Raw genomic sequence first — 144,179 nt, 5'->3', positions numbered from 1 at the left:
CTACTCTGAAACCTGAAGTCTCCAAGGCACTGAAAAGTGGCACATTGGTCTGAGCATGTGAGTAGGAGCTCCTGAGTTCTAAGCCCAACTCCAGGACTGACTTGTTATAGGGTCTTGGGCAAATCACTTAACTTCTTTGCTTTGTAAAATGAGGACAATACTATTTTATTCCTCACCTCCCACGGGTGTTGTGAGGATGCATTAATTAATAGTTGGAAAGTCTTAAAAGATGAAACTTCTGTATATGTACTAAGTGTTAACGAAGAATGAGCATCAGTAACCTCAAAAGACAGTTATGGAGAACGGACATCTGAACAAGGCAGGTGGAAGAGAGGAGAGACTGTCAGTGGACAAAACACATCGGCTGTAAGATCAGGCACGAGCAGCCAGACTTTCAGTTCCAAAGATTAATTCATATTCCCATTAGAGGCCATCAATCATCCAATTTAAGGTTACGGTGATGGGGCGCACTCGCCCCGCACTGGACGGGGAAGAGTTAACCCTACATTTGGGTTGAGGGACCCACGCCCCTTTTGATCAACTGGGCATGCTCCAGGTTCACTGGTATAAGAAGGAGCAGGTCAGCTCAGTTGGGGCTGACTACCGGGGAGGAAGGATGTACTCTGCTGGCTCCAGCCAAAGAGAGATGAAGCCCAAGGCTGTGGGGGCTGGAGATGCCATAACCCAGGCAGATGCCAAGGTACCCACAGAGACCTCGCTGTATCAGGAATCGCCGGGGACAGCACAGACCTGGGATCCCAGAGACACCCAGATGCAGTAATGGGAACCATGCTAGGAAGCAGCCCAGGGGAATTAGATAGTGGCCTGGTTCGTGAACTGGACTTTTGAGTCAGCGTGTTTTGGTCGGAACCCCCGCTGACTCAGTGGCACGTGCCCCTGCCACTACCAGGGCCCTGGGCTGGGGTCCAGTGGAGAGGGAGGGCCTGGACCCCCCCTTCCTGGGCTGCCTCCCCCCCTCCTTGTGTGTGGCGGCCCCCTTCCCAACTGACTTTGGCCACTAGGCCTCACAGTCCTGCCAAGGAGGGTGAATCTAGGGACTCTGGCCGCTAGGTCTTACTGCCCTGTCTTCATGGGGCGAATGTACTGATTGAGGCTACTAGGCCTTACTGCCCTGCTAAGAGGGGTTAATCGATTGACTCTGGCCATTGGTCCGCACTCCCCTGCTAAGGAGGGTGAGTTTATAGACTGGGGTTAGGAGTGTGACGGGACGCGCTCGCCCTGCACTGGATGGGGTTTTCTCCCACCCTGTCACTGTTACCAACAACTGCACCTCAGCTGAATGAGAAAGTACAGCAAGGACCCAAAAGCCCTTTGCTGGAAGGCTGAGATCCCTCTTTCACTAACCTGTCATTTACTAGGACCCTGTTGTTTTTGGCATTACTTGGCCCGGAGAATTATGTCTAACCATAATAGCTACATCCTAGAACTAATAGTCTACTGCATAATTATTATTGCTTTCCTTTGTGTTCTTCCTCCCAATTCCTAGAAATGGCATGTCATTAAACTGTTAGAGGAATAGTACATGTAAGCAGAGATGGAGTGGGGGGGGAGGGGGAAGGAACAAATATGTTTGTTACTTACCACACGCCTTTGTGTTGAAAGTGGCAGCTGGATCACCAAGACAAAACCCAAGAGGCCCTTTGATGCAGAGTCTGTTAGTTGCTTTGAGGGTAATCCCGAGATTCTTAGTAACTGATGAGTACAGAGGGGTGAGTGGCCACTCTTCACATGTAGCTATTTCTAAAATATTTGTGACATTGTAGGAGTTAGTCCAGTTTTTACTGTTGTAGTAGAAGTTAAACATCAAAGGATTTGTTCTATGTGGTTATTTCTTTATATACCTTGCTTAGCAACATATCCAACTGCAGAATAAGCATGAGCAAAACCTGCAGTTGGGGAAGTGACTGCTTTAGTGGATTTCTAATGGGTTATGTAAAGTCACTGCTTCAAATCCAACTTGAGCCTATTTAGCAGTGGTACCAGTTAGGGGTAGCTGGGGGAGGGGAATGCAGTTTTTTTGCACTTGCTCAAAGTCCCATAGGCTGCAGAACTGGGGGAGCCATGATCCAGGCACGTAAGCAGGGATACCTTATTAAATCTGTATGGTTGCTGCCGGAATGGTCTGGAATATCACTCCAGCTGTGTGGTTGCCACACCACTGAAATCTGACCCAGCTGCCTCTTCATGCAGACAATGGAGTGACCAAACCAGAGTTTCAGTGAGTGATTTTGCCACCTACCTACCGCATAGGATTGCCACGCCACTGAAATTTGATCCAGCCACCCCCTGTCCAGCCAGCACTCTGTCCTGATGGAGGAGTGGCTGGGTCAAATGGTGTTGTGACCTGGTGCATGGGGAGTCTGTTCATGTATGAGGGGAACACAGGGGAATCCACTGTGAATTTGACTCCTGGAGGCATCAGCTAATGCACTGTGTGGGTAAGAGAGAAGAGATTCCCTGGCCAAGGGAGACCCAGGGTCCCTGCAGGAGTTGGGGGAGGAGTGGGAGGAAACAAGCTGGGGCTGGAATTTGCCCCCTTCCTGCCCCAGAAATATCTGAATTGGCATCGCTGCTATACCGCCCATCTGAGCTATAGCGGCCTGAAGTCCCAATTCTAGTGCACATGACCTCGTCACTGCACATTGTTAGCAGCAATGTCAATGGCTGAATGACCAGAGACTGAACTCGTCTCTCACCTCTAGAGCAGAGCTCGGGTACATTGACAGCACAGGGCAATACAACCAACCAACAGCACCAGGGCAATAAAATCTATTTATCCATGGAAGAGGAACAGCACAGGTACTGCCAGCTTCCTCTGATTGCCCTGCCAATCTGACACTTCCACCAGTAGTCATATAAAGATATGGTCATGAAACGGCAGTGTGTGTGTCCACTGCTGCCCTCCAAAGGATGGAACTGCTCAACTGTGGACAATCTGGCCACACCTTTTCTTGCCCAGGGCTGCCCCCTTCTAGGTACCCCTCAAATGGCTGTCACAAGCTTGTTCCCCGGTTGAGGCCCAGGGACCTGTGCTGGTTCATGCTGGTCAAGATACTTATGAATCTGCCTCTGTGTATTAATTTCAGGCCAGATTGGGATACTCCTCCTTACTTTGAGCAGTCTCCTACTCCACAACTAGTACCATTGATTTCAGTGGATCAGGCACTAATCTGTGAGAGTGAGGATAATACTTAGACAGCTACCTCACAAGGCTGTTGTGAGGATTAACTAATGTCACCAGCATACTGCTGGTAGGTAGTGAGGGTGCACAACCAGGTCCTTAATTAGGGCTTGTCTACACAGACTAGCTATTCCTGATTAACGCTTTGTGTGGATGCTCTTACTCTGGAACAAGGCTATGTCTACACTGCACTTTCGTCATTAACTTTTGTCGCTCAGGGTGTGAAAAAAAAACCCACCCCTGAACAAAAGTTTTAACGATAAAGCGCCAGTGTGGACAGTGCTTCATCAGTGGGAGCTGCTCTCCCAGAGACGAAGCTACTGCCCCTCGTGCAGGGTGGTTTTATTTTGTCACCGCAAGAGCTCTCTCCCGGCGACAAAGAGCTGCTACTCTGCGCATCTTACAACAGCACGGCTGCAGCGGCACAGCCACACCGTTGTAAGGTGTGCAGTGTAGACATAGCTTAAGAGTGCCTTATCCTGAATTAGTTTAATCCACTTTGGTTAGGAGCCACAATACCTTTGAGGATGTGGGCCTCACAAGGTCCAAACATGAAGTTAATCAGGAATGGTTAATCCACTTTGAATTCACACCCTGCATTACTATGGGTTAACTTTCATTTGTAGACAAGCCCTTAGTTATGTTGTGAAATACTTTGCATGTAGTGTAGTAGTTGCTGTAATGCTTTGAAAAGTGCCTGTATGTGTTTAGGGGTGTGTGAGGGGACACACCCTCATTCTGGCAGAGAGGAGACTAAGAAATTCCTCTGGGCTTGTTCAGCACCAATGAGGTTCACCTGCAAGACTTGTTCTGACTGGACGGTAGGGAAGCTTAAAAGGGAAAACCTGCCAGAGGAAGGGGAGTGAACAGGAAGAAGGCTGCCCCACCTCAGACAGCAGAGAGGCCTCAAAGCAGTGTGCCCCACGAGGAGGGGCTGGAGGTAGACCCCAGTTTAGACTAAGCCCGAAGGGCTGAACCAGGAAGACTTCCCGATATCCCAGTCGCCGTGGCCTCTGTTTTCCTATGGATGTCCCTCTCATACAAGGGAAGGAAGAGGAGAGAGGACTTCTGTTTGTTTGAAGAACCCCCTTAGAGTACCTTCTGGGAGAGAGAAGAAAGACATGATCAAGGATTGGAAGCTGGATCTGGAGGGGAGTGGAGGGAGCCCAATTATAGACCTGTATGGCTGCTTTTGCAGACCATCTATTGCTCTGACCTTGGTCTCCACTGCAGTAAGTGCGCTGGCAATGTATGAATTGACAAGTTGGGAGAAACATTTAGATCACATAACCTTGCCCCTCCGCCAACCCCAGTCTTCTCTGCTTTGATTCCTTGTGCCCTTTCTACCCTCATCTCTTGGGACAATATTTTTAAATCAGAAAACCTCCTGCTGACTCTGTTTTCAGATCTGAGTGTGCTATGAGCAGTGCACACTGATATATATATTCATTGTGATTCTGTAATTGGGTATGCTGTTTAATAGCAAAGAAATAAAACTCAGCCAGTGAGGTGTAAACATTTAGACACCCACTGCACTATATACAGATTATTTCTCTATTGTTGGGTATCTTGCACTCAACTTTGTCCTTCAGAAAATCCTAAATGAGGGACCATATCCCTAACTGGTAGAAATCAGCATGGATCTGAGATTGATGGAGCGATACCAGTTTTCACCAGCTGATGATCTGGCCCTTACACCAGGTCATCTGCCAATATTTTCTCCCTTCTGTGTATATCCCTCCCCAGTTCCCCACTTTACTGAATTGTCCAGTGCCTCTGAGTATATAGGAGATAGCCTTGTTATGCATGTGCTAAGGGGGATTTTAAATATCCTAGAACAGCATGTTTAACATAATGAGGCCTGTGCCATTATTAAAAAGTAAGGGGAGCGGAGCAGAAATAGATGAAAGAATCTGAGCAAAGACCTTAAAGCTTGTGGATAATTAGCAAGAATCTAAGGTTACAAGAAAAACCAGAATGCAAAGTGAAGACACACGAGTTGGGTGTGTGGAACAGGAACTCCGTAAAGGATTTATTTTAGTCTCTTTCATAGCAACATGAACACTCCCAGCATCCGCAAAATAAAGAGTCATCACCAAAATGTATTATTATATGCCTGACTCAATTGAGAATTACATTAATTTGCTGCAGCATCCATAAGTAGGGGATCCAAGAGGGGCAGAATGGCCTTTTGTTTCCTGCTGTAGAATTATATGCATGACCCACTTTTTTCCTAATTCTGCTGTGACTGGAGAGGCAAAGCATTGTTTGTTCAACATAGAATGGAAAAAGTGCTCTATTTTGTAATGTACCATTAATAGACATTTGGACTGCAACATAAAACTAGTGTTTCAAAAGGGTGCTGAAGTCCATTTTGTCTTGCTTCTTGTAGTCCTGCTCTCACAGCAATATTTCCACTGGCGTCTCCCAGCCAGTTACGTATCAACTGACCTCACTGCTCAGGGTCAGTGTCAAAACCCCAATAATTTCCTGTAACAGAGAGCCACTCACCTTTGGTGCACCTCCTGGCAACTGGGTGCAATACTGCAGTCCTTCTCTCACTCCTGGTTCCCTGGTAGATTGTCAGCCAACCTTGGCAGGGTCTTCAGTGGTTGGGCCCTCTGGCCAAGTCACAAAGTCCAAATGAACCCTTTCCAGGGTAGCAGAGTCCAACAACAACTGTCTGTTAGCCCCAGCTCTAGGCCCCTTAAATTCAGCCCTTTCTTGGGGCTCCCAAACAAGTCTTGGCTCCTTCTTGGGATTTATATCATTTTGCCAGTGGTGGAACCTAGGCCCACCCACTACTTCCGGTTCCAACCCAGGGACCGGCTATGTACTGCTGCCTTCAATTTGTTGTTACTGTTTCCCTGGGCCTCTTCCCACATCACCCCTTTATCTCTTACCTTAGGGCTAAAGTTCTCAGGTCCTCTCTCCCAGCTTCAGCAAATTCAGCCAGAACCAAACTCTGGCTGTCCCTCAAGTGCCTTTGGCCTGCACAACCCACCCTCCCCCATTTGGTCCTAGCTAGGAATTGACCTGCTAAGCCTCTGCAGCTCCTTTTATTTGAGCCTGCTGGTCTCTGATTGGCTGGCTCCATGAGGCCTCTCTAGGCAGGCCTGAAGGACCCACCTTCACAGCTCCTTTTCTGGGGTGGGGTGTGGTAGGGCCACATAGCCTCCTGTAGGGTGCCACAAAGACCAGGTGCACTCTATCACACTTCCATTTTAAAAGCCCTGTGATGGGGTGTTCACACTAGCCGGAGAGTGTTAAAGTGGCTTGAGCTAAGTAATGGGCAGATAGGCCACATCTGAGGGAGAGTTAGGCTTGATAGACAAGTGCTGATTGAGGATGGAGTCCAGGAGCAGGCCAGGCCTGTATAAAGCCAGGATGTTTGCAGCAGAAAGGGGTGGTAGTGTGGATTCCTGCAGTCACCCGCTGAGCTTGGAGAGGGAAAAGGAGAAAACCCCGGGGGAGAGTAGAAGCCCTGGGATCCTGGCCCTGAGGGAAGAATGTACCAAGAGGGAAGGATGTACCATGGAGAGGGAAGCTTGATAGAGGCCTCGTAGGAAGGAACCCAGGGAAACAGTGGCAAGTTTTTGGGACAGTACAGATCTTAGCTGCTGGTTGTAGGGTCCCTAGGCTCATAGGCGCCGACTCCGTGGGTGCTCTGGGGCTGGAGCACCCACGGGGAAAAATTGGTGGGTTCTCTGCACCCACCAGCAGCCAACCTTCCCGCCTCCCCGCCCCAGCTCACCTCCGCCTGCGCCTCCTCCCCCGGCCACGTCCCCATGGGAGTGCGGAGCTGGTGCTCAGGCAGCGCTGGGAGCCCCATGGCCCCCCCGCCTAGGAGGGGGACCTGCTGCTGGCCACTTCTGGGGCGCAGTGCGGTGTCAGAACAGGTAGAGACTAGCCTGCCATAGCCAGGCAGCACCACCGACGGGACTTTTAATGGCCCGGTCGGCAGTGCTGACCAGAGCCGCCGTGACCCAGTGCCTTACATTCCACAACCCAGTACTGGGTCGCGACCCGCAGTTTGAAAACCACTGGTTTAGAGCATCACTTAACACAATCTAGAGATTGGTGTGTGTGGATGGGAGATGGGTTAGGGGCAAAGCTCGTGTTATACCTCAGGCTAACAATGCAGTGAAGCCCAAGGTTACCCAGAAAGTCTGTGGCAGAGCAGAAAACTGAACCCTGGTGTCTGGCTCACCACTGCACCAGCCTTCCTCTCTGTGCCTGGTCTACACTGGGGGTGGGGGGGGGAATCGATCTAAGATATGCAACTTCAGCTACGAGAATAGCGTAGCTTAAGTCGACGTATCTTAGATCGAATTAAAATTACTTCGCGTCCTCGCGGCGCTGGCTCGACGGCTGCGGCTCGCACTGCTGGAGTTCAGCAGTCGATGGAAGAGTGATTGGGGATCGATTTATCGCGTCTACACTACACGCGATAAATGGATTCCCGATAGATCGATTGCTACCCACCGATCCGGCGGGTAGTGTAGACGTACTGTCACCCAGTCTTCCACACTGCTGAGCAACTCGTTGAAATGAATGTGTACACATCTGGCTCCTCTTTGGTGTTTTGCCATCTTTGTATGTGTCTATAAACTATCGATGCCAGTTACTTACCCCTCTACTAATAGAAAACAGAGCTAACAATAATTAATGGATTGCATGGCATCGCTTTTCCTTTTTTTTTTTTTTTTTAAAACCTACAATTATTGCTTGGATTGTTTTTTTTTTTGGCCACGTCTCTCCCCGTATTTACCATGAAAAACAACCTGCCTTATTTATGACTGTCTCATGTTTAACGCTTCTCCATTTATCACACTTTCTCCCATTTGCGTGGGGATTTAAATGCACCTTTTAATACTAGCCTGGGCCACTGATGTCACAGTTGCCTTTGTATGGTGCCTGCAGAATGGATACATGATTCTATGACAGGCAGTTAAATATCCTATTATAAGACCCTGGTATAAGATGCAGATGATATATTAAAACCACGTGCATGCTTAATTTATGAGCCCAAGGTATTACGTGCTCTGAAGTGCCATGTAGGTAAATGAATAAATAATGAAATATTTTTAATTGCCATAAAGCATTATGGAATCCACTGTATCCTCTCTTGGCTGTCAGAGCTTGCTGGCAGCTTTGCATTTCTGATTTGGAAGATTTTGTCCTGGTAACTCCCCTTTTCCCCATGGCATTGTTCTTCTGCATGTCCAAGTCGGAACGAAATCTGTGTGGGGTTTTGTTTTATTCCAAACTCATTACAGGAATCTGATAATGACCTGACTTGGGAGAGAGAGTGTACAGTGAAATTATACAATTTCTCCATTAAAATTCAGCCCTCATCATTAAAATTATAATTAAAAATTAATTATGGAGCCTGACTCAGCATCCAGACACTATAGGGTCAGAGAGTCAGGGCACAATCCAACTCCCACTGAAGTCACGGGGAGTTTTCCACACTGCTTGGGGTAATTCCATGAGGCCCCAATGCCAGTCTCAGAGCACTGGTTCAGTGGAGTTGCTCCTAACCAATACCAGGGTAAATGAGTGTGTCCATTGCTCCATTTGGCTTAGTGGTTCTGTACCATGAAGGAGAGCTTGCCTATACTGTGTGTGTGGGTATTAGCCTAATAAAAGGGGCTGCTTAGAATTTTGGGGATTTTAATCCTGCTGTCTTTTGTTCCCTGAGCCGAGACAGTGACCACATCTTTGTGGTGCCAAGAAGCAAATTTGTGGAATCATTTAGATCAGCAAAATCACCAGCTCATAAATCAGGCTAGGTGTCGTTGTGCCTCATGGAGCCATCTTATGGGGAAGCTATGTTGGTTCACTCTCAATAAATGTTTGCTATAACAAGAAATGCAATTTGCACAGAGGAACAACCAGGGACTTTTATGCTTCTTTAAAAACTAGGAGCCTGATCCTGCAGCCCTTACTCACTGTAATGATGTTTCCTTGCAGCATATTACTCAATCCTTATTGTGTGCTATATGCACTCTAGATAGGGGATGGTCCCTGGAAAACAACACAGACACAGCTAGAACTCAAACTGTGTGGATATACTTTTGACTCTGCAGTTTTCTTTACTAAAAGCCTCCTGTTTAAGAAAGGCTGAGTCCATATAATCATGACACTGATGTGAATAGATCCCTTGATGTCAGTGAGCCTAGACCCAGATGACTAAGGGCTACAAGATCACAGGCCACAACCAGACTTCAAGGCTAGGTCTACACTGCAGCGGGGGTCCGACCTAAGATACGCAACTTCAGCTACGTGAATACCGTAGCTGAAGTTGCGTATTTTAGGTCGGCTTACCTGGCGGTGAGGACGCGGGAAAGTCGACCGCTGCCGCGCTGCCGCCGACTCCGCTGCCGCCTCTTGCCGAGGTGGATTTCCGGAGTCGACGGCAGAGCGATCAGGGATCGATTTTACCGCGTCTTCACTAGACGCGGTAAGTCGATCCCCGATAGACCGATTGCTACACGCCGGATCGGCGGGTAGTGAAGACAAAGCCCAAGATCCAAACATTCCAGAACTTTAGGTGGGAGTGGGATTGTAAATACAGAACCCAGATCTGAATTTCATGACCGGATATATCTCCATAAATAGATAAAACCAACATCTGTAGCTGGACCCTGCCAACCTTTGAGTTTGTTTAAATCCAGATCTGAATTTTGCAGCTTGGACCCATCTCTCCTGTAACCAGTATGTCACCGTATCTAAGGGCACGTCTTCACTACCCGCCGGATCGGCGGGTAGCAATCGATCTATTGGGGATCGACTTATCGCGTCTAGTGAAGACGCGATAAAATCGATCCACGATGGCTCTGCCGTCGACTCCGGAAATCCACCGCGGCAAGAGGCGGAAGCAGAGTCGATGGCGGCGCAGCCGCGGTCGACTCGCCACCGTCCTCACAGCCAGGTAAGTCGACCTAAAATACGCAACTTCAGCTACGCTATTCACGTAGCTGAAGTTGCGTATCTTAGGTCTACCCCCCACCCCCGTAGTGTAGACCTAGCCTAAGTGTATCCTATTGTATAGACTTAACTATGTCTACCAGGCAAGGTGCAGAATAAATACTCTGCCCACACATCTCCCCATACAAGCAAAAGCTGAGAATTCTGGGATTCTCCATAGACACATTCTATTTTCCCACATTGTTAGCCACTTTATCACGGATTACCCTGTTGGCTGCATCAGGAGAACTGCTCAAGCACCATTTAACTGATCTGCCTTTCTCCCAGTACTGCACATAGGGCTCGCCAGTGTCTCCAGGGTCACAGCCAGCCTTGCTACAGAGAGGGGCAGAGGGGCAGGGGAAGCAGAGCAGAAACAGACCACAGCAATAGCCTGGCGTTGGTGACCCCTGAAAAGGGCTATAGGAGAGGGTGAGGAATATCCTGGGGGCAAAGAACCTGGGTGAGAAATCCTGGGACAGAGAAAAACGTTGAGGCTGGGGAAAAGCAAGAAATCTTGAAGCCAAAGCACAGGGGGATTGGGAGGGGAAGTGGTCCATGTCTTATGAAAGGGTTGGCAGACTGGAGGAGCTGGAGAACCACTTTGCCTTGGGACTTTTTGGTTCATTGTCCTGCTTTCGCAGCAGAAACGATGCTGAAGCCAGACACCCAGTCTTTTCTTCCGTCACTTATCCCATGTGGTTATCACCCTTGGTGGGGAAGGATCTCGTGGATTAGCTCTGGCTGGTCTGTGTCTGTGGTGCTGACAGGCTCCGCTCTGTCTGGGAGAGATGAGCTGAGCAGCTGGTCCCCCTGAGGCTGGGAAGCAGTGAGCTCGCTTTCTGAATGTCAGCGCCACAATAAATACTCTGGGCTGAAGAGTCCTTAAGAAGGAACATGAGTGGGACCCTGTGTGTGGCTATTGTTTTAAGCTGGGGAAGAATGAGAGCCCTTGTCTGGAAAAGCCACGGTCTTTGGCTTGAGTTCCAGGAGTGAAAGCGTCACAGGGAAGTTGTGCAATATGGTTCTGTGAACAAGGCTCTAAGGCAAGGATCGGCAACCTTTGGCACGCAGCCCATCAGGGAAATCCGCTGGCGGGCTGGGACGGTTTGTTTACCTGCAGTATCCGCAGGTTTGGCCGATCGCAGCTGCCACTGGCCGTGGTTCGCCGTTCCAGGCCAATGGGGGCTGTGGGAAGCGGCGCCGGCTGAGGGATGTGCTGGCCGCCACTTCCCGCAGCCCCCATTGGCCTGGAACGGTGAACCGCGGCCAGTGGGAGCTGCGATCAGCCGAACCTGCGGATGCTGCAGGTAAACAAACCGTCCTCCCGGCCCGCCAGCGGATTTCCCTGACGGGCCGCGTGCCAAAGGTTGCCGATCCCTGCTCTAAGGTTTGAGAAGGAAGGGTGGCTGTGTGGTTAAGTTACTGGAGTGAGACTCAGGCAACCTGGGTGCAATTCCAAACTCTGCCACAGATTCCCTGGGTGACCTCAGGCAAGTCAGTTGATCTCCCTGCACCTTACCTCGTCACCTGTAAAATGGGGAGAAAGGAAGTATCGTTCTGTCTCGTCTCTATAGAGTGTAAGCTCTTTGGGGCAGGGATTATCTCTGACTGCATACAGTGCTTCATACAATGGCCTCCCAGCCTCAGCTGGGGCTTTTCGGTGCTACTGTAATATACATAGTAATGGTCTCTCTGCAAAATAAGAAGTCAGTTTTCAAAAGCATTTGTTGGCCAAGGATATACAGGAGGAGTGTACTAGATCACAGACCACTTTTCCTGGCATCTAGTGGTAAGGAAGTTGTCAGCTTGAGACTCCATTACAGTACTATCTAGCTTAGGTACTTTTATGGTGCCCATTACCATAGTAACTGAACGCCTCATACTCTTTAACGTATTTCTTTTCACAACATCCCTGCAAGGTAAGGACTGCTATTATCTTTTACAGAAGGGGAACTGAGGCACAGAGAGATTGAGGTCAGGTCTACACTAGGAAATTAGGTTGGTATCACTGTCACTCGGGGGTGAAAAATCCACACCCCTGAGTGATGCAGTTAAAGCAACCTAGCCCCGGTGTAGCCAGCACTAGGTTGGTGGGAGAATTCTTCCGTCAGCACAGCTATCACTTCTCAGGGAGGTGGGTACTGATGCCAATGGGAGAAGCCCTCCCATCAGTATAGGTAGCGTCTCCACTGAAGTGCTACAACTACGCTGCTGCAGCATTTTAAATGTAGACCTGCCCTAAGTGCCAGATTTTTAAAGGTATTTAGTTGCCTAAAGATGCAGATAGGCGCCTCTTGGGATTCTCAAAAGTGCATCCACCGTTTCAGGTCCTAACTCCAATTGATTTCAATGGGATTTAGGGCTTGTTTCCACGAGGACATTGAAGAATGTTAATCCGAATTAACTAAAGGTGTGAATTTCAAGTGGATTAGTTAAACTTAATTAAACCCCTTTGTGGGCACTTTTTGGGCTGGTCTACAAAGTTAGGCTGACCCAGCTACATCACTCGGGTGTGAAAAATCCACACCCCTGAGTTACTCTGTTAAACTGATCTCATCCCTGGCATAGACGGCGTTAGGCTGATGGAAGAAGCCTTCTTTCGACCTAGCTACCACCTTTCGGGGAGACGGATTAACTATGGCAATGAGATGATCCCTCCTGTTGCTGTAGTGATTAGCTACACTGAAGCACTACAGCAGCATAGCTGCAACTGTGCCACTGCAGCGTTTTAAGTGTAGACATAACCTTGTTCAGAATTAAAGTAGACTTAATTCAGTTTAGCTTAATGCATGTTGGAAGTGAATTAAGCTAAACTGAATTAAGGCCCCTTTCATTCTGAATAAGAGTCCACAAAGATGTTTAATGCAGTTTAACTAAATCACATTGAAAGTTAATTTGGATTAATTTTCCTGAGTGCCCTTGTGTAGTCAAGCCCTTAAGCAGCTAATCTGCTTAGGTGCTTTTGAAAATCCCACTAAGCACCTATCTGTATCTTTAGGTGCCTGAATACCTTTAAAAATCTGGCCCTAAGCAACTTGCCCAAGGTCACACAAGAAGTCTCTTGCAGCGCTGGGACATGAACCCAGGTCTCACAAATTAGGGCTAGTGCCCTAGCTGCTAGACAGACGTCTCCTCACTCTTCCACGCTCCATGCCCTGCCTGATCACTGTCACCCTCACAGACACAAGCTGTAGGTAAGGTTTTATTTTTCTTCTCAATAACAGCAACCGGTGGCATCTTGCTTGGATTCTGTTAATCTTTATTACTATTGTGAGTCTAACCCCAGTTTTTCATTTTGGGCCCAGCATTCCAAGAACAGCAGATGAACCAACTAGTCGTGGGTGTGCTGGCCAAGACCTTCATGCCTGGGTTGCTAAATCTCACCCAGGGGGAGGAGCTCTTGTGGGAGAGGGCACAGTGTTGTGCCAGAGAGTGGAGGTAGCAATTGCATCCTCTGCTGGGATCAGCATGTTGTTATCCCATAGATAGGTCAGAAACATTCTGCTGCTGCACTGTGACATGGATGGATGGGAGGCCCAAATAACATTTGTCTTGCACCATGTCATTAACCAATCCATCCCATCAATAAACACCTTAACAGTTTGCGTAAAGCCGTCCCTATGCCTGAGGTTAGTATTGTGATGTAATGTAATGGGCTGCTAGGACTTTTACTGCACTTAGGCCAAGAGAATAAGGAGGTAAAGAGTGGGTCAAGTATTGCCCTCACGTGCCCCTGGAACCTCAGCCTTACTATATAAGATTAAGGTTCTAGTAGTGCCCACAGGCTCTGACTAGAGCTGGTTGAATGTCAGAATTTTTGTTCCGGGGGAAATTCAGAAAAAGAATTGAGTTGGGTTTTGCAACCAAAATGATCATTTTTGAAATTTCCCACAGAAGGGAAATGTGTGTGGGGGGAAAATCTCTCAAATGAATCAAAACACTTTGTTTAGACAATTTCTAAAACCAAATTGACCCTGGGAGCCCAAACTCCAAAGCGCCAGGCTCCCAGCTCCTTGTCAGCCAGAGTGAAGGGCAGTTGGGAACCTGGCAGCTTGGGAGCTAGGGATCCCAGCTCCGTTGCAGGGAGCCTGAAAACCCTCAGGGCCCCAGCTTGAGCTGCTGAATCCAGGCTAGAGCCATGGCTTTCGAGCTCCTTGTTGCAGAATTAGGAGGGATGGTAGGGCTGTCCCAGAGCCAGCGACCTGGTAGGCTCAGGCGGGTCCCCATCTCTGAGGCAGTCCACACATAGTGGGGCTGTCCCAGAGCCACAGACCCTGCAAGCATTGGGGTTCTCAATTCTGTGGCCGACCGTATGGTCGGGCTGTCTCAGAGCCACAGACCACATGCGTCTGAGCTCTCCTGGTGTCGGACGGTTTGTCGAAACCGAGACGCTTCCACCAAACATTTCCATTTTGATAATTCGGCATTTTCCAGCTAAAACTTGCTTCATCGGAAAATTCCCAATCAGCTCTAAATCATGCCTAATCTAATGTGTGGGTGCTGTGCACACATCTAGAGAGACACAGCCCATCCCCACAGAGAATCTACAGTCTAAGGAAGAGTTGTAGAGGGGATGTGATTAGCAAAGAGCTGGGCTGAGTACATTAATAACGGGGATTTGTTTTTCACAGACTAAAGCCAGAAGGCATCACTATGATCATCTAGTCTGATCTCCAGTATATACAGGCCATAGAATTGTTCCCAGAAGCTTGACTAAAGCATGTCTTTTAGCTATCTAATCTCCTTTTTAGGAATCCAAGCAATGGTGAGTCCATCACCTCCCTGGTAAACTATTTCAATGTTTAATCACCCTCCCTGCTAGGAAACTGCATCTTATTTCAATGCTGAATGTATCTAACTTCAATTTCCAGCCCCTGGATCTTGTTATGCCTTTGTTAGCAAGGTTGAAAGTCCCTCACTATCAGATCTCTTTTCCACGTGTCAGTACCTACATGCAGTGATCAAGTTACCGTTCAGCCGTCTCTTCGAGGAGCTGAATCAATTGAGTTCCTTAAGCCTCACATCGTAAGATTTGTTTTCCAGCCCCTGAATAATTTTTATGGACCTCCCTTTGAACTCTCTCCAGTAATTCCACATCCTTCTTAAAGTGTGAACACCAGACCTGAATGCACTGTTCTAATAGTGGTCTTACCTATGCTATGTACAGAGGCATGATCATTTCCCCATTTCTACTAGATATTCCCCTTTTTGTACATCCAAGGATCGCATTAGCCCTCTTTGCCCAACATTGCTCTGCTGGGCTGGACAGACAACTTGCATTGCACTGAGACCTCTGGTTGAGATAGTTATCTAGTGTGACTCCTGAATCACTGCTTTTCCAAGACAGAATCTCCTGTTCTCTAGCTATAACCTGTGTTCTTGGTCCCAGATGTATTTGGCTGTGTTAAAATGCATTTTGTTGGGTTGTGCCCTTAACCCAAGTAATTCAGATCACTCCATAACTGTAACTGTCCTCCTCCAATCTTTGTCTTCTGCAAACTTTACCAGTAAAGATTTCATATCCTATAGAACCTTTATTAAAAGTATTAAATAGCATTGGACCAAGGGGAGACCTCGCTGGAAACGGCCATTGATATCTCCCCATCAACAACTACATTTTGAGATCTAGCTGTAAACCACTTTAATCCATCTAATAGTGCCTGTTAATTCCATATGAAACAAGTTTTTTAATCAAAATATCATGTGGAACTAAGTCAAATGCCTTTGAGAAATCCAAGTACTGTATATTATATCAACAGTTATCTTTACCACCCAGATCTGTAACCTTATCAAAAAGAGACAAGTTTGTTTGACAAGACCCACCTTTCATAAAACCATGTTGACTGGTATTCATTTTATTTTTAGACTCAAATTTCTTGTTGATAGAGCCTGAATTAACTGTTCCATTATTTTCCCCAAGATCAATGTCAGGCTAACCACTCTGTAATTACCTGAATCACCCCGTTTACCCTTTTAAAATATTGGAATTAAGTTGGCAGTCCTCCAGTCCTTTGGCATGTCCCCATTTTCCCGTGATTTGTTAAAAATTAGAATCTAGAATATGGAGATATCCTATCTCCTAGAACTGGAAGGGACCTTGAAAGGTCATTGAGTCCAGCCCCCTGCCTTCACTAGCAGGACCAAGTACTAATTTTGCCCCAGATCCCTAAGTGGCCCCCTCAAGGATTGAACTCACAACCCTGGGTTTAGCAGGCCAATGCTCAAACCACTGAGCTATCCCTCCCCCCCTAACATTAGTGGTTCAGAGCGCTCCTCAGCTAGTTCCTTTGGGACTCCTGGGGGTAAGTTATCCAGGCTTATTGATTTGAAAACGTTTGATTTTTAGCAGATGCTGTCTCGCCTCCTCCTGCATCCTTTCAAATACAGCACAGAGATAGCTATTGAACGTTTCTGCCTTCACTGCATCGCTATTTGTGTCTTCACCTTCACAGTTACCATATGGCAAGGGGGTTGTACTCCCAATGGAGCACGTTAGTTATCCCTTGTGTCCTAAAGTGGCCTGTACTGGATTACACAACATAATTATCAGAGATGATTCGGGACCACTCTCCTTCCCCACAGCTCCAAATACTGGATCTGGATACATTTCTGAACATGCCGCTTACAATTATATCTTTGTAACTCTCCCTACCAGGAATGACCAGGATTATATTTGTGTGTTCAACGGACGTAATAACCTGGTGCAAGCTGTAAAACCATTACATCTCCCATATCATTACCATACCTCCCCTTCTTGGCTCCTCATCCCAGTCTCTTTTCCTGGTCAGTCCCAGTCTCCCCTCCTCCCAGCTTCCAGTTTCCTTGCCTGTTCCAGTCTCTCCTCTCTCCTGACTCCTCATCCGATCTCAGTGTAGTTTTCCCCCATCTTCCCTCCCAGCTCTTAATGTCCATCTCCTTGCACACTAGTCCCAGTCTATTCCTGTCACAAGGTGAGCTGACCATTTAAGAGAACTGGGTTTTGCTCCACCGCTGCCTAGTTATCCACCCTGGCTGGAGCTGCCTGCAGCAAGGGACAAAAGTAGAAGATTTCAGAGGATGAGGCTTGAGGAAATGCTAAAACAGCAGAAACTTGGGTATTAGGAAAGAACCGTTGAGCCTAACAAGAGGCTGAAACCACTGTGTGTGTTTGGGGGGGGGGGGGGGGAAGGATACTTGTTTTGGTTTAAGGTGACATTTGAACTGTTTGAAAAAAACAGACCCCGTGAAGGGGTGTAATTTGACTTGAACAAGAGTCAGGGACAATTTTAGGGTACCCCAAGAGGGGGAAACTGGGGCAACAGCAGAGTCGGATACCAGGTCAGATGAGACCCAATAACACCTTCTTCTCCCTGTTTCTTTCCCTACCTGAGGTGCCACCCCACCAGATCCTTGTCCCAATCTATTCCCCCGCCTCCAGGTCCAGTTCTTGTCCCCTCTGCATTCCAGTCAGACTATTTCCTCCTTCTGGTTCTACTTCTGGCTGCTTAGGCTCCAACAGGGGGAGCATTGGGAGCACAAGAGAGACAATTTCTCTACTCTCAGTTCCTGTGCCTAGTGCCAGAGCTGCCCAGAGCAGCAACTGCAGGGTAAGTCCTGCTCAGCCGGTGCCCAGGGGAGATAGAGTTTGGCAGCTGAATTCTCCAAAAATTCTAACAGGTCTCTGAGCATGTGCAAATTGCAGTTTTTGACAGGCTTATAACTTGACCATAGTTCAGGTAGGGATAGTAAATAGCCCACAGAAACCAGACATTCGTCCGGTTGTGTTGTTGAAACCAGTGTCAGCATGTTTCAGTCGGACCCGCTGACCCAGTGGTGGGACCACTCACCAGTGATAGGGCCCTGGGCTGGGACCCAGTGGAATAGGATGGGCCCTGGTCCCCCTGCTGCCAAACCCACCCCTGAGATGGCAGCCTACCCACCTTAGGCTGGATGGCCTGTCTGTGTTTGCTGTCTGCCCCAGCCAGCAAGATGGGTTATAGACTGCTCCTGCTCTGCCCCACCCAGAGGGCTTGAGCCTGATTGAGTTTGCTGTCTGCTCTAGCCAGAGAGCTGGGCTGTAGACTGCCAATTTCCCTGCCCCACCCCACCTGCCAGGGCCCTAGACTCTTTGCTGGCACTTAGCCAAATGACAGGGGATTAGCATGGTATGTGCTACTAGGTGGCGTAGAGAGGCGGAGTGGCCTCCCTTAGATAGGGAGGAACCACTCTAAGCCACTACCTGGCCCTGCATCCTGGTTCGCAGCAGCAGCCGAGCTAAAGCAGGGTGAATGTAGCCCATTATCTGTCAGCTAATTTTAAACCCAACAGGCCAAATTCTGCCCCAAATTCCACTTGTGGAGCCCCACTTGTGCATGGCTGGAGTTGATAGCAGAACTTGCCTGAGCTCCTGTACTCAATTTGAGACCCACTGTGGATGGGGCATGGGTCTCCTCTGGCGGGGCTAGTTCTACTTCTGCTGAATTGACCATGAAGGCAGCTTTTAGGCAGCCATTGCTTTCAGACAGAGGTAAACTGTTCCAATTTGGAATATTTGCATTACTGTGCTCTTGCTGGGGGAGAGAATGGAAGCCCTCTGTACAGCTGGCCACTCAACTCAAAAGGATTTGACACGTCAGTTTTCAAACATATCCCTCTTTTTTTTTTTTTTTTTTTATTGCCAAGGGATGGAGCAGAAGCTACAGGAGTGCTTGTTGTGCAGTCTCAGTTCCTTCTCTTATTTTATCTGATAGTTTTCTTGCAGACTGTCACCACAGGCACTCGATCAAATTCATCCTTGTGCACCTAATGTGTTATCTGTTGCTGCTCTCTTCATTTCCTAAGATAGCTGTGTGCAAGTTCTGAAACAGCTTTGTCTTAAGCTGTGCTTTGGTCCTTTATTCAAGTCAAATAAGTCCAGAGCCAAAGGGTTTTAGTAGTGAAGATCATCAAACCCATCTTGATTGTGATATAAGACAGTATTTGAACCCAAGTTTCTTCAGCAGAAATTTGGATGTCTTAACCAGGTGCTCCAGGTATGACCAAGGCGCGTGCACTTGCTGTGCTGCTGAAAGGATTAATAGTGTCTAAGGAAAATAGATACTCTAGAAACATAAGCATCTTCTAGTGTCTGAGGCCTGTCCTGGCTTCTCAGCTGGTTACAAAATCTGGGCTGCATGGCATAGGTGGGGTGTTATCTACTTGTCTGGGGCTTGCATCTTGTAGTGTTTTTAAACAATGTACGAGATCAAGGTTTTTCCTATGAGTTTCAATGAGACATTTCAAATCTTCTTTCATTTCAGCTGCCTTCTGAACTGGCTCCTCGTGTGGTGACTGTACCAGCCAGGGAGAACACTGGTTTTCTTCTGCTGAAGAACGTGGCCCAGACGTTTATCTGAATTTGTGATTTTAGTTTGTTGTCTCTTGAATTTTGAGCAGCAGCATTAGGTACCGTTTGTGACTGGCAGATCAGTGCCAAAGAGAACTGTGAGCAGTTACCATTGAAATCTGCTAATTCCTGAGGTTATTTAAGGTTCCCGCGTGAATTCCCATAAGAACTACCACAGCTCTGCGCAGAATCTAAGTGGAATGGCAGCTATGGCTGCTCAAAATCTCTGAAAATCTGGTCACTAGTTTTCAAATCTCTTTTGTTGCAGAGAGAACCTGTGAAATGTAGCCTGGGCTGTCTTGATTCTAGAGGCAGACAGTCTAGAACAGTGATACTCAGACCTCAGTGGTTCAGGAGCCAAATTAGCGATCAACATTACCCAAAAGAGCCACAGTAGTGTGAATTCATTGTTTCATTTCCGATAGTGCGATATATTCACTTTAAACAGTATGACAGGGGAAATATTTATATAATATTTCTCACAGCAAAATGACTGACCAAGTATTATTATTTTTATCAACTATAGTTGGTTAATAACATAGTAAAAGCATCCTGATTGGTTAATAACTTACGGCATGTCTACACTTGCCATTTAAAGCGGGAAAAGTCCCTTTTTGGCGCAAAAACTGTGGGAGTGTCTATACTTTTTGTGGTGAAACTCAAGAACTTTCACCGCAAAAAGAAAACCACCTCCACGAGAGGCGTATGGCTCTTACCAGTGATATTTTTGCGGTGATGTGCAAGTGAAGACATGTTCTTCCTGTTTACAGAGCTTTTAGCCTCCGCAGGATATCCCAGAGTGGCTAGGTGACCACTCTGGCCAGCAGCTCTGCGGCTCTGACGCCAGGTAAACAGACATCCACCCCTCCCCCTGTAAAGCCCAGGGAACTTTGAAACTCCCCTTCCTATTTTCTTGGCAAGTGCACACTTATCATCTGGCCAGGTGACAATGCCTGTTCCAGGGAGTCAAAGATCCCCTGCTTGGAGCAATGCTGAACTACTGGAGCTGATCAGTGTTTGGGGAGAGGAGGCAGTGCAGGGACCCGGGATGCCCCGCGATCACCCCCACCCCTTCCTACAAGACCTATTGTCAAAATGGAGAGAGCTGCACTGTGGGATAGCTGCCCTCAGTGCGAGGCTCTCCTGGGCGATGGAAGTGCTGCAAATGTAAACACTCTCTGACGCCCGTGGAAGTGAGTACACAAACCAGCGCTTTACTTTCACCGGTTCACTATCACCGTTGAAACTGACAGCGCAAAAACTCTGCAAGTGTAGACAGAGCCTTAGATTGGTTCATAATTAAATCACACAGTGGTTTAATATCCTGTGCTGCAAAGAGCCGCAGGAAACACATCGAAGAGCCACGTGAGGCTCGGGAGCCTCAGTCCGAGTATCACTGGACTAGAACCACGGCAGCAGAAGAGGTGAGAACTCATTCAGCTCATTGGGAGAATGTTGACTACAAAGCCTAAAAATGACAATGGTGATTTCATTTACCAAACCACAGCTGACTGAGAAGATCAGAAACATCCAGCTGCTAATATGTCGAAATATATCCACTTGTGATGTGATATGCAATCTTACACTGAACAACACGGGGCTAAGCAGATGCTCTGAGCTCAGCCAGCCCCGCCCTGCTACACCTGGAAGACATGCACAGGCTGGAGGAGGTGTTAAAAGGGAGCAGAACAGCTCACTTGTGGGCAGACCAGGGGAGAGAACAAATCTTCAACACTCAGTTCCTGAGGAAAGGGCTGAGGGAAGGCAGGAACTGCCTGAAGATCCCTCCCTGAGGGAAGGGAAAGCCTAATCCTGATGCTCCCCGGGACTTTCCCTCCAGGGGCTATAGGCCCAGGCACCTCATCAGTGCCAGTGAAAGTCACAAAGATGGGCCCTGAGGACAACCCAGGGGCTTTCTTGATGGTTGAGCAAGTGGCGATGGTAGCCTAGTGGTCCCCTGACCAGTGGGCCACCATGTTGGTATCACACATGACGGGGCCAGTGCAGACCTCATACTGGGGGCTGGATGCAGTGTTTGCTCAACTACGCGCAGGAGAAAGCAGTCATACTTGATTACCTCAGCATCATGGTGGAGCCTTTCTGACCGAGGTTCCATGGGGAGAAACACCCCCGGGGAGCCTGGCCCCATGTGGTCACCCAGAAATGAAGAGACCTGTGCTGGAAGTGGTTAAAGCAGGAGACTCAGGCGGGAGTTACGAGGTCTGAGCTCAGCGTGATGGAGCAGCTTCCTCACATACTTCCGGCTGGGGGTAGGGACTGAGCGCTCAAATGCTGGCCAGAGTTCATAGCCGATGCACTCCAGCCGACGGAGAATTATTTAGCAGCAGAGATGGCGCTGACTGCCTCACACGAGCAACTGCCTGAGACCAAGAAGGCCACTCAACTCAAGGGAGAGCCCAGGGCCGGCTCTGGCTTTTTTGCCACCCCAAGCAAAAAACGCCGGGCCGGCTGGAGCAGAAAAGGCGGGGGGGGAAGAGAGGGGAGGAGGAAAACAAACCTGCCCCCGGCCGGAGCGGCGAAGGGGGGTGGGAAACAAACCTGCCCCCGGTAGGAGTGGGGAAGGGGCAGGAAACAAACTGGTCGGCCGGAGCGGTGAAGGAAAGAAAAAACAGAAACAAAATACCTGCGGGGCAGCAGGAGCGTGGGTGCAGGGGGACTTCCGGCACTGCAGACCCCGGGCAGCAGAGTGCGCACCCCGGCTAGCAGGGGCAGAGAGAGAAGGGCGGCCCCCAGGGCTTCCTTAAGCGGGGCGCTGCCACGCGGCCCCTCCGCGCGCGCCGCCTGCCGGGAGGGCTCCGTGCCACTCCGGTCGGCAGGCAGGGAAGGACGCAGGCTGCCCTCCAGGCTTGCTGCAGGGTGCTCCCGTCCTCCATGCCGCCGCCCCCTACAGGGCAGCGGGAGCAGCAAACCAAAAAGAAAAAACCTGCAGGGGCGGCCAAAGCGGTGAAGCGCAAAAAAAAAAAAAAAAGAAAAGGATTAGATCTAATGCCGCCCCTTGGAATCTGCCGCCCCAAGCACAAGCTTGCTCCGCTGGTGCCTGGAGCCGGCCTGGGAGAGCCCAACCAGGGGAACCAGCAATCAGACAGGAAGGGCCCAGCAAGCTGCCGAGCCCTGGACTAGCCCCCAGTGGGAAACTCCAGCATCGCAGGCCTGAGCCCAGACAAAAAGTGGCTCTTGGGACCCTGTGGGCTCCTCTGCTGGGAAGCCAAGGGGCTGGGGAGCAGACAAGTCACATAGGGAAGGGCTATCTCAGCTATCCGGTCAGAGCCAGCGGCCACACAGGCAGCAGTAGGGGGTTGCTTTTCATGTTCCACCAAGACCTCTGCTCCATCCCTTTGGCAACATGTGCAACAGCTGCTGGGGTGGAGACTGCTGTTCCATCTTTGTGACAGCAAATAGCAGCAGCAGGGGGCTCTTCCAGGGCTACATGTCAGCTCTTCCTTTCTCATGACAGTCCTTATGGACCCATTAAAGTGGCTGCCTCCCTGGTCCATTTCTACTATGGGAATCTCCCAGTTTAGGGATGCCATGTAAAAGATCCTAAGGTCTGAAATTAGCAGGGCATTGTGGAAAATAGCAGGAACCGCCAGTTTCTTTCATGTACGGATGATGGAGTAGCTCCTATGCATACAAACAGCTTTGCATTGTGGGAAAAGGTCAGTACATTCAGATTCCAAGAACACACGCTCTATAAAATACAGGTGACAAGAATATAGGTGCATAGACTGTGTTTCTAATGGAGATTTATTGGCCTTTTGTGTGATGAAAAAGTGCACATAATACTGGGCTGTCAGTTAAAAAAGCTGGTGTTTTGGCTGCAGCCGACTGATTTGATGCAGACTAGCAGTAACCCTGAGCTATAAATATTTCAGGCTAAATTCTAAAAACAGGGGCCTGAATCAACTTCTATTCTCCGTGTGTCAGGCAAAAGGGGACCTGGAACACACATTCACCGGTGGGTTACACTTACTCAGGGGAAACTCCCATTGATTTCAATAGGAGTTTTGCCAGAGTAAGAACTGAGGAAAGACTCCAGTATTTGGCCCTTAGGTTTTGTTTTCTTTAACGTTCTCTTTGGAAGGAGGGACTGGATTAATGGTCTACACCTCAGGTACACAATAACTGGACTCCTTGCAAACACAGGTTCAACTCAGAGCAGATTTAACACAGCCCTTCAGCCTGCAGAAGGAGATATAGCGAGAGTCGTTGAAAAGCTGAGGCCACGCTGCGCTGTACTCGAGATCTCGTGGTACAATTACTAAAATGTAAGGATTTCCCCAGTGAATGTTCTTAGCCCAAATATCTTTCTACCTGCCAAGAGCTGTGCACTTGATGTCTGCTGCCTTTCACGGCACAGGTAGCTGAATTTCAGTGGTGTGGTTTATGTGACCATGGGGCTACTTATGATAGTAAGGGTATGCCTATGTAAACAGGGGAATGGTCATAAAATCATAGGGTTAGAAGGGACTGTAATAGTCACCTAGTCTAGCCAAGATGCAGGATTTGTTGTGTCTAAACCATCCAAGACAGATGGCTATCCAGCCTTCTTTTTGGAAGCTCCTTTGCTGGAGGTTGTCAAAACTCCCTAGGCAGTCTGTTCCATCGTCCTACTATTTTTACCATTAGGAAGCTTTTCCTGAGATTGAATCTAAATCTGCTATGCTGTAGTTTGAGCCCATTGCCTCTTGTCCTGCCCTCTGTGGCAAAAGAGAAGTTTTCTCCCCCTTTTTTTTAATGGCGGACTTTCAAGTATTTGAAGACTCCTATCGTGTCCTCCCTTAATCTCTTTTCCAAACTAAACATACCTAGTTTCTTCAGCCTTCGCTCCTATGGCTTGCAATTCATCCCTTTGTCACTTGTCTCTGGATCCTTTCCAGCTTCTCTACATCCTTTCTATACCTTGGTGACCAAAATTGGACACAGCACTCCAGCTGAGGCCTAACTAGCACCGAGTAGAGCAGTATTATCCCCGACTATGACTTAGGGGTTTGTGGGGTTTTTTTCTTTGTGTGTTTTTTTTTTTTTTTTTGCAACAGCATCGCATTGCTGACTCATGTTGAGGTTGATATTCCACTACTCCCAGATCCTTCTCAGCAGTGCTGCTGCCAAGCCAGTTATCCCCCATTCTGTATTTGTGCATTTGGTTTTTCTTCCCTAAGTGTAGCACCTGACATTTGTCTTTGTTTAATTTCATTTTGTTGTCCATAGCCCAGTTCTCCGACTTCTCAAGATCCCTCTGAATTTTAACTCTATCACCAAAGTGTTGTGTCACCTGTAGATCTGATCAGTTTGCTCTCTCTTCCGACATCCAGGTCATTAACAAAGATGTTAAACAACAGTGGACCCAGAACAGATCCCTGTGGAACCCCCCTTGAGATTCCTCCCCTCCAATCTGACATCATTCCATTAATAGTTACTCTTTCTCTGTGGTTGTTGAACCAATTATGTATCTACTTAATGGTAGTTCCACTGAGCCCGCATTTCTCCAGCTTACTTATCGAATGTCATGTGGCATTGTGTCAAAAACCTTGCTGAAGTCTAGGTATATTATGTCTACCACATCCCCCCTATCCATAAAACCAGTTACCTTGTCAAAGAAGGAAATTAAGCTGGTTTGGCATGATTTATTCTTAGTAATCCATGCTGACTACTAGTAATTACCTCTTCGTCCTCCAGGTATCTGCAAATTGAATGTTTTATACATAGCTCTAGTAGCTTTCCAGGTATCAAAGTCAGGCTGACTGGTCTATAATTCCCCAGCTCCTCCTTTTACCCCTTTTTAAAGATGGGCACTACATTCGCCCTTCTCCAGTCTTCTGGGACCTCTCCCATGTCATCCATGAGTTTACAAGTATTATGGCCAGTGGCTCCAAGATTTCTTCTGCTAATTTCTTCAGTACCTTGGGATGAATAGCATCAGGCCCTGCCGCCTAGAATTCATTCAAATTGGTCAGAAGATCTCTGATGCGTTCTTTACTTATCCTGATTTGCATCCCTTCCTCTTTGTCTATGATAACTTTGCTAGTCGTCTGCTCACATATTATTTTTTGTGATAAAACTGAAGCAAAGTAGGCAGTGAGCAGTTTCACCTTCTTATCTTCTGTTACCAGCTTACCTTCTCCATTGAGCAGCGGACCCACACAATCCCTTTCTTTTTTGTCTGATGTAGTTGAAGAATCCCTTCTTGTTGTTTCTAACATTCCTTGCTAACTGTAACTCATTCTTTCCCTGGCTTTCCTGATTTTTGTCCCTACACACTTGTGCTATTCCCATGTATACTTCCTGAGCCCTGATCTACACTACAGGGTTAGGTCAAATTTAGCCACGTTAGGTCGATTTTATAATGAATGCGTCTACACAAGCAACCCTGTTCCGTAGACCTAAAGGGCTCTTAAAATCGACTTCTGTACTCCTCCCCGGCGAGGGGAGTAGCGCTAAAATCAACTTTGCTGGGTCGAATTTGGGGTAGTGCAGAAGCAAATTGACGTTATTGGCCTCCGGGAGCTATCCCAGAGTGCTCCAATGTGACCGCTCTGGACAGCACTTTCAACTCCAATGCACTAGCCAGGTACACAGGAAAAGCCCCGAGAACTTTTGAATTTCATTTCCTGTTTGGTCAGCATGGCGAGCTCAGCAGCACAGGTGACCATGCAGTCCCCCCAGAATCGCAAATGAGCTCCAGCATGGAGCAAACGGGAGACACTGGATCTGATTTCTGTATGGAGAGAAGAATCTGTGCACACAGAACTCCGATCAAAAAGAAGAAATGCTAATATATATGCCAAAATCACACAGGGCATGGTGGACAGAGGCTACAACAGGGACACACAGCAGTGCAGCGTGAAAGTCAAGGAGCTAAGGCAAGCCTACCAAAAGACAAAGGAGGCAAACGGTCGCTCTGGGTCAGAGCCCCATACATACCGCTTCTATGACCAGCTGCATGGCATTCTAGGGGGGGACCTTACCACTACCCCACCACTGTCCGTGGACACCTGCAAGGGGGAGTCTCACGCAACACAGAGGAGGATTTTGTGGAGGAGGAGGAGATGCACAGCAGGCAAGCGGTGAATCTGTTCTCCCCGGCAGCCAGGACCTTTTCATCACCCTGGAGCCAATACCCTCCCAAGGCGGGTTCCTGGACCCTGAAGGCGGAGAAGGCACCTCTGGTGAGTGCACATTTGTAACTACAGTACGGGGTTTAAAAGCAATAGTGTTTAATGTTTGATTTGCCCTGAAGACTTGGGATGCATTCGCGGCCAGTACAGCTACTGGAAAAGTCTGTTAACGTGTCTGGGGATGGAGCGGGAATTCTCCAGGGACATCTCCGTGAAGCTCTCCTGGAGGTACTCCAAAAGCCTTGCCACAAGGTTTCTGGGGAAGGCTGGGGGGTGTGGGCTGCACCCGAAAACCGCAGCCCCTCCTTTTAAATGGCAAACCCAACCGGCATTGCTTGCTATGGGAAAGGAGGGTGCTGCAGTTTGAAACCATTCCCACATGTTATGAAGGCGGAAGAAGTCAACCCCGCATACCCTTTGGCTTACCATGGCTGCCTGGAAACCGAATTCTGTTGCCCAGCCATGTGTGATGTATCACCATACCGGCAGGCGCTGAATATAAAAGGCAAAATGCAACCTTGTACCTAAAGCACATGTGCTGTCTGCTGTGAATTGCTTGATTCACTGTGAAAGAGTCTCCCTGTTGTTCTCAGAAATGTATCATCTTAAATTTTACTCTCCCTTTTTATCCCCCCTCAGGTGCAAATGTTTCTATGCTCCCCCTATCATCTCCATCCCTGAGGTTATTGCAGATTAGAAGGCGAAAAAACCGCACTCGCGATGACATGTTTTCCGAGCTCATTCAGTCCTCCCGCACTGATAGGGCACAGCTGAATGCATGGAGGCATTCAGTGGCAGAGTCCAGGAAAGCATTACATGACTGCGATGAGAAGAAGCAGGATGCAATGCTGAGGCTAATGGGGGAGCAAATGGACATGCTCAGGTGTCTTGTGGAGTTGCAGGAAAGCCAACAAGAGCACGGACTGCCGCTGCATCCACTGTACAACCGCCTTCCCTCCTCCCCAAGTTCCATATTCTCCTCACCCAGATGCCCAAGAACGCGATGGGGGGAGGCTCTGGGCACCCAGCCACTCCACTCCAGAGGATGGCCCAAGCAACAGAAGGCTGTCATTCAAACAGTTTTGATTTGTAGTATGGCTACAATAAGCAATGTGGCCTTGTCCTTCCCTCCTCCCCTCCTCAACTACCCCACCCTACCTCACCCGGGCTACTTTATCAGTTATCTCCCTTTTTTTTAATTAATAAAGAAAGAATGCATGGTTTCAAAACAATAGTGACTTTATTTCCTTTGCCAGCTGTGGTCGAAGTGGGGCGGTGGTTGGCTTACAGGGAATTAAAATCAAGAAAGGGGGCGGGTTTGCATCAAGAAGAAACACACACAACTGTCACACCATAGCCTAGCCAGTCATGAAACTGGTTTTCAAAGCCTCTCTGATGTGCAGCGCGCCTACCTGTGCTCTTCTAATCGCCCTGGTGTCTGGCTGTTCAAAATTGGCAGCCAGGCGATTTGCCTCAACCTCTCATCCTGCCATAAACGTCTCCCCCTTACTCTCCCAGATATTATGGAGCACACAGCAAGCAGTAATAACAATGGGAATATTGGTTGTGCTGAGGTCTAACCTAGTCAGCAAACAGCGCCAGTGAGCTTTTAAACGTCCAAAGGCACATTCTAGACTACCACCATTCCGCACTTGCTCAGCCTATAATTGAACTGCTCCTTACTACTGTCCAGGCTGCCTGTGTATGGCTTCATGAGCCATGGGAGTAAGGGGTAGGCTGGGTCTCCAAGGATAACTATTGGCATTTCAACATCCCCAACAGTAATTTTCTGGTCTGGGAAGTAATTCCCTTCTTGCAGCTGTTTAAACAGACCAATGTTCCTAAAGATGCGAGTGTCATGCACCTTTCCCGGCCATCCCACGTTGATGTCGGTGAAATGTCCCTTGTGATCGACCAGTGCTTGCAGCACCATTGAGAAGTACCCTTTGCGGTTTATGTACTGGTTGGCAAGGTGGTCCGGTGCCAAGATAGGGATATGTGTTCCGTCTATCGCCCCACCACAGTTAGGGAAACCCATTGCAACAAAGCCACCCACTATGACCTGCACATTTCCCAGAATCACTACCCTTGATAGCAGAAAGTCAGTGATTGCATTGGCTACTTGAATCACAGCAGTCCCCACAGTAGATTTGCCCACTCCAAATTGATTCCCGACTGACTGGTAGCAGTCAGGCGTTGCAAGCTTCCACAGGGCTATCACCACTCGCTTCTCAACTGTCAGGGCAGCTCTCATCTTGGTATTCCTGCGCTTCAGGGCAGGGGAAAGCAACTCACAGAGTTCCAGGAAAGTGGCCATACGCATGCGAAAGTTTCGCAGCCACTGGGACTCATCCCACTGGGTCCCACCAGTCTGTGCTTGTTTGCCAGGCCCAGAATCGGCATTCCACTGTATCAACCAGCCCCACTGCCGCCATGATGTCCCAATTGCCGCATCCCGTGCTTTCAGGAACGTCTGTGTCCATGTCCTCCTCACAATCGTCCTCGTGCTGCCGTCTCTTAGGGTGGAAGTAGAGAAAAGGATAAAGGGAATTTGAACGCAGATATCTTAGTTTCTAGGAATAGAGCAAGGGTCAGGCTAACACTAGCTCTAATAATGCGAGATTTCAAGGCAGGGCCTGGGCAAGTGGAAAGCGAGTGAAAAAAATGGTAAGAGATACTGTTTTTCGACCTTGTGTTAAATAAGAATGGAATACAGACTGTAGCAGGAACTACTGAGAAAAGTAAGATATCAGAAGGAATATGTATAAACAAGATGCGGTTGTTGATCATTATTGTCTGTAACAAAAGGTATAAATGCTTGCCCTAATTGTTTATCTAACGGAGACCAGCCTCGGGAGGGGGAACCCCTGCCTGTGTGTACTCTCCCGTGCATATTGCAATTGCTTGTAATAAAGCTGCCTCTGGCTTGTTGCTTTAAACTCAGAGTGAGGACTTTGTTTTCCTCCACATTGGCCAGGTTCTGCACATACTGCAGTATAATGCGCGAGGTGTTTACAATGCTCGCAACAGCAGCGGTGAGCTGAGCAGGCTCCATGCTTGCCGTGCTATGGCGTCTGCATGGGTAACCCAGGAAAAAAGGCGCGAAATGATCGTCTGGAGTTGCTTTCATGGAGAGAGGGAGGGGAGACTGACGACATGTACCCAAAACCACCTGCGACAATGTTTTTGCCCCATCAGGCATTGGGAGCTTAACCCAGAATTCCAATGGGCAGCGGAGACTGCGGGAACTGTGGGATAGCTTCCCACAGTGCACCGCTCCATGAGTCGATGCTAGCCACGGTAGTGAGGATGCACTCCGCCGACTTAATGTGCTTAGTGGGGACATACACAATTGACACTATAAAATCGATTTCTAAAAATCGACTTCTATAAAATCAACCTAATTTCGTAGTGTAGACATACCCTTAGTGACATGCCCCTCCTTCCATTTCCTGTATGTATCCCTTATGATTTGTAGATAGCTAAAAGCTCCTTGCGTAGCCACGCTGGCCTCCTGTGGCTCTTCTTATCTTTCCTCTGCATCGGAATAGCATGGTCCTGCTATTGTAAAGAACTTTCCTGGCTTCTGTACTACACTGGAGCAATCGGATAGCAAAAGGATCTGAGTCCTCACTCTTACTCCCTTTACCGGGATGCCTGCCTGACCTTGAGGACTTCTCTTCCACTCTCCCATGCGGCAGAGTCCTCATAACCCTGATAAGGCTGGGCCCAGCATTTCTGAGAGCCTTAACCCCCAGTCTTGTTGTGGTCACTTAGGAGAGGGGCTAGGGTGTCCCTACTCCAGGGTACTCTCTCTACACTGGCCACTGAACTCAAGAAAAGTCATAGCCTATTCCTCACATGTCCCAGGCCCCCCTCCCAGGACTTAGCTGTGCTGCGGTGATACCGTGGGTAAGACCCCTGCTGTTGGGGTGGCCGCATGCCCTCAGGCTCCAGATGGCAGGACCCTACTCCCCAGCATCAGCCCTCCTCTTCGGTTCGCATTTCCCTCTGCCCCCCTCAAGTTTGGCCTTCAAGGCCCTTGTGTCTGGAGACAACTCCCTCCACTGGGCGATCTCTGCCCAGGCCCCCATCTTGCTCGCTCTCCCCAGCTGCTCCCAGCTGCTCCCCACCCTTCACTCCAGTATTACTTGTGGCACAGACAGCATTCGCTATCCCAACTAAAAGATCTCCCCAGAAGCCTACTGACCTGGATGGATCCCTACTCCAGGGAAGTGGACTCTCCAATAGAAAAGATTCCCATTGACTGCAGTAGGCTTGAGGTCAGGTATTTTCCCTTGGCTCCCCCACCCCCATGGGTTGGGGTGTGCGGGGTGTGTGGGGGGGGTCAAATGCCATTCCCAGACAGAACGCTGGGGGGCGTTGTGTCCTCCCCGCGTGACGCAACAAAGGGAGGCACCGCCCCTTTCCGCCTCACGTGTGTGCCACGCCTCTCCCTCGCGCGGCTCCTACTCGCTCCGCCCTGCCGCGCGCTGTTAGTTTGAAGCCGGCCGGTGAGGCTGGCACAGCCCCGTGGTAGCTATGGGAAGCAGGCTCCTCGCCCTGCTCCCTCGCTGCCTGCAGCCCGCGCTGCTGGGGCCGGAGGGCCGGAGCGCCGCGCAGCCGGGGGTCCCCGCCGCGCAGTTGAGCAGCGGCCGCCGCTGAGCGCCCCAAACCAGCCCAGGACGCCGCGCCTAGATGGGCTGCTCCTCCGCCGTGCACGCTGCGGCGCCGGGCGAGGCGCGCCCCTCTCTGCTCTCGCTGCCGGCCGGCCCCGGCTCCATGGCGCTGTGACATCCCCACACCCAGCCGCACCGCCGCAGCCAGCCATGGGGGCTTCTGCGAGCAGCCGCGCCGCCGCCTTCCCGCAGGCCGGCCGGAGAGCCGCAGCCATCTCCAGCCTTCTCATTGTGAGTGCTGCGGGTGGGGGGGCATGGCATGGATTGGGTAGGGCATATGGGAGGGGATGAGGATGGATGGATGGATGGGGCGGGCTAGGGCCTATGGCATGGATTGGGGGGGCTAGGGCACATGGGGGGATATGGATGGGGCGGGCTAGGGCACATGGCATGGATTGGGGGGGCTAGGGCACATGGGGGGATGAGGATGGATGGGGCGGGCTAGGGCACATGGCATGGATTGGGGGGGCTAGGGCACATGGGGGGATGAGGATGGATGGGGCGGGCTAGGGCACATGGCATGGATTTGGGGGGTAGGGCACATGGGGGATGAGGATGGATGGGGCGGGCTAGGGCACATGGCATGGATTGGGGGGGCTAGGGCACATGGGGGGATGAGGATGGATGGGGCGGGCTAGGGCACATGGCATGGATTGGGGGGGCTAGGGCACATGGGGGGATGAGGATGGATGGGGCGGGCTAGGCACATGGAGAAGGGCAAGGGTTTTGATGGGTGGTGCGGGTGCTGCTGCTGATGAATGGGGGCGCTAGGGGATGGGGGCTGCTGATGGGGACTATGGCACATGAGGATGGGGAAGGGTTTGGGTGGGGGTGCTGATGGAGATACCAGGGGGCGCTAGGGCATGGGGGTGGCTTTTTATGGGGCTAAGTGGAGTAGGGGGCTGCTGATGGAGGGCTAGGGGCTGGGATCGCGAGGGCCCGGGCTGGGGGCTGCTGATGGAGGGCTAGTGTGGGGGCTGGGATCGCTAGGGCCCGGGCTGGGGGCTGTTGATGGAGGGCTAGGGCGTGGGACTGCTGATGGGGGCCCGGGCTGGGAGGTGAGTGCGGGGTTAGTGCACATGGGCTGTGCATTGCGGGTTGGGGGCCAGGGCACCGTGGGGCTGCTCATGCAGGCTCAGGGGCGGGCTGTTCATCGCTCGCGGAGGACGAGGCGCCCGGTGCTCGAGATGCCGGGGGCGGGACGGGAGGGGGGCCGGCTGGCGTGGGGGGCGATGTGGAATGGGCCGCGGCCCCCTGCCGCAGCGCGCGGGCCCCTTTGTCCGGGCTGGCCCGGCTGCTGCGACTCGGCTCTGCGTCGCGCTCGCCCGGCCCGCGCAGCCGTTTGTTGTCGCTGCAGTGAGTCATGGCACGATGCTGCCGCCGCTGGCTGCGGCGAGACCCTAGGAACCCCCACCCCGAGCGGGCACCGTCTCCTCCTGCTTCCCCCTCCATCGGCCCGGCTCCCACCCGCGGGCAGGTGTCCAGAGCCAGGGGGCGGTTTCTGCAATCCTTCAGCCCTAGCCAAGAGGATTGAGGTGGAGCTTCTTCTTGCATCCCCTGGACTCTGCCTCCTCTTTCTCCATCTCCCTGGGGCAGGATCCTAGCCGGTATCTCCCACTGCCCAGCAGGAGGCACCCCGCCACTGGGTGTGGCGTGGGGGTGGGTGTGTTGCTTTTGGGGTGGTGAGAAGGGTATATTGATGATTGGGTGGTGGGAAAGGGTGGATGTGTTGCTGCTGGGATCTCTGCACAGCTTTGCGCTGTTTTTTTCTGTGCATGCCTCCTCCCAAATCTGCCCAGGGTGGTGGCACTAGGATCAAAAGGGTGGAATAGAGAGGGGGTCCCTCTAGGTGGAATATCAGGGGAATCATTCCTGACCGCGAGAGGTGTTAGGCCATGGAATTGTCTCCCCAAGGGAAGGGGTGGCAGCCACAAGACTCATGACTTTAACAACTGAACTTCTAAGATATTAGACTAGACAGCGTCGGGGATAGTCCTGCATGGACAGGAATATAGATTGTCCAGTTGTTTAGGCCTCTGCCATTTCTGATAGATGTCACCCCTTAACCCACAAATGTGGCAGTTACTTTACAACTAATTGCATCAGAAATAAATACACAACTGAGATTATGGGAAATTTTAATAGAAGTCAGATGAATGAATCCCCCACCATTCCAGGAATCCTCCTCTCTATTTGCCAGCCCCATTTTGAAGATATTTAACAGGGCTGCATCTTGTGCTTGGCTCTTGCAGGGTTGATCAGTACAAGGCCCCAGTGCAAGGCTTTAGGAGGTGACTTGCAATAGCATGTATTATAAACCCAAGTGAGAGCGTTGAATTTCTGATTTTAATCTGGATTCATAAGGAAGCAATTTTGCTGTCTAGACTTAAGAAATCTTCTGAGGTTGGTAGAGTGAGAGCTCCCTCTTTCTGAGCATTGTTGCTGTTGCTATGGCACTGTATATTCAGCACCTTACAGGGGAAATGTGAGGTTTTGCTGTAATCCTTGTGGAGAGAGAAGTGAAAGCTCACCACATCTAAATGCTGTTGGCTGTCTTAGGCTACATCTACACTACAGGGGGGGGTCGATTTAAGATACGCAAAAGCTGAATTCGACGTATCAGATCCGACGTACCCTGTTGTGAGGACGGCGGCAAAATCGACTGCCGCGGCTCCCAGTCAACGGCGCTTACTCCCACCTCCGCTGGTGGAGTAAGCGCGTCGATTCGGGGATCGATTGTCGCGTCCTCACGAGACGCGATAAGTCGATCCCCAAGAGATCGATTTCTACCCGCCGATTCAGGCGGGTAGTGTAGACCTAGCCTTATATTCACATGGAAATGTTCTGTAGCCTGAGCGCAGAGTTCATTTGAATGTTTATCTCCACTGCAGGTAAGGCTTTAACACACAGACTGCCCCATTTCCCTTCCCGGGAGACACCAGTAAATTGGTATGTCAGAATTAACCCAGGTGGATGGTAAATAAATTATGTACTCAAGTGAACTGTATAGCTAAGGAATGTGTTTGTTCTCTGGATCAGGGTGGGTCTCAGCAAGTCACTACTGGCCCTATGAGAATCCCCTGGATAAAGAAAAGTAAACTAAGGTCATAAAGGTGTTAAATGGAAAACCGAATGAATTACTTCTTCAGATATAAGAACACTAATTTTGACACCATGTTAAAGATTTTCAGAAAATAAAAGGTCAGGTTCGGTTCATAAATTGCCAAAATATGGTCTGTATCAGGGCCTCATTCTCAATCATAACAAATGATTGAGCAAACCACCCTGTATTAAACAGCAAAAACTACAGAGAACAAACTACCCAGGCTCTGAAACTTACTGACAGGGTTTCCCTGGCTATCACTTGATAACTTAATTGATCTGACAGACTAAATGGTTAATGATCCTTATCACCTTCTTGGAGGCTTCTGTTCAAGAATAAATTCACTTACACTGATTCACATATAAAAATAAAATGCCTGTTTATAGTTTTTACCATTGGTACAAACAGTGCAACTTGGTTAGTGGTTCTGAAGCTACAGCTGGCTATCTGATCAGTCAATAATTACGTTATGTAACCTTCTTGTGTTCATAACTGTTTACCTTGGGTCATTCGTTAACAGTGTCATTTAACATGTAGCAGGCAGTGACTCTTTCAGATTGCTGAAAGCAGTGAGTTTTAAAGGAGCCTAATCTACCTTTACTTCATCAATTTTCACACTCTTTTGCTTGAATTCTCCCACTTGTTGCTTTACTTCTCTTATCAAGGCAGGGAGGGGGACTTGAGGGTGCTGCTTGTTGTTGGTTAGCGGCCTTGGGAGCCTGTTCCTATTGAGGTCAGCTAGAGTGTTGCCATTTATGATGGGACAGGATCAGTGCCTGCTCTTCATAAAGTGCTACAGAAATGTGTAGTCCCCAGTACACTTAACATTTGTTTCATTTCTCCCATGTGTACTAGGGTAGGAACTAACCATCACCGCTTTTCCTATAGCTTGTTTATGTCACACGTTGTCTCTTTAGGTGGGGACTGAATGAGGCCTTGCTACTATTTCTGCTTATTAGTATGGAACAACTTGGTTGCATATTCCTTAAATTTAATTATTCTATGCAGACCTAAAAAAGGCTATTAGAGCAAAATTCACGTATTCCCTTAAAAAAATCAAACCTAATTAGAATATCTTCAACACTTCTACAAATGAGAACTCATTTGCTTTCCTTAAGAACCTCTCCATCACTAAACTCAAGTTAAAATAAATAATTTGCAGCATATTTTCTACTCTTCACTGTTTAAGACCCAGACTATCTTAGTTGCCCTGCTCCCCTGTCTCTTGGGGGTGGAGGAGAGAATGGAAACAGACCTGGAGATTTTACTCTCTGGGATAGAAGGTATCCTGTCCTCGGCACAGGTGGCTTTTTTCAGACCCGTAATCTAAAGGAAAGCGGGCGTAGTTAGGGAAGCTAAAACCACTAGCAGCTGGGAAGAGGAAGAGTGTCCAAAACAATGGTCGTACATAACTGAAGGGAAAACATGTATTTGGGGTGCATCACCACTTTAATACAGGTGACAACACTTATCCTTGATTTAAACAAAACTTAGTAGCACAAGTGAAAATGAATTATAGTGGATCATCCTTGCAGATGTAAGGATGTAAATCCATTTACTAAGTAAATCCATTTACGTAGTGGATTTTCTAGTTCACTCTGCTTGTACAGGATTTTCCCCATTATACATTTACTAGTGTGATGTCCAGTTCAGTTGTGTGCCAGGTGGTGAGATTTTGCCATTTCCCTCCAGAGGCAATTCCACAGACTAACAGCTGTAGCATCAAAGTTCACTGCTAACTATAACTCTGTCCTTGCCTACGCATCAGCTCTTGTTTCTACCAACTTACTCTCATGTGCCCCACACTCAGATTTTTTTTGTCCGTGTGCTTTCCTAAGTTTACCGGTGCCTTGATTCCCTTACTAACTTTGTGTGTGTGACATTATAGAAATAAGATGACACAGCGAGGTCCTGAGAGTCGTAAAATCTAAGGGTCCCAAGCCACTTGCCCAGCCAAAATTTCCATTGGCACCACTAGCAGATTCACTTGGGCAAGGAGTGAATCAAGTCCTAAATTGGACAAACCATGACAAAGTTGTAGGAGGAATGAGTATAGCAATAGATACAGTATCTCCGACCTGGAGAGCTTACCAACTAAGGCCCAGTTTTGTAAACACTTACTGTTGGGTTTAGTGCTTACTGCCATAAGTAGCCACAGTGGGACTGCTTGTCACGGTAAGTACTGTGCTCAGTTGGCAGAACTGGGCCTGAATTTGAGACAAAGAAAACACCTGGGGTAACAAACACAGCATGGAGGTGAAGCGGAAGGAAGATTGAGGTTGTCAACAAGCATCAGGAAGCTCTGGTAGCTCAGATGAGTAATGGACATGGCCATTTCAGTTTTACTGCTAGCTCTTAGGGTTTCTGACCGACGAGCTTTATTACGTTGCCTGTGCTTTTTCGGAATCTGGGCAAGAGAGCAGCAGTAGAGGGCCTATATAGGAGTCAGTGCAACGGTCCATAGTGGGAGAGAAAACCAGGTAAGAAGTGGACTGAGCAGAGGGCATGGGAGGGAGGGAGTTGGTAGAGAAGGGCGGAGTTGTACAGTGGAATGAAGGTGAGGGTGACAAGTTTGACTGATGTGGAAAGAAACAGGAGCTAGTGAAGGGAATCAAATAGAGGGTAGCATGGCCAGAGCTAATGGAAAGGTTTTGATAGCCAGCCTGAATTTCCCCCTTTCCCAATTTGTCCTAGTTAAAGCTCCCCTATAGCACTCCAAAATGTCTCTACTGCCTTGATGTTTAAACCCTTAAAATATTTGAATGGACTGGAAACTCATGGAAGTGCATCTTTTGACATGAGAGATGTTCTGGCACACTGCATTATGACTGAATGAGAACTGCTCTCCCAAATGTAAACCAGCTCTTTTTGTGGGGGAAAGAATTGGGGTGTCTGCATCCAGCGTGAATAAGAGCTGAATGCTTTTCTCCACTGCTTATGGCAACTTCAGTGGGCAGATTGGGCATTAAGAACAGTGCTGTAGCAACAACTTGAAATCCGCTATACTGACTAGATGTGTCTTGCACAAGATAGATTTCCCCCTCCCCCTCATTTTTTCATGCAATTCACTCTTTGGTATTTGCGTAATGAATTGGATTATGCTTCACGTTTCAGTTAATTATTCCTATGCTCCTGCACATGGGCAGTGGGTATAATAGGTGCTACTGCCAGACCACCCGGTTGCAGGGTTTGGGGGAGAAGTTTTTGATTTATTATGACCCATGCAGGTTCTGGGGCGGCTGAGGCGACGGTATGTGCTATTCAGCTTCCTCTGGACTCCAAGGAGATTACTGATGAACCCGGGAACCTGAGTAGCCTCATCAGCCAGCTGAGACTTGCATGGGGCATATCAAACAGAGATGCTTTTTCCCGGGCAGCTTGGAGTCTGGGGAGAGGAGGTGCGGCATGGCTGCAGCTGGCTTGGGACTCCTCCAGGTGGGTGGGGGGTGCTTGGGGCTTCGGCCGGCTTGGGGCTCCTCCGGGTCGGGGGAGGGGGGCCTGCCTGGGGTTCCAGCCATGAAGGAGGCAGGGGTGAGGGGCTCCTGCTGCAGGAAGGGGTGGAAGGGGCAGAGCTGAGGGTAGCCTCCCTGAAGGGGAGCTCTACCTTCTGCCCATGCTCCTGCAGCTGTTGATATTAGAAGTATTAGCTTGGTCAGCTACTTCGATCTGAGTTTTGACATTACTAAGCAAAGTCATGGGAATGAGGAATCTGTTATCAACACTGACTTAATTTTTAACTAATGTCCTTTTGTAGTTTCTGGCTGTCGCATTGTCATCACTTGAATCTTTCACAAGCTAAGTGACACAAGCATTGTTAGCTTTGTGCGCTGGGGGCCGGTGTGGAGAACAAAACTGAATAACTTTTGGACCTCCTGTACAGCCCTGGCTTCCAAACCATTACCTCAAGCTTTTGTGATTGGTGGCTTACACTCCCTCTGGTACACACCTGCCGACCTCTAACTGGCTGTGCGTGTGGGCTATTCAGAGTTCTTATCTCCACGCTAGTTAGTGCATTCACAGGTGAATGGGAGACTAGGCAGTGTCTGATACAGCTGAGTTTTCAGTCTGGCAAATTGGTACAAGTGCTCAAGTTATCAGAATCCCAGCTGTATGCTTTCCCTGCGAATACTTACTAGCTCTATTTTAATTTAGAGATTAAATGTGGATTAAAAAATGCTGTACACAGGGGCTGCTTCCTTCTTCCCCCTCCAATGGAGCAGTGAGGGGGGCGGGGCTGGGGGCAGGGCCAGGGCGGGGATTTGGGGAGGGATCCAATGGAGCGGGGCTGGGGGCGGGGATTTGCAGAGGGATCCAATGGGGCAGGGAGGGGGCGGGGGGGGAGGCGCGCGAGACAATTCGCGTCCCGGCGTGGGGCCCGCACCTGCTAAAGCCGGCCCTGCTGCACACACATCAGAAACTCTCCAGCAGTGGAAAGAGGAGAAGGGCACTCACTGACATGAACAGAGCAGTTCACATGTCTCAGAGCTGCTGTTTCAGGCTGTGTTCATTTCCATCAAGTATTCTTTCAGCTGAGAACATCTCATTGAGATGAATGGGCCACTTAACACCTCTGAGCATGCAACTTTGAAGGCTAAAACCCACCTTGGGCAGAAATCTGAGAATGAACTAGGACCTTTGGGGAAAAATCTGCCTCTCACCATCCCTTTTAACATGTTGCAGACATTTCAGAGCCCAACTTGTCCCCATTCCATTACAACAAAATTTACTGGGGGTGGGGAGGACCAGAAGGGAATCTCATAGCAACCATATGGCCCACTGGAAAGGGATGAAAACAAGGAAATAGGGAGCTAAGGTGTAGGCCTACACATCCCTAACTCTGCCCTCTTTGAGCACTGCCCCATATGCCCATAACACACACACATACTCTGCCTTGGCACTAATGGACAGGTGCTACCTGCACATGCTCTACACTCAAATACTGAGCCTATTCCCCCGTCAGAATACCATGCTTGTAAAATTTAACAACCATTTCATGGCTTGCACACGGGACACCATCTAACCCTATACTTTCCCCTACCCATTACTAAAACCACAGGCTAGTCTCGTATCCCACCTCACTATGAGATCGCCTTGTAGGGTGACCAGACAGCAAGTATGAAAAATCAGGACACAGGTTGGGGGGTAATAGGAGCCTATGTAAGAAAAAGACCCAAAAATCGGGACCGTCCCTATAAAATCGGGACTTCTGGTCACCTGAGCCTCATTCACAGCTCTTCCAAGTTGCCCCAACTAATTCCTCTACCATTCAATACAACTACACTTAACACAGTGAATGCAGCTGGAGTAGATGCAGATAATTCCCAGTGGCTCTTGCCAGCTCCATGGGGCTAGCGTTAAGGATGTAGGGGTGTTTACCTTAACACTGTATTTCATGGTTTTCAGAAGTTAGTTCATCTGAACTCGACATTCTGGAAGGACTTGCGCTGTCACCGAGTAACCTTAACTCTGCCTTTAATAAAGTTTTTTGCCACCTAATAGCCTGTTCTGATCTAGTTGACAGGGTTCAGATGTTAATGGCTTTAGATTGGGGCTGTCAAGCGATTAAAAAAATTAAGCGGGATTAAGCACGTGATTAAAGAAATTACGCGTGCGATTAAACAATAAAATACGATTTATTTAAATATTTTTGGGTGTTTACATTTTCAAATATATTGATTTCAATTATAACACAGAATACAAAGCATATAGTGCTCACTTTATATTTATTTTTTATTACAAATATTTGCACTGTAAAAAAACAAAAGAAATAGTATTTTTCAGGTTCCCCATTACAAGTACTGTAGTGCAGTCACTTTATCATGAAAGTTGAACTTACAAATGTAGAATTATGTACAAAAAAACAACTGCATTCAAAAACAAAACAATGTAAAACTTTAGATCCTAAAAGTCCACTCAGTCCTATTTCTTGTTCAGCCAGTCGTTCAGACAAACAAGTTTGTTCACATTTGCAGGAGATAATGCTGCCCGCTTCTTGTTCAATGTCACCTGAAAGTGAGAGCAGGTATTCTCATGGCACCTTCTAGCCAGCATTGCAAGGTATTTACCTGCCAGACATGCTAAACATTCGTATGCCCCTTCATGCTTCAGCCACCATTCCAGGGGACATGCATTCATACTGAGGACGGGTTCTGCTCAATAACAATCCAAAGCAGTGTGGACTGACGCATGTTCATTTTGATAATCTGAGTCAGATGCCACCAGCACAAGGTTGATTTTCTTTTTTGGTGGTTCGGGTGCAGTAGTTTCAGCATCAAAGTGTTGCTCTTTCACGACTTCTGAAAGCATGCTCCACACCTCGTCCCTCTCAGATTTTGAAAGGCACTTCAGAATCTTAAACCTTGGGTCGAGTGCTGTAGCTATCTTTAAAAATCTCTCATTGGTACCTTCTTTGCATTTTGTCAAATCTGCAGCGAAAGTGTTCTTAAAATGAACATGTGCTGAGTCATCATCCGAGATTGCTATTATATGAAATATATGGCAGAATGTCTTTTGCTCTGTGTTTTACCTACATACAATTCTCTCCCAAGGAGTTCAGTCACAAGTTTAGTTAACGTTGTTTTTTTAAGGAGCGTCATCAGCATGGAAGCATGTCCTCTGGAATGGTGACGTAAATAGGAAGTTGACAGCGTTATCTCTCATAAATGTAAACAATCTTGTTTGTCTTAGTGATTGGCTGAACGAAAAGTAGGACTGGGTGGATTTGTAGGCTCTAAAGTTTTGCGTTGTTTTGTTTTTGAATGCAGTTATATAACAAAAAACATCTACATTTGTAAGTTGCACTTTCACGATAAAGAGATTGCACTACAGTACTTGTATGAGGTGAATTGAAAAATACTGTTTCTTTTGTTTACAAATATTTGCACTGTAAAAATGATAATAAAAAGTAATATAAAGTGAGCAGTGTACACTTTTTTTATTCTGTGTTGTAATTGAAATCAATATATTTGAAAATGTAGAAAAAATCCAAAAATATTTAATAAATTTCAATTGGTAGTCTATTGTTTAACAGTGCGATTTAAAACTGCGATTAATTGTGATTAATTTTTTGAGTTAATCGCTTGCATTAACTGCAATTATTTGACAGCCCTACTTTAGATACATATTGTGAAACAAATTGTAAGTATCCTATTAGTCTCTCGTTTGTGCTCACAGTAGTTGATCTCTCCTGGTTTTTGAGGTGGCTCTAGGTTGGAATAAGAATACAAAAGTTGCCTTTAATGTTGAAACACAAAATACAAGCCTTGGGTTACCTAAAGCTTTATCGTCTCTTAGCCTGGACGAGGTCAGTTGAACATTGTATGTTAACACAGCGTTTTCCCTGTGTAGGCATGATTTCGGGTGAAGTGGGGTACTCCACTTGTCCTGGACTTATTGTGCCATACCTCCTAACATTTCCACTGGCTAAAGTAGGATGGGTCTTGCCCTGAGGATCGGGGGAGGGGTTGTGGAGAGAGAGAGAGAGCCCACCCTGCAGTGGAGTGAGCTGGCTGGGCTTGGCTCCAGGTGCTGGAACCTGACCCCAGCACACGGGGTGGCATTGCAACTTAAGGGTGGAGTGGCTGGGCCAAATCTCAGTGATGTTGTGACCCTGTGCAGCAGGAGCCAGGTTGATCTCAGCTCCCCACTTCAAACATTGCAGCGAAGCTGCATGGGACAAGAGCCACTTGAACCAGGAATGAGGCGTTGGGGGGGGCGGGTCAAAGCTGGACAGTCCCAGGACTGTTTAGAGGTATGTTCTGCTCTTGCCTCGTCTTTACTGTGGTATGACAATTACAGCCTCAAGTCAGCCTTAACTGAAATTCTTGGCTCTTATTGTTGTCATTGCTTTAACACTTCTGCTTATTAAAAGAAATTAAAGCTATGGAAGATTCAAAATACCATATGAGCTAAAAGCTCACCATGCACTCCTATTAAAAAAATCAAATCAACTTGAGCATATTCATTGCTGGTAATCAAAATTTGTATTTGGCATCTGTGCAATCTGACAACAACCGAAGAGATTCGATTCAAGTGGACTCAAACTCTTGTCCCTTTTTTTAGCTGTCAGCAAATGGTGCTCGGTTACAGTATATTAAAGGGACACTGTTAGACTAGAGGACCTTGCGGCCCCTTCTAACTCTGATTCTGTGATGATTCAAAATTTCTGGAAATTTACTTTTTAAAAAATCTGATTTCTGATCTCTCCTGCTGAACTGTATGTCTTGAGAACCTACTTCTAAAAAAATCCCCCAAAAACTTCTAAGGGTTTTTTTCTTCTTCCCTGTTTCTAAGGTACTTCCAGCAAAGGAGAAGCTCACTGTACAGCAATAAATGATTATTAAAACCAAGGGAGAGAGTGAAACTAATTATATGCAAAAGCGCTGTCAAACGCACAAAGTAAAACCAAAGAGATTCACTAATGTTACTGTAGGAGGCACAGCATCTTCAGATAAATGTTGACAGAATCCCTCCTTAAAACGGGAATTGTAGTCTTAACTAAAGCAATACAAATGTTAGTGATCGAGATTTTATAAACCTGCTGTCCTGAGACTGAGCTGAAAATCTGGTAAACCTAAAGTACCTCTTCTTAACACTGGGATAAACTATAAGCAGCATTTATTTATTTTTTAAACACGTCTGCTTGGAACATGATTGTGCTTTTGTTGCCCCTCCTGACATGGATACTTACTTTAGGCTCAGTTCTGCAAACCTGCCATTTGGGGACCACCCCCACCCCCCATTGTTTGCGGTGGCAATTAAACAGGGGGAGAGGGGAGACCTTCTGTCATGCTGCTTGGTATGGAAAACAGCTAAGAGTGCCAATCTCTTGTCAGACTGCCAAAATATAGGACAGGTACCTCAAACTGGTGGTACATTCTAGCATAAGATTTCACCAAGCCAATAACAAATGTGTGGTTCCAAAATACTGTACTGGTTATTATGAAGCCACAGACAGTCCCCTTCAGGCCCTCTAGCCTCTTATGTACTGCCCAGACAAACCAGACTTCTGTGATAAATGATTATTAAAACCAAGAATCACATATATTCAGTTCTTCCAGTTCCAAAGAGCCAGACACATTCCCCAGATCAAAATATACTTTAGATCTTACCCAAAAACCATGCTGGTAGCCAGTAACTACAAGCTAAAGGAAGCGGGCATTCACCCACGAAAGCTTATGCTCCAATACTTCTGTTAGTCTTAAAGGTGCCACAGGACCCTCTGTTGCTTTTTACATATTCAGACTAACACAGCTACCCCTCTGAAGCTAAAGGAAGACCGTTATTAAGAGTTTAAAATGAATCCTATACATTACAGTTGATTTCAGAATTTGTAGATCAGGATAATAACAGTGATGTTAAATCTGCCAGTTTGTAATAAGTCTCTGGTTCATCAAAAGATTGGAGTCCAAGTCCAAATGACAGTTTAGATGTCGTGTTTTCCATGGAGCTTTCAGAGCATCCCAAGTAATTACTTGGGGCTCTCCATCCAATGGCTCAGACTTTCCCTGTTAAAGTTCAGCAGACCAGAGATGGCAAGATCAAGCCCACGGTTTTTCTTTTATAGCTGAAACAGGCTGCCAAGCGTTCTGAGCACAGCATGTGTCCGGATTCCTCATTGTTGAGTCCAGAAGGACCCACCCTTTGAAGTTAACATTCTATTTCCTATGCATACAAAGATAATCCAGCTGCACTGATTTACAAAAGGCAATTGCTGATCGTTCATAACAGGGATAGATAAGCTGGAGACAATGTAGGTAATATTCATTAGATTCATGCAGTATATACACATCTTTGATCTTAAGATGAATTAGAGCTACAGGATATAGACAGAGGAAAACCTATGCACAGCCTCTTCCTTGATCTCTTATCAACACAAATGAATGGGCCTAGCCCTTTTAACATCTCTTTGATGCCCACACACACATGTGAATTGTCCTGAGTGAGAGGCATTGCAATTGTAATGTTCCTTTAAGAGTCGCACACAGGTTACTTGATCAGCTGATTTTAACCTACTGTGGTTTGCTAGCGCCACACCTTCTTTGATGGGGTAGGATGTTAATGGGATCAGGCAGGCTCTCACTGTCTGCTGATGTGATGAAATCCTGTATAGTTAAACCACAAGTAGTTACAAAATGGCTCTGAGCCACATTCTGCCCTGTTGTCCTAGCTTAATTATCTGAGTATTTTATAGAAAATTACCACAGTGAGGAGAAAATGGTAAAAAGCAACAGAGGGTCCTGTGGCACCTTTAAGACTAACAGAAGTATTGGGAGCATAAGCTTTCGTGGGTAAGAACCTCACTTCTTCAGATGCAAGAAAATGGTAGACATTTAAAGTGATCAGAATGGGTTAGAAAACAGATGACGTTGTAGCTTCACCACCTCAAGAAATCCACTGAGCCTCTCCATGTGTCACCCTCCCCGCCCCCCCCCAATTCTGCCCTATCCTCCTGTGCAGCAGAGCTGTGTGAGATGTAGAAAGCCCTTGACACCACCTGCAGCTGGTCCCTCTCTTAAAGAAACAGCATGTCTTGCAGCACTCTGAAATCTTCATGCCCCCGGCAAATCTGCAGCCCCTCTGCTTCTCTCTCCAGGGAAGAAGTCTGGCTCCCTGGCACCACTTGCCTGGCCCAAAACTCTTCCCTGGATGAGCTAGATTTCAAACCCTGTTAATAAATACATAATCTGAAAGAGCTAAGCAACCCTTTTTCCTCCTGCTGGAGCCAGAAGGGCAGCAAACCAAAGGCAGATCAATATTGGTTGGACCAGTTGAGCTGTGGGGCGGGGGTGTTCCTTCGCCAACAGATAAAACCCCTTGTAGGCTGCGTTTATAGTCTCCATAGTGTAAACATACCCTGAGGGTTTACCGGCAACTGTGTCAGTGTAGTGCTGTAGTGTAGATACTTGTACAGCAACAGGAGGGGTTTTTCTGTCATGGTCGTTAATCCACCCCCTCGAGAGGTGGTAGTTAGATCGACAGAGGAATTCTTCTATCAACCTAGTGGTATTTATACCAAGGTTTAGGTTGGCTTAAGTACATCTTTCAGGGTGTGAGGTTTTTCACACTCCTGAGCTACATAGCTAGGTTGGCCTAAGCGTGAGGTTTCCCAATCTGTAGCAAGAGCCTTTTATTTATTTATTTTCCCCCCCTCCCCTGTACTGGGGAGGGGGAGAAGCATTTTATGCAATACTTTATTTACTGTCAGAACAATTGTTTGATGTACAATATTTGGCATGTCAGCTGAAGCATCCTTGTCAACTTCTGAACACAAGTAATTGCTCCTTTATAAAATATGTGTTTTGTACAAATCCTTGGCCATAAATTATTTAGCAGGGGAAATGTAAATATGCTAGACTGAGCATACAAGTTTCCAGGAAGCTGGAGACTGCACCAAAAATGATGCAGTGTAATTTGCTCTTCCACTGGTATCCTTTTTGCAGAGTCATGTTTGTTGGGTTTTTAAATATTCTCCTTGGCTGATTTCCCAGAATAGGTAGCAGAGCAAGTAACAAAATAGTACAGCAAAGTGATGTATTTCCCCAGCTGTTAGATGAAAATACATAGGTTTTATTAGTCTCAATCCCAGTAGTCCTTTCAGTGTTTAATTAAATCTTCACCAGTGTAATAACTGAACTCCCAAACTTGATTTCTGAAACAGACCCCTGGAGGGGGTTTTCAACCTGTGGTCTGCAAACCCCTGGAGGTCTGAAGACCATGTCTAAAGGGTCCACAAAAGGTGGTTGTTACCCTAAAACAGTGGCTTTCAACCTGTGGTCTGCAGACCCTTGGAGGTCTGCAAACTATCACTAAGATTTCCACAAAGAGGTCCACACCTCCATTTGAAATTTTTTAGGGGTCAGCAAATTGAAAAAGGTTGAAAACCACTATTCTAAAGTAATTTTGACTTAGATTTATTTATCAAACTTCTCCATTTCTAACGATTTGAAAGTTGTCCTCTAGAACTCTATACATATCGCATGATACCCTGTGGTGGGGTATGGTGTTGCAACAGCCTTCCCCACTGATATTCTTTCAGTTCTAATTGGATTTTTTTATTCCGTTGGCACCTTTTATGTGAAATCTATAGGAGACTTGATACACTCGCCTGCACTTGAAGAGTGAAAGCTGGGGCAGCCAACTAGGGGTGGGTAGAGGAAGAAATCCTGGACACAAAGTGAAAATAGCTATTGAAGAATGATTCACAATCCCAGTTAGCCAGAATCAAATCCTAGTTTGCTGCATGGCAGGTCAGTGCCTTAAAAACTTGAACATCAGCCCAAAGAACTGGGATGAGGAATTGAACCTATGCCCCATATGCCGTAGAACTGGATTACAGCAAGACATAGGATGTGAATAACGAAATAAGACGTAACATTTCTCCTCCCTTTAAAAACAAAAACAAAAAATTATTTCATCTTCACAATGCATTTGAGACCGCCTGAAAGTCAATATCTTAATGAAATGCCTCTAACATAGTAGATTATGGGGTTAAAACACTAATATAGTGGCATATGTAAACAAAACCATATTATCTAGCAGGAGTCTTATTCTATAGTGTGAAAAACCTAATAACATAATCCAGTTATAAAACATTCTAGTGTGGAGTTCTGCCTGTCTTGCATATGAATGAATGTAAATCTCTGGCCCAATTGCTGATCAGTTTTTTAACTTCTCCATCCCTGTGTTTGGGGCTCACCTGTATCGTAGCACGATTTCCTCAGCATCTGCTATGGTGCCCCAGTAGAGAGGCGTTCAGTTTATGTTTAAAACTTAAGTTATAGCTATACTTCAGAAACTACACCTGCACGTCTGTGTCAGCAGAGCTATATCGGCATCCTCCTGTAGAGCGTAGACACAGTGCATGCTGACAGAAGAGTTTTTCTGTCAGTGTAGGAGCACCGTCACCCCAAAGTTTGCTGTGTTGATGTAATCCCTCTTCTCTCAAGCTAGTTGTAATCCCTTCAAGGACAGGAAGTAGTGCTTACACTGTGCTGTTCAGATAGACTAAATGTAAGGTGCTATAAGCATCAAAATGACTATAGTCCGCTCCTTGTTGCATCCAGGCATCGGCTAAATCCTATACATCTTCAAAATCCATTCTCTCCTCTGCATCCCCTTCTGCTAAATCCATAGCCTCACTGGCCACTTCTCCCCTGAATACTAGAACTTTATCCTGGTTTATCCCACCTCTCCGGTCTACCCAACGTTGTTGGGGACAGCTGGGCTGTTCTCAGTACTGTACAAGAAGCAGGAAGTTACCTTGGATGACTCTCCAATGTTAACCAAATACTGGTTGGTGAAGGGATAGATCTTATATAGGGCTCACTGTTACTTTTTATTTATTAATATCTTGCATATTTCTCTCTTTCAGGTACTTGTGTTTCTTGGCACCACTGGTGCTCAGTCGAAGCTGACTTCTGAACAGAATGCCATAAGCCTCTCCTCTGGAAAATATCACCACCTAGACCGTGCCACTAACAAAGAGCTGATCTGTGACAGATGTCCAGCGGGAACCTATGTGTCTAAGCACTGTACAAAGACAACCTTAAGAGAGTGTAGCCCTTGTGCAGATGGGACTTTTACTAAGCATGAGAATGGTATAGAGAGATGCCACGTCTGTCGAAAACCTTGCGAACTGCCAATGGTGGAGAAAACGCACTGTACTGCCTTGACTGACCGCGAGTGCACTTGCCCCTCTGGTACCTTTCAGTTTAATGATACCTGCGTCCCTCATTCAGTCTGCCCAGTTGGCTGGGGTGTGCGAAAGAAAGGAACGGAGACTGAAGATGTTAGATGTAAACCATGCCCTCGTGGTACCTTTTCTGATGTGCCTTCCAGTGTGATAAGATGCAAAACATTCACTAACTGCTTGAGGAAGAATATGGTGGTGATAAAGACAGGAACTAAGGAAAGCGATAACATCTGTGGGTTCTCGTCATCTCTTCCTAACACAGTTATGTCTTCACTGAGCCCAGAAGAGGATGATGTAAACTATGAAGTTCCATCTACCACTTTTCTTCCCGAAGGTAGATTTTTTTTTTTTTTTTTTTTCCCCCCACTAAAAAGATAACAGGCTTAAATTACAGCTATGTTGCTGCAGTGAAGCAAGAATCCAGCTATTCAGTTGGGGGGACCGAATTGCAAAACTCTTGGCTCCTTGATGCTGTTAAAAGGGCACTTGCTCTTGCACCATTGATGGGCTCAAACTGCACTGCTGCTCTCGAAGGCTGTAACACAGTTTGGGAACACACTTAAAAAGCAGTTCACTCCCATCTGTACTAAACCAACATGCTAGAACAGAGAGGACCTTGTTCCAACAGTGGTTTCTGCAGGAGAGTTGGAAGCTTGAAACTGTAACTCCCTAGAAACTATCTCATCTCCAGTAGTATTTTTATATGTACCATGATGGCCTATCTTAAGATGAGCTGTTTGGGCATTTATATTAAGTCTGGCGTGAAACATCCTTATATTAAATTTTATTTTATATATATATATATATATATATATATATATATATATTTTTTAAGGTTTCCACAAGCCATTGCTGGCAGGGAAAACGCACATTTTATATCACTCTACTTGCTTTAACATGATCAACAATACAAAATGCTCCCAAGCTCTATCAAATAGTTAAAATCTTACCGCGTTATAGATGAAACCGTGTTATATCGAACTTGCTTTGCTCCGCCAGAGCGCGCAGCCCCCCCCCCCCCAGAGCGCTGTTATATCCAAATTCGCGTTATATCGGGGTAGAGGTGTATATACAAAAGAATTCCTCAGTGACTTAGCAGAGTGAAGCTGAGCAATATACAAAAACACTAAACTCAGAGTGCGTTTAGCTGAGACTTGTCAGAAGTGATTATTTTGAGGGTGTCAGTGGCTGGGGTGCTCAATTTGAGATGCCTTAAAGGGACCTGGTATTTAGAGGGTAGGTGCTCAGTGCTACCTGAAAGTTAGGCCTCATTAACAGCTCTGAAATGGGACATTCTCATATTGACGCACCCCAAATTTCTCATCACACTCAAACCTCATCCATTATGTTTAAATTTTCTCTCCGGTTGAATCCTTAATAATTACTAAGGTTTTAATTTGTAGCTCTCAAATGTGGACAAGATTCATATCCAGTTTGCAGACAAACTGAGGCAGAGTTTAAATGACTACAAAAAGTTACAGCCAGTCACTGGCAGGACTGGGAATAGAAACAATCTCAAGAATACTAGCCTTGTGAGTACTCTACAGTCCCTGCTATGCTAGTCTTTGCTCTTCTTTTACAAGGCTTTTTATTCATAAAATTGACTAAAACTCTAGGGCTACCACTAATGCATAAATCTATTCATGATATAAAAATAACTGAGAGATGAGTAAGGAAAATACACCTAAAAGGAACATACTCAATTTAAAAGTTATACTTTGTGGACAAGGAACCTCAAGCCTCTCATAAGAACAACTAGGCTCCTGAAATGGATAATTTTCCTGCAGCTACTTATGATGTTTTACTTTCTGCGTTTCTCTTACCAAAATCAGTTAAGTCGGTTTCAGTTTAATTTTAACTACTGCAATATTTGGGTTACAAACGTTATGGGAGAACACAGTGGTTTAGAAGCTTTCCTGTTGACCTTAAACTCTCTAAAAGCTGCATGGTTTCGTTTCTAAAAAACAGTCTAAAACTTGGGCTGAATATAAATTGACAACATCCCTCTCATCACCCAGCAGTCTTTAATGAGGAGTTGCCACAAATCCAATGTCTAACAAAGTAAGCCAAAGTAATTAGAGATAAGGTGAGCGGACTGGTGTGTAAGACACAAACTTTGTGGTGTTCTTATTTCTTATGTAGTTAAAACTGAATCTCAATGTCCTAGACAAGTAGAAGCCCCTCAAAGTCTGTGTTTTTGCACTTTGAAAGGAAGCATGCTATGACTATTCCAATTGTGGGGTCTTTGTGTGGCTTAAGATTTAAAAAAAGAAACAACCCCTCCCCACCCCCCCACCCCCCCCATGGTCCTCAATTTCTCTGTTGTTCACAGGTGTCAACACTTCAGTTTCCAGCTTTGCTGCCTCTCATAGACCAAATGTGTACAATGGCACGATCGACCCAACAGACATTTACAATGAAACCTCAGATAATGAGACGGATGGTGTCAACGTGACCATCTCAAACTCCAGGGCTACCAATCACCAGCAAAATTTTTACCACAAACACAGCCAGGCAGTTCCGAAACTGCAGCCAGCATTGGAGATGACAAGCGGTGAAAAATCGAGCATCCCCTATGTGCCCCCCAAGAGAGGACCACCACGCCAGAACGCCCACAAGCATTTTGATATAAATGAACACTTACCGTGGATGATCGTCCTGTTTCTGCTGCTAGTTCTCGTGGTTATAGTTGTGTGCAGCATTCGGAAAAGCTCACGGACTCTGAAGAAGGGTCCTCGGCAAGATCCCAGTGCCATTGTGGAAAAGGCTGCTCTGAAAAAATCCGTTACTCCAACCCAGAACAGAGAGAAGTGGATCTACTACTGCAATGGGCATGGTGAGTAATAGCAACCGAGAAATTAACTGCAGGTGGAATGCAGCAGTTATACAGGGAATAAATAGTGTCCCTTGCTTTCTCCATTAATTAGCTGCAGAACTCCTCAAGGCCTCTTCCATGTTAAAAATGTTGGTTGCAGATGCCATTGATCTGCAACCATCATGTTTAGTGAGTCAGTCATAAGTTTCTACCCTACTGTGTCCATCAACAGCAAGCCAAATCTTCACATTCCTGATCCTCACTAAATATTCCTCCATAGGTTACACATTTCCCTCCAGCTTCTTCCCCCTCTGTTGTCTGCTTCCCTTCCATTTTCTCCACTCGCTCTTCTGTTTCTCCAGAAATGGAGGTAGAGGAAACATCTTCTGTGTCACTCATCCTTTGACCGCTTCTGAGTATGGTTTCTTGACTTGCTTTGCAGAAGCAGCTGTCTCCTTCTCCAACTCACCTGGTACGGCATTGAAGTCGGGAGAGGTTTCCTAAATTGCTTGGCTGCCTAAACCGCGGCAATAGGAGCATGAGAGATTTTGCTGCCTGTCTTGATCTATCACCTCCCCTCCCTCTGTATATGGGCGGAGAAGGAATATAGGATCTCGAAGGCAGGGAAGCAGCCTCATAGGCTATGACAGCTACTTTCCTGCCTTTGAGATCCTATATTTAGAGCCCTGCACAGATTCAAAATTTGTATCTGCATCCGATCCGTGGATTTGCAGGACTCCACTCATGTGCTTGTATTCAAATGCTAGAAGTTTAAATACTAAGATGAGTGAATTTGAGTGCCTAGTATTAAATGAAGATATTGATATAACAGGCATCACAGAAACGTGGTGGAATGAGCTGGGGATGGGCCGAGCATGCTGGGAGGGAAGAGGGGGACTCTAGCTCACTCAGCCCCTGTCCCCTTTAGGTCCTGTTAAATACAGCCACCATTATGTTACTTGAAATCAGACAGCTAAATGGCTGATAGAGGGGAAGGGAGCAGATATATTCTTTATTTGTAAAACCATCACTCTATTCATAAATTTTGCCAGTGTTAAATGCCCCATCACTTTTGATCATCTGCTGTGCCTGGGAAGAAGCATCAGTTATTCTACTAAAGGCCTGGTAAAAGAGAAGGTTAATGATGAAACTCTCAGCTGGACCAGGACTGAAAAATAATTTTTCCAAGTTCACATAACCAATCCTTTCCACATATCAGATTTGGGTGTCTGGCCAGGTTTTTTTTTTTTTTTTTTGGATCCAGTATAAGGTTTTTCTAAAACTAATTCATGATTGTCTGTCCCTCAATGATCAGCTGCTGATCTGCCATTAAAACACCAGAGGCTGAAAAGTAGCTGCCTATCTCTCCTTATTTTATTTGGTATTTCAAGAGTAACAGCAGGTGCATCCCATGTTGCATCTTGTAGGGAAGCATAGACAGTATTTTAGGAGGAGTGCATGAGGGTGAGGCCCAAGTGACAATGATAAATGCCTTCACTTCAAAGTAACAAGCCAGAGGTATGGGTCTTCCATTTCTTGTAAACAGCACTGAGTGGCAGAAGAGTGAGGCAGAGAGCTTTTGTTGTCATTTTCAGCCTCAGGATGGGCGTGACAGTAGGTCACTGCACCTCAAAGTTAGCTAAGGTTAAAGTCTGTCTGGCTAACAATTGCTTTTCACTAGTTTATAAACCTAGGTTGTCCCAGACAATAAGATTGTTTTAATAGTCTGAATTGTGTTGAGCGTTGTGATGGTCTAAGTCTTGTGTAGCTATGTTGTGTGTTATACAAAGCTACAATTTTGCTTTGTAAAATTCAGTGCAGAACTTGACATTTGCAAGATCTGGACCACACAAGATATGCATCACTTCTCTATTTTTGTTGAGGGTTTTGCAAGCTATGCTGTTTTTGGAGTGGTGGATGATGGGGATTGATGTACTTGCAAAGATTAAAGGAATATTGTGGGGAAAAAATCAAAATAGATCAATATCTAGACTGCACCAAGAGAGTCTAGATACTAATATACACAGTCTTTAGCGGCAGATCTTAAAACCAGTTATACAAAGTTAAATCCAATTCTCTGCGCAAGGGAAGAAAGATTGCCTTCTGATTATGGAACAAGACAGACATAGGAGCCCGGGTTCTGTTTCCTGTCTGATCTTGGGCCAACTGCTTAATCATGCCTCAGTTTGTTTAACTATAGCGCTTCCCCACCTCACAGGGGTATTGAGACTTCGGTGCTATGGAGAAATTGCCATAGTAGGTTCTATAAATAAGGATAAATTAGATCTGCAACACTCCAACTCAGGGGCTTCATTATTGTATAAGATTCAGTAGCTTTGTTAGCAGCTGTCTTTTTAAAAATCCTTTAATCCAATTACTGCAGGGTGCTTTTTCCAGCACTTAGACAATGAAGTGTTCTTTAAAGTCTTTATCCTTACAAGTCCCTTCAGAGTTAAATACTCTCCATTTTAGGGAACAGATACAAGGAGACAGGCAGATGGTTTTGTTTGCCCAAGGCCTGGCAGCTGGTTAGTATCCGAGCGAGGCCTAGAAAGAACTCTGCTATTCCTGGCTCCCGGTTCTGTGCTCAGCTCATTAGATCAGTGTTTCCCAAACTTTTTACTAAGGTGACACTCCAACTGCATTTTGTGTGTGTGTGTGGTTTTTTTTGCAACCCACAATTATATGTATGCTCTGTCCACCCTGGCATCACAACCCTAATCCTGGCCTGGTGCGGAGGGGGAGGCCCTTGGAGGGAGGGGATTGGAAAGTTAGCCCACCCCACAGCAGTAGCTCGTGTCCCAGAGGGCTGGGCCTGGGCTCTCCACTCTGGGTCTTGTGACCAGCCACACAAGGTTGCAGTGCCACTCAGGTTTGGCCCAGCTGCCCCACAGTCGTAACAGTGTGTGATCTGGTATATTGGTATTCCATATTTTTAATTACTATCTCATGTGAACCACTATCAAGTATAAATGTTTTCTTAATTGCCAGCCCTGCAAACTCAAGCTGGAATCGGAAAGTCGAGCTGGGTTCTTCCTGGTGTAGCACAAACCAGGAATAACATTTCTGTAGTTCAGAGTTGGATAGAGTTTCCTTTGATATAGTGAGCCAGAACAGCATCCTGCTTGCTTGTTCATCGCTGTGCTGGCTTGACAGTGCTTTGGCGTAAAATCTGTTCCCCATGTAAGCAGGCTGGAAAGGGATCAGATCTGAGTAAGTGCCTTTTCTCCATAGTTGCCTAATCAGATCACACCTGTACTTTAAACTTTCCTTTCTTGTATCACTCTTCAAAATGTTGATAAATATAACTGCTATTGTCAGTGCATGTCAACATGCCTAATTAAAAGTGCACTTTGCACAGGGATTCTTATACCATTGTAGATTTGTCATTGGCTTTTAAAAGTCAAATATTCTGCACTAGGTAAAATCAGGGCATTTTATGCCTTTTTTGCCATCAAAGTAAAATTGCTTTTATTGTCTCTTCAAAATACACTCTCTTTTTCCTGAGTCTAAAAGTATTCTGTGAAAAGGGAAATCATTCCGATCCCTTAGACTTGGGCCTGGGTTTAACAGAGAGGCAGCAAGTGCATAAACTCAATCCAGCAATAGATTTTGCTGTATACATCCCCACAGGCTTATGTGGTGCCTTACCAGGATGACAAAGGTACAGGCCCTGCTTGGAGGAGCTTAGTCCAGATACAAATGTAAAATTCAGGTAACAGTATATTAAGAGGACTAATTAGGTTGCTATTGGAAACGCTACTATGAATAGTTAGCATCTTAGCTGTAAACATTAGTCATTCATACTAATGCTTTGGTTTCAAACCATGCTAGTGAGACACTTGTCACTGAGCTTACCCGACAGGTTGGTCATCTGAATTAATAGAATTACAAGGCTCAATTCTGGCTGTTGACTCAGTCACATTGACTTCTGTGGCTACTCATGTGAATAAGTGGGATTTGGCCACTGAACAAGTGCCACTGCACATACTTAAAACCGTAATCTTTTCTTGCAGTTACCATACGTTTTGTTGGTGGGGTATTAAAGGGACCCAATGAATCACAAACTGTATGGGGAGGTATCTGGATTTTTTTTTTTTTTTTGAGTGACCTGATAGTCTCATGTACAAGAGCGAGGTTATACTCTGGAGCACCTCACTAAAGGGCATAGACACAAATGGCAAAATATAGCCCTTGAAGTTATGTCTGTGAAGGAACAGCCCTTCGTGGATACATGTAAATCTCAATGTGTCTCTGGCAGGCAGTATCTGAGAACAGGGATTAATGTCGGTCTACCTGCCAAAATAGACGAGAGAAACGGAGAGCTGCTTTGAAAGCAGTTGCTACTCTGGCAACTGCAACTTAATGATCTGCAGATGTCTCTCTGGTCTGCTAAGCTTTGGCTGTCTTTCTTTAAACTAGATGAGTAATGAAATCATAGCTCTATGAAATCCTGGGTTCTCTACATTCTGGTTCTCCTACTTGTGCTTTAGCTCAGTGGGTCTCAACCTTTTTTTAATGGCGACCCCTTTCACATCACAAGCCTCTGAGTGCGACACCCCCCCCCCCCCATATAAATTAAACACACTTGTTAATATATTTAACACCATTATAAATGCTGGAGGCAAGTGGGGTTTGGGGTGGAGGTTGACCGCTCCTGGACCCCCCCATGTAATGACCTCGCGACCCCTTGAAGGGTCCCGACCCCCAGTTTGCTTTAGCTGAAGTGTCCCTTGACTTGTGCTTGTACAATTTTTCATTTCCTGCTTGGATAGTATTGCCTGGCTTGTGGTCATTGAAAGTACCTCAACCTTGCACTAACCATGCAGGAATCGTACTCTTGTTTCCATTTTAGGAAATTGGACTTTGCCTATTTATAGAGGCGCCTATTTATAGAGGCACCTCTTCAGCTGTAAATGCTGTGCATCAAGAGAACATCCCTCAGTCTTCATCTGACACTAGTGGTGTGTCCGTGCTGCTGTTGGGAACGTCTCCCCCAGCCGGGGTGGTAGATACACGCTAGCTTTGTGTGAGCTAGCGTGCTAAAGATAGCAGTGTGTATGTCGCTGCACAGGCTAGCTGCCCAAGTACAAGTCTGCCAAACCCCTCCCCTCGTCCCCTCTCCCTCACGTCCATACTTAGCTGGCTAATCTATACCGTAACATCCACATTGCTATTTTTAGCATGGTAGTTTAGGCATGTGTCTACCTGGGCTGGGGGGCACGCTCCCATCAGCAGGATAGACATACCGTAGGTGTCTGGCATCTCAGCAGTTATATAGCAAGCAGTACAGCCTCTTGTCTCTTGGGTAATCTTACACCACTTGCTAGCAGTTATCCTTTTCTCTGTTGCCTGGCCTCATTTCCTTAATTAACCCTACACTATAGTCTAAACACAGAGCCCTTGGATCTTACCAGATGTGTGCCAGATACAGTGGTCAATCGCTCTGCTTTTATTATGCTTTCCTCCCCATGACTGTTAAAATTGCAATCTCTTCAGGGCAGGGAAGAAGTCAGTTCAGAGCCATAAGTGTGTGTGTTTTTGTGGGAATACTCTTGTACACATTTTACCAGTAAACCTCCTACATCAACAGGGTTGACTTTGAAAAGGCTAGTTTGAAACAGTGGACTACATTTAATGTTGAAACGAGGAAAGCAAAGGGTCCTCTTTCCCCAAAATCCTTGCATCTTCTGCCCTGTGGCCCAAGTTACATGAAGGTTTCTAGCAGCCTGCTAGCTTACTGGAGGAGGAATAGTGATATGGAACTTGCAAACACAGAAACAAGCAAGTATGTGTTTCATGCATCCAAATAATATCAGTGCAGCTGCACTGTCATGTTCTTGACCTTAAAACACTTCTGTTGTCTGTTGCATTAGGGCATGCGTTTTTGCACTATTTGCTAACTTTCCATACAGACTACACTAAATCCACCTTTACGTGAATGGCTGAATAATATTACAACCATAGATGGAGTTGCCCTTTGAAAGTATAGCTGTAGTTTACAAAATGGCAGTCTCCTTTCCTTCCTTAGTGGACTAAATAGTTGGATATGTAACCTCCTTCCAAACTGGTTCCTTAATGATGTGGTTTATGTATATTTTAGGGCAATCCTGAATTCAGGAGCACAGTATCTAGTTAAATTGGATGTGGATGGGCTGTATTTAAAGGTGGGGAGGGATCTCTTTTTTTTTTTTCTTAAATGTAAATTTACTTAATACCAAATCCATACACTTAAGCTTTCCTTTGCCACATTCATTGCTTGAACTGCATAGCCTCTAAATGCTGAAGGGAACATACAGGAGTTGCTTCTTGTTTTCCTCTGGGATTCAGACGAGGAAAGTGCAAACAGAAGAAAAAAGTTGGCAGTTTTCTTTGAAGTAAGATTAAACATAATCAGGAAGACATGGGGTTGATTCCATATGTCATGGAATCCTTGTTCTCAAGCACTGTTATTGGCATGTCTCAAGACTGGTTCTTAGTTACTTACCAGGTCCTGCTGTGCAACACATCTGTCTGTACTGCAGTATGTGCAGATCCCTTTGCCACTGAGCACTGACAGATTCTTCTAATCATCTGGTTTCAGAAGGAACAGCCCCAAGTTTTGGCTGACAATGGGGTGACTTAATATGGTCAGCATCCATGTATTGTATGCTTAGTGTGAGCTCACATCTTTATTTTAAAAAACCCAGCCCCACCCATTGGAGGCATCCTCTCTAAAGTGTTAGCCATGCCAGCCGATAGCAGGACACTCAGCTAGCTCCTTGAGAGAGGGTGTGCCTTACTTTGATTTGCCACATCATGGTAAGATAATAGCTGTGGGCTAGAGAGGGAGATGTTATACCTGGAGTCTGGTAGATCTGAGAGGAATCTTGCCTCCCACACAAATTGAAACAGGGCAGGAGGTGACAGGCAAGTGGAGAGAGGAGTTTAATTTCTCTTGTAGAGGTGGGATTGTCCATTTGATAGCTACTGCTAAGTTAGGCCAAAATTTCCCCCCAAGCTTTTTTCCCTTCATCCAGAGTGGTGGTCTTGGGGTGACTTGTTGGTGTGATGGGGGAGTTTAAAGCCCAGGCCTGGCAGTGTCCCTCTGTGTTCTCTGTATAGGTTCATACTGCATTTGCTGTTGGCATGTTTGAGCTCCTGAGTTACCAGTCCATAGCCCAGAATTACAGTGAAGATTAATTCTGTGCAAGCTGTAAAAATGCCATAAGGTGCTTGTACTGTCTGGATGGATATGCACTTTCTTCTGCACCAAAGAAACCAGCTGGATGACTAGATAAGTCAGTCCTATACACTAACTGATGTGGACTACACAGGGTTTTTTCAGAGAAAAGTGTAGAGGAAGCAAGTATCAGAGGGGTAGCCGTGTTAGTCTGAATCTGTAAAAAGCAACAGAGGGTCCTGTGGCACCTTTAAGACTAACAGAAGTATTGGGAGCATAAGCTTTCGTGGGTAAGAACCTCACTTCTTCAGATGCAAGTAATGGAAATCTCCAGAGGCAGGTATAAATCAGTGTGGAGATAACGAGGTTAGTTCAATCAGGGAGGGTGAGGTGCTCTGCTAGCAGTAGAGGTGTGAACACCAAGGGAGGAGAAACTGCTTCTGTAGTTGGATAGCCATTCACAGTCTTTGTTTAATCCTGATCTGATGGTGTCAAATTTGCAAATGAACTGGAGCTCAGCAGTTTCTCTTTGGAGTCTGGTCCTGAAGTTTTTTTGCTGTAAGATGGCTACCTTAACATCTGCTATTGTGTGGCCAGGGAGGTTAAAGTGTTCTCCTACAGGTTTTTGTATATTGCCATTCCTGATATCTGACTTGTGTCCATTTATCCTCTTGCGTAGTGACTGTCCAGTTTGGCCAATGTACATAGCAGAGGGGCATTGCTGGCACATGATGGCATATATAACATTGGTGGACGTGCAGGTGAATGAGCCGGTGATGTTGTAGCTGATCTGGTTAGGTCCTGTGATAGTGCTGCTGGTGTAGATATGTGGGCAGAGTTGGCATCGAGGTTTGTTGCATGGGTTGGTTCCTGAGTTAGAGTTGTTATGGTGCGGTGCGTGGTTGCTGGTGAGAATATGCTTAAGGTTGGCGGGTTGTCTGTGGGCGAGGACTGGCCTGCCTCCCAAGGTCTGTGAAAGTGAGGGGTCATTGTCCAGGATGGGCTGTAGATCACTGATGATGCGTTGGAGAGGTTTAAGCTGAGGGCTGTAGGTGATGGCCAGTGGAGTTCTGTTGGTTTCTTTTTTGGGCCTGTCTTGTAGCAGGAGGCTTCTGGGTACACGTCTGGCTCTGTTGATTTGTTCCTTTATTTCCTTGTGTGGGTATCGTAGTTTTGAGAATGCTTGGTGAAGATCTTGCAGGTGTTGGTCTCTGTCTGAGGGGTTGGAGCAGATGCGGTTGTACCTCAGTGCTTGGCTGTAGACGATGGATCGTGTGGTGTGTCCAGGGTGGAAGCTGGAGGCATGAAGGTAGGCATAGCGGTCGGTGGGTTTTCGGTATAGGGTGGTGTTAACGTGGCCATTGCTTATTTGTACTGTGGTGTCCAGGAAGTGGACCTCCCGTGTAGATTGGTCCAGGCTGAGGTTGATGGTGGGGTGGAAGCTGTTGAAATCATGGTGGAATTCTTCCAGGGTCTCCTTCCCATGGGTCCAGATGATGAAGATGTCATCAATGTAGCGTAGGTAGAGAAGGGGCGTGAGTGGACGAGAGCTGAGGAAGCGTTGTTCCAGGTCAGCCATAAAGATGTTGGCATATTGTGGGGCCATGCGGGTGCCCATAGCGGTGCCACTGGTCTGGAGGTATATATTGTCACCAAATTTGAAATAATTGTGCGTGAGGATAAAGTCACAGAGCTCAGCAATAAGTTGTGCTGTGTCATCATCAGGGATACTGTTCCTGACAGCTTGTATTCCATCTGTGTGTGGGATGTTTGTGTAGAGAGCCTCTACATCCATGGTGGCTAGGATGGTGTTTTCTGGGAGGTCACCAATGCATTGTAGTTTTCTCAGGAAATCTGTGGTGTCACGGAGATAGCTGGGAGTGCTGGTGGCGTAGGGTCTGAGTAGGGAGTCCACATATCCAGACAGTCCTTCAGTGAGAGTGCCAATGCCCGAGATGATGGGGCGTCCAGGATTTCCAGGTTTGTGGATCTTGGGTAGTAGATAGAATAACCCCGGTCGGGGCTCTAAGGGTATGTTGATTTGTTCCTGTGTTAGTGTAGGGAGTGTCCTGAGTAGATGGTGCAGTTTCTTAGTGTATTCCTCAGTGGGATCTGAGGAAAGTGGCCTGTAGAATTTGGTATTGGAGAGTTGTCTGGTGGCCTCCTTCTGGTAGTCAGACCTGTTCATGATGACAACAGCACCTCCTTTATCAGCCTCTTTGATGATAATGTCAGGGTGGTTTCTGAGGCTGTGGATGGCATTGCGTTCTGCACGACTTAGGTTATGAGGCAAGCGATGTTGTTTTTCCACAATTTCTGCCTGTGCACGTCGGCGGAAGCATTCTATGTATAGGTCCAGACTGTCATTTCGACCCTCAGGAGGAGTCCATGTGGAGTTCTTCTTCCTGTGTTGTTGGTGGGAGGGTATCTGTGTATCAGTGCGCTGTTCAGTGTTATCTTGAAAGTATTCTTTGAGTCGGAGGCGGCGAAAGTAGGCTTCCAGATCACCGCAGAACTGTATCATGTTCGTGGGGGTGCTGGGGCAAAAAGAGAGTCCCCGAGATAGGACAGACTCCTCTGCTGGGTTGAGTGTGTGGCTGGATAAATTGACGATATTGCTGGGTGAGTTAGGGGTACCCCTGTTGTGGCCCCATGTGCCAGGTAGGATTTTAGACAGCTTACGGTCCTTTTTCCTTTGTAGAGAGGTGAAGTGTGTAATGTAGATCTCCTGTCTTATTTTAGTAAAGTCCATTTGTGTGGAGGGTTGGTTATTTATGAAAGTCTCCAGGTTGGAGAGCTCTTTCTTGATGTTTATCTGTTTGCTGTATAGGATGCTGATCAGGTGGTTCCTCAGTTTCTTTGATAGTGTATGGCATAATCTCTCACTGTGGTCTGTGCAGTATGTAGATAGCAATGGATTTTTCACCTTCAGTCCATTTGGTATGATGTCCATCCGTTTGCATTTGGAAAGGAAGATGATATCTGTCTGTATTTGTGCAAGTTTCTTCATGAGGTTGATAGATTTCCATTCCATACGGCTAAATGCAGTGCCTTGCATGGTGTCAAGTATCAGAGGGGTAGCCGTGTTAGTCTGAATCTGTAAAAAGCAACAGAGGGTCCTGTGGCACCTTTAAGACTAACAGAAGTATTGGGAGCATAAGCTTTCGTGGGTAAGAACCTCACTTCTTCAGATGCAAGTAATGGAAATCTCCAGAGGCAGGTATAAATCAGTGTGGAGATAACGAGGTTAGTTCAATCAGGGAGGGTGAGGTGCTCTGCTAGCAGTAGAGGTGTGAACACCAAGGGAGGAGAAACTGCTTCTGTAGTTGGATAGCCATTCACAGTCTTTGTTTAATCCTGATCTGATGGTGTCAAATTTGCAAATGAACTGGAGCTCAGCAGTTTCTCTTTGGAGTCTGGTCCTGAAGTTTTTTTGCTGTAAGATGGCTACCTTAACATCTGCTATTGTGTGGCCAGGGAGGTTAAAGTGTTCTCCTACAGGTTTTTGTATATTGCCATTCCTGATATCTGACTTGTGTCCATTTATCCTCTTGCGTAGTGACTGTCCAGTTTGGCCAATGTACATAGCAGAGGGGCATTGCTGGCACATGATGGCATATATAACATTGGTGGACGTGCAGGTGAATGAGCCGGTGATGTTGTAGCTGATCTGGTTAGGTCCTGTGATAGTGCTGCTGGTGTAGATATGTGGGCAGAGTTGGCATCGAGGTTTGTTGCATGGGTTGGTTCCTGAGTTAGAGTTGTTATGGTGCGGTGCGTGGTTGCTGGTGAGAATATGCTTAAGGTTGGCGGGTTGTCTGTGGGCGAGGACTGGCCTGCCTCCCAAGGTCTGTGAAAGTGAGGGGTCATTGTCCAGGATGGGCTGTAGATCACTGATGATGCGTTGGAGAGGTTTAAGCTGAGGGCTGTAGGTGATGGCCAGTGGAGTTCTGTTGGTTTCTTTTTTGGGCCTGTCTTGTAGCAGGAGGCTTCTGGGTACACGTCTGGCTCTGTTGATTTGTTCCTTTATTTCCTTGTGTGGGTATCGTAGTTTTGAGAATGCTTGGTGAAGATCTTGCAGGTGTTGGTCTCTGTCTGAGGGGTTGGAGCAGATGCGGTTGTACCTCAGTGCTTGGCTGTAGACGATGGATCGTGTGGTGTGTCCAGGGTGGAAGCTGGAGGCATGAAGGTAGGCATAGCGGTCGGTGGGTTTTCGGTATAGGGTGGTGTTAACGTGGCCATTGCTTATTTGTACTGTGGTGTCCAGGAAGTGGACCTCCCGTGTAGATTGGTCCAGGCTGAGGTTGATGGTGGGGTGGAAGCTGTTGAAATCATGGTGGAATTCTTCCAGGGTCTCCTTCCCATGGGTCCAGATGATGAAGATGTCATCAATGTAGCGTAGGTAGAGAAGGGGCGTGAGTGGACGAGAGCTGAGGAAGCGTTGTTCCAGGTCAGCCATAAAGATGTTGGCATATTGTGGGGCCATGCGGGTGCCCATAGCGGTGCCACTGGTCTGGAGGTATATATTGTCACCAAATTTGAAATAATTGTGCGTGAGGATAAAGTCACAGAGCTCAGCAATAAGTTGTGCTGTGTCATCATCAGGGATACTGTTCCTGACAGCTTGTATTCCATCTGTGTGTGGGATGTTTGTGTAGAGAGCCTCTACATCCATGGTGGCTAGGATGGTGTTTTCTGGGAGGTCACCAATGCATTGTAGTTTTCTCAGGAAATCTGTGGTGTCACGGAGATAGCTGGGAGTGCTGGTGGCGTAGGGTCTGAGTAGGGAGTCCACATATCCAGACAGTCCTTCAGTGAGAGTGCCAATGCCCGAGATGATGGGGCGTCCAGGATTTCCAGGTTTGTGGATCTTGGGTAGTAGATAGAATAACCCCGGTCGGGGCTCTAAGGGTATGTTGATTTGTTCCTGTGTTAGTGTAGGGAGTGTCCTGAGTAGATGGTGCAGTTTCTTAGTGTATTCCTCAGTGGGATCTGAGGAAAGTGGCCTGTAGAATTTGGTATTGGAGAGTTGTCTGGTGGCCTCCTTCTGGTAGTCAGACCTGTTCATGATGACAACAGCACCTCCTTTATCAGCCTCTTTGATGATAATGTCAGGGTGGTTTCTGAGGCTGTGGATGGCATTGCGTTCTGCACGACTTAGGTTATGAGGCAAGCGATGTTGTTTTTCCACAATTTCTGCCTGTGCACGTCGGCGGAAGCATTCTATGTATAGGTCCAGACTGTCATTTCGACCCTCAGGAGGAGTCCATGTGGAGTTCTTCTTCCTGTGTTGTTGGTGGGAGGGTATCTGTGTATCAGTGCGCTGTTCAGTGTTATCTTGAAAGTATTCTTTGAGTCGGAGGCGGCGAAAGTAGGCTTCCAGATCACCGCAGAACTGTATCATGTTCGTGGGGGTGCTGGGGCAAAAAGAGAGTCCCCGAGATAGGACAGACTCCTCTGCTGGGTTGAGTGTGTGGCTGGATAAATTGACGATATTGCTGGGTGAGTTAGGGGTACCCCTGTTGTGGCCCCATGTGCCAGGTAGGATTTTAGACAGCTTACGGTCCTTTTTCCTTTGTAGAGAGGTGAAGTGTGTAATGTAGATCTCCTGTCTTATTTTAGTAAAGTCCATTTGTGTGGAGGGTTGGTTATTTATGAAAGTCTCCAGGTTGGAGAGCTCTTTCTTGATGTTTATCTGTTTGCTGTATAGGATGCTGATCAGGTGGTTCCTCAGTTTCTTTGATAGTGTATGGCATAATCTCTCACTGTGGTCTGTGCAGTATGTAGATAGCAATGGATTTTTCACCTTCAGTCCATTTGGTATGATGTCCATCCGTTTGCATTTGGAAAGGAAGATGATATCTGTCTGTATTTGTGCAAGTTTCTTCATGAGGTTGATAGATTTCCATTCCATACGGCTAAATGCAGTGCCTTGCATGGTGTCAAGTATCAGAGGGGTAGCCGTGTTAGTCTGAATCTGTAAAAAGCAACAGAGGGTCCTGTGGCACCTTTAAGACTAACAGAAGTATTGGGAGCATAAGCTTTCGTGGGTAAGAACCTCACTTCTTCAGATGCAAGTAATGGAAATCTCCAGAGGCAGGTATAAATCAGTGTGGAGATAACGAGGTTAGTTCAATCAGGGAGGGTGAGGTGCTCTGCTAGCAGTAGAGGTGTGAACACCAAGGGAGGAGAAACTGCTTCTGTAGTTGGATAGCCATTCACAGTCTTTGTTTAATCCTGATCTGATGGTGTCAAATTTGCAAATGAACTGGAGCTCAGCAGTTTCTCTTTGGAGTCTGGTCCTGAAGTTTTTTTGCTGTAAGATGGCTACCTTAACATCTGCTATTGTGTGGCCAGGGAGGTTAAAGTGTTCTCCTACAGGTTTTTGTATATTGCCATTCCTGATATCTGACTTGTGTCCATTTATCCTCTTGCGTAGTGACTGTCCAGTTTGGCCAATGTACATAGCAGAGGGGCATTGCTGGCACATGATGGCATATATAACATTGGTGGACGTGCAGGTGAATGAGCCGGTGATGTTGTAGCTGATCTGGTTAGGTCCTGTGATAGTGCTGCTGGTGTAGATATGTGGGCAGAGTTGGCATCGAGGTTTGTTGCATGGGTTGGTTCCTGAGTTAGAGTTGTTATGGTGCGGTGCGTGGTTGCTGGTGAGAATATGCTTAAGGTTGGCGGGTTGTCTGTGGGCGAGGACTGGCCTGCCTCCCAAGGTCTGTGAAAGTGAGGGGTCATTGTCCAGGATGGGCTGTAGATCACTGATGATGCGTTGGAGAGGTTTAAGCTGAGGGCTGTAGGTGATGGCCAGTGGAGTTCTGTTGGTTTCTTTTTTGGGCCTGTCTTGTAGCAGGAGGCTTCTGGGTACACGTCTGGCTCTGTTGATTTGTTCCTTTATTTCCTTGTGTGGGTATCGTAGTTTTGAGAATGCTTGGTGAAGATCTTGCAGGTGTTGGTCTCTGTCTGAGGGGTTGGAGCAGATGCGGTTGTACCTCAGTGCTTGGCTGTAGACGATGGATCGTGTGGTGTGTCCAGGGTGGAAGCTGGAGGCATGAAGGTAGGCATAGCGGTCGGTGGGTTTTCGGTATAGGGTGGTGTTAACGTGGCCATTGCTTATTTGTACTGTGGTGTCCAGGAAGTGGACCTCCCGTGTAGATTGGTCCAGGCTGAGGTTGATGGTGGGGTGGAAGCTGTTGAAATCATGGTGGAATTCTTCCAGGGTCTCCTTCCCATGGGTCCAGATGATGAAGATGTCATCAATGTAGCGTAGGTAGAGAAGGGGCAATATACAAAAACCTGTAGGAGAACACTTTAACCTCCCTGGCCACACAATAGCAGATGTTAAGGTAGCCATCTTACAGCAAAAAAACTTCAGGACCAGACTCCAAAGAGAAACTGCTGAGCTCCAGTTCATTTGCAAATTTGACACCATCAGATCAGGATTAAACAAAGACTGTGAATGGCTATCCAACTACAGAAGCAGTTTCTCCTCCCTTGGTGTTCACACCTCTACTGCTAGCAGAGCACCTCACCCTCCCTGATTGAACTAACCTCGTTATCTCCACACTGATTTATACCTGCCTCTGGAGATTTCCATTACTTGCATCTGAAGAAGTGAGGTTCTTACCCACGAAAGCTTATGCTCCCAATACTTCTGTTAGTCTTAAAGGTGCCACAGGACCCTCTGTTGCTTTTTGTAGAGGAAGCATAATTCTTAAGTATTCACTGACCGTGGTGGATAATGTGGTGAGGGAGGGTCAGGGATGGTGAACAGTGGCTGCTATATAATGAAATGCAGTAACAGCCCCACTGATTCTTGCACTCTTGTGTGTCCTGGGGTACAATGAATGCTAACCACACAATGATTGACTGTACACTTTCCTTGACTGGTCATAAGGGGAGTTATTACTTCCCATCTTGCACATGGGAATTGTTCAGTATCTTAAATGAGTCCCTTTCCCATCTTACAAGGCTTTTTTGGTTGAAAAGAGAAATTCCTTCAGTGGCTTTGTGAATTAATATTGCTCTCAGGCAGCACATCATTAATCTATATGAGGGTTTAATAGCAAAACTTTCTTCCAAAGTAAAATCTGCTGTTGGCACACAGCCATCTGCACCGTCTGGCTCCAAATCCCTTTCACCCGTACTCCCATACTAGTGTTTCAACTAAGGATTTTGTTCACCTGTAACTTCCCCCCGGTTTGTCCTTTGAGAACTGAAACTTCTTGGGCGGGGCGGGGGGGAGGGGAGCGGAGTGGAGTGGAGAGACCTGAGCTCAAAAGCCAAACTAGTTCAAATGTGAAAATTCCACCTCAACAGTTTTGTTTGTTTTTTGTTCTTGGAGTGTAAAAATGTTTGGGATTTTCAGTTCCCCTGTTAAAACACACATGCTGTCTGTGATGCCCTGGGAAGTGGCTTGGATTTGACACATTATGGCTTGGTGTGAATGTAAGTTCTCGATGTGCTGTCAAAGTTAAACACCGTGTTTTAAATAAGTGCTCAGGCTTGCAACTGTGTTCCATGCGAGTCCCTGGGATATTTGGGGGTAGTGGGGAGGAAAGGTGTAGGTGAAGGAATAGAGTGCCTATTAGGGAAAACCAGATGCTGTAACCTGGCAGTCCAGTCAAAAGTGGGCTGAATAATGGACTTCATTCTGAGGGAAAGGCAGATGTAGGCCTGTCTGTTGAAAGAAGTGCCCGTGGTGAGACTAAGGTCACAGGAACAGCTCAGCCCTGAACAGTGTGAAAAGAACATTAGAAACACCAAAATCCTGTCTCCACAGGAATGGAAAAACAAAGCTCTGTTGTGCGTAGACTGTCTGCTGACTCTTGTAAGGCGTTCTTATAATACTGAGTGCAATGCTTAGCTATGTAGAAGTAAACATTTCATACTTCCTACAGTGAACGTCAATGGGTGCACGTACGTAAAGATAATAGACAAATGATCTCCTATTACTCCAGCTCTTTCCAAAATGAAAGTGCCTGAGCCCTGGTCTACACTACAGACTTATGTCTGTATAACTCTAGCTTTGTCTATACTGCACTTTCGTCGGTAAAACTTTTGTCGTTCAGGGGTGTGAAAAAAACACATCCTTGACTGACAAAAGTTTTACCGACGAAAAGCGCCAGTGTAGACAGCGCTTTGTTGGTGAGAGACGCTCTACTGCCGACAAAGCTTCTGCCTCTTGTTGGGGGTAGATTTATTTGATCAGTGAGAGAGCTCTCTCCTGCCAATAAAGAGTGGCTACACTGCGCACCTTTTAGCGGCATGGCTGTAGCGGCATGGCTGTGTCACTAAAAGATGTGCAGTGTAGACATAGCCTGTATCACTCAGGGGTTAGTCTGTATCCACACCCCTGAACTACATAGTTCTACTTCCTGGGGTCCAGGTTTCGGGCTGCCTGACGGGGTTCTGGGTCGGGGCAGCCCAGCCCTGCACCCCGGGCTCTGATTCCTGCCCCCACTCTGTGAAGTGGTCTCTGGGCAAGGGGTGCTGGGCATAGAGGTCTTGGGGGAGGGCGCTGTGGTTCTCAAACTGCAATCTAGTAACACATTATGGACCACATATGCAGCCCACAATGATAAATAGGTAGAGAACCACTGGTCTACATTGAACGCTACAGTGGTGCAGCTGGCCTTGAGCATGAACAATCAACAAAGTGCGCTGTTAACTTCCAACCTGAAAAACCAGACTTATGGGAGACGGATAAGATTTGTCCAAGAATAGATCAAGAGAGTCATTAAAACACAAAGGCATTCTGCAGACTTGCTTGATGACCAATTAAGTATGTTTCAGCAATGGAATGAGTTGTTTCAATGCAACAGTTAAATACAAGTTTAATTTAAGGAGAATGCTGAGCACTCCAGAGTAAGGTAAGACTTGCAAAGATGTCTGGAGCAGTTGGAAAAACTTCCAGTTCACTATTCAAAGGTAAACAAACAAAAGAAAGACAAGTCAACCCTGTGAGACAGTGCTTACAGGAAAGCTACCCGAAGGGGAGTGCTGCTTTAGACAGAATGTAGAATCACCAAAACCAGGCACTGGATGGCTGGAGAATAACTTGAAGTTGTGCCATAAATCTCACAACTCTCCTTGGATGAGCACTGTAAGAATCTCTTTTCAACTCTGCATCATTCTACAGTGTCTTTTAATTAAATACGTTTGCAATGTTATTGTTGCTGTGTTGGTCTCAGGATATTAGAGAAAGAAGGTGGGTGAGGTATCAGAGTAGCAGCCGTGTTAGTCTGTATCCGCAAAAAGAACAGGAGTACTTGTGGCACCTTAGAGACTAACACATTTATTTGAGCATAAGCTTTCGTGGGCTACAGCTCACTACATCAGATGTATAGAATGGAACATGTAGTAAGAAGATATAGATATATGTATACACACATACAGAGAACATGAAAAAGTGGAAGTAGCCATACCAACTGTAAGAGGCTAATTAATTAAGATGAGCTATTATCAGCGGGAGGGAAAAAAAACTTTTGTAGTGATAATCAAGATGGCCCATTTTAGACAGTTGACAAGAAGGTGTGAGGATACTTAACATGGGGAAATAGATTCAATATGTGTAATGACCCAGCCATGGGATTATCACTACAAAAGTTTTTTTTTCTCTCCTGCTGATAATAGCTCATCTTAATTAATTAGCCTCTTACAGTTGGTATGGCTACTTCCATTTTTCCATGTTCTCTGTATGTATATATATCTTCTTACTGTATGTTCCATTCTATGCATCCGAAGAAGTGGGCTGTAGCCCACGAAAGCTTATGCTCAAATAAATTTGTTAGTCTCTAAGGTGCCACAAGTACTCCTGTTCTTTTTGTGGGTGAAGTAATATCTTTTATTGGATCAGCTCCAATTCAGTCACAACGATGAAATACTAATTTAACTGCTTTGCTTGAAAAGCCCCATTTTGTGGGGTTCGGGTCATCCCACATCCCAACGCTGAAATACCTTGTGATTATCTGGTATTTTTCATTGCAAAACTCAGCTCCATTTTTAGTGGAAGATCCAGTTCTAAATCCCTTTGACTCCTTAGAAAAAAACCTGTGTGCTTCTCCAGAGGCTGCAAGGTCGTGGATCTGAAAATGTTTAGAGATAACACTTCAAGTTTAGTTTCCAGGTCTGAACCCAAGACTAGTGGGATATTTTGCATGGCCTTGGGTTTCGCAATAAGGGTCATGCAGCTCCAGTTCCAATCTCTTCCTATGAGAGTGAAACTAAACTAATAGGGCCCATAAAAGATGGATTGATTGGGGTGACATGCCCTGGTATCTGCCACAGAATAAAGAGCCAGTACAGGGCTCAGTTGCCTCTTCCTCTCACCTCATTGTGAAGAAGATAGCAGCAAGGGGGAAGCTCAGAAGCACTGGGTCTGGCTTGGGAGAAGGAGTGGGATGGAAGTGGTGAAATCCTAAATAAACTATTAGCAAACATGTAGCTGGCTTAGCCTTAGGTAAGAGTTAAAACCTGTGGCCAGCCTAATTGCGTCAGTGCTAAATAGTGTGCGTCAAAGTTCTTATTACAAATCTCGAAAGTGCTTAGCACCCTCCATTCTATTGCATTCAGTGGGTGCTGCAGGTGCCTGGCATCCCTGTAGAGTATTAAATCTAATGTTACCCAGTTTGAAAACTGGGACAGTGATTGTAAGATAGTGAAAGGACCTGATGAGTGTTGTTCCTGATGGTCATACCTAGACGGACATGCTAGTGTAGCAATTAATTCTTTAGAAAACGGTGCATGCAGGGTTAGCCACTAGAATTCTACTTTCAATTATGTCTTTAGTATGTAACCACTGTATGGAACTCTTTACTATCCAAAAACCTGAGTGAACATTTGAATGAGCAGTTCTAATAATATCACTGTTGACTGCATGGTCTTATTAAAACAGGAAGCTATAAATTTTGTACGTTTTCTGGAAATAAGATGGTACGATTTAGGCTTATTATGAGCATTAACAACTTTTAAAAAAATAACAAGTGAATTAAGTTGCACTATAAATGTCTCAAATAATATTTATCTCAACTTGGCAGCATGCACCAGTAACTTGTTATGTAATAGTTTTAATCGTATTTTTCAGAACAGTGGGCGTAATGGTCTTCTGGCTGACTGAAGCCAAATTAGTACTTTCTGTCTGTCTTTTCCGTGTTTGTTCACACAATATAGTGCATGTGGGCGATCTAAGATTTCAAAATTTACTTTTAATCAGTGTCTAAGCCTTTGGGTATAGCATAAGGCTGAAATTTCACAACTCACTCTTCAGTGGAACAATTGTTCCTAAAGGGTTTATACACCATTAAACCCTGCACAGGGTGTTGTAGCCTAATCTGAGAGGTTAATGACATCTCCAGAGGATATAAGCATGCATAGCTTATAGAACTACTAATATAGCACTAGCAAACTGTGTGATTAAGCTTACTAAACTTGTCAACATCAGCATGAATGTACAAAATGTTCTATGTAGCAAAGTCTTGTTCAAGAACACAATAGCTAAATAGCATAGCTTTGTGTAAACTGGTACCAGCTGAGATCTGCCCCACACCTCATCGTGTGAGAAAATGAGGTTTGAAGTTGCTATAACTGATTAGGCACAGGTAGCCCAGAATAGAGTACTGTCTTAACATGTGAACCCCTATAGCTAATACTCCAGGACAATAAAATGTCAATTATGTTTCATTACTTGTATGGATGACTCCCTTTTACAGCAGCAGGCTGTTAGCAAAGCTTCCACCAAGTTTAATATTGGTTGCAGTTGGGGGACTTATTCCTCATTCTGTGAAACTCTGAGTACTTGTCTACAGCTGGTACAGCTAGAACAGTCTGAGGTCATCTTAAATTTTTATATGTCCCTCATTACCATAGTATCTGAGCACCTTATCTTCTAGTTAGTTTCTTCTCTCCTCATCTTGTGTGGCTTAGGGAAATGCTATTATCCCCGTTTTGCAGATGGGAACTGCAAGTGACTTGTCCAGGGTCATCCAGGAAGTCCATATTCGAGCAGGAACTTGAACCCACCTCTCCTGAGTCCTAGGCTAGTGCTATAACTGCTGGCTGATCCTTTCCTGTTTGTAGCAGTGGAACACCTCTGAGGCTAATGGTGTCTTTTTATAACAATGCTCTTGCATTTGTTTTTAGCGGGGTTGAAAATTTTGTGCCCCAAAAGTTTTGAAAAGATTTTATCCTAATGTTGTGTGGGCTTTTCCTTATTTATGACTAAGGCTATGTTTATGTCACGGTGGTCATAGAAGTCACGGAATCCGTGACTTCCAGAGACCTCCATAACATTCTCTGCTTCAGTCCCAAGGGTTGCAGGACTCTGGGGCTGGCAGCCAGCAGGGCCCTGGCAGCTCCCAGCCACCGTGGGCAGAGGGGGAAACCCGCAGCTCCCAGCCACCACAGTGGCAGGGGAAGTTATGAAGCTGCAGCAGCAAAAGTCACAGACCGATCACGGCCTCCGTGAATTTTTGTTTATTGCCCGTGACAGGTCCGTGACTTTTACTAAAAATAACCATGACAAACTCTTAGCCCTATTTATGAGAACAGTAGATTAAAGTAGGATTAAAACATGTCTGAGTGACTTTAGCCATATCCTGGAGCTTTGCGATCTTGAGTGGCATGGCTAAAGTACAAGAATTCACAATACTTGGCACTGATTGTTACTTTCAGTGATCTCTAAGAGCCTTTCCTCTGCTTAAACCTCCAAAACAGACTGTATTTTTTCCCTCTGAACCTGATATCTCGCTGGTTTTTTGTTTGGTTTTTGTTTTTAACCCAAAGCACTAAGGAAGACTTGTCTCCATCTATAGATGGGTTGGATGCCCCTAGAGTTTGCTGTGTGTAAGGTTATTCCATGAGGATGTGTTACCTGGGCAGGACGGGAAAGATAAAGCCAACTAGTGGTTAAAGGTTTTGTTTTCATGTTGTAAATATGTTACTGATCATATATTTATTAATCCCAAATTAGGAGGATCTTCCGCTTAACTGGAAACGTTAGTTATTTTGGAGTCGTTAACTTGATTGTTCTGGCTTCTCAATTCCTGTAAGTGTCATGTACGGTTTGGCAACTGAAATTGCATAGCACCACCATTTTAAAAAACAAATAGTGACTTGGATAATGGGACACAGTTATAAAGTACAACAGTGTTTGTCAGATCTCTTCTCTAGTGATTGAGAACATGACACTTCATGTCTCTGGGTTATTTTAAGCAACAAATTGTGCAACTTTCTCCAAGATGGTGGTAAAGCAAATCCTCCTAGCATCACTTATGTAGAAGCAAGAAAAATGGAAATAGTCCTTCTATCTTGCGGATTGTTGGTCTTATAATAAGTAGGGCTAACAGGAAATCGCAGTTAATGCATGTGATTAATGCAAAGCAAATTATTTTTCAATTCACCTCATACAAGTCCACTCAGTCCTACTTCTTGTTCAGCCAATTGCTAAGACAAACAAGTTTGTTTACATTTATGGGAGATAATGCTGCCCACTTCTTACTGGGTGAGGTATTATCTTTTATAGGCCCGTGAGAGAGAGAGAGAGAGAGAGAGACATAAGATTTCAAGCTTCCACAAAGCTGTTCAGATCTGTACAAGTTCGAAAGCTTTTGTCTCTCACCAACAGAAGTTGGGCCTATAAAAGATAATACCTCACCCATCTTGTCTCTCTAATATCCTCGGATCAACACGGCTACAACAACACTTCATACTTCTAAATATGGCCTTTAACCATAGGTGCCAACTCCGTGGGTGCTCTGGGGCTGGAGTATCCATGGGGGAAAAAAATGCTGGGTGCTGAGCACCCACCGGCAGCCCCCCTACTAGAACCTCCGCCCAGCGCCACCCTGCCTGCCGGCAGCCCCCCATCTCCATCAGTGCCTCCGCCTCCTTCCCCGCGCCTGCCGTTGATCAGCTGTTTGGAGGCGCTGGGGGGGACTGGGAAGGAGTGAGGGTGCAGTGCGCTCGGAGGAGGGGGCGAAACTGGGTGGGGAAGAGGCAGAGATGGGAAGGGGCGGGGATGGGAAGAAGCAGGGTGAGGGTGGAGCCTTGGGGGAAGGGGTGGAGTGGGGCCGGGACCTGGGGGGAGCACATCCCGGCAGATTAGAAACTCGGGGACTATGCCTTTAACCTTTCCTTTGTGCCTCTATATTTTAAGTCATTAAATAGTTGGTGACTGCTTGCACAAACGGCCTTATTTAAACACTGCTGTTGCAAAGGTGGCTGCTTCTAGCCAGTGTGGGTTTCTGTAGATCCTACAAGCGCAGCTGCTCTACCCTGCCCTGGTATTGGCTTATGAAAATCATGCCAGTGTCGCTAATGTTTCATCAGGAACATGGCGGCGTCTGTATGTATGCTACACTGTGTGCCATTGCAGGGGTTGCCTGCGGCTACGATGGGTCGTGTCCACGTGGGTTTTGTTAATGTAGGGCTGGCAAAGATGGTGTAAAGACTTGTGCAAGTATTTCACCACTGAACAAGTGCTCGCATTGTCTCTTCAGCATCTGAGTGTGTTGGTGTGAGTGAGGGATTGCAGCACCAGGATTTTACCACTAAAATAGTGACTGTTCCAGGGGAGGGGCCAGTTTCTAAATTGTATATAAACGTTATGTAGTAGACTTTTCAAAGAGAATTCTAGGTCCAGTATGGGGGGACAACCTCCAGATCTTAATCCAATTTATGGTAAACTAAATTTGGTGCCCATAAATTATAATACTGGATCTTTCCCTTATTTGACTATGGTGGGAGAGAATATGAATAAGTATGTTGTATTTAAAATGTGAGTTGGCACTATCTGTGATTTAATGGAAAGTAGGTCACATGCCGGTTTAGACTGGCTTAATACACATGGTGCCTGTTTCTTGGAATATTGAAAAGTGCTCTGTTAGGCTAGGGTATGGTTTAAAAGTGAATTTTCACCAGTTTATGTAGAATGGTCTCTTAAGCCCATTTCACTTTTATACTGGTTAAGAAATGTATGGGTTTATGTCGAGTGTTGCTAACATAATTTGACTACAAAATTTGTGGCTTGAATTTTCAGTCCTGAGTGTAGAAATGCAGTAACTAGGGTTTTTTGCTTAGTCTAAAAATTGCGTTACCAAGGTTGTTAAATCTGATCCCACTGGGAAAGATCCCAGACCTTCTCAGTATTTCTCTGTAAGCTATTGCTTTAGTTGCCACAAAGATGTTATGTGACTGCAAATGGGTGAGGAAGTGGTCTGTGTGATCATGAAATGAAAGGGCAGCGGCTCATGAGGCAACCTCAGATGTGACCCACCCTGTGAAAACTTGAGAACTGCTTGTATGAAAACCAGTTGTGTGGATCCCTTGTGTGGCTGCTGAAGGTGGATTTTGCTGAGCTTACTTGCCTAAAAAAAAAAAAAAAAAAAAACTTTCCTTGCTCCAAAACAACGTCTTGTAGTTTGTATCTGTAGTTTGTAGTTTGTACTTGCTGATTCCTTCTCCCTATATGGATGAACTTGGCTTTTAATTATATCCCTTCTGAAGTTTCACAGTGAGAGGATATTGTGTTGATAGTTTTGTAACAGTCTCTTGTGCTCAGTGGTTTGAGAGACCTGGTGGGTGGAAGAGGGGAGGGGAGAGAGACTCTTGAATAGAAAACTTGGATCACTTTGTGTAAAGTGCAGTGGCACCTTTAAGACTAACAGAAGTATTGGGAGCATAAGCTTTCGTGGGTAAGAACCTCACTTCTTCAGATGCATCTGAAGAAGTGAGGTTCTTACCCACGAAAGCTTATGCTCCCAATACTTCTGTTAGTCTTAAAGGTGCCACAGGACCCTCTGTTGCTTTTTACAGATTCGGACTAACACGGCTACCCCTCTGATATTTGTGTAAAGTATTTCATGTAGCAACCGAGTTGTACTTTTTGCCTCTTAAACCTCAAGTATTTCACAGGTCTTTCAAGTGTTTCCACAGTGGAGCAGAAGTTTACATGTGGTTGTAGCTAGCACTATTATGGGGCTTTAATATTTGGGAAAGCGACTGTTACTTGTGAAGAAAAGTTCAGGTGACATCTTTTTCCCTAACCACACCCAAGTCAGTAGTTGGGTCACAGCTTCAGTGCTTTTATGCAGGGCTGTAGAAAACTTCAATCACTCTTCTTTACTAGGGATCTCTTCACACCAGAGCAACCCATAGACAGTTTTAGTTGAGTAGCAGTGCTGATGCAACGCATAACTGGATTTCATCACTACTGGATGAACTAGATAAGATTGCAGTGCAGCGGGCTGGATAACAAGTGCCCCTCTCACCAGAATCCACTCTGAAATGTGTAACGTCCCCTGCCCCAAATCAAACCAGCAAGTGAAAGGCTAGTTGGCCAGGTATCATAATGTAATGCAACCACCAATGAGGAAGCTTGTTAATATCAGCCACTGCTCAAACACGGCAGCTAATTTTAGAAGATGTCTCTGCATCAGAGAGTATTTATGTATTTTACACCCTTTACTTACATAACAAGTGTCAAAGGTGAGTTCTTAAAGCAAAACACTGGGAAGTAGCATGCCGCCCAGTATTATAAGCATCCTTTATTGCTAATGAAAGACCTAAAGAGTTGTTAAATGCATCTCTTAGATGGAAGAGACCCACCCTTCTGCTAGTACAAAACATAAATAGGTTGATATTTAACTGTTAAGAGGCTGCAAGGCTGGAAACTGCTGTTTCATCTCCACCTCTTCTGTTTGACAGGAATTGACATTCTGAAGCTCGTAGCAGCCCAGGTTGGAAGCCAGTGGAAAGAGATCTACCAATTTCTGAGCAATGCAAGTGACCGTGAGATGGCGGCTTTCTCCAATGGGTACACTGCAGACCATGAAAGGGCCTATGCTGCCTTACAGCACTGGACCATCCGAGGCCCTGAAGCCAGTCTCGCTCAGCTCATCAGCGCACTGCGGCAGCACAGACGTAATGATGTCGTGGAGAAGATCAGAGGCCTGATGGAAGACACAACCCAGGTAAAGTGTATGTTGATTTGCAGAGGAAGCTTGTTTTATTTTTTTCATTACACTCTTCATCACAGAAATGTGCACTAGTCTGTCCTTCCAAGGCCAGGTCTACACGACAGACCTATGTCAGTATAAGTACGTCACTCGGGGATGTGAAAAATACACACCCCTGTGTAGACTGGGTACTGTACATCATTTTTCTCCTGCCCTAAATTCTTATCTTCACTGTTTGAAAGAATTCTCAGGGACTAGGTTTTTATAGCCTGGCAAGACAGTACGTTGAGAGGTAAATATCCTGAATAACTACGTGATGCTTGCTTACACAAAAGATACGTCCATATCCGGTTTGACCATCGCATTTCCTGTAATAGGACTTATAAAAACAAGCAGGGAATAGATACACTAGTGTCTCTGAGAACAAGTAAAAACAAACCACCTACACTACAGGTTTGGTTCAGTTGTAATCCCCACTGCCTATAGTTACAACCATATGTGTAAGGTTTTTCTGTGAGAGAGACACTCCTCTCTGTTGGGTTTAATGAGCAACAGTGGCCCCAGTTCAGCAAGGCACATGTGCTTAATTCCAAAAACTAGACCTTGGTGAGGAAACGGATTTCTGCAAAACCCATTGCAATGCAGAGAGCACGTGCTTGCACTGTATAGGGCTGTCTCACTTTGAAGTCAAGAAATTGAGACACTTATTGCTTAGGAGCACTGCAAAATCTTTCATAGGAGGGATATTTTAAAAAGCCGCCTAAAAGTTTTGTCTCAACTAGGATTTAAAGGTGTTTGGAATGTGTCAGCTAAAATGTTCTAACCCCGCTTTTTAAATCCTAGGCGAGAGAAAACCTCCAAGGTTCCTTTCTAAAGGGGAAATAGGCTTGTGCCTTCTGCTGCTGCTTTATAACGTGGAAAGGAAACAGGAACATTTTTTTCAAGTGTTTACAGTAGAAATACAGATCTTGTCAATCAGGGAAGATTTCAACCAGAAAATTAGTAAAACTAGAACATCACAAGAGACGACACTGAGAGCCAAGCGATTAAGGGGGAGAAATTTTTAGTTAGCAAAAAGCAGATGGGCCCTTGGTGAACTCTAGTGCCTGCTAATGCCCGTTATGGAGAGGATGGCTTCTGTTAAGTGGTCCATATGGGCTCTTTCCCTTTTAAAACATGGAAGCTCACAATATACGTTATCTGAGACCTCCAGCAAGACTAGACTGGACTTTCCTTATATTTCAAAGCTTTAAAAGAGAATTCTCAAGACCACACACGAACAGAACAGCACTAACTTGGGCACCTGTATATGTCTCCTAAAAGGAAAAAAGGGAGTACAAATGCAATTTTGAACATTGCAAGTCATCTTTTAAAAACTAATCCATGATTTTCCCAGCGAAGGAAACTTAGTAGGTCTGTATCACTGGGAACTCTTCAGTAGCCTTAGGTCAGGTCTATACTTGAAACATTTGCTGGTACAGTAATATTGGTTAAGGATATGACACTCTTGATATTTGTATACTGGTAAAAGCCCTAGCATAGACACAGTTATACCAACCGAAAAGTGCTTTTCCTGGTATAGCAAACCCTCCTAGTGTAGACTAGGCCTTAATACCATCTTTCAAAAAGAATTGCCAAAGTGACTTCTTTACTGTAAGAACATGACCGACTAAGAGCTTGTTCTCAGAAACTAACGTTACGGGGAAGGGGCGCTGTTTGAACACAAGTGAGAATTGCTGCTCCTGAGCAGTTTGTAACCAGATTGTGTTCATCTCTGGAGTATGGTGCTAGTTCAGTGTCTTACTCTGGGCTTTTGCATGGTGGGATGGTATCCAATTGGATAATGTAGAAACTTTTTTTTTTTTTTTCTGAGTCATTTTGGGCAGGTGGCTGGAGTCTTTAGAACTTAGGGATTTACTAAAAATAGTGCAGGAGTAAATCTCGTAGAATCCTGGGCAATACTTATTCGCTGATAGGAAATAGGAACTGGTGGGATTTGTGATCTGAATTTTAGGAGCATGGATGTCAGGGTAACGTGGATGCAGTGATGGGTGGAGTGGAGGCTTCCAAGCACAGATCTCGCTGGTAACCTCCAAACAAGGGTAATTTGGCATCCCAAGAGTTGCTCACGATATTTGCCCTGATCTTTCTCTCATCCCTTTTCAGTGTGATTCCAAACACTGACTATTTATTTAGCATATGCAAACCAATCAGGCCAAGCCACAGCGTTCTTATCAGCGATGTTCAAGGTGTGAAGACCTCCAGGAAGTTGAGTCATTTTGTTATCTGAGTCCTCAACAATGTGTGTCATGGTTTGTGGCTGCCCACGTTCACATAGTGCACAGTCTGCAGCACAAATTCCATGTCCAGTACAAAACCGGTTCAGAAGGCTCCATTGCCTTTGCAGTAAATCAAACACAGGTTGACATTGAGTGGGGTCTGAGACAAGATAATTATTTGTCACTTTCTCTGCGGACCATGAAACTCGCCACAAGTCCTCTACCGCAGTGGTTCTCAACCAAGGGTGTGAGTACCCCTGGGGGATACACAGAGGTCTTCCCAGGATACATCAACTCATCTAGATGTTTGCCAATTTTACAACTGGCTACCATGTGTAGATAGAGACACTATTTGAAAGGACACAAAAATCCTGTCTGTTGTACTTGTTAGGACGTAGCCATTGTCACATACCTGCTTTGCCAAATAAGTTGTTCAGTGTTCCTGGGAATGCAGAGCTCCTGGAGAACACAGGAGCAGAAACACCCAGGGACGTTAACTGTAAGATGGAATCTGGTTTTACTTAAAAGCCAGGAACATTTTCTGCAGCTACCTTTTAAAAGAGACTGTGTGACTAGAATGCTGTTCAGTGGAGCACACAGGAGGCATATAAATGGGGTGTGGGGCAGGCTAGATAAAGGGGCCTTTTAAACCAGTGGTTCTCAACCAGGGGTACATGTATCCCTGTGGGTACACAGGTGTCTTCCAGAGGGTACATCAACTCATCTAGATACTTGCCTAGTTTTACAACAGGCTACATATAAAGCACTAGCGGAGTCAGTACAAACTAAAATTTCATACAATGACTTGTTTATACTGCTCTATATGCCATACACTGAAATGTAAGTACAATGTTTATATTCCAATCAATTTATAATTATATGGTAAAAATGAGAAAGTCAGTGATTTTTCAGTAATAGTGTGTCTGTAACACTTTTGCATTTTTATGTCAGATGTTGTAAGCAAGTCGTTTTTAAGTGAGGTGAAACTTGGGGTACACATGACAAATCAGACTCCTGAAAGGGGGACAGCAGTCTGGAAAGGTCAAGAGCCACTGCTCTACCATAAATCCCTCATCTGGTAAACTTACCCACAGAGAGCAATGTGAGGGCAGACGACCATGTGGTGGATTAAACACGTCTTTAATTAATGGTAGATGTGGCATATCATGCAATTTCATGCGTAATACTGCATGCTTAATCTTCCAGAACAAGCTTTTGAAAGTAAACAAGAATCATCCCCTTTTTACAGATGGTGAGGCTTTAAAAGCCTCCGTTTCCATTGTCCCCTAATTTTGGACACTTAGGGCCGGAGTGTTTACAGTGCTCAGCTACCTCCAGCTCCCGGTTTGGAGAAACTGTAGATGCTAAGCACCTTTAAAAATCAAAGTGTTTCTACTTCAGTTCCCAAATCTAAAATCACCGGATAATATAAAGGATCCAGGCTGAGGCATTCACAGCTGCCCAAGAGATTTGGGTGCCCACTTCTTGTAAATGGGAATTGGGTATCAAATTCTCACAAGTGGCTTCAAAAATCTAAGCTCCAGGCCTTAACGTTCTGGCCATTATTAGTTCCATTTTGAAGGCATCCAGATGCGCCAGTTGGGCTCAGAGCTCTGTTCTGCGCACTCCACAAACGCACAGGAAGACGTGGCCCCTGCCTCCAATAGCGTGCAAACTGACTAGACCACACGTTGCCTTTACAGGATGTCATGGGTGGGTTCCTGCTTGCTCTACTCCCACCAGAGGTGCCAACTTTCTACTGTGCTGGGGAGTGCTTGACTCCTGGCTCTGGCCCAGGGCCCGCCCCATTTCTCCCCCGAGCACGCCCGCCATCACTCCTTCCAGCACCTCCTGCATGCTGCGGAACAGCTGATGGTGGAAGGCACTGGGAGGGAGGGGGGAGAGTGCCGGTGGGTGCTCAGCACCCACCATTTTTTTTTTTTCCTGTGGGTCCTCCAACCCCGAAGCACCCATGGAGTCGGAGCCTATCACTCCCACATGTAACCTCAGTGAAGTCAATGGGATTACACATGCCCAGTGAGTGGGACTTGGCCTAAAGCCAAATGCATTGGTAATATAAAGGCACACACTTCTTTGCATGCATTTCATCTTAAAAAGTGAGTAGCAAAGCCTTGCTTCCCTGCCTAGCCATCTGCATCTGCCTGTCTGTGGTAGGGTAAGGATGTATTCAGGAAACTAGCCTGCTTGTTGCCTGGGAAGCAATGCAGCTTGATAAGGACTGTGGAAATGCCTCCGGTCACCCTGTTGGTGGAAGATAGCAGGGCTGACAGCACTGTTTCTTTGCATCGCTCTTGTACCTTGGAAAGAATGGAAATGGCATAGGGGCTGGAAAGGGGTTTAACTGCCAGGGAACAGAATCCTGTGAGAATCCCAAGGAATAGACTTGACAAGCTTGCCATATATCAAAACATTATTCAAGCTAAAATCACCAAGCAGCAACTCTGAAAGATATTCCTTTTTAAAAAGTGCTGTGCTCTCTGTTTCCAAACCTCATATGGCATCTGGAGGCTAGCAATCTACCCTCAAGCCTCTAACGATCACTTTCTAGCAGTGGCATTGGTTTGCTTTCCTGGAAAGTAGTGAAATTAGGTCACTAATCTCTTCAACAAGCTGCATTAGGCCTGACTACAGGAGTTCAATCAGTGCTGCTCTAATGGTTCATTTAAAAAAAAAAATTCAGCTGGTGCAGCCCCCTCTGTGGACACTTTTATTTCAGTTCATCTTAAACAGATTGCTAATCAGCTTCCTCCAACAGCCCCCTATTGTGACTCTAGGCACCCCTGTATTCACAGCCTACATACTACTGCAATGATATGTTGCACAAAATATGCCTTGTGAGGTGTCATAAGAAAGCCTGTAACATTGAATCATTGTAAAGTGCATGTGTTCGCCTTATATATGAAGTTATGAATTCCTCTGTATGATGTTACTAGAACATGTTTAAGACCAGATAGCCTAGGTAGAGGTGATAAACAGGTCTCCCCTAGACAAAGGAATGTGGGTTTGCCTCAGTTTACATACTAGCAGTATACAAAGCCATCAAGCTAAACCAATGGGTGTTATGTTCCTGAACTCAAGAGACAAAATTAACAGGACTCCTGCACCCCAAAGAGAGACAGGAGACTGAGTCCCCAGGAAGCCTTCCTGACATGTAAGACAAAGAAATCCATTTGGGGCATATAAGGAACAGAGAAACTCCATCTTTATCCTTCACTGTAGGAGACAAAGAAAACAGTCTATTTGATCTCCGTGATGCATCCTGACTGGTAGAAGGCTGGAAAGGAGACTTGATGAAAGAAACTTTCTCGAACAAAGGCTGTATCTTGCTAGGTGTTCTCAAACTGGGGGTCGGGACCCCTCAGGGGGTCGCAAGGTTATTACATGAGGGTCGCGAGCTGTCTGCCTCCACCCCAAACCCTGCTTTGCCTCCAGCATTTATAATGGTGTTACAAATTAAAAACACTTTTTAATATATTTAAGGGGGATCGCACTCAGAGCTTGCTATGTGAAAGGGGTCACCCGTACAAAAGTTTGAGAACCATTGTGCTAGAATAAATTTTAGACTTTTAGACCTAAGAACAGCCATACTGGGTAAGACCAACGGTCCCTCTAGCCCTGTATACTGTCTTTCAACAGTGGCCAATGCCAGGTGCCCCAGAGGAAATGAACAAAACAGGTAATCATCAAGTGATTCATCCCCTGTTGCCCATTCCCGGCTTCTGGCAGACAGAGGCTAGGGTCACCATCCCTGCCCATTCTGGCTAATAGCCATTGATGGATCTATCCTCCATGAACTTATCTAGTTCTTTTTTGAACCCTGTTATAGTCTTCAGAACATCCTCTGGCAAGGAGTTCCACAGGTTGACTGTGCGTTGTGTGAAGAAATACTTTCTTTTTTTTGTTTTAATTTTATTGGGTGACCCCTAGTTCTTGTGTTATGAGAAGAAGTAAATAATAGTCCCTTATTTACTTACTCTACACCAGTCATGCTTTTATAGACCTCAGTCATATCCCCCCTTAGTCGTCTTTTCCAAGCTGAAAAGTCCCCATCTTATTAATCTCTCCTCATATGGCAGACGCTCCATACCCCTAATCATTTTTGTTGCCCTATTCTATACCTTTTCCAATTCCAATATATCTTTTTTTGAGATGGGGCAACCACATCTGCATGCATTATTCAAGATGTGGGCATACCACGGATTTATACAGAGGCAAGATATTTTCTGTCTTATTATGTAACCCTTTCTTAATGCTTCCCAACATTCTGATCGCTTTTTTTGACTGCCGCTGCACATTGAGTGGATGTTTTCAGAGAACTATCCACAATGACTCCAAGATCTTTCTTGAGTGGTAACAGCTAATTTAGACCCCATCATTTTATATGTACAGTTGGGATTGTTTTCCAATGTGCATTACTTTGCATTTATCAGCATTGAATTTCATCTGCCATTTTGTTGCCCAGTCACCCAGTTTTGAGAGATCCTTTTGTAGTTCTTTGCAGTCTGCTTGGGACTTAACTATCTTTAGTAGTTTTGTATTATCTGCAAATTTTGTCACCTCACTGTTTCCAGATCATTTATGAATATGTTGAATAGAACTGGTCCCAGTACAGATCCCTGGGGGACACCACTATTTACCTCTCTCCATTCTGAAAACTGACCATTTATTTCTACCCTTTGTTTGCTATCTTTTAACCAGTGACCAATCCATGAGGGGACCTTCCCCGTTATCCCACGACAGCTTGCTTTGCTTAAGACTCTTTGGTGAGGGACCTTGTCAAAGGCTCTCTCAAAATCTAAGTACACTATATCCACTGGATCCCTCTTGTCCACGTGCTTGTTGACCCCCTCAAAGAATTCTAGTAGAATGGTGAGGCATGATTTCTCTTTACAAAAACCATGTTGACTTTCCCCAATAAATTGTGTTCATCTATGTGTCTGACAACATTTTTCCTTACTATAGTTTCAACCAGTTTGCCCGGTACTGAAGTCAGGCTTACTGACCTGTATTTGCTGGGATCAGCCGGAGCCCTTTTTAAAAACTGGTGTCACATTAGTTATCCTCCAGTCATTTGGTACAGAAGCTGATTTAAATGATAGGTTACAGACTACAGTTAGTAGTTCTGCAATTTCACATTTGAGTTCCTTCAGAACTCTTGGGTGAATACCATCTGGTCCTCGTGACTTATTACTGTTTAGTTCAGTGGTTCTCAAAGCCGGTCCGCCGCTTGTTCAGGGAAAGCCCCTGGTGGGCCGGGCCGGTTTGTTTACCTGCCGCGTCCGCAGGTTCAACCAATCGCGGCTCCGATTGGCCGCGGTTTGCCACTCCAGGCCAATGGGGGCTGCAGGAAGTGGTGCAGGCCGAGGGACGTGTTGGCCGCCCTTCCCAGAGCGGCGAACCGCGGCCAGTGGGAGCTGTGATCGGCCGAACCTGCGGAACGGCAGGTAAACAATGGGTCCGGCTTGCCAGGGTTTTCCCTGAACAAGCAGCGGACCGGCTTTGAGAACGACTGGTTTAGTTTATCAATTTGTTCCAAAACCACCTCTAATGACACCTCAATCTTGGATAGTCTCTATGTAAAAGAATAAATGGACACAAATCAGACATCAGGAATGGTAACATACAAAAGCCAGTAGGAGAACACTTCAAACTTCCTGGACATTCAATAAGAGATTTAAAAGTAGCCATTCTTCAACAAAAAAAACTTCAGAAACAGACTTCAAAGAGAAACTGCAGAGCTACAACTCATTTGCAAATTTAACACCATTAATTTGGACTTGAATAGGGACTGGGAGTGGCTGGCTCACTACAAAAGCAACTTTCCCTCTCCTGGTATTGACACCTCCTCATCAATTATTGGGAGTGGACCACATCCACCCTGATTGAATTGGCCTTGTCATCACTGGTTCTCCACTTGTAAGGTAGCTCCCTTTTCTTCCTGTGTCAGTATATTTATGCCTGCATCTGTAATTTTCACTCCATGCATCTGAAGAAGTGGGTTTTTTTACCCACAAAAGCTTATGCCCAAATAAATGTTAGTCTTTAAGGTGCCACCGGACTCCTCATTGATCTTGTGGATACAGACTAACACAGCTACTCCTCTGATACTTGGTTCCTCAGATTTGTCATCTAAAAAGAATGGCTCAGGTTTGAGAATCTCCCTTACATCCTCAGCCGTGAAGACAGATGCAAAGAATTCATTTAGCTTCTACCCAATGTCCTTATCGTCCTTGAGTGCTCCTTTAGCATCTTGATTGTCCAGTAGCCCCACTGGTTGTTTAGCAGGCTTCCTGCTTCTGATGTACTTAAAAAAATTTGCTATTACTTTTTGAGTCTTTGGCTAACTGTTCTTCAAATTCTTTTGTGCGCTTCCTGATTATATTTTTACAATTCATTTGCCAGAGTTTATGCTCCTTTCTATTTTTCTCTCTAAGATTTAACTTCCACTTTTTAAAGGATGCCTTTTTGCCTTACTGCTTTTTTTTTTACTTTTTTGTCTAGCCACGGTGGCACCTTTTTTGATTCTATTATGTTTTTTAATTTGGGGTATTCATTTAGGTTGAGCCTCTATTATGGTGTCTTTAAAAAGTTTCCATGCAGCTTGCAGGGATTTCACTTTTTGCACTGTACCTTTTAATTTCTTTTAATTAAATTTAACTAACTTCCTCATTTTTTGTGTTGTCCCCCTTTCTGAAAGATGTGTGTTTTCACTTTTATTTACTTGTAATCATCTCTACCTTTTATCTCTTTTGCTTGGTATCACTTAATCTCTGCTCTTTTTTTAATGAACTTGTTTTACTTTTGCTGTAAACCATCTTAGGGCTGTCTTTGAAGGGAAGGGTGTATCCACCGCAGTTAAATTAGTAAACTGTGATGTATTGACTCTTTAACAGAGGAGCAAACTTAATATCTTCTGTGAATGTACTATGGTAGGGGCTGTACAAATATGTCTGAGGAGTTCAGGAGCTAGAGTTCACTGATTGTTACTTGCCAGGCGATGTTTGGGCCGGGAGAGCCCTGAGGAGTTTGCTGGCAAGGAAGACAGGCTGGTGCGGCAGGGGGCTGACACACAATCTAATTGTCAGTAAAACTCACTCTTGTCTAGGCAGAGAGGTAACACAGTGGCTCACAGCTCTGGGCATCCCCTGCAGTGTTTCTCCTGTACAACAGCAGCATCCTTTAGCTTGGAGACTGGATATGGCCCTATCACTAGTACCATGCGGCATCTGACTTACCATTCCAGTTCACTCACTGGTGTGATGTGAGACCAAACCCTTTTTCCCTGCTGCTCTGTGGCAAGTCCTGGTCTGTCTTTTGAGTGGCACTTACAAGAACTCCAGCAAAGGGGTTAATTTTATCAGGCTAACGGCACCGGAATTCCTTTTTTGGAGGTTGCAGTGTAATTGTAGCCATGTTGGTTCCAGGATATTAGAGAGACAGGATGGGTGAGGTAGTCTTATTGGGCCAACTTCTTTTTTGTACAGATGATGTGTCTCTACTGGTAAATGTTCCACACAGCAATCCATCCACTGAATGTACAGGGCTAGTTAACATGCTGAGGCAACACCCAGCATGTTAAACGAACGCTAAAAGGGCCCTAAGGGTACGGATTTGAGATTTGAGCCTGGTGCATTTCTGCAAGTTACTACTATGCCTGAACACGCTTACCCAAACGTATTCTCTAAATGAGCTTCTGGAATTTATGTCAAGATGGAGGTAAGGAAAGGGATATGTGGGGAGAAGAGAACTTTGGGGAGGTGACTGGAGAGGCACAGAAGACAGGTGAGGGGAAAGTGTCCTACTGGATTCTGGGACATGTACATGAACCTTACCTAAGCTAGAGAATGTCCCCATTGCAACCCATCCCTTAAAGGTTTGATGCAAGTAGACACAACAAACTGGGGTGGAGTCTGGATTGTTTTCTCCCCTAGAGGTGTCCTCTCCAAAGCAGGGTTGAGATGCAGTGATAATGTGAGACGCTTGTGCTGGTGGTGGTGGAGTAGCTGGACTGTAGGACTTGCCTCCCTTAGCTTCCCCAGTAGCTGTCACTGGGATGAAGCTGGCTTGTTCCTTAAAAATTCTCAGTTCATTTTAAGAAGCAAAGTTAGCTGTGTACATAGTACAGTGCCTGGCAATGAACACTTCTGAAGCAGTAACCTTCTCATACAAGCTTTTCAGGTATGAGAAACCATTCATTTATTTCAGAGTAGCAGCCGTGTTAGTCTGTATCCGCAAAAAAGAACAGGAGTACTTGTGGCACCTTAGAGACTAACAAATTTATTAGAGCATAAGCTTTCGTGGGCTACAACCCACTTCTTCGGATGCATCCTGTACTCCTGTTCTTTTTGCATTCATTTATTTGCACCTGTAACTAGCTCGTCCTCAAAGCCATGGTTTCAAGGCTTCCAAAAAGGTTGCCAGTTAATCCAGTTCCCACTGGATGAGTACCCACCATTGAGACCATCAAACTGGCTTCTTATGGAGTCGCCCTTCAGATGAATAGCAGCTGTACTGCCACAGAATATCTAGCTATGGGTGGCCCTACTGCAGAGGCTCTCATTCCATCCCTTAGCTTGTTCTGGCCATGCTTTGCTCTGCTCTCAAATCAGTGGTGTACACCTAGCATGCTTCCGTACCTAGGGCACAGCAGGGTATGTTAGAGACTTGAGAATTAACCTGAAAGCTGAACTCTGTTGCTCTCATTTGTCCATCCTTCTTCCAGTGCATCCATAAGACTCCTTGCCACAGTGCCTACAAAACCCAGCTCGCTGACTGTGGCTGGACAGGTGACTAGTTGTGACTGTTCCTCTTCCCCTTCTTTCCTTTTCCTACTCCCTGTTTGTATCCACAGCTTTAAAATCCCCACTACGAACCCATGTAATAAAGCATGCTAAACCTCGGGGACTTACGTGGCCTCCATCACTGTAGTAACTGAGCACGTCACAGTCTTTAATGAAGTTATCCTCGGAACACACTGGTGAGGTGGGGAAGTTCTTATCTCCATTTCGTAAATGGGGTATTGAGGAATTAAGAGACTTTTTCTCCAAGGTTACCCAAGAGCTGCAAATTGAAGTCTGGCTTCCAGAATGCCAGGCTAGCACCTCGATCACTGGACCATCCTCCCCAGCCCTCATTCACTTACTTGTCTGCCTCCCTTACCCTTTATCTGTTTTACCTTCAAGGCAAGAATTCTTTCTGGGATTTGTCCAGCACAACAGGGGCCCCCACTCTTGATTGGAGTCTTTGGGCACTACCATAATATAAATATTTACTGCTCCTACTACTAATGCGTAAGCATAGAATTAATTTAAATCCATTTATCTAGAGAGCAGCATGGCATATAACAAGAGAATTTCTCTGCTGAATGCTTGCTGGGTTGTTACTCTGTAAGGTTATGCCAGTCTTACATCACACGGAGTGAATTTAGGTTAAAACTAGATTAGCCCTCTGGCTCACTTTGTCTTCTAGATCAGTGACTGCTGTGAAAATAAGCAAAGAGCAGAACAGCTCTGGGAAGAACTTTGAGGTGTGTTAGCATGTACAGATCCTAATGAGCTCTGGCTTCCGTGATGAGCTGGAAAAGCACGCACCGAATTGGAACAATGTTTGCAAGAAAGAGAGCACATCCTGCAAAATGTCTCCTTTCCAGGCTTGTCCTGTTGGGGAAAATTAATGGCTGTTTTCCATATGTTGGGTTCTATTGCCTATTTGCATCCAAACACTTTGTAGAGTATTAGCTCTTCCCAGAATCCCCGTAGCATTCTGCCCAAAGGGCTTTGCTTTGTGATTACTAATAACTTGCAAATCTCCATTCCTGGGATGGTTGTAGAAGCTCAACATTTGTGTCCCTACCTTAAGCTGTACTTGGTTCTGTTTGGGCACAAGGTCAATTGCAGTGATCTGCTTAGCAGCTTAAAGATGATAATAGGCCAGTATAGTTTGTCTTTCAACATGACCCTAAGTATCTTCACACCAGCTGCAGAATGTAGCTAACTGTAACTAGCAGTGTTGCATAGCATGTCCGGTTTACTAAAGTAACAGTGCCAGAACACTATAGGTACTCTTATGCACTAGGGTTTTTTGCGACTTTTATTACTCTTATCCCTAATTTACCTTTTTTGTGACTTTACTGGATACAGCTGAAGTATTTTAGAGCCCTGACTTAAGGGCAGTAAACATCCTCATGACAGCAATATTTGTGTTACTCATAAGAACATAAGAATGGCCCTACTGGGTCAGACCAAAGGTCCATCTAGCCCAGTATCCTGTCTTCTGACAGTGGCCAGTGCCAGGTGCCCCAGAGGGAATGAACAGAACAGGTAATCATCAAGTGATCCATCCCCTTTCTCTCATTCCCAGCTTCTGGCAAACAGAGGCTAGGGACACCATTCCTGCCTATCCTGGCTAATAGCCATTGGTGGACCTATCCTCCATGAATTTATCTACTTCTTTTTTGAACCCCGTTATGGTCTTGGCCTTCAGAACATCCTCTGGCAAGGAGTTCCACAGGTTGACTGTGTGTTGTGTGAATACTTCCTTTTATTTGTGTTAAACCTACTACCTATTAATTTCATTTGGTGACCCCTAGTTCTTATGTTATGAGAAGTAGTAAACAACACTTCCTTATCTACTTTCTCTACACCCAGTCATGATTTTATAGACCTCAATCATATCTCCCCTTAGCCGTCTCTTTTCCAAGCTGAAAAGTCCCAGTCTTGTTAATCTCTCCGTAGAAGGAAGCCGTTCCATACCCCTAATAATTTTTGTTGCCCTTTTCTGAACCTTTTCCAATTCCAGTATATCTTTTTTTTGAGATGAGGCGACCACATCTGCATGCAGTATTCACGATGCGGGTGTACTATGGATTTATACAGAGGCAACATGATATTTTCTGTCCCTTTCTTAATTATTCCCAGCATTCTGTTTGCTTTTTTGACTGCTGCTGCACATTGAATGGATATTTTCAGAGAACTATCCTCAATGACTCCCAAGATCTCGTCCTTGAGTGGGAACAGCTAATTTAGACCCCATTGTTTTATATCTATAGTTAGGATTACGTTTTCCAATGTGCATTACTTTGCATTTATCAACATTGAATTTCATCTGCCATTTTGTTGCCCAGTCACCCAGTTTTGAGAGAACCTTTTGTAGCTCTTCCCAGTCTGCCTGGGTCTTAACTATCTTTAGTAATTTTGTATCATCTGCAAATTTTGCCACTCATGTCAGCTGAGGCCCATGTTACTTGTTATCCCAGGTGCAATTGTTTTAAAGGGGGTGGGTAGTGCAGGGAAGTTCAGTGTATCAATCTAAACACATTTCTGAATCTTCCTAGTATTCGGGCTCTAGATTCTGTTGCTGACTCAGTACTTGACACGCTATGTGACATTCAGTCTCTCTGCAGCTTTCCCCATCTGGGGGATGGTGAAGAAAAAGAGGATGTGAAAGTTCCATATGAAGCAGTATTGCAAATAGCCTTATAGCTGTTCCAAGGTTCAGTTCTGTTACTTCCTGTTATCAGAGCTCAAAACCCTTTGGTCTGGATCTTTTAAGCTGCTCTTTTCAAATGCAGCCTAAATCTTTTGCTGTGTCAGACTCCTGGTTCATGAATTCTTTACTTAATTTCCCCTTTTAGCAAAACAGAGAACTGGGCACTTTTTTTATGGGGTTTTACAGCTAAATTCCTCACTTGCAAGGTTTGAGATGGGAAGGAATTAAACGCTGCACAGATGTCAGTCTGTGTAGTGAGTATTTGAAATGCAAAGGCAGGCAATTAAATAAGGGTACGTGAAAACATATTTTCCCCCTGATTTCAGGAATGCGATTTATTTGACCATCCATTGTACCAAAGTGGAGTGTAAAGAGACCTAAATTTAGATTAAGGCGTGTCTTTAGGGAAAACGTGCATCAAACTAGATCAGATATGGGTGTGTTTGATTATGGATGAATATCAGTTGGGGTTTGGGGAATCTGTTTTTGTGATCTATCTGAACACGGGTATACCTTCCAGTGAATTAGTAGGGGTGGGAGAACAAGACCTTGAAGGACTTAGTATGAACTAAGGGAGAACTAAGAACTAAGGCAGTGTGGGTGTGACAGTGCTGTTCTCTAAACCTGTTAGGGAAACATAGTTAGAGCCTAGATCTCAAACTGATCCTGCTCCGGATCTACACTGGTTAGTGTGGTTAATGCCTGTAGTGCCCATGTAGTCTTTTTACAAAATCTTTGGAAAGTTCAAGGCTATCAGGATACAACAAGTATTGTAACCACCTGCCCTGATTTGATTGGGGGGGGGAGAGATAGCTCAGTGGTTTGAGCATTGGCCTGCTAAACCCAGGGTTGAGTTCAATCCTTGAGGAGGCCATTTAGGGATTTGGGGATTTAGTTGGGGATTGGTCCTGCTTTGAGCAGCACTAGATGACCTCCTGAGGTCCCTTCCAACCCTGATATTCTATGGTTATATTTGTAATGTAGACAAACCCCACGATTTTGACCTGTACTATGACGATCCCTAATTCGGTGTTAGAACCATGGTATGTCCTGTCTACACTAGTGACAAAGTATTGGAACAAACACTCTTAATCATGGCTGGCGCCCCGTTAAACTCAATACCATTAAAACTGAGTCCTGCATGCCCACTTCAGGAAGACGTTGCCCAATAAACATCATTATTGATGTTAACGATGTTCTTGGCATTCTACAGGGCACAAATACAGCCCTTGCCCCCAAAGAGCTTAACATTTCAACAGTAGTCACACAGCCTGAACACACTCCGAAATCAGAGGTGGGGAAAACGTGGATTTTTAAGTGGCTTTTTTGAGGGAAGAGGGTGTTTGGCATTGCGCACACAGTCTCTGTCATCTCTCTGGCTCTTATGTGCAGGAGAGAGGTGTGAAGATTTTTGTATGAGTCTTCCTGGCACTTTTAATTTCTTTCAAAATGGCCAGTCTCTTAATTGGAGCCAGGAAAATTGTGGAAGAGTGGTCAGAGGGAGAAGCCAATTGTTTGTCTTTCAGTAGACACAGCAGAACGCTCTCTTTCGGCTGGCTGACCAGTTAATGGTAGCAGTTAACTGACTTTGACTTAAAAAGACCTTTCAGAAATAAAATCTCTCCCCTTAATGAACATGCATATATAAAACTGTAGCTTGGAGGAATGGTGTGAAGTTCCCCTATTGATAAAAATGAGCTTGGAGCTCTGAAGAGGGTTGGAAAGAGAATTGCAATTTAAATGTCTTCCTCCTTTGAAATTCTGTACAGGAACTTAATCCAGTGTACGCTCCCACCCCCTACACCCCAAACAGTGATCAAAACTGCCACGCTGTGGACATTAAGTGACCCCACCTAACTTCCTCCACCGGTGCAGATAATCTGGAAATTTTAACTTAGAGGGCTGATTGTAAAATAGACAAATCTGGTGCCAGTTGAACATGTACACAATTTATTGGGGTGTATCTTCCTCATGTGTGCATGGAGGGCTTATTAGCTTTAATGGGAGTTAAGTGCTTTGAGAGATTATTAATTGCAGTCTGGCCGGCAATGCACAGTGTCTTGTTCCTCCCACCTGCTGTGCCTTCTGTTCCTTCCCGTAAGATCATGCCTGTTTGCAATGAGTGCCTGCTGAGGCATGTCTAGTCTGCTGTACTGTTTGTGCAGAGTATGTCCTCCCTCACAGCTTGGAACTGACTGGGCTCTCATCAGTTTCATTCAGGTCATCCCCTCCTCCAGGGCTGTGGAATCTTAATGCAAGGAAGCAGGGAAACAGCAACCCCATCCTAAATGTAAATCCCTCATCTCTTATGCAGTGAAATCTGGGCTGTCACCTGACCCAATGACCACAAAGTCTCCGTCTCTAAGATTTTCTCCGTTGACTACAGCCAGCTGCTAAATTGGCCGGAAAAATAACAGTTCCGTTAGTGGTGTGTGTTAGGCAAGAAAACTGCCGCTTAACCAAAATACAGGTAGCTGCTTCTTTGTTGGCATTAGGCAATTAGCCAGTATAATGCACTATTTAATTAAAACTTACCATCCAGCTTCTTTTTAAGCTTCAGGTCCAAACACTTAAGTTCCCTCATTGTAGTTTAGTAACAAAAACAATGCAAGTGCTGTTCTGGTTCCAGTGAGACAGATTCATCTGTTAGTGCTTGTTCATGAGCTGCATATAAATTTTAAACCCATTATGCTGTCTGAAGGTCTCTGTGAGGTGAAGAGATAGCAGAGAGTCTTGATGCGTTCCTTAACGAAGCGCCCACAACTAGACGCGCGACGAGGGAATGCAGAGAGTGCAACACGGGTCTTTTACAGGGAAAAATCCAAACCGCTATTGTGTCGAAACGTGTTCCTTGCCTATTCCCTTCCATGAGGGGGCTGCAAATGCACATTTGAGTTCACTTGAGTCCTCAGACATCCGAGTATGAATTGCAGCTTCGTACAAATGTGAATTGAATTTAGCTGAGCCCAGTGTTTTTCTTAATTTCCCGAGCCCTCCATTTTTATAAAGTAAGGTATTCAGTGAGTCATATGGCCCTGGCTGTAATAGAATAACCATTGATGTAAGAGACCTTGGCCGTTTGCTGACATGCACAGAAAACTGAAAGGTTCATTGCATGAGGCTGACCCGATAATCTTTCCAGCTAGAGTTAAGAGCCCTGAAGTAGTTGCTTTTCTTGCACTCGTCAGGTGAATTTGTCTGTCCCATCGTGTGCTTCTAAAAGCTACTGCTAAATTTAAGGAATAATCCAAAGGAGCGATGCAAAGCTAAAATGAGTAGAAGTCCAGCACCGTTTGCTAAATTCCCCACCTAGCAAATCGAAGTCTTCTGTAACTCTGGAGACACTGATGATGTACCAATATGATAAATTCTGGGATACCATTAATAAACCAACAAGAGCTTGGCAGCCATCATGAATGGGAAAGAATTGACAATTTATCGGGATGTTGCCCACAACTTGCGTAATGGTACAGGTAGATGGGAGGGCGGGGCAAGGATGTTCAGGTACATCAGGTACATGTTCAGGTCTGGTTTTACAGTTCACCTTAGAGGTGGTTCAGACACAAGTCTTCCTTCCCCCTGTACTTAAGATCACTGAACTTCAGACACGGCTGGCTGAATCGCTCAGGTACCATGAGTGCTCTAGAAGGGGATATAAACGAATGAGCATAAGTACATTCATATTATTCACAGATGTTAATACATAAAGATCACAATAACTTATCAGCCAGCTGAACTGAAGACTATCCAGTACTGCAGTGTAATAAAGCCAATGGAAACATTTTCAGCCAAAATAAAGAACCAGCTGTAAAAATACAGGCCGTAGGGATGCTGTCAGCAGCTGGTCGTTGGCTGAAGGTTGTTTAAGAAGGCCCTCACTGCTGCCTTTAGGAATCAAGTCCTGTGTATTTCAGCAGGCCATTTTAAGTGCCTTCTAGGGCTTTTTAAAAAAATGTTGCCTCTCTGTTCCCAGCTAGGAACTAATCCCATAGTGTCTGGGGCAGTGAGCTTGAAGTTGTCTGTTTTGTCTTGGCGCCAGTTCCCATTGCCACATTACGTTTAGGGACTGAACAGACCTAGCGGGAGGTGCAGTCACTCAAGTCCTTGGAGCCTGGAAGTTAAAGAGCCTGGAATAGCAGAATGATACTTTTGTGCAATGCAAACTTCTAGCTGCAGTAACTTAGAAAAATTGGTGCGATTTAATCATGTTTCGTTGCAGAGGGTTACTGATTCATCAAAGCTGTTAATTGGTTTCAGTATGAAAAACAAATGTGTAACTGTTTGGTGAGATAAATATACGCGTCAGGGATAGTGAATGCCTCTCTTATTAGACATGGTGATTCCCAATGCAGTGAGATTGCTCTTCTTTGCCTCTTCTGCACTTTACAGACAATATTTGCTTCTATCCTCATTAGACTGTTACTGCAATGACTAATGTAAGGCTCCCCTGTAGAAAGGTAAAAGGGAATGAGAATACCGAGGAGTTCCATAGTGCCTTCTATCTAAGCATCCATAAACTCTAACCAATTGTGAGGTGAGTAGGTTGTATTGTCCCCCTTTTTTCCACAAATGGGGTAGCCCAGGCATAGACGCTGTCTTGGAAGCCTGGGCAGAGTGGGGAATAGAATCTAGATCTCCGGACTCCCAGACCAGTGTCTTACCCAGGAGACTATTTATGATCAGCTGGACACAGAGTCTAGTAGCATCTTCACTCTCCAAGGAGCCCATGGTACTGGCTAAACTGTGTATGGGAATTGTTTTTCCAGTTTCTGAAACATAGCTACCCGTGGGGCAGTACTCGGCTGGATACAACGCTATGACCCCAGCTTAGGTCAGGAAGTGGACAGCACCTTTCTAGACTAGTGCTTTAAAAATAAGACTTGCAAGCAGGTTCATGTGAGTTAGTCAGTCTATTAATAGTTCTCCAAAGCAGTGTTTTACTCTCCTTCTAAACACTGTCACTCCACTCTGCTTTCTTTCCCTCATCGTTTAAACATTAACACATGTTCCAGAATCCTGTTTACTTTGCCTAAGAAGCTAACAACAGTGTGTTCAAAACAGGTCAGGCTCTGAGGATTTTTACATTCCAGAAAACCACCCTTTCTTGAATGCTTTAGCAGCTGTTTGTGATTTACTTGGTATTTAGTTACAGTAGTGTTAAGAGGCATTAAGTATTCAACATCCCTTATCCTTTTGGTCTTGTCTCTTCATGCCCCTTGTTCTTCAGACCTCTCTTGTGGCTAAAAATAGGCTTGCACCTGGGTATTGAGCAGGTAAATCGCACGTGTACCGTTTTAGAAGAGTTAGCCCCGGTGTCAAATTATTTTTAAAGGTAAAATCCCCATCCTGTAGGATGCTGTGTTGGAAGCATCCAGGTTTACTACACTGATTCTCTACTGGTCGTCTTTTTCTCAGTTAAGAACAATAGTCTAACTCTTGTGAACAAATAGTGCAGAATCATGCAGGGCATTTTAATGGCGATTACAGAGTCTCTCTCTTTTTAAAAAAAAAAAAAAAAAAAAAAAAAAAAATCCACCACCACTGTAAATATATTGCAAAATATGTTGAAGTAGAACAATCCTCTGTCTCCTGCTGAAAGACGTCCTTTTATTACAGTGGAACGGGATTAAAAGTTAATTTCCTGAATTGATGGAAATGAGGTGGGCGGCTCAGTGGACATTTGTAGGAGGTACATTCTTTGCACAGGCAGAATGTAGAATTACATTAATGTGATTCACAGTATGAAAGATCAGTGCAAAGTTCCTGAGAACCACACTGTGTACACAAATACCTCTTTGTCTGTTAGGTGCATAAGACATATTTGTATGAATGTGAGGGAGTGACTGCAGGTGTCATGTGTCTTAGGGGGTCAGGCTGCAGAGCTAATACCAGAAACATCATTTTACCATTTCCAGCATATGCAGAGGGCTGACTGGAGCAAGCTTCTTACTTAATACAACAGCTAAAATGTCTGGCAGAGCTAGGCTGCGTGAAACAATCTGCATGAGCTTACAGCACGCAAACATTGTTACATACTTCCTTTGTATACTAGAGAGTAGGGTTCCGGTGTGGCTATGAAATGCTATTGGGCTAGCAATGCTAAGGAGTTACCTTCATAGGAGTCTAAATCTATAGTTTGAGCCTTTATTATTAATCTAGTGGAATAGTTAAATGGGCTTCATTGTTTGTGTATCTAGCTAGTCCATGGAATATAAATTGCCTTGCATGTGGTATTATGTTCCCTATTCTCTATCAGTGAACGCAAGTTAAATAAAACTGGCTCCATCTGGAAATTGGTCTTTTTGCTACCGAGTGAAATGAGTAAGGATATGAGACTTGAGACAGAAAGAACTGAGTGTTAACAGTCCTGGGATATTCTCAATAGTGCTGTTGCCTAAATCTCTCTCTCAATACCTATAGGTTTAGATACTGGAAAATGGGAGTCCAGAAACGCTGCGTACAGTTCTGGTGTCCACGTCTTAAAAGGATGTTGATAAATTGGAGAGTGTGCACACAAAAAAAAGCTATAAAAATGATTTGAGGACTCGATAAAATGCTTTACGGTGTGATGTAAGGCGCTCAATATATTTAGCTTATGAAAAAGATTGAGAGGTGATTTGATTAGTGTATAAGCATCTTTACAGGAAGAAAATACTGGTTACTCAAGGCCTCTTTAATCTAGCAGAGAATGGCATAACAAGAACTGATGGCTGGAAGCAGACATTCCAATTAGAAATAAGCACAGTCAGGCTGATTAACCATTGGAATGACCTACCCAAGGAAGTGGTGGCTTGTCCATAGGTTGATGTCTTTGGACCAAGACTGGATGTCTTTCTGGAAGATGCACCTTAGCCAAATACAAGTTATTGTGCTCAATAAGAGAGAGAACTGGGTGGAATTTTAATGGCCTGTGCTCTAGAGGAGGTCAGACTGTAGATAATTTAATGGGCTCCTTCTGGCTTTAAGATCTGTGAGTAAGCCCATAGTGGAGTTAAATACGGTAAAAATAACAGGAGTACTTGTGGCACCTTAGAGACTAACAAATTTATTAGAGCATAAGCTTTCGTGGGCTACAACCCACGGTGTAACTTTTAGAGCAGGTGTATGTATTTTGGTGGAGGAGACAAAGTTTTTGGCCAAATAAATGAGTAATTTAAAATGTGATTAACTTTGAAAAGTAGCTGAAAATTGCACTTCATTTAATGAAAATATCTGCAGCTCTAGGAGAGGGAGCTAGATTCTCGTCCTCTGGTGCGTCAGCAACAGAACTGTTCATGGTGTTCCATTAAGTTACACTTGTACAACCCCACTGAGTGCTCTGAGGTCATAGAGGTATAGCTGTGGGTCTCCAATTTGCTATGCAGCTCTAAGTGGCCAGTGGTTTCCAGTGGATAATTTCCCCCCTCCCCCCCCCCCCCCCCAGGTGGTAGGAATTTCTGCTGGCAATAGCACCAACTCCTACACAAGTCCCCTCCAAACCTGCCATAAGACCGGTATGAGGGAGTGTGGCAGAGTTGAGCTCCGCTACTCCGGAACCCCCTTTTGTGGTGTATGGAGCCTCTCACCAGAGCTAGTTGACCCTGAATTGGGGAGTTACAACCTGCTCCCTGCAGCTGCTGCTCCCCAGTACATCAGCACAGCTTAGGCATAGAGAGGAACTGGGGCTTGTATGTTCTACCACTGAGCTATGGAATCCTGACTCTTGGTATCAACAAGCCACCTTAGGGCTTTACTCTCTCTTTCCATTAACCACACAAAGGAATGAAAAGAACATGAAGATAAGCTATAGTGACTCGCCTTTGAATATGTACGTGGGATACTAAACGGCCAGTATATTTGTAATTGCTTTTAACACACGTACGGATCTCTCTTGGACACACATGTAAGTACACCAAATACTGGTAACGTTTTCCACCACATAAGAACGGCCACACTGGGTCAGACCAGTGATCCATCTAGCCTTGTATCCTGTCTTCCGACAGCGGCTAATGTCAGGTGTTTCAGAGGGAATGAACAGAACAGGCAATCATCATGTCATCCATCCCGTCGCCCATTCCCAGCTTCTGGCAAACCGAGGCTAGGGACACCTAGGACATGAGATTGCATCTCTGACCCTCTTGGCTAATAGCCATTGATGGACCTATCCTCTGTGAACTTATGTAATTGTTTTTTTTAACCTCATTATAATTTTGGCCTTCACAATATCCCCTGGCAATGAGTTCCACGTTAACTGTGCATTGTGTGAAGAAGTACTTCCTTTTGTTTGTTTTAAACCTGCTGCTTATTAATTTCATTGGTTGACCCCCTGGTTCTTGTGTTATGTGAAGCAGTAAATAACACTTCCTTACTCACTTTTTCCACACCATCATTTTATAGACTTCTGTTATATCTCCTGTTAGTCGTCTTTTCCAAGCTGAAAAATCCCAGTCTTTTTAATCTCTCCTCATACGGAAGCTGTTCCATATCCCTAATCATTTTTGTTGCCCTTCTCTGTACCTTTTCCAATTCTAATATATCTTTTTGAAGATGGGGTGACCAGAACTGGATGTAGTATTTAAGGTGTGGGTGAACCAGAGGTTTATATAGTAGTAGTAGTAGTATGATATTGTCTGTCTTATCTATCCCTTTTCTAATGTTCCTAAACTTCTGTTAGCTTTTTTGACTACTGCTGCATATTGAGTGGATGTTTTCAGAGAACTATCCACAATGACTCCAAGATCTTTCTTGAGTGATAACAGCTAATTTAGACCCCATCATTTCGAGCTCTCTGCTTCGTTCCCTGTTTATTGGGACAGCAGGTTTGTAGTGAGAGGAATTTCTTTGAGAACAGGACATTCACATTAGGCACTTTCCGTTTTCCTTGGGGAGAAGTCGATCAGAATATTGTGAACCCTGTTAAAAGGTGGAGCTATTAAGTGTTTACTCTAAATTTCACTGAGAAGGGGCTAGAGTCTACCTAAAGTTGCGATATTAATGTCCTAGCCTCTGTCCCTGTTTGGTAAGTTGAGATGTGAATGGTTCTAAATATATACTTTGCTTTACGTTTTGCATAACAAATCATAATCAACTTTTGTCCTCACAGCTAGAACCTGACAAACTGGCCCTTCCAGTGAGCCCCAGCCCGCTCAGTCCCATTGCCAGTCCAAATCTGAATCCTCCTGATGCCACCATCCTCACCGTGGAACCATCTCCTTGCGAGAAGAACAAGGGCTTCTTTGTCGATGAATCGGAACCTCTTCTGCGCTGTGATTCGACTTCCAGCGGCTCCTCTCCACTCAGCCGAACAGGCTCTTTTATTACCAAAGGTACCCAAGTCAGCACGCTAGTCTGCAAGTTTAAATGTGTTTTCAGAACAATATAAAAGGCGGAAAGTGCTAACGTCTGACCATAGGAGGGGAGACTGCTTCTCTGCTGCATCCAGTAAAACTAGGAAGCCAGGATATGTGGAGAAGAAATTAGATAGTGAGTTATTGGGAGCATGTTGTCACTAGAATAAACGCAATTTGAATATCAATTGGAGAGACTATTATGAGTTGACAGTATAGGCACTTGATATGGGGATTCAAGTACCAGATACCTTTTGTTGTGGACATGGTATAAAGACTGAGTAGAAAGGACAAAGTGCTTTAAAGGGACACTCACTAAAAATCACTCTTCTGTTAAATTTTGTCTACGATTTCTATACATAACATCTAAGATCTCTCAGATTGGAGATGGCTTTTTAGTGTCTTCATGGCTCCTGATCAAATTCCCATGAAATGGGTAAATTCCCATTGATGCTATTTGATGTTGCACTGGGTCCAGCATTACAGTTGATTTGACTGTATTCCCTGGGTATTCAGTCAATGAATTTCCTTCCCTTTGTAAAGGTTTTTCACACATAGGGGGAGAGATATTTTTAAATGGGGAAAACGTGGCTATAAAACCATAAGAATTGGCAGGGTCGTACCTGAATTTATTTTAAATTCGCTGTCTTCGAAACAGACTAGGTTTCAACACAGTGATTTCCCTTGAACTTTTTTTTATTCCCATGGCATTTGCCTCTTTCCTAGTCAGTATTAGGAGATCTGACATCTGAAAGATCCCAAGGAAGGGAGACTTTCTTGCTTGAGCCTCTTCCTTGTTGCATGAATTCCAGGTTGTACATTTTTCTTTTCTTTTTCTTTTCTTTTCTTTTCTCTTTTTTTTTTTTTTTTTAAACTTCCTTTTAAGGTCACTTGTAATTTGAAGCATGACTCATTGGAACCTAACCGAAGTCATCTACAGTTGAGTACACAAAGTAATCTGACCCATTAAAACGAATGAAACCAACAGAATGTAACACTCTCTGGCTTTTGGCCTCTCTTCTTTCCCGGTGATTTTCTGTATTTGTAATTCAGCACTAGCAAATATGCTGTAGGGAACAATGCTGCTGTGGCAGAGGTTTGGATTAGGTGACTCAATAGGCTTTCTCCATCTCTAGTTTCTGTGACTAACACCCACCCACGTTTTTCATGTTCTTCGCAAGTTGTGACCTGCTCCCTAGAGGCAGGGAATGGGGAGTGAGGTTTCCAAGGTGTGAATTTATTTTTTAGTTGTCTCCTCTCTGGGAGAATGCTCTTCCACAAATGGTGCCTTAACCATCAATCCCTTCTTCCCTTCACAGAAAAGAAAGACACAGTGCTGCGTCAGGTGCGGTTGGACCCTTGTGACCTGCAACCCATCTTTGACGACATGCTTCACATCCTAACTCCTGAGGAGCTCCATGTGATTGAAGAGATTCCACAGGCAGAGGATAAGCTGGACAGGCTATTTGAAATTGCTGGAGTCAAGAGCCAGGAAGCCAGCCAAACACTGCTGGACTCTGTCTATAGTCACCTTCCTGATCTATTGTAGACATTGGCCACCGCACACTCTGAATCTTGCTAGTACTAGCCTGGCACTCATTAAAGATGAGTGACAATATGCAGGCTGGTTTTTTGTAGATTACATGGCCAGTATTTTCTTCAAGGTGTCTCTCTCGTTTCTGGAAGGGGCAGTTTGCAAACATTGCCCCTTTCATGATTAACTTTCTTGCAGAATTAAAATCTTTGTTCCCTCTGTCCCCTTCTGAATTATTTTTCTGTTTTCATTCCAGTCAATCTTTTTATGCACTTTAAAACAAAGTTCATTAACGAAAGACCACGAATCCAGTGTAACTTACACGTTGAATCTGGAATAGTTCTTAACTCATTTTAGTTTTTGTCATATTTGTCTTATTCCAAAGTAGCTTTCCTCTTCACAAACCTTTCTTTCCCCTTGTCCCCTCTTCTCCTTGGTGGAAAATGGGAAAACATGAGAATTGAGTTTCGTCTGTTACTCTCTAATGCAACTAGCTTTTATTTTTTTCTTGGGCTGACTTTTTTTTTAAATGTACTATTGTATAGTTCATATTCCTTGCTGAGATTTTACTAGCACAGTTATTTATTGTATGGTTTTCACCTGGACAATGCATAAAATGCTTGATTACTTGTGCTCCTTTAAGCTAAAGCGGAAATGTTTTAAAGAAAATAAATGGCTTAATTCCTCCAGCCTTCAAGACTATAACAAAGTCACTTGGCCTGCAGCTGAATGTACCACACGCAACAAGGAGTATCTTGCCTTGCAACTTAGGAGTTAAGCAGGCCCCGTATAGATCATCTCAGTCAGCACTGGTGCTGAACTGTGGAAGGTGAGGGAGAGCCCTGGCGGTGACACTCTCCTTGTGATCATAAGACTTCCTGAGCTATGCTTTTACAGTTGTCTCTTGTTTGTTTGGGGTTTTTTTTATACAGATGTTGGCTAATAGGTAAGGTTCCGAAGACCTTGCCTGGTCTTAGCAGTCTCTTAAATCACACTTCACTTTTTATTTAATTAAAAAAAAAAAAAAAAAAAAAAAAAGCAAAAACTAGAAAGGCTGTATTGTAAGAATGGTCCGGTTATATTTGCAACTGTTATGCTCCCGTAATGAACAGTCTGTAATATGCTCAGTTTGAAGAACTATAATACAAGGATGGCATTTGCTACCTTGGGATGGGGTGAGGTTGAGGGGAGGGGGAGGTTCTGATATGGAAAAATTGCCTTCCAGTGTACTAATTTATTAATAAATACTAGATGTTTGTTACTTGACATGCTTCTGTGTTAACTTCTGTGATGCTTCGCTGTGTGGGCTGGATGTCTCCTAATCACTGCTATAAATAAGGTGATTGGAATATGTTTCAGTAAACCCTAGTTTTGATCTGGGGCGTTTGAACTAGTTCTAAGAATGTAGCCTGGTTTGAAGTTCTGCGTACGTGATCTAGGCATAATGGGTGATTGTCTTAAGTGAAACTGTTGCATTAAATTCATACCCAAGAATGCTCACACTTTCTCTTCATTTGTGTTGATGGTTTTGGATATGCGGACTGCCACAGAGGTGAGGCGTGGTGCCTTGTGCCAGAAAACCGCACTTTCCTCTTGAACAAGAACCTAGCCAAGATCTACGCCGCCAGGTTATGTATGCACCTCTGTTTACCTGAGACTGAACAAAACTTGCCACCACTAGAAGGCTGAGTCTGGTGCAGCGCACTTAGTAAACGACAAAGGCAGAGGTGAACACATCTGGCCTTGGTAAAATGTAGCATCCTCTTTGTTCCCAGCACGTTTGCAGGAGACTTCTCACCGTGTTACCCCTCAATTGTGGGAGGCATCTGTTTATTTTTCATGTTGGCTTCTGGCTAGTAGGTGGCTACATTTTTCAAAGGCTGAATCAAGCCATGTTAAGGAACTCTAGTATATGGACCCCATGGTAGGTAGGGGTGTACTAGGAGAACCCAGGATTCAGTTGGAGGAGACACGCTTAGTAGATCTTAATTATAGCACCATTTTACTTTGTTTATCACCTAAATTAGGTGCTCAGTATATACATGGAGTACTTTGAAAGCAGACTGAGGACTTTCCTACAGTAAGATGAATGCTGGAAAACTAGGAATCTTTCCTTCCAGTGGTATAAACCTCCCTATTTTTCTAACCTGATGAGCCATAGGCCTGTCCGAAGTGCAGAACTGGATATTTCCCAGCTCGACCAGTGTAGGCGCTCTGGTGGGGAAATGGAACAAAGAGGAAACCTTTTTTTAGGCAGCCTTTTAAAAGTAGCTTAGAGCTGATCAGAGACTTGGAATGTTAAGTTGTGGGGAGATGGGTCAGTGGCCAGCTTGTGCTTGTGGTAATCCATGTTCAATTTATCACACCATAGTGTGTGTGGGAGCTTCAGACTAAAACATCCCCAGCTCTTTGTCTGTAGAGACCGTCTCAAGTAATTGGGTAGGATTGATTCTTTCCTGATCTGGAGGCACAAAATGAAGCCCCAAAAATCCATATAAACGACACTGCCTGGCTGGAACTCTGTCATTTTATGGGGTACAGCTGATTATTGTGGGGCCTGTAAGTCAAGTACAGATATTTAGACAACAAAGGAGATGGGAAAGAAATCTGCTCGCTGTTTCACTTTGAAATTTCACTGCCCTGTGTGGTCAAAGCTGTGGTTAAACCAGTGAAGCTTAGACAAAACTGAAATAGCAAAACAGCTGTTCAAAAACTGCTGCTGCTGACAAGGAGAGCTTTGTGGCTTACCCCTCCCTGTTGATCTGTATCTGTACAAATTGAACAGGGCTGTTTTTGCCAGAACAGAGGTGTGTCCATTTCAAATTGTGGTCCTTCCCTTTCACTCTTCGATCTTGAATTGCCTTAGCTTAGCTGTCCAGTCTCTGTTGCATTTGAGATAGTACCAGGCCTGTACAGTGTAGTTATTCCTGTTGTGCCTACACATTGTGCCACTGTTTTTCCTAGTTAAAGTAACAGCCCCGGCGACAGCTTGTCAGTCATGCATGTAAGTTGTAATTGATACCCCTGATCCAGTACTGAACACCACCCCCAGCAGAGATAAGGGGCACCGCCTCAGAGAAGCTAACAAACCAGTTGGGAGAATGCCCTGTTTGCAATCTAAGTGATGTAATTCTGTAGCTGTGGCTACCAGCTTGATGAGGAATCTTTTAGGGGACCTTATGGGGGCAGGAGAGGGGGAATAAGGTGAATTCTAGTGCTGGATTGATAATCTTGGAGACTGAAGCCCTCTGTCTAGCCATAGACCAAGTCCAATGCACGCAGTGAGTACAAACCTCCCTACACTGCTCTGCTGGTGGCAGTGGTGGTATTTTGTGAAGGTTTGTGTACAGACTGAGACTTAATGAGTCAATCAGGCCAATCCCAAAGAACTATCAGCTGGTGCAACTTTGGTTGCTATCAAATGGGACTAGGTTTAAGCCAGCATCCTAGAGACATAGAAGTGTACATCCAATTCCCTGCATCATCTAGCGTTCTAAAACAAATCCCCCTTTACAAGCTACTATGAAAGTCACTTTGTTGTTCTCTAGCATGCCTCCGGCCCACCCCCCATTTTGAGTTCCGGATTTCTCTAGTTTCTCATCTGAGACATCTAGTTTGAAATGTTTGAACTACTTGCTTCGGGTAGGAAATTACCCTCCTAATAAATCCAGCCTTATTAGGTTTCAGGCAGCTCCTACAACAGTTTTGCTTTCAAGTTAATCCTCCTATTGCCTTCCTCCCATCAACTTCCATTAGTTCTTCCAGGTTCCTTAGGCCCTTTCCCCAGATAACTGTCATAGAGACCAACTCCACAGTTTGGGTGATGGTTATGATCTATGCCTTCACTTTCTCACTAGCTCAAGCTCCATTGGAGTTGTTTGTATTTACTTGGGCTGCCAGAAGCATTTATGGGAAGCTCTAAGTATTCGCCTTTCCACTTAGTCCAGTAAACAAGACACTAAGAATTACAACCGTAAAAAAAAAAAAATCTACTCTGAGCTGGTTGCGCCAGGCAAAAGAGCAAACAGCCTGTGAGGAGGATCACCCTCTGCCCACCTCCCATAATAAGGTTTTGCACTCTGTAGCAGCTACACGCAATGTACAGCCTTCTTGCCAGCCCACACTACATGCTTGTGTAACATTGTGGCTGGGTTATTGCATCACACTAATCAGAGTTGTCAGCTCAACAGGTTAGGAGGCTGCAGTTGAAAGATATTCCAAACTGGTGATAACCTCACTGTTTTAGTGAAAACTGCTCTCCTAGTTTCAAGCCTCGGTTAAGGACATTGACAAGTGGCCTTTTGTACCACACTAGCCTTCTGCAACAGCATCCCACTGAAGATGGCGGTGCCTTGTGTACTGTCGCTCTTAGCACATCTGCCTCAGCCAATCAATGGGGTGTTGGTTTTGCTGGGATTTGATCTCCAGTAAAATTTCTAAAAATGCCTACGTGATTTCAAAGCCCGAGCTGCATTTTTAAAATGACCGAAGAGCCAAAGTCTCATTGAAAGTCACTTAGGTGCTTTTGAAAACTTTACTCTCCAGATAGTTTTGCATCATCCGATTGTGAATTAGCTATGACACAGTCTTGGGATACAGTGCAGAGTGTAGGGAGAACTATATATGGACAGCATTTGTGTGAATAATCCACTTGGAGATGAGCCTCTGATGTCGCAAGACCATCTCTCGTCATGTGGCTCCAGAAGAGTCTGAACCATGAGCTCATATAGAACAATACGGTACCCCAGATACCATCCTAATACAGGCCGACAGGCTACATCAGCTGAGTATTGGCACCAGTTACATTCAGTTGTGGTTCAGATTAATCTTCTGTGCAGTGCAATAGATGCCATTGGGCTAGTATCAGACACTGTTCACAGCTGGGGTAAAGGATGTGCCAATTTTAGCCACTGTGATAAGTGCATCATTTATAAGCTCTCTCAAGGTCAGTCTTAGCTCCTTGGGCATGTGCCATTTTCTTTTCTGTTTCTAGCTCCCCTGCCTTTGTATGAGCCACCCTGTGGCAGCTGAAGAACTGGGGTATCATCTGCAAGGTTTTGAAAGACAAATTCTGCTGCCAGGGTGTGGAAGGGCCATGGCAAGTTAGGGTAGGGAAGGCTTGAATTACTGTGAGGCTGACCAGCAATGAGGGGAACTCATTCTGGGCAGATTACTGAGACTGTTTAAATTAATCCCATTGAATTGGTGCTTTGTTCAGGTTTTCCACTTGCTTGTTGATCATTGCTACCGCTGATGGCATAATGAGGAAGTTTCCAGGGTTACTGCTACCAAACGGGAAGGTGAAACCCAAACAATGGAAGTCTAACAACTTAGTGATGCAAGAGCTGGTTAGTGGTGACAACCTCTCTCCATAGTTACAGAACCAGGCCGGAGTACCAGGCTTTCCATTCACCTTCTTAAGAGGGAATTTGCACACGTATGAAATCTGTTTACAGTTTGTCTGACTATTGCCCTTGTATTTTCTTCTCTGCTTTAGGCCTGGTCTACGCTATAGAGTTAGGTCGATTTAAGGCAGTTTACGTCAACCAAACTCTGTGAGCGTCTACACTACAATGTTGCTCCTGCGGCTGTAAGTTGCCCACTACACTGACCTAATAACTCCCACTCTGCGAGAGGCATAGCACTTAGGTCGATGTACTTCCGGCAGCACACCGTGTCAGTGTAGACCCTGCGTTGACTGTTCTGGCTGTCAGGGGGCTGACAGCCCGGATCCATGCCAGTGGGGCTGACAGCTGGGAGTAGTCAGCAGCTTCAGGCTGTCAGTGAACAATGCCCCACGCTGTCTGTTTAAAGTGGTAGAAGCACCCCTGGAGAGAACACGCATCGCCAACGGAAGGAGCCTAGTGCAGCCATGAAAAATCAATTTTATTTTACTGCAGTGGCTGTATGTCGACGTAACTTAAATGGACTTTTTCTAGTGTAGACTTGTCGTTAGTCACTCCAGGCCTTAATAATCATTGGGTAAAAGTTTCAGAAGCATCTAAGTGATTTAGCTGCCAGATTTTTAAAGGTATCTAGGTGCCTAAAAATGCAGGTAAGTGATGCAATGGGAGTTAAGTGTCCAGGCACATTTGAAAATCCCACTAGGGCCCAGATCTTCAAAGGTATTTAGGAGCCTACTTCCCATTCTCGCTCTCCTATTGGAGCTGTTCCACTTTTTATAAATAAGTCCTTGGAGCAAGGACTTGAACTTGGATCTCCCACATCTCAGGTGAGTGCCCTAACCCCTGGGCTGAAACTCATAAGGTGGGTGGATCCTGCTGCTGCTGTCGTCATTTGTGAATCCAACCATTTAAAAATAACTGGGAAAAAAAGTCCCATTTCCAGTCAAGTGGAACAGACTTTTTATTTCAATTGCCAAAACTTTGTGCAATGTTTGGGATTCAATTCAACTGGAACCACATTTGTTTGTTTTTATTTTTTCCCACTAGAACTGGAAGCAAAATGGAAAAACAATCATTCACCCAGCTCTTTTGCCTTTTTTTCACTGCTCTCTGGCCACACCTGAGTGACTGATGAGGCATCACTGAGGATATGTCTAAACTACCAGCCGGATCGGTGGGCAGCGATCAATCCAGCGGGGCTCAATTTATTGCATCTAGTATAGATGCGATAAATCAACCTCCGAATGCTCTCCCATCGACTCCAGTACTCCAGCGCCGTGAGAGGCGCAGGCAGAGTCGACGGGGGAGCGGCAGCAGTTGACTCACCGCAGTGAAAACACCACGGTGAGTAGATCTAAGTACGTCGACTTCAGCTATGTTATTCACATAGCTGAAGTTGCGTAACTTAGATCGATCCCTCCCCCAGTGTAGACCAAGCCTGAGATGTTCAAAAAAGTGACTGGGGAGCATGGGCTCGGGAAGAGTGGAAGGCCATGTCTACGCTTCCATTTATGTCGGCAAAACTTATCTAGCTCGGGGGGAAGGGGGTGGAAAAAAAACCACATCCCTGATCAACATAAGTTTTACCGGCATAAGCGCTCCTATGCACAGTGCTATGTCGGTGTGAGAGCTTCTACTGCCGACATAGCTACCAGTGCTTGTTTATTATGTCAACGGGAGAACTCTCTCTGGTCGGCATGGAGCGGCTACACGAGCGATCTTACAGCGGCACAGCTGCATTGGTAGGTTGTACCGCTGTAAGTTCGCTAGTGTAGACGTAGTCTTAGAGATGGTACATAAGGTGCAGGAGGTAGACCTGATCCAAGAGGTTAGGCTGGATGATGTAATAAAACAACCTTCAATCCCAATCGCTATCTGAAGGTAAATAACATTTGAAATGTGTCTGAGATTTTAGAACCATGGGCCTTATTGAGCCAAGTTTGGCTTGGAGCCGTTTAGCCTGAGAAGTGTGGTGATTTGTGTGTTTTTAATAGCATTAGAGTTCTTTGTAACCGGTTTGGTTTCATCATAATCAACGGCTCCCTGGGGCCTCGATTGCTGCCCTTTCATTCAGACATGGGCAATAAAGCCAGTGTTCAGCCAACAGATTAATGTTTCGATGTCTGAAAGGCAAGGTGCACAGCAAAACTGGAGCTCAGCTTTCTGTACTCCGCGTTCTTGCTGGCCAAGCGGTTGGGGCTATTCAACACAGAAATAAGCTTTCATTTTTGTACATGATTTAACCCTTTGTGAACTTGGGACTTTGTGACATCCAAAATGTCCAATCTCCCATTGAACCCCATGCTACTTGTAATGTTACAGTGAACTCGGCCATACCAACAGAAATTCTGAGGGGATTTTTAAAAAGGGTAGTTAAAGCTTATTTTTCTGCGGAATGCCCTCTGATACATGGGTCTTTCAGCTGATAGTGGAAAAACCTGGATTTAGCTCATGCTTGCTTTGCAGTTCTTCTTTAAAATGGAGCATTCTTAATACCTGGGGCCTGATGTCCAGAATGGCTGATCCCTTGTAGCTCCATCTGGCTTCACTTGTCATTGTGGGTGCTCTGCACCTCAGAAAATTAGGCCCTGGGTGATAGTCAAGGGGTGTTGGTGCCCCATCCTTGCCTTCCGTGGTGGCAAAATTGGAAGCACTCTGTAACGAGTCCTTGCTTGACTAACTGTCAAGAGTTTTACAAGGGAAATGAAACTCAGCTCGACAGGAGCAGATCAGACTGGTGAGAGAGAGAGAGAGAGAGACTGTGGATATGCTAATTAAGCAGGAAAGAGGAAGCATGGTTATGAACCAAGAAGGCTGAGCAGGAAGAGAAAGGCCAAGCAAGTAGTCATTCTTCTTCGAGTGATTGCTCATGTGTATTCCGCAACAGGTGTACGTGCTTGCCACGTGCACCGGTGCTGGAAGTTTTTCCCCTAGCAGTACCCATAGGGGAGCACCCCTAGCAACCCCTGGAGTGGCACCTCCATGGCGCGGTATAAGGGGCACTGCACGCTCCCCCCATCCTCAGTTCCTTCTCGCCGCCAGGTGAAGGTGCATTGGAATTGCTCTGCTCCAGCTTGTCTGCAGCTTTCCTCTTGAACTCTTGTTCGTTCATAGTTAGTAGTACCTGTAGTTGAAGTAGTTTAGATTAGCGTTAGTTTAGTTTAGTGCGCCCAGGTCGTGGCATGCCCCGGGCTTTGTCGTGCGACACTTGCAGGCGGCCAATGCCTGTGAGTGATCCGCACACGGACTGTTTATGCTGTCTGGGGGAAACCCATCTCAGCGATCGCTGCAAGATTTGCAGATCTTTCAAACCTCAGACCAAGAAAGAAAGGGACATTTGGCTCTGAGCCATTCTGATGGTGTTGGCGTTAACCCCGACTCTGGTGCACCGCTCCGGGTCGGCACCGGGTACTGTGGTGTCAGTGCGCAGTGAACCTTCGGTGCCTTCCACCAGTCAGCACCGCTCCCCATCCACGGGGCACACCAAGAAGGCTAAAAAGAGGTCTTCTCCGCCGAGGCACTGGAGTAAGACTGGGGGAGAGACTAGACCCACGTTGGGCAGTTCTCGGTCCCCGTAGGCCTCCAGGCCTCCGACTCAGGTTGAGCAGAGTAGCCCGGCCCATTCGGTGCAGGCTTCCCCGGATGTCCGGGTGCCATACTGGAGGCCCTGCAAGCGGCCCGGGACGTTATGTCTCTGCCTGTACCAGGAGCACTGCCACCGTTGGCTCCCCGGTCCAGAGGCAAACCACTGCTTGGATCTCCGCAGTCGCCTCCTGATCGGTACCGTTCTCGGTCAAGGGAATGTTCCTGACGCCATTCGTCGCTCAGCAACTGTCCCGTGTGTAGTCCATGCCGGTCACCATTGACCCCCACCAGGTTGTCTGGCTGGGTTCCGACTGACAGAGGTTCCAGGCACTGCTCCGCCTCAAGGGACCGTAGACCTCGCGAGGGAAGTGGGCCCTGTCGAGACCAAGACAGACGGCACCAGAGGCTCTCGTCTCAGAGAGGCGACCATAGCCTGTTGCAATACAGGCATCAACGCCGTTCCTGTTCTTCGTCTCGCTCCAGGACCCCGCCGCAGCACCAATCCCGCAGTCCTGGGCATCGATCGCCAGCACCTCGCTGTCGCGGATCCGCCCGCCAGAGCCGATCGCGGAGCAGCTGCTACCAGCGGTACCATTCCTCCATATTGGGTTCACGGTCTCCTGGTCAGCACCATTCCCGACACCACCGCTCCCTCCCGGTCCAGGGACAGTGGCAGGTCGTATGCCAGCCCAGCCTCCCTTCGTAGTCGTCAGTCGATGGGACAGGCTGAACAGCCTGCTCCGCCGGTTCCACAGCAGGTGCAGTAGCACCGGGCTCCTTCGCCGGCACCGTGGTACCAGTGGGCCCCTGACGCAGACCCCAGTGGGGGCTCGCTCGGTGGCCGGAGCCTCGGAAAGACCGTTGGCCTCCCTTTCCCAGCCTCCCAGAAAGGAGTCGGTGGGGCACGCCTCTTCGGTTCTGCGCCTGGAGGGCAATCAAGTGGTGGGACCTCCGGTACCAGTGGGTACGCAGAGTACCGCACCCACTTCCTCATCCTCCTCTGATGAGGTGATTATGGCCCCTCCTCCATCTGTCCCACAGGAGGACTCTAAAGCCCACCAGAAGCTATTGAAAAGCATGGCATCAAGCCTCAACCTTCAGGCCAAGGAGGTGGAGGAACCCTCGGACTCCCTCTTCAAAGTCCTATCGGCCTCGGTACCGAGCAGGGTGGCCCTCCCACTCCACGAAGGGGTGGCAAAAATTTCAAAGGCTTTGTGGCAAACCCCGGCTTCCTTGCCCCCCATCTCTGAGAGGGCAGAACAGAAGTACTTTGTGCCTGCTAAGGGGCATGAATACCTGTACACCCACCCTGCCCCCAACTCCCTGGTGGTCGAGTCAGTCAACCACAGGGAGAGGCAGGGCCAACCAGCCCCTACTCTGAAAAATAAAGACTCAAGGAGGCTGGACTTATTTGAGAGAGAGGTTTATTCGTCCTCGAGTTTCAAGCTAAGGGTGGCGAACCATCAGGCTCTCCTGGGTCGGTATGAGTTCAATTTGTGGGGCGCTCTAACCAAATTCGAGGACTCTCTCCAGGAGCGTGACAAGAAGGAGTTCAAAGCTCTGGTGGAGGAGGGTACAGCGGCTGCCAGGGCAACCCTGCAGGCAGCGTCGGATGCTGCAGATACAGCTGCAAGGTCTATGGCCTCTGCAGTATCCATGAGGAGGGCGTCGCGGCTCCTGCTGTCTGGGCCGTCCAGTGAAGCGCAGAACTCATTGCAGGATCTCCCGTTCAATGGCAAGGCCATGTTTGTGGAACAGACGGGCGTAAAAATTGCACAGCCTGAAAGATTCCTGTACTACGCTTAAGACACTTGGCCTCTACATCCCGGCTCTGGCCAGGACCAAGTTTAAGCCTCAGCAGGCTCCCACCCAGGCCACCCACTCTAAATATGAGACCCCTTATAAAAAGTCACGGGACTATAAGAAACACCCGCAGAGGCAGTCCTAGTCTGCTCCCCAGCCTGGGTCCTCCAAGGGTAAACGTCAGTTTTGAGGAGATGCCTGGGGGCGACCTACCAGTTCATACCAGGGATCCACCCGCAATAAAGCTTCCCTTCTCCAACCGGTTGTGTGCTTTTCTCCCGGCGTCGTCGCAGCTGACTTCAGACCGTTGGGTCCTCAACACCGTCTCCTAGGGCTACACCCTCCAGTTTACCTCTACCCCGCCCAGCCACCCTCTGCCCCTCCTGGGGGACCCCTCTCACGAGGTCCTGCTCAAGCAGGAGGTGGGGCGGCTCCTTGTCTTAGGAGCGGTGGAAATGGTACCAGCAGAGTTCAAACGCAAGGGGTACTACTCCTGCTATTTCCTTATCCCGAAAGCTAAAGGGGGGCTCAGGCCCATCCTGGACCTGCAAGGCCTGAACCAGTACATGGTAAAGCTCAAGTTTCGCATGGTTTTTCTGGCCTCCATCATCCCCTCCCTGGATCCCGGGGACTGGTATGCTGCCCTCGATCTGCAGGACGCGTACTTCCACATCCATATATTCGAGGGGCACAGGCACTTCCTCCGTTTCACGGTTGGGCAGGAGCACTACCAATTTACAGTCCTCCCATTTGGCCTGTCTACTGCTCCAAAGCACATGTCTGTGGTGGCGGCCTACCTCAGATGTTGTGAGGTCCAGATCTTCTCCTATCTGGACAACTGGATGGTCAAGGGCAGCTCCCAGTCGCAGGTGCAGGACCATGTGGCGCTCCTCCTGTCCACATGTGCCACCCTGGGCCTGTTGGTGGATGACACCAAGTCCACATTAGTCTCGGTACAGCGCATAGAGTTTATCGGGGCAGTCCTGGGCGCCACGTTGGCCAGGGCCTCCCTCCCACTGGACAGATTCGAGACCCTGAAAGGGCTCATCGACACAGACACTCTGGCTGTGGTTACGGGAAACCTTATGAATCTCCAGCTCCTGGGTCACATGTCAACATGCACATACGTGGTTCACCACGCCAGACTCAGGATGAGGCCCCTACAGCTCTGGTTAGCCTCGGTGTTTTCCCAGGCCAGAGACAGGATGGATAAGGTCCTCACTGTGCCCAAGCCAGTGATCGCCTCCCTACAATGGTGGTCCTCCCTGGGGAATATGCTCCGCGGGGTCCCGTTCAGGGGCAGGCTCCCATCAGTGGAGCTGGTGTCCGACGCATCTAACCTGGGGTGGGGAGCGTATGTGGGGGACGTTCAGACCCAAGGTCTGTGGTCTGCGGTCTGCGCAGGACCTTGCCCTGTATATAAATGTCAAGGAACTCAGGGTGGTCCGGCTGGCGTGCATGGCCTTCTGCTCGCACCTGGAGGGCAGAGTGGTCAGAGTTCTCATGGACAACACGACCTCGACGTTTTACATCAACAGGCAACGTGGGGCCCGCTCCTCTGCCCTCTGCCAGGAAGCCCTCGGGCTGTGGGACTTCTGTATAGCCCACAACATTTGCCTACCACCTACCGGGCGCCCGGAACTCGGAGGCGGATTGCCTGAGCTGGGACTTCTCCTCTCAGCACGAGTGGTCTCTACACCCAGAGGTGGTGCACAGACTTTTCCAAGAGTGGGGAACTCCCCAGGTGGACCTGTTTGTGACTCGTCAGAACGGGCGGTTTCCCAAGTTCTGCTCCAGGGGGGCTGGGAGTGGGTGCTACCTCCGATGCCTTCCTCCTATCCTGGTCGGGCCAGCTTCTCTATGCCTTCCCCCCCCAATCCCGCTGATCGGCAAGGTCCTGGAAAAGATAAAGACGGACAGGGCCCGGGTCCTCCTGATTGCCCCGGCGTGGCCCAGGCAACATTGGTATGGGACCCTCATGAGCCTGGCAGTTGCCCCGCCGTGGTCGTTACCATCCTGCCCAGACCTGCTCTCCCAGGACCAGGGCCACCTCCTCCACCCCAACCTAGCGGCACTCCACCTCATGGCGTGGCTGCTCAGTGGTTAGGCTGGGAGGAAAGGACGTGCTTGGAAGGGGTTCAGCGCATCCTCTTGGAAAGCATGCAACCTTCCATGCGTCGAGCCTACTTGGCAAAGTGGTCTCGGTTTTCCTGGTGGGTGGCTGAGCAGGGCGTTTCCCCCATGGCTGCCCCGATCCAGCTCATTTTAGACTACCTCCTTCACCTTAGAGCCCAAGGCCTGGCGCCCTCGTCCGTCAAGGTGCACTTGGCGGCCATATCAGCCTTTCACCCGCTGGTGCATGGGCACACAGTATTCTCCCATCCTATGACTGGCCTATTCCTTAAGAGTCTAGATCGTCTCTTCCTGTACGTAAGGCCCCCAGTCCTGCAGTGGGACCTGAACTTGGTGCTGGCCCAGTTAATGGCTCCCCGCTTTGAGCTGCTAGCTACATGCTCCTGGTCGTACCTCTCGTAGAAGGTAGCCTTCCTGGTGGCGATCATGTCAGCTAGACAGGTCTCGGAACTCAGGGCCCTGACCTCTGAGCCCCCATACACGGTGTTCCATAAGGATAAGGTCCAGCTCCGCCCACATTCTTCATTCCTCCCGAAGGTAGTCTCCACCTACCACATGGGTCAGGACATTTTCCTGCCGGTCCTCTGCCCCAAGCCTCATGCGTCTAGTGAGGAGCGCCACCTCCACACGCTGGATGTGAGACGGGCTCTGGCCTTTTACCTGGAGCAGACTAAACCATTCAGGAAGTCTTCGCAGCTCTTCATCGCCTCGGCCGAACGCATGAGGGGTCAGCCAATCTCCACTCACCGGCTCTCCAACCGGATCACCTCGTGCATCCGTACCTGTTACCACCTGGCGGGATTCCCTCCACCGTCAATTGTGAGGGTACACTGGGTGCAAGCCTTGTCGGCTGCCTTTTTAGCCCATGTTCCCATTCAGGACATTTGTAGGGCTGCCACATGGTCTTTGGTTCACATGTTCACCTCGCATTATGCGATCTTCTCCCAGACCAGGGAAGACACCGGGTTCCGCAGGGCTGTGATCTGTCCCGAGAATTTCTGAACTCCTACCCATCTCCAAAGATATAGCTTGGAATCGCCTATTGTTGAATACACATGAGCAATCACTCGAAGAAGAAAAAAGTTATCTTTTCCGTAACTGGTGTTCTTCGAGATGTGTTGCTCATGTCTGTTCCACATCCCGCCCCACTTCCCCACTGTCGGAGTTGTCTGGGAAGAAGGAACTGAGGGTGGGGGGAGCGCGCAGCGCCCCTTATACCGCACTATGAAGGCGCCACTCCAGGGGTTGCTAGGGGCACTCCCCTACGGGTACTGCACAGGGCGAGCATGCACACCTCTTGTGGAATACACATGAGCAACACATCTCGAACACCAGTTACGGAAAAGGTAACTGTCTTTTTTGACAAGAAGTAAAGGAAGCACTTTCTGCCCATTGAAGAATATAGTCAAGCTGTCTAAACCTAAATCCGTGTGTATGGACTTAAAGAGATGCATCACCAGGAATGATTGAATTCTTATGGAGACAAGCGTACTTTAATAGCGTGCCTTCAGAGTTCTGTGCAAGGCACTGTATGAAAACACATTGAGAGGCACGCTTTACCCTGAAGACGTCACTCCCGAAATAAGACAGACACACACAGGAGACGGGGAACAGAGGTACAGAGAGGTCAAGTGAGTTTCTCGAAGCAGTGCCGTAACAAGGACGAGGCAAGTGAGGCACTTGCCTCGGGCGCGGAAGGTGAGGGGCGCAGAAAGTCTCTCCTTCGGCAGCAATTCGGCGGCAGGTCCTTCCCTCCAAGAGGGAGAGAGGGACCCGCTGCCGAATTTCCGCCGAAGAGCCGGACGTGCCGCCCCTGTCCCTTGCCTCGGGCGCAAAAATCCCTAGTTACAGCTCTGGCTCGAAGTCACCCACCCGGTCAGTGACTGAGCTGGGAATAGAATAGAACAGAATCCAGGTCTCCTAACTCACAGTCCAGTGCTCTACCCACTAGACTGCACTGCCACTAGGCAGGGTAATTGTACCTCCTAAGGAAGCCCTAACAGAGAGAGTTGCTTTGGTTCCAATTTGTAAAGTCACTTCTTTTTCCTTCTCTTGTGTGTTTGCCTTACATAACAAAGAGCATAACTGATTGAAAACAGACCTCCTTTGTGCCGTCACTGGAAATATGGCAAACAAGTTTAACGGGGATAATGAAATCCGTGGCCTGGTAGAAAGAATAGAGTGAACGTGACTGGAAGGAATGTGGCAACATGTGGGAGTTCTGGCCTGGTACAACTGCCTGAGGCTGGGTCAGAGAGAGTTGAATGCACAGGCTGTCTTGGGAAACAAGTAGCATGCTGAACAGCGAACTCTTCCACTTTCTCCTTGAAACCATAACATCTCTGCTGCCTCCTCCTCATTCCCCGGGACTCTGAATGCTCTTGAATTAAGTGTCACTTGCCCTGTGATAACCTTGTTCCAATTTTAAATCTCCAATTAGACATGGGCCAGAGAAACAAGCTCCAGTCTGGGTCTGAGTGGCACCAAAGCACAGCGATTGCTGATTTGAGGCTTAGGGCCCAGTCTCTGATTTCAAGATGGTTGTGGTGAATAGTGTGTGCTGGCTTCTTCTGTAATGATGTATGGATCATTCGCTATCCTAATATACTTCCTGTATTAAAGCTCACTCTCCAAGTTCATTAGGTATGTGCAGGCATAAAAGAGCTGAGAACACACCTTTTATTGGACAAGCTCATGTTCTGTAGCTTTTGGGAGTTGTCTAATGTTCACTAGTGTCCTATGAACCCAGAGGCCAATGTAAAAACCTGTTAGTTTCGCAATCAGTAAAACAGCTGCTTATGTTCCATGGGAAACTGTGGTTTTAAGATACCCTTACTGCTTCTGTATAATCCAGAGGGGCCTTCCTCATTCTTCATTAATCAGGAAATTTGCATAAAGAAGAGGGTGTGGGGGGGGGGGGGGGAGTGAGAAAATCTGTTGTTTATTCCCCACCCAAAGTTCTCTATGACATCATCATAATCTCCACAGCAACTAATTGTGTTGTTACAAACAGGATTATGATTTCGAGCAGGGAAACAGCAGTGAGGTGATGAATTCTTAACAAGGGCACTTGTTTCCATACAAGGCATTTATCAGTTAAGCAAAAAGGAGAGCGAAACAATAGCTTCTCAACAGGATACTTGTGGACATTTGGAGAGCCATTGACTTGATGTTAATTTTATCAAGACCCTGTGGCTAACAACCGGTATTAAAAATCCATCAGTAAGCCAGTGGTAGTTCAGAGGAAGATGGTCTTACGTTTAAGGCACTGGACTGGGAGTCAGCAGATCAGTGTTCAATTCCCCGGTCTGCCACAACCCATCTGTGGGAAATTGGGAAAATCACTTGATTTCTCTCTGCCTCCTTGCCCGTCTGTAAAATGGGGATAATTATACTTCCTTTCTTCTGCTCCTTGTCTGTTTATATTGTAAACTCTTCAGGGCAGGGTCTCTCTTACTGTGTTTGTACAATGCACTGCACTGTAGGGTCCTGATCTCCACTGGGGTAGCTACGTGCTACTGTAATGCAAATAATAGTCATTCATTTCAATTGCCATTATTGGGTAGATACTAATGACTTTCAGTTATGTAACCATTCCACACTAAGGGCTTAATTTTACAAGGTACTTAAGCCCACCCAGATCGTTTAGCACCTAGGGTGGTATTCACAAAGCTATTTAGGTGTCTAACTCCCATGGACTTCAATGGAAGTTAGGAGCCTAAATACCTTTAAGGATCTGGGTCCCCACTCCCATTGAAATCAATGGGATTTAGGCACCAACTAGCTTAGAGGATCTGGGCCTGAGTGTCCCCAGCTCATGTTATCTTCAGGTCGCTTATTCTGTCCTCCTTGGCCTTCCTTGCTTTAGTGACATTGATGTGTGAGGAGTGCAGGATGCTTAGCACCTTGCAGGACTGAGCCCTAAGTGTGTAAACTGGTTTTCATCCAGGCTGGTATTTGTCAGTAATTTACAAGATCATTACAAGAATGTTAGTGCTGGTTTCATACAGTAAAGAAACTTAGCTATCCAGACAGGGTGGGAACGGTGAGGCGCTCACAGCTGCATGCAGACAGCTAGTTCCTGGTTGCAGGCAAGCGTATGTCTTATGCCATTCTTCTTGGGTTTCCCTCAGCCTACAGCTGTTGCTGCTGCTCCTCCTCAAATGGCCTTTTGTCCCCTCTGGCTCTTTATTTGGCTTCTGGGCTCTGGGGTATGTGTCCTCTACCCTGCATCTGGAGGTGCCATTCCCTGCACAGGCGGACAGACTTGTGCTAGCTCAGCGGGAGTGAGTGCACGAAAAACAGCAGTGTGGGCATTGCGGCATGGGCAGCAGCTCAGGCTAACTGCCTGTGCTGGGACCTGGGGGGTCAGGCAGACTTGGACTCAGACAGCTAGCCTGACCTGTAGGGGAAAAACTTTGGTGCTTAACATCTTAGGTGCGCCATCTTGAAATGCCCAAACAACAGCTGGGAATCCATCTTGGTTGCCCGTCTTCCCCCTCCCCAGGTGTAGTTTCCTGCCCTTTCTACCGAAAGGCGGGAAACCAAGCAAGCCATGTGACCTATGATCTGCCAAGTAACAGCAGGGCATATAAGGGCCTGCACGGCAGAGGGAAGGGGCTGCCCTTCTGAGTGGCAGAGTCTGGAGGTGCTGCTGCTGCAACTGTTGGAAAGCACAGCCGACACCTCAGCTCTCTAGATTGCCTCAGAGGAGTACGCTGAGCATGCGCTCTTTCATCTGGTTGTGGGAGGGTGATTCTCACTTGCATGCAGAGAGTGTGTCACCAGCTGCCACTCTTCCACTGAGGACAAACACACACCCACCCACGACGTCGCAGTGGGAGTACAAGCCAAGTCATCGCTGGGGTAGAGTTGTCATCACCTCATCCTCAGGTCCACTCCTTACCTGTGGGTTCCTCCTACCTGGACGGAGTCCGGAGCTGTCCTGTCGTCGTGAGTATCCCCAGAGCTGCAAGACATCGTAGTGCTCCATTGATCCTCCATCCTCTTACCTGGGAGGGAACTCACCCTCAGTCACAGTCAGCATACTGCCGGTCCTTTACTTTCCTTATATCACCTGTTGTGGGGGTCCTTGCCTTACCTGTGTTCTTATTCATTTACTTTACCTCTGGTTTACCTTGATTAGAACTGTCGATGGTTTAATAAATACCTTGGTTGTTAACACCCACACATCCTAGTCGTTGTTATTTTTTAAGGGGCTAACAACAAACCCTGATGACAGATGTGGGTATGGGGACATTCCTCTAGATTGGTTTCAACAGAGCCACTTCTAGTGCCGAGACACCCACACTGCTATTTTTAGCATGCTCGCTCGAGCTGAACTAGTACGAGGCTGTCTACCCACACTGGGAATCACACCTTCCAGCTGCAGTGTAGACATACCCTGAGTGACCCACTCCCACTAGGGAAGATCCAGTAGCGGAGGAAGGGTCTGGGAATTGGCCAGAGAAGTATTTCTCAGGAGAAAGTGGAGCAAATGTTAGACAGTACGGGCTTCTCCTCATGCTGTCCTTAGGGCTGCTGAAATGTCAGGGTCAGTCATGTAGGAAAATCATGGATCACTGTCCTAGTGTGGGTCAATGCAGGCCTTTGTCCCCTTCTAGTGGCTGATCCACCTAAGAGGTTAATGAGTCGTCTCCTGCTTCCAGCTAGAGATGAGGCCCAGATCCGCAAAGGTATTTAGGCAAGTCCCATTGTGGGAGTTAGGGGTCTAAAGCGTCTAAATATCTTTGAGGATCTGGGCCTCACTCCTTTAGTGCTGAAGGTCCCAATGGGTTGGCCCATGCTGGGCTGATTTTACAGTCATGGTGGAGAACGTCAAATTATGTTAAGGAATAAGGGGTTCAGGCTCATTAGTTAGCCAGTGACTGTCCTTTCTCCATCTCTTATGTTGTTTCACTTGTCTAGTTTATATCCTTTGCGATGTTGGGTGAATTCACTGCTCCTGAGGCACTAATTTAATTGGCAGATGCAACTTCCTGTCACAGATCTGCTGATGGTCCTCGCTCCTGAACCACAAGCTCCCATTATGCCCGTCTGAGGGTTGTCTTGCACAATCCTTGACTTGCCCTAAGCCGGTCTTCACAGGCTTTGTGACGCAGACTAGAGCTGGTTGTGAATTTATCCATGAATCATTTGTCTGTCAGAAAATGCTGATCCATCAAAATGTTTTTTCAGCTCCAGGAGATTTTATATATGTATCTATAGATATGAGAGAAAGAGACCAGCCTTAGAGCAGCCAATAGCCCAGTGGTTAGGGCAGTCATGTAAGAATTCAGAGACGTGGGGTATCTGCAGTCATTCATCGAGTGTGAAGGCAATTTGAGTAGTCATACCAGAGCTAGCTTTAATTCAGAGAGTGGAGTAGGTAAACTGCAGCAGCACATGCTTCAGCATAGGCTACTCCCTTGAGTAATTACCCAGTGTTCCAGGTGGGATTGTACAGCCCCCCCCCGAAGCACCTGCTGCTCCATTTTGGGTAGGTCTACATGAGCTTCAGTCCCACCTCTCACTTACAGTACAGACAGACCCCCAGGTTCGAGTCCCTGCTCTGCGGATTCTCGCTGTAGACCAGTGACTGTTTAATTATTTATGCCAAGTGGAACAGCTCCAACAGGAGAGAGTGAGAAAACAAGCCTGACTGATTCTATAGCCTGGTCGTTAGAGCCCTGTCCTGCAATGTAAGAGCCAGATTCTGAATCTAGCACAGCAAGAACTTCCCAGGTGAGTGCCCTCTCCACTGCTCTATTGGCTAGATTCAGGGAGCTCTTTTCCCCCCACTCTTTTGGTGAAAAATTCTGAAAGTTCAGTTGCGTTCTGATGTGCAACAAAAACAAATTCAAATGTTTTTCTAAACTGATGCAGTACTGGTAGCGACGCAGCCCCAGAGGGAGCTAGCCACCATGATGACCAAGAGAATCTGGTTCTGATGGCTCTGCCAGTGGACTCTCCTTGCAACCCAGAGTGATCTGAGAGGTGCATCTTGCTGGACAATATCTTTACTCTTCCCTATCCACATTCACCCTACCTATTGGGACTGTTGCTATTCCAAGATGTTGTTACACCACAGGAAGAGACTAACCTGATGATGCAGTTGTTTTCCCATTCCACCTGCCAACCTTGAGGCACAACCATCAGTACCATCAATTTTGCCGGAGATCAGGGAAATGGCCTTCTCTTTGGATGAGTCCGAAGCCCCTAAGGACTCTCTGTGGCATCCAGCAGAGGGGACAGGAGCCCCAGAAAACTGCGGGTGTAGCCTGTCATCAGATACAGTTGGCCAAGAGACAGGTGGTCCCTATGCCATGTTGTCGTCATCACCAGTTGATCCAGCCTGCTGGTAAAACTGGGGACTGAGGGAGCCTTTCTTTAGACACCCTGGATCAGTGCAGGATTCCTATTTGCTATCACCCTGGCAACTGGCCCGGTTGGAATATTTATTCAGAAGGGGAAGGGGAGCCAAATTTGTCAGTCCCAACAGTTCTGGGAGCAATCTCATCGTCTTCACCAGATGAGGCGGTTACTCCATCTTCTGTCTCTGCCAGACAACTTTAATCAATATCAAGAGCTCATGCACAGGATGACTGTAGAGCTACAGATTCAGCTTGAGGAAGTCCAGGAGCCTCAGTACAGTTTACTAGACATTCTTCAGCCTTCTGGTCCCATTTGAGTGACCCTCCCAATCAACAGGACCATCATGGACCTGGCAATGACAGTTTGCTTCTTGTGCTCCACTCCTAAAAGGAACAAGAAGCAGTACTTTGTTCTGTCCAAGGGGGGCAGAGCTTTTTGTTCTCTTACCCACCACCTAACACTTTGGTGGCTCAGGTGGCTACCGAGTGGTCCAAGCAAGAGCAGCCAAAGGCTACTCCCTTGGATAAGGTACACCAGTGAATAAACCTTCTAGTGAGAAAGGTCTTCTCTTCTACCTCCCTCCAGTTCAGGATCTCAGATTATTAGGCCCTCTTGGCCAAATATGATTTTACCAATTATACGGTTTATGGTATTTAAGGTCCAGCTTAGGTCCTCTTCCAGACTTTAGTGGATGAGGGCAGATTGGTGGCTGAAACGTCTCTCCAAGCTGCGGTGGACACAGCACATACTGTATCTAGGGGGATGGCTGTGGCCGTTGTTATGAGGAGAGACTCGTAGTTGCAACCCTCAGATTTCCAGACAGAGGTGCAGAGTTCCATCCAAGATCTGCCCTTCGATACTATCAACCTATTCCACAAGTTAGATGGATGAGTCTCTCCACTCTCTCAAAGCCTCAAGGACAACACTTTGCTAGCTGGGCATTTATACCCCTGGCTTAAGAGAGAGCACCAATTGTCTCGTTAGCACTGACCCCCCCACTTGGTAAGACAACTCCCATCTTTTCATGTACTGTGTGTGTGTGTATATGTGTGTGTGTATATATATATATATATATATACACACCTGCTACTGTATTTTCCATTCCATGCATCTGATGAAGTGGGTTCTAGCCCATGAAAGCTTATGCCCAAATAAATTTGTTAGTCTCTAAGGTGCCACAAGGACTCCTCATTGTTTTTGCTGATACAGTCTAACACGGCTACCACTCTGAAACCTGTCAACATGCAAGGCACAAAATTTTATAGGTGCAATGTTGGTCTTGACCACAGCAAGCGCATATCTCCTTCTGAGGAGTTTTCAGGCTATGAGCTCTCTGAGTACTGTCAGAGCCAGAACGTCAATCAAAACTTGCCTTTCCCTCCTCAGCGAGGTGGCCTCATGCACACACCTGACGCAGTTCGGTAGGCTTCATTTCACTGCCTACAAGTCTGGCTTTTTTCTGTGCACTCACCAGAGATGGGCAAAATAAACAGCAAAGTGACAATTCCGCCTACAGTTTTAGACTCTCTCATCTGGAGTACAAAATTGGTGAAGGTTCAGGTGGGGATCCCTTTCCTCACACTAATTCCCAAGACAACCATCATTACCAATGCCTGTCTCTTGGGTTGGGGTGCTCGCATGGGTAATCATAAGGCATCTGGACCCTACAGGAGTGCAGAATGCATATCAGTTTACTAGAATTCTGGGCAGTCTATTGTCTGCAATGCCTTCCTCCCACTCATCCGATCCAGACATGTCCAAATAATGTCGGACAAGATGACAACAGTATTTTATATAAACAAGCAAGGGGCAGTGAGATCTCTGCCTCTGTGCATAGAGGCAGTCACCATCTGGAATTGGTGCATCAGCATGGCATAACCCTACCACCCTCTGTACCAGATGACTGGAGGATAGCTAATGTAACATTGATTTTTAAGGAAGGCTCTAGAGGCGATAATGGCAATTACACGCTAGTAAGCCTAACTGCAGTACCAGGCAAATTGGTTGAAACTATATTAAAGAACAGAATTATCAAACACATAGATGAACACAATTTGTTGGGAAGAGTCAATACTGCTTTTGTAAAGGGAAATCATGCCTCACCAATCTATTAGAATTCTTTGAGGTCTACAAACATGTGGACAAGGCTGATAGTGTACCTGGACTTTCAGAAAGCCTTTGACAGGGTACCACACCAAAGACTCTTAAGCAAAGTAAGGAGTCATAGGATAAGAGGGAAGGTCCTATCATGGATCAGTAAGTGGTTAAAGATAGGAAACAAGGGTAAGAATAAATGGTCAGTTTTCATAACACAGAGAGGTAAATAGTGGGGTCCCCCAAAGATATGTATTGGGACCTGTGCTGGCTGTTCAACATATTCATAAATGATCTGGAAAAAGGAGTGAACAGTGATGTGGCAAAGTTTGCAGACAATGCAAAATTACTCATAGTTAATTCTGCAAAAGTTACAGTTACAAAAGGATCCCACAAAACTGGTGACTGGGCAACAAAATAGCAGACATTCTGGCAAAGAAACAGTTGGAGGTTCCCATCCCCACAGACTTGATGTCTCCTGAACCTCAGCTGGAGATGATTTTTGACTTCCTGATACTGAGATGGGATGACAGAGGATGGATCACTTGATAATTGCCCTGTTCTGTTCATTGTTCCTAAAGCATCTGGCACCATCCACTGTCAGATGACAGGATCCTGGACAAGATGGACCATTGGTCTGACTCAGTATGGCAATTCTTATGTTTCTTATATTTCTTAGCAACACCATATTTACTAGAGGTGCAAAACTCCCCAGTGGACTGCCTGAGCAGACATTTTTCCAGAAATCACCATGGGGAATGCCAGCCTGGGACTTTTCTGTTCATGGGCAATCAGGAAACTTCCTCTGTACTACTTCAGAGAAGCCCTGGGCAATGGCTGGATGGGAGATGCCCTACTGGTGTCATGGAAGGATCTCTTGGGGTATGCCTTCCCTCCCATTTCATTGATACCACAAGTTCTACAGAAGAGCTGCCAAGACAGAGCTCAAGTTGTCCTGATTGCTTCCAACTGGCTGAGACAGTACTGGCTTACAGATCTGTTGAAACTCACTTCAACCAACCATGAACATCCATATGTTGCTGGACCTTAGAACATAAGAACGGCCCTCCTGGGTGAGACCAAAGGTCCATCTAGCCCAATATCCTGTCTTCTGACAGTGGCCAATGCCAGGAGCCCCAGTGACTTTCTAATACAGCACAGTACCTCCAGTTACAGGTAAGTAACCTTCATTTTCCAGCCAGCCTTAGTGTGTACCAATGTCCACCAAGGACTACTGTACTACAATGACAAGGCCCATGCAAGTACTTACATATATAGGGTGGAGCCCACCAAAGCTCATCTTGTGTGTGCCGTAAAGTGGGGTTTAAACCCTATCTCCAGAGATGAAAAGCTGGTCTGTTAACAGATTGGTCTGGTGACCAAAAATATGTGGGGAACAAAAGATTCCCCACTTTGGATTGGATTGAAGTAGGATGTCACTCTCCATTTTCTCCTTCCACTGTTTCTAGACCTGCACCTCTACAGTTGTGCTGCTGTGACTCATCTTATCCTGCATGCCAACAACAACACTCCCAGGATATCAGGTTTGGACCAGACAAGGGGAAAATTCTACATTGAAGCCTGAGGAATTATGACCTAATGGGTATTTTATCTCCTTTATCTAATCTTTAAGGCTGATGGTTTACCGCTCCACATTCATTCTCAAACACAGATTGTTTTCAGCCTTGAATGCCATTATGAGTCTGCTAATTATTCATTTTTGCTATCGTTAAGCAAGTGAAAAGATGTGCTACTAAGGAGAATTATGGCTGGATACATGATGCTACTGAGCCCCCTGGAAGCTTTAAGGGTGGGATCTACAAAGGGACTAAGGCATTGCAACGATGAGATACCTAGAAAATCACAGGAACAACACTGTAATCCATAAAGCCAATTTAGGTGTCTAGGTTCTCTAGACAGTGCACAAGAAGAGGTAGGTGCCTTCAAATCGGATTCACAAATGGGAACCTCTTAAGTGAGCCACTGGAAGATGTCAATGAGGGGGTATGTGCTAAGCCCCGCCCCGCTCTGAGATAGGCACCTAGCTCTGCTTAACGAATAGCAACCCATGAACAGGCAGCTGCTGCCTGACTCCATAGGGCTTAGGCATTTCTTGAGGGCCCCGGAGCACCCAGGGAAAAAAAAATAGGGGATGCTCCTCACCCACCAGCAGCCCCACCGATCAGCTCCTGCCCCTCCCCCCCCAGCACGTCCCGCCCGCCGCGTATCAGCTGTTTAGCGGCATGCATGAGGCGCTGGGGGGAAGGGGGAGGAGCGAGGGCGGGATGTGCTCGGGGGAGGGGGAGGAATGGGGCGGGAAGAGGCGGAGTGGGGGCAGGGGCTTGGGTGAAGCGTGTCAAGCAGCCCTGGGGAAATGAGAAAGTCAGCGCCTGTGCTTGAGGGAATGCGTTAGGTGCCTGCCTCATGCTACACAAAATTGGGGAGGGAGGGGAAGGCCCCTCCGTCAGTTGAAGCCATTTCACTGTGGTTACATAATGAAAGAGTGATTGGAGCAGGGGACGGACCCTGGGTCTCCCAGCTCCCAGAGGGGTGCCCTTACTGCCCTAACCACTGGACTACAGTCATTCCCACTCCCTTGAACTTTCTCTCTAGCTCAATGACTATTTAATGGTTTAGCCATAATGGAACAGCTTCAACAGGAGCGATTGAGCCCCTCCCCCCCCCCCCAATATCCCATAGTTTGGTGGTTAAAGGACTCTCCTGAGAGGTAGGAGACCCTTATTCAAACCCTTTCTTCCCCCTGTGGCAGAGAGGGGGGAGTTGAGGGCGACAGAGAGCAGGGGGGGTGGATGGGGCAGGGGTCCCCGGGGGGCTGTCAGGAGGCGAGAAGCGGGGGGGGGTTCAGCTGGGGGGCGGGGGCTGGGCTACGCCTGGCTGTCTGGGGAGGCACAACCTCCCCTAACTGGCCCTCCATACAATTTCAGAAACCCGATGCGGCCCTTAGGCCAAAAAGTTTGCCCTCCCCTGTCCTAGAGCCCAGGCTCCAGTCTGAGCCCTAACATGTACACCACAATTAAATAGCTCTGTAGCCTGGCACGGGCCAGCTGCAGGTGTTTAATTGCCGTGTACACATACACCTTGGGTACCTTTATGGATCCCACCCTAAGCTCTGTACCATTTGGGATACTTTAAAAGCATGCTCTGTCTTGCTCTTTTCCCCCCCTCTTCCTGCCTTGCAAAAATGTTCTCCGCAATGGGCAGCACAACTAAAATTGGATCCTCCTTAATGCAGCAGATTTGCTGGTGCAGTCGTCACGTACTGTGGTTAAAAATGTTTTCAGGCCACACTTGTCAGCAATTCATTGTTTGCTGAAGGGCTTCTCAAGAAAAAAAACAACCATCCACCCCAAGCAAACAACTCCCCCACCCCTCCCTAACTGTTTTTTTTTTTTTTTTTTTGTTCTTCTGAATTCAATTATTTAAAATGAAAAACACTAAGCCCAGAGCACTGCACAGACGCAGAACATTAAGAGATGCTTTTTAAAACCTGGCATCCCCTTTGGCATCTGCAGTTTTACAGAAACAAATAATTACAGGATCAATCGACGGCCCTGATCCTACAAGCTGCTCCAGGCAGGTGGGGCCCAGCACTGCCCAGGTGAAGCTGTTTGCAGGGTCCAGGCCTTAGTTGTTGAAGCATCTAACAACCTGATAAGCAGGTAGGTTTAGGTAGCTAAACATGGGTTCAAAATGACAAGTGCCAAAAGAGACTGAGATAAAGATGGGATGAAAAACAAAGCTGTAGATATTAGAGATCATGTCAACCTTAGTAGATTTTAAAATAGGCCAACCTTGAAAACTTCTATTTTTCTTTGCGGGTCTGAAGAGAACAGTTGTTCAGAGATAATTATTTTATTAAAAAAAACAATTAATTGGTTTGTCTGCGGTATCTGATGATCAAGCAAAGAACCACATCAATTCTCGTATTTGGGATGGTATTATAAAGCACCGGGGCCCAGATCCTCAAATATATTGACGCGCCTACTGATTTGATTTAAATGTGAGTCCCTCCAGTTCCCACTGAAGTCAATAAAACCCTCAGAACCACTGTTCTAATGTTCCCTTCTGGCCTTAAAATCCACGGCTCTGTGAGTCTGTAAAGCAGGGGCGGGCAAACTTTTTGGCCTGAGGGCCCCATCCAACCCCCCCTCCCTGCCCCATCCAACCACCCCTTCTCCTGTCCCCTGACCGCCCCTGGAACCCCTGCCCCGACTGCCCCCCGCTGCCCCATCCAACCCCCTCTCTCCTTCCTGATGGCCCCCCCGGGACCCCTGCCCCCATTCAACCCCTGTTCCCCGCCCTCTGACTGCTCCGACCCCATCCACACCCCCGCCCCCTGACCACCACCCCGAACTCCCCTGCCCTTTACCCAACCCCCCTTGCTCCCTGCCACCTTACCACGCTGCCTGAAGCACCAGTGGCTGGCAGCGCTACAGCCGCGCCGCCCAGAGCAGCAGAACAGGCAGCCGCTCCACCACGCAGCACAGCACCGGCTCAGGCCGTGGCTCTGCAGCTGCGCTTCCCCAGGAGCTCACAGCCCAGCCGCCCAGAGCATTGCGCCGGTGTGGGGGCGAGCTGAGGCTGCAGGGGAGGGGCCGGGGGCGCGCCTCCGGGGCAGGAGCTCAGGGGCCGGGCAGGAGGGTCCCCCAGGCCAGATGTGGCCCACGGGCTGTAGTTTGCCCACCTCTGCTGTAAAGCCCTCAGGCCTTAGGAGGCTCAATATGAGTGAACTAGGAATGGTTTGCCACAGAGAAGAGGAATAGGTGCATCTGACATGTTAAGTAAGGCTAGGAGGGCAACTTGATCAGCCCCAGTCTTGCGCTATCCCCATTATTTTCCATGTTCTTGCAGTTGTTGGGTTCTTGTAGGAACTGAAGCAGCAGAAGAAAGGCTGAGCCAGAAGCAGGGAGTGCTGGAAATCCCACTGAAGGGTGTGTGCTTTAGAGGTGTCCGGCCCAGTTTTTATTAATAATAAACTTCTAAGTAGGTATCTGAACTGCCCCGAACTCTGAACCATCTGTGGATCACCAAGCAAAGGCAACTCACAGCTATGATTGATTTGTTCCCAGGCAGTGATACGACTGAGGATAGGAAAGAGGTGCCTGGGTGCTTCGATTGATCCCGGCCAATGTAGAAAGGTAAGAGCAATAAGTATACTTTGGATTTCTCGTGTCTGAACTCTCATGGGTATCAATGGGAGCCAATGTTGAGCCATTCTGCAAATCCCAGCTCTGCAATACCTTGCCCTCGAGGCTCTCCGAGGGCTTACAAACACCTCCTGATACCCCTGCAAGGAAGCAGGTTTTGTTATCCCTAGCTTGCAGGTGGGGAAACAGAGGCACAGAGTGGTTGAGACTAATTTTCAGAAGGGGCAGTTGAACTTGGTTGTGTCAGTTTCCTTTAGAAAGGCCCAGTTTCCACCCACAGCTTCCATTGAATCATAGGGTTGGAAGGAAACTCAGGAGGTCATCTAGTCCAACCCCCTGCACAAAGCAGGACCAACACCAACTAAATCATCCCAGCCAGGGCTTTGTCAAGCTGGGCCTTAAAAACCTCTAAGGATGGAGATTCCACCACCTCCCTAGGTAACCCAGTCCAGTGCTTCACCACCCTCCTAGTGAAATAGTTTTTCCTAATATCCAACCTGAACCTCCCCCACTGCAACTTGAGACCATTGCTCCTTGTTCTGTCATCTGCCACCACTGAGAACAGCCGAGCTCCATCCTCTTTGGAACCCCCTTTCAGGTAGTTGAAAGCAACTATCAAATCCCCCCTAACTCTTCTTTTCTGCAGACTAAATAAGCCCAGTTCCCTCAGCCTCTCCTCATAAGTCATGTGCCCCATCCCCCTAATCATTTTCGTTGCCCTCCGCTGGACTCTCTCCAATTTGTCCACATCCTTTCTGCAGTGGGGGGCCCAAAACTGGACATAGTACTCCAAATGTGGCCTCCCCAGTGTTGAATAGAGGGGAATAATCACTTCCCTCCATCTGCTGGCAATGTTCCTACTAATGCAGCCCAATATGCCGTTAGCCTTCTTGGCAACAAGGGCACACTGTTGACTCATATCCAGCTTCTCGTCCACTGTAATCCCCGGGTCCTTTTCTGCAGAACTGCTGCTCAGCCTGTAGCAGTGCATGGGATTCTTTCATCCTAAGTGCAGGACTCTGCACTTGTCCTTGTTGAACCTCATCAGATTTCTTTTGATCCAATCCTCCAATTTATCTAGGTCACTCTGGACCCTATCCCTACCCTCCAGCATATCTACCTCTCCCCCACAGTTTAGTGTCATCCGCGAACTTGCTGAGGGTGCTGTCCATCCCATCATCCAGATCATTAATGAAGATTTTGAACAAAACTGGCCCCAGGACCGACCCCTGGGGCACTCTGCTTGATACCGGCTGCCAATTAGACAACAAGCCATTGATTACTACCCATTGAGCCCGACTATCTAGCCAGCTTTCTATCCACCTTATAGTTCATTCATCCAATGCATACTTTTGTAACTTGCTGGCAAGACTACTGTGGGAGACAGTATCAAAAGTTTTGCTAAAGTCAAGATATATCACGTCCACCACTTTCTCCATATCCACAGAGCCAGTTATCTCATCATAGAAGTCAATCAGGTTGGTCAGGCATGACTTGCCCTTGGTGAATCCATGTTGACTGTTCCTGATCACCTTCCTCTCCTCCAAGTGCTTCAAAATGGATTCCTTGAGGATCTGCTCCATGATTTTTCCAGGGACTGAGGTGAGGCTGACCGGTCTGTAGTTCCCCGGATTCTTCTTCTTCTCTTTTTTAAAGATGGGCACTATATTTGCCTTTTTCCAATCATCTGGGACCTCCCCCGATCACCACAAATTTTCAAAGATAATGGCCAATGGCTCTGCAATCACATCAGCCAACTCCCTCAGTACCCTCAGCTGCATTAGATCTGGACCCATGGATTTGTGCATGTCCTTTTCTAAATAGTCCTTAACCTGTTCTTTCACCGCTGAGGGCTGCTCACCTCCTCCCCATACTGTGCTGCCCAGTGCAGCAGTCTGGGAGCTGACATTGTCTGTAAAGACCAAGGAAAAAAAGCATTGAGTACTTCAGCTTTTTCCACATCATCTGTCACTAGGTTGCCTCCCCCATTCAGTAAGGGTCCCACACTTTCCCTGACCACCTTCTTCTGGCTAATGTACCTGTAGAAACCCTTCTTGTTACCCTTCACATCCCTTGCTAGCTGCAACTCCAATTGTGCTTTGGCCTTCCTGATTACACCCCTGCATGCTCAAGCAATATTTTTATACTCCTCCCTAGTCATCTGTCCAAGTTTCCACTTCTTGTAAGCTTCCTTTTTGTGTTTAAGCTCACCGAAGATTTCACTGTTAAGCCAAACTGGTCGCCTGCCATATTTGCTATTCTTTCTGCACATTGGGATTTTTTGTTCCTGTGCCCTCAATAAGGCTTCTTTAAAATACAGCCAGCTCTCCTGGACTCCTTTCCCCCTCATATTAGCCTCCCAGGGGATCCTGACTATCAGTTCCCTGAGGGAGTCAAAGTCTGCTTTTCTGAAGTCCAGGGTCCGTATTCTGCTGCTCTCCTTTCTTTGTGTCAGGATCCTGAACTCGACCATCTCATGGTCACTCCTGCCCAGGTTGCCAACCCCTTCTTCTTCCCCTACCAATTTTTCCCTGTTTGTGAGCAGCAGGTCAAGAGGAGCAAGGCCCCCAGTTGGTTCCTCTAGCACTTGCACCAGGAAGTTGTCCCGCACTCTCCAAAAACTTCCTGGATTGTCTGTGCACTGCTGTATTGCTCTCCCAGCAAATGTCAGTCCTCCATGAGAACTAGGGCCTGCGATCTGGAAACTTCTGTTACTTGTCCGAAGAAAGCTTCGTCTACTTCATCCTCCTGGTCTGGTGGTCTACAGCAGACACTCACCACGACATCACCCTTGTTGCTGTCGCCTCTAAACTTAACCCAAAGACTCTCTACAGGTTTTTCTCCAGTTTCATACTGGAGCTCTGAGCAATCATACTGCTCTCTTACATACAGTGCAACTCCTCCACCTTTTCTCCCCGGCCTGTCCTTCCTGAGCAGTTTAAAACCATCCATGACGGTGTTCCAGTCATGTGAGTTACTCCACCAAGTCTCTGTTATTCCAATCACATCATAGTTCCTTTACTGTGCCAGGCCTTCCAATTCTTCTTGCTTGTTTCCCAGGCTTCTTGCATTCGTGTACAGGCACCTAAGATAACTAGCCAATTGCCCTACTTTCTCAGTATGAATCAGGAGGCCTCCCCTGTTGCACCCTCCTCCTTGTGTTTCCTCCCAGTATCCCACTTCCTCCAGGCTTAGGTCACCATCCCCCAGTGAACCTAATTTAAAGCCCTCCTCACTAGGTTAGCAAGCCTGCCTGCAAAGATGCTCTTCCCTCTCTTCATTAGATGGATCCCATCTCTTCCTACAATCCTTCCTCCTGGAACAACATCCCATGGTCTAAGAATCCAAAGCCCTCTCTCTGACACCACCTGCATAACCACGCATTTACCTCCACAATTTGATGGTCCCTACCTGACTGCAATTGGATTTGGGGGAGTGGGAAATCTCTGAAAACTTGGTCCTTTAATGTGTCTTAAGGTGCACCCTGAAAAACGGAGACACACCAAATCAGGGTCCTTTCTTGACAATGTTGGCCTGAGTCCCACAAAGAAATTCTGCAGCACACCTAGCTACAGAGCCCAGATCTCCTGACCAGCCTGAGGCTTGTACTTTAGCTACAAGATCGTCCTTCCTTGTAATCACTATCTTCTGCAGAGAAATCTCTCCCTCTTGCTATTCATTCCAGTTCTAAGTTCTTTTGGGCTCATGAGAGTTAATTTATTGGCGGTAGTTTTGATGACTTCATGGGAACCTACACGTGGTTTGGAACGGAGTTTTTGTTAAAGAAAGATTGCAGGATCTTTAGCAGCTCTGCGTGTGAGCCTAGTCCTGCACTCCTTACAAAGGCCCTCATTGACTGCCTTGGGGTGTTGTACCTGAGTAAGGAACGCTGGGTGGATGGAGCCCTTTATGTTGAAGTTTCCAAGTTGGTCAACAAGTCCAACTTTGTCATCTTTTTCTACCTGGTAAAATCAATAGGATTTTCCTTCATAAATACCATTTAGCTCCCAGTGTCATTCATTCCCACTAGGGCTCTGCAAATATATATCCAGGCAGCACTTTGCAGGGCCACTTTTAGTGCCTGTTTTGCGAGAAGCAAAACATTTTGTTGATTTGCCTCTATTTTAGTTCACTTTTCCCCAAATCTAAAGGTGATTTTTTTTAAATGAGGTCTTTAAGAAGTTCTAAGAGGCTTACAAATCCTAGCCATGTAAATCTCACCGGCAATACAATAATCATTACAACGGTGAGCTTTTGTTTAGAGAAACATTGTACAGTCATATAATCACTGGCTCTCTCTACTTAATCTGGTGCTACTAATGGAGCAAAATGTTTGTTTATGGTTTGTTCCGAAGTGGCATTTGCACCCTTTTTGGGTATAGCTGTAAACACAAATAATACTTTGAGGGGGGGAACTAGGTGTGAGAATTCCAGGGATGAAAGTAACTCTGAAGACTTACAGGTCTGGGGCCACGGGCGGAAGGGGCGGGGTTGGGGGTCAGGGTCCCCCAGTCAGCCCTTCCATGCTGCCTGGCCCATGCCACCTGGGGCGCCAACGGTGATTTAAAGGGCCCTTTTAAATCACCCGCCCCGGGGCAGCTGCTCCTTTTGCTCCCCCCATTGGTGGCTGAGGGGGGCAAAAGGGGCAGCGATGTTAAAGCAGGTCCTTAAAGTGCTGCCCCGGCAGCACTTTAAAATCAGCTGGGTACAGGGTCGGTACTGGCAGCCATTTTTTACCGGTATGCCGTACCGGCTCACTTTCGCCCCTGGAGAATGCATGAATCTTGCAACCACATGGAGATGACTTCAACACCAGGCAAAGTTGGAAGATAGGGATGACCCCCGCCCTCTCCTCCTCTCTTCCACAGTACAATTTCAGATCTAGCTTAGGCCAGTTTGCAAAATGAAAGTGATTTATTTGGGGCAGATCTCCATGTAACAGTGTCCTGGACTTCAACAATTTCCACCCCACCATCAACCTCAGCCTGGACCAGTCCACACAAGAGATCCACTTCCTGGACACTACAGTGCAAATAAGTGATGGTCACATAAACACCACCCTATACCAGAAACCTACTGACAGCTATATGTACCTACATGCCTCCAGCTTCCATCCAAGACACATCACACGATCCATTGTCTACAGCCAAGCCCTAAGATACAACCGAATTTGCTCCAACCCCTCAGACAGAGACAAACACCTACAAGATCTTTATCAAGCATTCTTAAAACTACAATACCCACCCAGGGCCGGCTCTGGCTTTTTTGCCGCCCCAGGCAAAAAAGCCTCCGGCCGCCCCCCGACCTCCTGCGGGGGGGGGGGGGGAGGGGAGGGCAGCCGGAGCCCTGGGAGGAGGGCGGCGAGCCCTGGCCGGGGCTCGGCTCTCCCCCCGGCGGCCAGAGCGCAGGGGGCAGGGGGCAGGGCGGCGGCCGGGGGGAGGGCGCCGGGGGGGAGGGCGTCCAGAGCGCCGCGGGGAGGGCGGCGAGCCCGGCCGTGGTCCCGCTCTCCCCGGCGGCCGGAGCGCCGCGCCGCCCCCCTCCAGGTGCCGCCCCAAGCACAAGCTTGGTGGGCTGGTGCCTGGAGCCGGCCCTGTACCCACCTGGGGAAGTGAGGAAACAGATTGACAGAGCAAGACGGGTACCTAGAAATCACCTACTACAGGACAGGCCCAACAAGGACAATAACAGAACACCACTGGCCATCACATACAGCCCCCCAGCTAAAACCTCTCCAGTGCATTATCCACGATCTACAACCTATCCTGGAAAATGATCCCTCACTCTCACAGACCTTGGGAGGCAAGCCAGTCCTCGCTTACAGACAACCCCCCAACCTGAAGCAAATACTCACCAGCAACTACACACCACACTACAGAAACACCAACCCAGGAACCAATCCCTGTAGCAAACCTCATTTCCTACTCTGTCCGCATATCTATTCAAGGGACACCATCAGAGGACCCAACCACATCACCCACACCATCAAGGGCTCATTCACCTGCACATCTACTAATGTTATATATGCCATCATGTGCCAGCAATGCCCCTCTGCCATGTACATTGGCCAAACCGGACAGTCCCTCCGCAAAAGAATAAATGGACACAAATCGGACATCAGGAATGGTAACATACAAAAGCCAGTAAGTGAACACTTCAATCTCCCTGGTCATTCTATTACAGATTTAAAAGTCACTATCATTGAACAAAAAAACTTCAGAAACAGACTTCAAAGAGAAACAGCAGAACTAAAATTCATTTGTAAATTTAACACCATTAATCTGGGCTTGAACAGGGACTGGGAGTGGCTGGCTCATTACAGAAGCAGCTTTTCCTCTCCTGGTATTGACACCTCCTCATCTATTATTGGGAGTGGACTACATCCACCCTGATTGAATTGGCCCTGTCAACACTGGTTCTCCACTTGCGAAGTAACTCCCTGCTCTCCATGTGTCAGTATAGAATGCCTGCATCTGTAACTTTCACTCTATGCAGCTGAAGAAGTGAGGTTTTTACCCACGAAAGCTTATGCCCAAATAAATCTGTTAGTCTTTAAGGTGCCACCAGACTCCTTAGTGTTCTAGAGAGAAGCTTGAACCGCAGCATTAGAATCTAGTGTCTAGTCCTGTGCACGTCTGGGATCTCAGTCAGCTCGGGATAGAGACAAGAGCCAGATGCAAAGTTCAGTCCTGATCTGAACTGCCCAAAAGGTGGGAGGAGGTTTGACACGCAGGTATTGCCATATTGGATCATACCCCCATATAGTCTAATATTCTCTCTGCATCAATGACTAGTACCAGATGCTTTAGAGGAGGGTGCAAGAAATCCTTCAGTAGGCAGTTATGGGATTCTGGAATATGGCTTGGTTTGGTCCAGTGGCTACATTCCAATTTAAAAGTCAGCAATAAGCCTGCTACCTGGGATCTTATTGTGCTAAGGATTTTTACCTGGAACTCCCCATTGAAATCAGTGGGAGATTCTGCTTAAAAATTGATAGTAGGAGACAGCCCTATGCAATTGTCATGACATTAACAGCGCTTACCAGGCAACTAAACGGCCATTTACCATGTAAGGAATATTGCTATGTGATGTATGGTCCCTGTGTAACGCAAAGCAATCGGCTTCTCTAATTAACCAATAGCACTGGGTGGTGCAGGCCATTTCCTGGGGATAAATGAGAGCACCAGTCAATTGCACAGCAGCTCAGCTTGTTTAATAGCGAAGGCAAAGATCTGCAGAGTCAGGTGCCAATGCTAAACTGTTTCTGGAGGAGCCGAGCGGTTCTCCTCAGATGCCTCCCTGTAGGAGCTGGATTCTCTGCAGGCTTGTTTAGTCCTTTCATCAATCATTCCACTAACAGGCAGTCAACCCGTGCACTGAGCCAAGCCAGCATCTGACAGCCCTCTTCAATTTGTGCAGCAAGCTTTTCTCAGAGCAATGGATGTGCAGTTGCTCTCGCTCCCTCCTGCACCAATATAATTAAAGGTTTGGCACAGGGCCCTTCACTGGCCTTTCCCCAGAAAACACATCATGCTCTGTCTAGCAGTGAACACTGAACTTAATTACTTTAATGCCCACAGTGCCTGCCCTACTAAAATATTGGTCATTTGCTCCCCAGACAGCTGCGTGGGTAACGCCTTTCATATCTGGTGGCAGAGAGCAGAATTTCTCGGTGGGAGATGGTTCTGGGAGATGGGAGTAATGGTCTCAAGTTGCAGTGGGAGAGGTCTAGGTTGGATATTAGGAAACACCATTTCACTAGGAGGGTGGTGAAGCACTGGAATGGGTTACCTAGGGAGGGGGTGGAATCGCCTTCCTTAGAGGTTTTTAAGGTCAGGCTTGATGAAGCCCTGGCTGGGATGATTTAGTTGGGGATTGGTCCTGCTTTGAGCAGGGGGTTGGACTGGATGACCTCCTGAGGTCCCTTCCAACCCTGATATTCTATGATTCTATAGCAAAGCACTCCCCATCCCAGCCCTGTGAACCTGGATGCTCCCTGCCCTAGCATTATATGACTCAGCATAAAATATGCTATTCCATTTTTTAAGATGATTAAGCTTAGGCACCTGCTCAACACCAGATAGCACAGCCTCTGTGGAGGAAAATATGAGATGAATCTCTGACTCCCACTTCTATGCACACGGTCCCTGGACATTCCCAGACAGGTCAAATGAACAAGGGTTTGCCAGATTGTTGCATTTGCATCGCAGCAAATTCAGACTGTTCCCACTAGCTTCACACTTTGCCCTGCCAACATTTCAAAGGGAGACATCAGCTGCAGCCAAGGAAGCTTAAAAATCTCACCTGCTCTGCAGCATAGATTCAGGGGATTAACATCACAGCCATGTACTTGTCAGACTGCAGGATTGCTGACCCCAAAATCAAGAGCTGGTCCCCATCCTAAATCATAAGATCAGTTAAAAAACATGCAGTTTAAAAAAAAAAAAAAAAAAAGTTGGGTCCTTGTAATTGACCTTCTGAGTTTGGAACCTTTAAAGGTCATGTCTCCAAGTTTTTCTTTGTAACCCCAAGTGCTAGAAAGTATTTTTATTTAATTGGAAGCTGAGATTCTCATGAGATCACATGACTTCAGAAGCTAGGGCAAGAAGGAAAACACCAGTTATCACAGGAGTGGCCAGTGCTGAGAGAGGGAGTTTTCTGAGTAGTACAAATATTTCGAGGTAGTAATTCGTTGAGCTTGACAAATGCATTTTACAGTCCGAGACCTCACAGTGCTGTATAAAGGAGGATGTCTCTCACCATTCCCATTTGAACAGGTGGGGAAACTGAGAGGTGCAGCGACTTGCCCCCCAGCATCAGTGGGAGCCCTAGGAAAAGAACACCTGTCCTCTAACTCCCTGTACCCTATCCAATGGGCCACTCTTCAGGGTGGCTGGAACGCTCCAGCTCTGGGACTGCATGGATTCCTGGCCTTTTGTAGATGGTAGGAAGAAGTCAATATTTTTCAGGGCAGCATTTGGAAACTATATGCACAGTGAAGAAATAGTTTGTGGTAACTTCATTTTGAACTCCTGGTTGAGGTTGGCTAGGATGTTCGGGCAAGATTTTTAAGTTTTTTTTAGGCCCAAGTGCCTAGGTCACTTTGAAAATGGGACGTAGCTGTCTAAGGGCTTGTCTACACTTAAAACGCTACAGCGGCACAGCTGCACTGCTCTAGCTTTTCATTGCAGACACTACCTACGCCATAGGTGGGCAAGCTACGGCCCACGGGTCACATCCGGCCCGCGGGACCATCCTGCCTGGCCCCTGAGCTCCTGGCCGGGGAGGCTAGTCCCCGGCCCCTCCCCCGCTGTCCTTCCTACCCCGCAGCCTCACCTCGCCACGCCACCAGCACTCTGGCCCGCCGCTCCTGCTGGGCGGTGTGGGCTGGGCAGCGGGGCTGTGAGCTTCTGCTGCTCTGAGCAGCATGGTAAGGGGGCAGGGAGGGGGTTGGTTGGATAAGGGGACAGGGAGCAGGGGGCGGTTGGATGGGGCAGAGGTTCTGGGGGGGGAGACAGGGGACAGGGAGCAGGGGGGGGTTGGATAGGTGTGGGAGTCTCGGGGGAGCCTGTCTGGGGGTGGGGGTGTGGATAGGAGTCGGGGCAGTCAGGGGATAGGGAGCGGGGGGGTTGGATAGGTGTGGGAGTCCCGGGGGAGCCTGTCTGGGGGTGGGGGTGGGGATAGGAGTCGGGGCAGTCAGGGGATAGGGAGAAGGGGGAGTTGGATAGATGTGGGAGTCCCGGGGGAGCCTGTCTGGGGGCAGGGGTGTGGATAGGGGTCGGGGCAGTCAGGGGACAGGGAGCAGGGGGGGTTGGATAGGTGTGGGAGTCCCGGGGGAGCTTGTCTGGGGGCGGGGGTGTGGATAGGGGTCGGGGCAGTCAGGGGACAGGGAGCAGGGGGGGTTGGATAGGTGTGGGAGTCCCAGGAGAGCCTGTCTGGGGGTGGGGGTGTGGATAGTGGTCGGGACAGTCAGGGGACAGGGAGCAGGGCGGGTTGAATAGGGGGTGGGGTCCTGGGGTGCAGAGGTCCCAGGAGGGGGCGGTCTGGGGACAAGGAGCAGGGGGGGGTTGGATGGGTTGGGAGTTCTGAGGGGGGCAGTCAGGGGGTGGAGAATGGGAGGGGGCGGATAGGGGGTGGGGGCCAGGGTGTTTGGGGAGGCACAGCCTTCCCTACCCGGCCCTCCATACAGTTTCGCAACGCTGATGTGGCCCTCAGGCCAAAAAGTTTGCTCACCCCTGACCTACACCAACGGGATGGGTTCTGCCAGAGGCATAGCTAATCCTCGAGAAGTAGTAGATCTATGGAAGAATTCTGTCTACACGGGCTGCTCAAGGGTGTGGATTTTTCACACCCCTGATTAGCATAGTTAAACTGACCTAATTTTCTAGTGTAGACCCAGATCCCTAATGGGAGTTAGGCACTGACATACCTTTGAGGATTTAGACTTTAGGCCTGTCTGTGCTGAGTGCCATAATGCCTAAATAACTTAAAAAATGTGAGCATTGGTGCCTGGTTCCTCCTGTTTTCCATATGACCCTGAGAAGGCTTTGTGGCTGAAATGTCAACTTCCGTCATCTGCTCTGTGTCCAGCATGTATTTGATTACCCTCATTTTAATTGTATATGAAAGGAACTAATTACAATGTGTTTTATTTTCCAAACCAGCTTCCCCACATAATGGCTTTTGCCAGAACCTCTCAGACCTCAGTGGGGAAACCAGGAGGTTCCTGGACAAGATATTAATCTGACAGATTGGCTTCCATGGCACTTGTACCTCTTTAGTAAGAGAGAGGTTGCTGTCCTTTCAATATATTTTCATGTGTAGGTGGGAACTTTCTATGGCCTAGTCTTCCCGTTCCTTTTTATTAACAATAATAATACCTAGCGCTCATCATCGCTAGAATTCAAAGTGCTTTACAAAGGCGACTTCTGTCATTATTCCCATTCTGCAGATGGGAGAACTGAGACCCAGAGAGGTGAAGTGACTTACCCAATGTCATACAGCTGGCCAGAGGCTGAGCTGGGAATAGAACCTTGGTCACCTTAATCTCAGTCTAGTGCTCTAACCTCTCAGCATCACTGCCCCCCTTAGTAAAGCATAAAGGCCTTACCCAGCCTATGAGGCTATTAGTTGACTGTAGTTGAATGGGAGAGGGGTCTTGTGGCTACGGTACTGACTTAGGAGTCAAGAATCCTGAGCTTCTCTCCTGGTTCTGCTACAGACTCCCAGTATGAGACTTTGGGCAAGTAACTTATGCTCAAGAACTGAGCTCCCCACCAGACACTGTGTGTGACAGATGGAAGCTGCTGGCTGCTGGGCATGTTTTCAGGTATGGCCCTTATTTAGGTCCCTAAATGGGAACTCAGATGCTTTGAAAATCTGGCCCCATTTGAGGGTCCTAAGCACTTGAAAATCTGCCCCTGAGTTCTTCTGAAAATCTGGCCCTTAACTGCTCCGTGCCTCAGTTGCCCATCCATAAAATGGGGATTATACTGCCTTTCTCCACCTTTGTGTGTTGATTGTAAGCTCTTCAGGGCAGGGGCTCTTTCTCACTATATTTATGTACAGCACCTAGCACAATGGGGCCCCCATCTTGCTCGGTGCCTGTAGCTGGCACCAATAATATAAATAATGCATAATGGGCCTAATTCTCTTCCCACTTAAATTGGCAGTGACATCCATGTAAGCCATTGGAGCTACATTAATACATAGCTGGTGTGAGAGAAGAATTGCACCCTATGGACCTAGTAGTCGGAAGGAAGCAGGATCAGCCGAATTCTGGAACCTGGAAACAGACATTATCTGTCACTTCATTCATTGGGCACAGGTATATGCTACAAAAGCAGCACCAATGTGACCCATGTACTAGACAGGAGCAGCTCCGTGCATAGCCCCTTCATGCAGTGTATCCCACAAGTGTAGGAATATCTAGAACTGGTCAAAAACAGTTTTGGGTGTCCGTCCGTCCCCGTTCCTGTCCCCCCCCAGGAAAATTTAGATTTTCAGGGAAATTTGAAAAATGAAAAATTTAGTCTGAAAACTGAAATATTTTGATTTGGAAATGCTGCTCTGGTGTCTTGTGGGAGTTGTAGTTTGGGTGCCTCATGCTCCCATTTTCTCTATAGGCTGAAGCCTGGGTCAGACTACATCTCCCATGTTGCACCATGGTCTGCCCATTGGAAGAGGGGAGATGGAGTCCAGCTGTGGAGCCCAGCCCATAGAGGAGAATGGGGACATGAGGCAACTGAACTACAATTACAACTCCCGTGAGGCGTTTCAGTCGCATGACTAAATCAAAATATTTACCGTTTCAGGGCATTTGTTTTTTGAAAAGTAATCAACATTTTCCACAGATAGAGGCACTTTTTTTTTTTTTTTTTTGCAAAAAATTTCATGTATTGAAAAACAATTTTGATGGAAAATTGGGGTTTTGAAGAAATGATTTTTTTTTTTTTTTTTTTTTTTGCAACCAGCCCAAGCAATGGCCTATGTTTGAATCAGCTTCTTTCCTGGATAACCTCCCTTCTCTCTTCTCATGCTACTTATTTCCCACAGCCTTCCATTGCTGATCTATGCTTTCTGCTCTCACTATAACACCTGGTCTTGTATATCTCAGCCTTTAAATTCCTCAAGACATGGGGGCCCTGGTCTTCCTACATGGGTCTTTAAAGGGCTGTGCTCACTTATGGCATGGGATAAATAATGCCAGCAGCTCAGGTGTTTTTATGCTGCTGAGACCATATGTGCATGGCCATGCAGAATTTGGCCTGATCAGAATTTCTGATCACCTGCTCTGATGCATCTGAGACCCACTCCTGAGGCCCTGGACTGGCACAGGATGCCAGATTTGTAAATTGAAACAGAAGTATCTATGGCACATGCAGCAATCCAGTATCTGAACCAGATCCTCAGATAGTGTTCACTGACACAGTTTCACTGGCTTCTGTGCAGCTCTACAGATTTACACCGGATGGGAACTTGGACCTCTGGCTTTTATTTAATGCTTTGGATAGGAAAACGCTTCCTTTGCGGAAGCTCCCATGAGGGTTAACCAGGCAGTGAACCAAGGTAGTAATCTTGAAAGAAAAAGCAAAACAAGGACTTTAGAGTTTCTGAAGAACACTTAGTTAATGATTGCTTCTGGGAGTAATACACCTGGCATGTCACTGAATGAGACAACTGCTTGGGAGTGTGATTACCAGGGCAGTTCCAGGAAACTGTAAAGAAAACAGAGGAGTGCCATTAGGAGAAAACCCCAGCTGCTGTCATGCTGTGCTGAGTGTTTATTTGCCAGACAGAAGATCTGCACACTGGGGATGAGAATCTATGGCTAATCAGCCCTAGTGTGAAATAAAAGAAACAACACACAGGTCTACAACTTCGAATGTGACTTGTGATTTTTAAGTGTCTCTGTTTTTGAGTTTCACATCTCACCAGACCTCTGAAAAACAGGACCCAATTAAGGGATCTCAGGCGGACCAGCCCAGGATGGAGGCACTCAAAATCACTCATTGCTTTTGAAAATCTTGGCCTGGTGTGTTAGAAACAAGTGCAGCCATGGATGATGGCAGTGTCCCCCGAATAATTCCCTCTGTGCTCTGTTCCTCTCTCTCTTTTAATTTAAATTAATGTAGTGCTGGTGACATGTGCTGGTTTGTGTCAATCCTGTGATGGTGGGTGGAGCCAACCGGACCAACAAAAGGCCTGTCCCCTCAGGAGAAGGAGGAGTCTCAGAACCTGACAGCTCTGGGAATTCTAGTCTTCTACTTAGCCACAGCATAGGTCTAGCAGGGGCAGAGGCCGTGCAAATTTCAGCACTCTTCCTGGTCCCGCCTTGTTTGGAGGGACCAGTCCAGGAGAGAAGCAGCAGTTCACAGGCTTGGCTAATAATGATCCACAGACTGCTAGCTGGCCGAGCGAAGCCAGGCCCTACGCTCAATTCGACGGCATTTCTCTGCCTGTCGGTAACTTTGGAAAACCGCATCCAATCCATCTGGTCCCTCGGGATTCAGGCGGAGGCAGTGCCCCCCAGAAGCCTAGGGTAGGGGAGCAGAGTCACTGGGTGTAAGGTTAGAGATTTGGGTTAGAGCACCAGGCAGCTTCCTGGGCCTGCCGCACCCGATAGACACTGTGTGGGCCCAATTTTAGTGCAAATCAGGCACTTGGAAGCCACTTCAGCCAGGTCACCCCAGCTGGGCCCTTGCCCCCCAACTCTGGCCTGCCGCCCACCTCCAATCTATCTCCCCATCTCACCCCCCAAAGCTGGCTCCCTCACTCCTCCCTAGCCAGCTCCTCCTCAGCCAGACTACTCATCCGCCCCCAGCTCCGGCAAGCCCTCTCGGCTAGGCCTCTCACCCCACTGCAGATAGGCACTCTACAGCTGAGCGCCTCACCCCCTCCCTCATGCTAAGCCCTCACCCCCACCTCCAGCTGGGCCCCTCACCCCCACACACAATGGATTTAGTGGAAATCAGGCTCTTCCAGTGTTCTGACTTTCACCAAAATCAATAGGGTTCGGACTGGAGGTGCGGGCTGAGGGTAGCGGGGGTGAGGGCCCGGCTGGGAGCACAGCTCGGCCTGGGTTAGCAATGGAGCGTGCGATCCTCTAGTACAATACATTGTGGAGGAAGAAAAAGCAGCTGAGTGACTCAGAAAGGCCTTGCACCTCGCTCAGTAAAGCAGGTGGGGCAAGGGAAGCGAAAGATCCTGTTTGCAGGCACGAATAGATGCCAAGTAATAAAGGGAACCGCAAGTCTCTTTCCTCTAGCAGTGAGATTTTTTCCATGGCCGTTGCACCATAAAGGAGAGATTTGTTTGCTTCTTAGGGAGAACCTGGCTGATGAGTCACCCAAAATAAATGAGCATTTGTTTGGTGGATGCATTGGTGGAGCCTGGTTTACAGATGACGAATGTTAAAGCATTTATTGCTGACAAAGCACCCTCTAATTATGGGAGGGGCAGCTCTGTTGATCAGCAATTATGTCGTTCAGCCAAAGCACATGAAACCTTTGTACAATCCTCACGACTTGCATAACACTATAAAGCACATGGGATGAAATCCAGCCCTGTGCAACAAGCCAGCACAGATCCTGAGGCATCTGTTTGCTGGGGCCAGATAAACACAGAGGCAAACTAGGTATGTGTCTAGGGCCCAAATTCATGGGGGGCTCCCATCTGAGTGGCACAGGGTTGGCAATGCCCGTTGGCCCCCACACTTTTACAGTCCCGGAGGCCCTGGTCACTACCCCACTCACTCAAATTTGGCCTGGCTGCCCCTTTCTGCCGTGCCAGCAGGAAAGATGCTCTGCTCTTACGCCACCCAGGTCTGGTCAGGGGTCGGGGGGGATGGGTCTGGGAGTCCCGCCCTTGCCCCCTTGTCATGCTGAGTTCAGGTTCTCAAAGGTGGGTGGCCTGGCTCCCCCTGTTTAAAAAGTGTGTGTGTGCGCGAGGGGAAATGGCCCTTTGGCTCCGCCCCCATCCCTGGTGCCTATGGGTGTGACTTGGATGGGGTGGCCAGGGCAAGTTTGAGGGAGTGGGGTTGTAACCTGGTGCCCAGAGTCACAGTGCCTGTCATCACAGAGGGGTGACTGGGCTTAACCTGAGTGGGCAATTCATTGGCCAACCCTCCTCTTCCTCACTGCTGCTGTGAGACTGGCTCCAGCAGCTGGGCTGTGCCTCGGGGGCCTGCCCGCCTTGCCCCACTTCCAGCAGCCCCGTCCCCTCCGTTCTGCCCACAGGACTCTGCTCAGAGACAGCCTCAAGACCTGCTACATACAGGGAGAGCTGCAGTGAGTGCTTGCATGGGAGAGGTGGCCAGGAGAGGAGCAGCAGGGACACTTTTGTGAGCCAGATATGAAGGGGTTAATTGGGCAGTGTCC

At 46.8% G+C, this 144,179-nt stretch overlaps 1 protein-coding gene across 1 annotated transcript; it reads left to right on the top strand.

Moving 5' to 3' along the window:
• Positions 1 to 31,506: 31,506 nt before the first annotated feature.
• TNFRSF21 (TNF receptor superfamily member 21) lies at positions 31,507 to 100,757 on the top strand. Its single transcript, XM_065401859.1, has 6 exons — positions 31,507 to 31,587; positions 47,832 to 48,486; positions 50,485 to 50,988; positions 75,845 to 76,110; positions 98,965 to 99,187; positions 100,528 to 100,757. The coding sequence occupies exons 1-6, from the start codon at positions 31,507 to 31,509 to the stop codon at positions 100,755 to 100,757; spliced, it is 1,959 nt and encodes a 652-aa protein (XP_065257931.1).
• The last annotated feature ends 43,422 nt before the right edge of the window (positions 100,758 to 144,179 follow it).

The sequence above is a fragment of the Emys orbicularis genome, chromosome 3, assembly GCF_028017835.1.
Source record: "Emys orbicularis isolate rEmyOrb1 chromosome 3, rEmyOrb1.hap1, whole genome shotgun sequence".
NCBI lineage: Eukaryota > Metazoa > Chordata > Testudines > Emydidae > Emys > Emys orbicularis.
This window is presented reverse-complemented; position numbering and strand designations above follow the sequence as displayed.

What these genes read in the sequence shown, in the direction of transcription:
- TNFRSF21 (XM_065401859.1), top strand. Translation starts at nt 31,507, where the DNA reads ATGGGGGCTTCTGCGAGCAGCCGCGCCGCCGCCTTCCCGCAGGCCGGC. An exon ending in TACCACTTTTCTTCCCGAAG is followed by an intron (nt 48,487 to 50,484) that starts GTAGATTTTTTT and finishes TGTTGTTCACAG; the next exon opens with GTGTCAACACTTCAGTTTCC. An exon ending in AGGCTCTTTTATTACCAAAG is followed by an intron (nt 99,188 to 100,527) that starts GTACCCAAGTCA and finishes TTCCCTTCACAG; the next exon opens with AAAAGAAAGACACAGTGCTG.